Source organism: Mercenaria mercenaria, chromosome 3 (assembly GCF_021730395.1).
Source record: "Mercenaria mercenaria strain notata chromosome 3, MADL_Memer_1, whole genome shotgun sequence".
Classification (NCBI taxonomy): Eukaryota; Metazoa; Mollusca; class Bivalvia; order Venerida; family Veneridae; genus Mercenaria; species Mercenaria mercenaria.
In genome coordinates this window covers 75,870,869-75,989,264 of record NC_069363.1, presented here as the reverse complement: position 1 = coordinate 75,989,264, position 118,396 = coordinate 75,870,869, and the positions used below count along the sequence as shown (strand labels likewise).

The window sequence follows — 118,396 nt, the reverse complement described above, 5'->3', positions numbered from 1 at the left end:
GGATTGATTTTGGGGTTTCTGGAGTCAAAATAGAAAAAGGGTTTCCGGTCAATAACTTAACTTAGGAATGAGCTATCATGATGAAACTTGGTGTATAGAAAACTTATATAAAGTTGTAGCTTCGGATTGATTTTGGGGTTTCTGGGATCAAGGTCAAGGTCATTGTTACTAAAAATAGGGTTAGGGTTAGGTTAGGGTTAGGGTTAGCATATCTTCTACATGCATGGAGGGATTTTGATGAAAGTTGGCACAACTGTTCACCATCATGAGACGGAGTGTCATGCGCAAGAACCAGGTCCCTAGGTCTAAGGTCAAGGTCACACTTAGAGGTCAAAGGATACAAGAATGAAAACTTTGTCCGGAGCATATCTTCTTCATGCATAGAGGGATTTTGATGTAACTTGGCACAATTATACACCATCATGAGACGAAGTGTCTTGCGCAGTTCCCTTCTTTAGAATTACTTCCCTTTGTTGTAACTATAAATAGCTTATATTGTAACTTTTTCATTACCAGACGTAGGGAAAAATCGAGACCACTTTTCTGTAGTACAACATGCATGTTACATCTAATTTTGAGGTGTATTTTGACCAATCTCTACCTGGTAAGGATTTCTGTGTGGACTTACAATTTTTTTTTTTGTATTTTTTTTTTAAAGATTAACTTCCCTTAGTTGTAACTATAAATAACTTATATTGTAACTTTTTTATAATTGACCACTTTTCTGTGGTACAACATAGTTGTTACTTTCTAATTTTAGGTGTATTTTAAGGTATCTCTACCTGGTAAGGAGTTTTTTTTGTGGACTTAGAAAAACAAAAGAATTACAATGATTACTAAACAACCACAAAATTAAAATTACATCTGCAAATACAGGTGCTAGAGTAAAGAAATTTGCTGTGACGGGCGTATATTGTGACATTCTGGCACTCTTGTTTATTCTTATGAAAAGTGTTGAAAACCTGGTTTCGTGGCATTGCCGCGTTTCTTGTTTATAAATTAGCGGGAAGCACAAAATTAATGGTGAATATCTACTTATAAGAAAGGATGTTACATGAGTGTCTTTTCATAATGAATTTATTAAACGAGTTGAATAACAATTATCAATTTAATTCAAACGACTGTAATTTTTTTATTACATGTTCTAGCTATTCCTGCTTTCTTCTTTTCTTTCTTTACCTGTTACAGAAAAAAGTCAATTTGACCAACGTTTCCTAAATTAACAGGTGTAAATCACATTTTTGTCAAGTAACGGATTTTTTTTTTTTGCTATTCATTTGATCCGTTTACACTAACTTGCGTTCCTTCACTTAGCGCTTAATTAATACAAACTAGACTTTCAATGGTGATGTTTTTAAAAAATGAATTTCCTATCTTGGTTGCACGATCAACCAAGATAGAGTTATCTTAGCATACGTATAAATTTGATAAACATATACTTTCCCTAAGGAGTTATATAAAGGCAAGATCTTTTGTAAATATTTGTTAAAGATTTGCATTAACACGCATATATTTAGCAGAAATTCATTATAAATGCAAGTTCGAAAAAAAGAGAAAAAAACACATTATCATTATGACCTCCTTTTGCCTGTCTTGCGCACTGATGATCAAGGTAGAATGGAAATAAATTAATTCACAGCTAGCAGCTGAAAACTTGCCTTTTGGTTCAGATTGTTGAAATATTCTGAAGTAAATGTAAATGTAAAAATAAATGTTGTCATAGAAAGAAATACTCAGCTTTTTTAAATCATTTCATTTTAAAGAGTGGTAATAACAACATTCTATAAAATCAATAATAAAGGAAATAGTATAAGATTCATGCATGGGTTGCCTCTCCTAGTAACGACTACCTAAATATAGTAATCCATACTTTTATTATTAATAATTTAAATGTTTCATTCTTCACTTAAAGTTAATATTTAATCCATAGTATCTATGTATTTTCAATTAAAAACTGCTTCATTCTCCACTTAAAGTTAATAATGTTTTCTATCGAGTGGATAAAATTCATAGAAATGTATACACACACATTTCATTCAATTTATCTAGTCTTAACTTGACGATTCCATAATATTTACAAAATAATAATACCATATCTGTATATATTTTCTTACTTCATGTGTTTAGTTCACTGACTTATACGAACTTTATTTACAATTTTGTTTGTATATAACGATGTACCAATATGTGTACAAGTTATCATAATAAAATTTTGTCTTGTCTTGTCTATAAAATCAATAATACACATGTCAATAAAAGCCTCGACTTTTATATTTTCTTCGACTTACCTATAATATATTAGATTTGTTAAAGGCAAAGAAAATCTCCTATATAAGGGACCCCCCCCCCCCCCCAAATACCAGACTTTTTAATCCCCAATATACAAGATCCTGTCTGGTCCAGTCTGATAAGGGTCCATAAAACCCCTGTAGACTTGACATGTAGCGTAATTATTGTCAGAGAATCATAAATTTTATTGCCTACAGGTAAATTGGTTATTTCCTGTGTTTTGCATTTTATTATTGAAATGCTGTTGTTTTTTTAGTCTTTTTTCAGCATGTACACAAAATTATTTTAATTGATAAGATACTAATTTTGATTGCTCAGTCATGTTGAGTAATGTCCTGGCCAATTAAATTGTAACTCTTATAGCAAAGCATTTCTCACTATAAAATGATTATTCAAAACTTAATAAGAGAAATTACAAGTTTGTTTATTCAATGATTATGATCTTTTAATCAAAAGTAACAAAATAAAAACGAAAAAAAAAGATAATTGCTGGATTTTATTAGAAATTAAAGAAGCGTTCAGTTGCATTTTTAATAGATAAAGAAGGTATATAGACAGAAGGATGTTATATATTAAAAATGCTTAATTCCTCTTGTGTTGTCTAAATAATGTTAACTTTCTTTTATGTATAATAAAATCCAGCAATAAAGATATATCATTGTTCAAAATACACAATAATTTATTACTTCTAAAAGCTATGTGCCGGAACGCATTTTTATATTTTTGATAATAAAAAACAGCAATAATGAGATGTAATGTTAAAAAACTTACTTTATTAAAAATATGATAAAACACTGTTGTATCTTATCACTTTGTTTATTTAGTCCTAATTCAATCAAGCTTTCTAAACTCGTTATAAAGGTGAGAACTGATTTGCTATAAAGGTGAGAAATATCACCTGCAATTTATTTACTGCACAGTAGCTAAACAGTAGCTTATTATGATAAACAGAAGCAAGTCTACCAATGGTCCTGACTTGTGTATTGGCCCTTATCGCCAATACGCAGACCTTATCATCTCCATAGGCCACATACCAGGCATACCAGAATCAGTGTCTTTAAGACAGTAACCTTATATTCTCTATATTTTACTCGCACAATTTCAAGTTGCAACATTTGTTTATTCGTTCTGTGGCACTACCTAAAATATTTTATCACAGATAAGAAACTAATATAATTTAAGGGTATGCGGAAGAATATTAAGTGTGGTTACTTTCTGTTTTTGTCTGAAAAAAAGAGAAGTTTTTATATCACATATTATATCTTTTTAATAATTGTAAAGTGGAAACGTATTAAACAAAAAAAGAATTGTATAAAAATAGTTATCCTATTTACCTTCCCAGTCTTTAATGACATGGGTCGTGGGTGGGGAACAAAAACATTTAATATCTATAGCTCAGTGATTAACGCACTGGCTCTACAAGCGGAAGGTCATTTGGTCAAATCCTTTCGGAGGCTGGATTGTCCATATAAAATACTAATAGTCTTTCGGGTGTGACTGTTTAAATTGAAGTCCCGCGTAGGTGCACCTTGGGCTGGAAGTTTCTGAAATTGACGGCAATTTTTGTATCTTGCAATATCGTCCAAAAATCTAAATTGACTAAACATTATGTTGGGGGAGTCCCCATTTAGTCTATAAATAAACTTACAAAACAATTATTATGAATAGTTAAATTTTATGTTTTATCACCAGTATTACTTTTCAACAATAAGCCAACGCTATTTTTTATCGCCAGACGACACAAATCTCGGAGAGATACGGTGTTTCTTCTAGTAAGGACACACAGGGTCACCAATATTTATCAAGGCTGTTATTAACCATGGAAACAACTTGCCAACGTTAATTGACAGTCCATTATTGCTAATATAGTCTTTGGTCATCGTTTTAATTAGCTCTCTTCAATGTGTCAACTTTTTAGTGGTGAGTAACGAAATGAAAGAAGAAAAAGCTTTCATTGACGATGATAACAAATGATTTGAATCGTGAAATACTTAGACAGTGACTTAAAAGTATCTCCAATGTTGCCAATAAAGTACTTCTAGCTGACACATTTGATACTGTTAAAGACGAATCGGATTATAAGAGTGGCTGGATTAAAGTTCCGCGGAGATAACGTCGAGTCGGAATGATATGAAGAAGGAATGCAAAGTGGACTTAGTGTGACCGCAGACTATTCCGTGGACGGGTTACATGTTTTCAACGATAATCATTTAAAATATTTAACAATTGTGGAAGGCCGGTGTGCCATGCTAATTGCCAGATGTTGTCAATTAGCGATTGCAAATGCTAATAGCCAGGACCATAAATGCTTGCTGTTAAATGCCAAATATGTTGTATCAGCTTGAAATCTGAAATGCGACACAATTAATACCAGGCTTACTTCTTTGTACTTATCTAAGAAAATAGTTTATAATGTCACAGTGCTGCAGAAATGGAGAAACGGAACCTTTAAACTGACCTTGGGTATATACCTTTCTCCAGTTAGAACAGTTTATCTTTTACTTCGGTTCCATAATTGCGTTTCCGGTAAACAAGCCACTAACTTCTTTTATCGGATTGGTCTTCAAATATTGAAGGTTAAATTAGAGCTACTATAAAAGCTAGATATGTAGAGACACGAACCATTTGCCTATAAAGAATGTGACAATTAGAATATGGCATTTTAAGCATTTGGCATTTATAAGTTTGTATTTAGCATTAAATATCTAAATATTTTGCATTCTTCATGCAGGCATTTAGCATTAAGTATTTGGCATTTAGTTGCAAGCATTTGGCAAATTGCCAGATACAGCCTTGGAATATGGTCAGCACACCTTTCCAGAGACCCCTTTTAGTGGCACATTTTAATTGAATATCAGCCAAGTTTGTAATCGAACTTGACCGCTATAAGATTGGGGATATAGATATAAATTCACAAACATCGAAGATTTGAAAGAACAGAATTTATTCAAGTTAAGAGGGCGCTGAATTTATAAATCTAAGAACAAGGGTAATAACGGTTAATGAAACTACTATACCGATGAAATGCAAGTAATAATAAATGACGATTCAGATTACAATTTTCCGAACGGACAAATGTGTATGTCAACGTATAAGAAAACTATGAATAAAACAAAAATAAAAAGATTCATGGGATTAAAATCCCTGTATTGTGCATGAGCAGAGAGTGTGTAATTGTAACCGTTGTACATCGAAGTGTATGCCTTAAACAGAAAAAACAACTTCCATGAAACATATTTTAATACACGTTTTATTTGTTAGACTTGTTTACAAACTATTTTTTTTTCTTTTTTTTTCTTTTTTGTCGTTTTTGCAACCTTTTCTTTTCGTCTGAAGTAAAACTATGTCCACATATTGGCATTCTCATAACGATTTGCTGAGAAAACATATATTTTGATTAAATTCGATTGGCCTATTCCAACGTGATCACCCTCGAGCCAAATTTTCCGCTAAATGGCATGGAAAGTAAAATTGATAACATATTTGTCCTATTGTCGCTTCCTTCTGCAAACTGAAATCGACCTTTTTACATTGTGAAATTGAAATATCGCCAGAAGATCCGAAAAGTTCTTCATCGCTATAATAGTAATGACATCAAATAATTAGGTAACTTACTACGGAATTTTTATTATTTACAAAGAAATTTTCATCACATCGCTATAATGGCAATGACATCAAATAATTTACTACGAATTTTTAGTACATCGCTATAACGTCAATGGCATCACATAATTTACTAAGACATTTTTAGTACATCGTATTACATCACTATAACGTCAATGACATCAAATAATTTACTACGAAATTTTTATCACATCGCTATAATGACAATGACATCACATAATTTACTTAGACATTTTATTACATCGCTATAACGTCATTGACATTAAATAATGTACTACGAAATTTTTATTACATCGCTATAATGACATCAAATTAATTACTACGAAATTTTTATTACAGCGCTATAACGTCAATGACATCAAATAATTTACTACGAAATTTTTATTACATCGCTATAATGTCAATGGCATCAAATCAAGTAGTACGAAATTTTTATTACATCGCTATAACGTCAATGACATCAAATAATTTACTACGAAATTTTTATTACATCGCTATAACGTCAATGGCATCAAATAATTTACTACGAAATTTTTATTACATCGCTATAACGTCAATGACATCAAATAATGTACCACGAAGTTTTTATTACATCGCTATAACGTCAATGGCATCAAATCAAGTAGTACGAAATGTTTATTACATCGCTATAATGACAATGGCATCAAACAACTTACTTATACACTTTTATAACATCGCTATAATAACTTAAAATGAAATTTAATATTTTCATAGAGGCTTTTATGCGTTTCTGCCTGTTTCAAATCGATGTAAAAACAATTAATATAAATATTTTAATAAACTCTTCTCTTTTGATACTCTGTATAATTATCTGTAACTAAACTAAACTCATCAATATACTGCACAATTTATTGTTTAAAAACGGAAACATTCAAAGCAATTCTGTTTACAGAGTTTTAACATTTAAAAGGCTTTCCACCACATTTTAAAAGGTATCTAATTGGAAAATGTGCGAACCAACAGTTGGTGTGAATATAATCTTTAAATATGGACAACAACTAAATACAGTTACTTCACATAATGATACAATAATTGGCGCCGAAGTGTAAATACTTCACAGAACTGAAAAATTGAACAAGAAACTTAATCTAAACATGGTAATGTTTAAAACAAATACGCACCTTTCCCGACCACACGCAACCAGAAGGGGGATACGTGTCATTTTAGAGGGAGTTTCCTCAAGTGTGTGTGTAAATCATTGACGTAACAACCATGTTGCTATTTTTATCAATATAAATGATACCTAATTAGATTCATGATACTTTTCACACCTTCATTTATTTTAACTTTTTAGAAATAAATTGGACACTTCAATACCGGATGATGTTAAAAGTCTACAAACCAACAGTGCTTCTGTTTTTCACAAGAAGGTATAAAGTAACGTAATAACCTCCCACACAAGTAGAAATCGTCCTAAACTCTGAGAGATCATGCCCATGGGAGAACAAGTGTGAATAATACCAAAAGTGAAGAACGAAAAGTGAAGAACACGGTGACAGAAGAAAACGAAAAGTGAATACGGAGCCGTAAACGAACAATTAAGAATACGGCGAATAATTCTTACCAACAATCTACCTGACCGTTGTCTGTCCATGCGATGGATATTTACAATAATTCAGAAAAGTTGTCCCCCTTTGAAAATGAATGCCATTTCGTAAAAGTATGAAAATAAACAACTGCTGAAAACTACGTTCCGCCTATGTATTAGAAATTTCAGCGTTGAGGCATTACTGCAAATGCATCAAAACGAGGATATGTTACAGTTCTTTGAAAATGATGAGTTTTTAAAGGCGTTGAACTGTTCGAAAGTGTGGCCCTTCCAAAATTCAATGTATATTTCAGTATAATGGCAATTGTTTTGTAGAGTAATATACATGTTTTATATGCCGTTCAATTTTCGTGTGAAACAACCCTTTTTTCTACGTTTTGATATTGTTTGAATTTTTTGGCTAAGTGTTAAGCGTATGCCAAAAATCGTACAAGCGGTTAGCTACTCGGTTTCGAAATGCAAGAACTATGTGTCCGAGTATTTTATAAAAGTTCACGTCTAAATGTGGTTGACAACTCAAAGTTTTAACAACACTTATAAGCGCCTATTAAAATGTATCATTAAAACACATACCTCCGTGTTAAGGTAGTTCTGCACGTTTGGATCGAAATTTTTTCTACAATGTAGAATTTGATTAAATTCTGATTTTTAAAAACTTCAGAATATACCTCGAAAATTCAGCAAATAAAAAAGATAGAGTCGTGTGCTTGATATTTTGCTAGATTGATTTGAAAAATTTGGACCTCATGCAATATTTTATAATGGGAGTCCATGGGAAAATCATAACTTTCACTAAAGTAACATTTTCGCGAATAGAAATTTTTCTACGATGTAGATTTTGATGAAACTCCTCACTGTTGTAAATAAACACATGGCCTATAATTTGGTGAAATAAAATGTACAGGTCTATGTGTTTATTTTTTTTAGATATTTCACCATGATTAAAGTGAACCGGACATTTCACGCTAACTTAAGACATTATTTTGAAATTTTTAACGTGTCATATGTTTAAATATCATATTTTGACTTTGGAAATATAGCAACTGTGCTATTGTAGGCTTTTTTGGACTTTTTTTTTTGCTATTTTGGCCAAAACAACCGTACTAGTGACAATTTGGGAATATATTTCGGTGCATTCTAAATTTCTGCATAATTAGATTTAATCATTTATGGACTATCAACTTGTAAAAGTGTTTTGCTCCTTTTTGAAATTTCAGTTAATTTTGTTTATTTAATTAATGACAAAGTGGCACTATACTTCATGGAAGAAAATCTTTATTTGAAAAGTATTGAACAGATCAATGCCACGCGCCTGCAACAATATTTTTTTTCTTTATAAAATTCTGCTGTTGTACAAATGTACAAACCGCCTAGCCTAGTGGTAGAGCGCCCGCTTCGAGTGCGGGAAGTCATGGGTTCGATCCCGTCTTACCAAAGACATAAAAATGGTACTATATATAGCTTTCTCGCTTGGCGCTCAACATTTGGTGGAGTGTGCTAGGACTGGTCAGCCCGGTGTCAGCATAATGTGACTGGGTGGGGTATCATGTCACGTGTCTACGGCGTGATATTCCATTGAGGCAGCACTATAAAGTTGGATACTGCGCTCACTGCTACTAGTATACACCGTCGTTTATATGACTCAAAAATGTTTGAAAAGTCGTTCAACCCGAACACACAAATACAAATGTACACAGCAATGCCATGTGAGAGTATATGTTATTCCGGAAAGTGTTTTAGTGTTTCTCATCAGTGCAAAAAAAAGTAGGCATGCTCAAATTAAACTCATTTGAAACTGTGAAGACTCTACCATCCTTCGAGAAGAATACGATTATGAAACTATTAATAAAAACTCTATTACATTCTTAGAAAAATGGAAAAAAGTGTATAAGTTCTATTGTCCTCCGAGAAAATAAGCAAGTAAAACTAAGAAAACTCTTAGAAGAATATATAAATGAAAATATATGAAAATTCTATTACCATCCTAGCAGAGTTAGCGCTATTTCACCATTTAGAATTAATACGCATATGAAAGTGTGAAAACTCTGTATCCTCTTAGAATAATAGGCTTATTAAACTATGAAAACCTTATTGCCCTTTCAGAAGAATAATCGTTTGCAGTCCTTGTTACCTCCTTGGAAGAATAAGAATTCGAAACTATGAAAATTCCAAAATTCTCTCAACAGAGTATAAATTCAAAGGAATTAACATAATTATGCACCTATGAAAACGTTTTCCCCGTTGAGAAATAAAGATCACTTAATAATACTGTGAATATATTAAACCATGAAAAGTATAAAAAGTTACCATCTTTCTATAAGACGCACGCCTAAAAATCTAAAACGAATATATCCGTATCAGTTTTTCTCAAAATAACATTACAGTATTATTAATTAACTAAAATACAAAAAAAAATACAATGAAGAACTTTCTCATAAAGTATTATAATCTTTATTATGAATAAATACAACATTTACCATACAAATGAGTATAAACGGTATGTGTACACAAGAATCAAAGATTACGTTTTATCGAAAAAGGCAGGTTCCTATTCATGTCAACGTTTCTTAAGATCGTTGCTTTTTTAATACGTCTGCTTTATTTCAGACACAAATAATCGATGTCTTTTGATTTATTGCCTTTATTATCATGTTTATCACTGAATTATCAAGAATTCTTATTTCTTTTCAATGTCCGTGGTTGAATCTCTTTCTGCCATTTTTGTTAAGTCTCTCGCTTCACTGCTGCGGTAAGGAAAAAGTGAAAATGGTGTGCCGATTAGTCCATTCATAGCACCCGTATAGCCGGGAAGTCCTGAATATGTTCCGTGCGGAAACGGAAGTCCAAGATTGGCGCTTGAGTACTGTCCCGGAGTAAAGTGTGACGTCAATGGATTAGCAGACGACAATGTTGGGTATCCAGGTAAAAACGCTGAATGGAGTCCAGACAATCCGGGCAAATTAGGTAATGGCTTAAATGCTGATTTTAAGTCCAGTGCATGCGAATGCGCAGAGCCAAATTGTGAATTTGAACCTTGAATCCAATGAGATTGGTTCGAATAAGGGCTAAACCTAAAATTTGGTGCTTTAGTAACGTCTATTTTCCCATGGGCATCGATAGTATCCTGAGCTGATAGAAACTGTTCAATAGCTTTCACAAGATCACCATTACATCCTTGTAAAACAAGTTCAAGAACAGATTTTCTGTGTAGCGGGAAAACTCTTTCCAGGATCTCTAAGTTTGTCAGACGACCGGGTGTGAAAGCCGCCGGTTTTATGATATTTGATTTAATTATTGAGTCCCTTTCGTCACATTTCCCATCCTGCTTATCAGCCGCATTGGGTGTCGGGATACGTCTGTGGCAGTCTTCTGGTTTAGTGAAATGTTGGTCTTCGTCGGAGCAGACGCTCACGTCGTCTTCGTCTTCAGATCTGCTATCTGAAGTAAAAAAATATTTATTTATGTAAGTTATTATTACATTTGATGAAAAGACGAATTGCTTATAAGGAGCTTTTCTTATGTTTATGAATGAAGAAAACTTCGAGGCTGCTCATACAGTAGCCTTACACAGTTGGCTTATCGGGAGGACTTATTTTATGATTTGATATTTTATAGTTGTCATCCCTCATCCCTGACGGGACAGCAACAGTCAAAAGTTATCACGCTGTCACAACGTCCTATTATCTGGACTACTCATTTAGTACATTATAAAATTCACCTTCGTGAAATAAAATTCGTTAGAAATTAAGACGAAATATGAGGGAACGTGTTTATAATTTCAACACCCTAGAATTACATTTTCATTTTACATTACGATTATTTTCGACCAAATGTCTATTTTTTGTCGCAATTGTGTCAGTTCCTGAGAAACAACGATTTTCCTATTTATCTTATCTTCAAAAGTAATATCTGCATGGAATAGCCAGTAATCACATCAAATTAGATTATTTCAAAATTGGGCTTTCCATTGAAAAAAGAGAGACGAAAACCAATTTGAAAAAAAATAAAGACAGGTACCTACCAGGACTAGGCTGTGATCTCGACAGTCTTTCATTATTTTCCCTTTCTGCGTTTGATGACGGCGGTGCCACAGTTCCCGGGCCCCATAGTGGCCCCTGAGTCATTATTGGTAAAGCACTCTCGGTCCCTGCACATGCTCTGATACCCAGGGCGATAGCATCTTCCGTTGCTTGCTGCCTTTTAAGAGCAACTTGTGCTGCCATCACACGTTGACGTTCCGCGATTAAATTGCACTTGGCGCACGTGCAGTCTTTGAAATCACAGTGTCTTTTATGTCCTTTTAACCAGGATACCATTCCATGGTTCCTGCACCGTGCACATTTTGGCTTTCGAGTCCCTTTTTCTGTTACCGGATACAAATGTGATAAAGAATTCATTTTTGCTGATATCCCTTTTTGAATTCTTATTTTTTTTCTTTTCCACTTAAAATCGCTTAATTTTGTCTGAATTATTTTCCTGGTATCATAAATGTATTCTCTAAGAACTTTAATAATTCCTCAAACAGCTATGACAATAAACCCGTCGAGTGTTCCTCATAATATAACTTGTCAAATCAAATGCGATATTAATTTATAGAGTTGATAGATTTTCAAAATAGCCACATATTTGATAGACAAGATCGTGTAAACAGAGGAGGCTCCCTTCAATGTTTGAAGTATTTACTTAACCAGGGAACCGTTTAAAGATATTCCTCCCGTTATTGGCTTACGCAGTCTTTGATTGCGAACAAGGGCGGTGCTATCTTTAATTTGGGCTGTTATGCTATACGTCAAACAGATCTCTTGAATATTCATAACTTGTAGACCGGTGCTACTGCTTATAACGGATGTCGTATATTATGTAAAACGACTTAAGTATTTATTACTGAAAATTTGGAATAGCAAAATATTATTTTATTTTAGATATTTAAGCGAACTACTTATAAACGGATACACAGATGAAGGAAGTTCCGAAAAAACTCCAGAAGTAGAAAAGTTCAAACTTCAAACAACAATGAAATGCGCCTATTTTGTGACTTGTCCCACTCTATGTCAAATGTCTATGGAACGAACGGACACTGAGCAAGATTCATTCTCGGTCAGACATTCAACTTAAGACATCGCATCCTACAATTGCGACATTATAATTACAAAAAGGAAAAAAATATATAAATACATATTTAGCATATATGTCAGTAAAAATCCTCTTTCAGGTATAAAAATATATAAAAGTTCAATCGTCGGGAAATATCAACAGTAGACTTACGGGGTTTTACTGTAACTTTAATTTTCAACTGTAAGCAGCTTTCAGTGTGAAAACATTTTGTGGATTATAGTATGCAAATAGCGTTTTTCATTATGAACAAGGTTGACACCTTACAGATATGCACATTATACCGACTTTTATACATATTGCCCTGAATTTTCATTCTTCTTTTTTTGAAACACATTTTATTGCTTCTTGTTTTAATTAGTATTTTACCGGAAATTTTACCATCTATATTTCATTCTTTATTCTAGAATAAAGTATTTAAGCATTCAAATTAATGAACATGTTTACATTTACGCATAATTTTACTTATTCATAAATTTGATGGTAAATCTGTTCTTCTTACCAAAATTCTATTATCTGTTGAAAATAATAATGTTGGCATAGGTTAAAAACAGAAAAATGAGACGTGAATAAACATATTAATAATGGGTTTGTTTTTAAAATGAAAAATAAATTGAAATTTTGAAATCAGTATAAATACACAGTCATGTCGCCATTTCATTTAATTGTTAAATTTGCTTTAAATGCACCAGGTAAATAACACCTTTTTCATTTTCTATCTTCGGAAATACAAGTCACATATTTACATTAAGCTGATCTTAAAAATCTCTTCACTATCCGTTTTAAATTCTTATATGCAAAATCTGTTTTAAACAAAAAAATCCACTGGAAGCATGTTTCCCTTTTCTTTATTTTTAGATAAGCTTTGCAAGGGGGAACAGTGGACATTTTTAGGCTAACAATAACGTTTATGTCTGATGTTTACAGATTAGGGCTGAAATATTAAATTGGAAGCATACTTTTTGCCAATGACAAACATTCGTTTTGTTTTGCCTTTCAATATATATTGCCAATTCTTATTTGCGCTACAAAATGGCGACTCCAGATATAGGAGAGGAAAGCTGATGTGCAACAGAAAATGGTTGACGCGCAATAGAGGATGGTTGACGTGCAACAGAAAATGGTTGACGCGCAGTAGATAATGGTTGACGTGCACTAGACGTTGGCTTACGTGCATCATACGATGACTGACGTGCAACAAACGATGGTTGACATGCAATAGACGTTGGTTGACGTGCAACTGACGATGGTTGACATTCAGTAAATGTAAGGTGACGTGCATCAGACGATGGTGGAGTAGACGTCGGTTGACACGCAGTAGACGATGGCTGACGTTCAGCAGACTAGGGTGTCTATCGCCCACCTTCATTAACGAAGAGAAAAGAGTAGCAAAGTGTCATATTAAAATCTCTTGGATGCAACCTTTCTTCTGATGCCTTAACCTGTATATATGCACGTGCTACATTTCCTCTAAATTGCACGTGTTGGAACACAATCGTTATAAAAAATTTCCCATACATGTAACTTGGTTCTGAGTTGGATACAAAATCGTCGGAGACAAAGTCATACTGTGTGACGATGTTGCTGAGATCTATTTTCTAATAATATAATTTTAAAATACTAATTCATATTCAATCAAAATCGACGGAGAAATTAAAAAATATGTATAAGTATAAGAAGTGAAGTGGCGAGGATTTTTTTTTCATCATCTTTTATCACATATCACCAAATTGTCTAATGAAACTGGTATTTAACATTTTGTGTATTCTAGTTGCCTGAAAGGATGAACTGTTTGTTATCAACACGCATTTATAAAATGACAATGTTTATAAACAGAAGAGGAAATCCATTTGTAAATTAACAAGCGAGAAGGTATATAAATTTAAAACATATGTTTCCAACACGTTTAATATAAACAAATTCAATGGATGTGTCAAGCAAGTTGTTTCTACGCAGGATTTGGTGGATTATGGGCCTATTTATATTACTGGGGTGGTCCTGGCCAAAGAAACGAATGAATTAGCCATTAGATAAATTATTTTCGGTCAAAATGTGAAATCCATCGGGTTCCAATTACATGTACTTCTGTATCTTCAAACGTTTATAATGTTCTAAAGGGTATGTCAAACTTAAAAACTGCCTTACACTAAAAGAAGTAGGTCCGGAAGGGGTAAGGGGTGGCCTAAGTCTTCTTATATAAAATAAAAACTCACGCAGGAGGGCAAAAATATCACGAGCGAGGATATTTTTAAGACAAAACAAAAATTTACTCTTACCTTCAACCCTGCAAAAATAGCTACATTTTTTGTATTGTTTGATCTTCCGTAACAGAGTTTTTCGTGAATTTCGGATCTAAATACGAGTGATGTATCACTCTAGAGGTCTCTTTGTTTGGCAGCAGAATAATTCGGAAATGAAAATATGTCTTTAATAATGCGAATTTCATAGGCTATCATATATGGTCAAAAATGTTATTTTCCCTGTGTATTATGGATCATGAACAAACTTGAACTATGTCATTTTCGAAACATGTAATTTTTTTAAGTCACTGGAAAATATATAAAAAAGATACAAATACAAATCATAAATAAAACAATCATCGTTGAACAAATATGTTATTGTGTCGAAAATTGTCAATAAGAAAAACAGAATTGAAACTCGTTTTAAAAATTTAAAACTTACATGTTTTTTATTACTATTTTTTATTGAAAAAGTTCCTATTTCCTATCACTTCCCTCATTTTTTTAAAGGATTTTGTATAGATAAAACATTAAAATTCTTAAATGACATTGTATTATACTAAAAACCTTGTTAGTAGTACTTAAAGGCGGCTCAAATAAAGGCGGCTCAAAACAGTAAAGAAACAATGTTACTTAAATCGACGCATGCGTCAACAGTTTTTAACAAAAGTGTACTTTTCAGTATTCTAAATCAATTTTGAAGATATTTTTTCTCGTGTATATCCAGCTTCTGATTAAATATATTTAAACAAATGAATAAAAAAATACAAATCAAATAAAAAAAATACAAATCAAATAAAAAAAAAAACAACAGATACACCGTGAAACGAAACGAAATTATATTTTTGGTTGAAAGTTAATATATTTCCTTAATATGTATTAAATCAGTATTTATTTGTACAAGAAATATATATTTTTTGCCTCAATCTTAGAACAGAAAAGAGCAATTCAATAAAAACTACATACATATGAACATGTATACGCAATGCAATAAATTGGTTAAATAAAATTGCAAATAGGAAATGTATCAATTGTTTTGCATTTAGGGCAAAAATTCAGCATAGTTCTTTGTCACTAATATGTACTATTTATTTAGATCATTGGAACTTATGATTTATAATTTATGATTCAGATCAGTTTATTGAAATTTGACTAAATAGTTTTTTTTTTAAAAAAATCCTGATCATTTATGATTTTATAAAGTTATACGCTTCGAAGTGTTAAATCAGTCCAGTAGACTGTAAATTTAATAACGTGTAATTAAAAAATCAAAATAAAATTTATCTAACCAGAATTAGCAAACGTGTCCAGATGTACCTGCCAAAGGTTGATAATGTAACTTAATAAGGTAAAAAGAAGAAAAAAACAAACAGAATAAATAATTTTATCATTCATATATGCAATTTTGGACACAGTTTTAAATATATTGTGCATATCGTATGAAACAGAAATACTAAAATGAATTGGGCCAATATGAGAAAATCAAGGCCAATAAAAAAGGGGAAAATTGCCATTACGAGAAAATAGTACCAGTACGGGAGTCGGGAGTCAAGCATTTTGACTAGTTCAATTGAGGGACCAAATACGGAGTTGAATAATAAAACTATCATTTGTCTAGTGATTGAAGATTGGCCTTAATTAATATTTGACGTCTGGCAGTCGTATTGACCTTTGGCTTTGGGCCAATGAGATTCTCGGACAAATGTAGGTATTTATTGTTTATTAGATCTCGTGTATCGTGGATTTACAAACGTCAGTATAAAACATAAAATTATACACAAATAGCAAGACCCATATGAAACCATATAAAATAGAAATCTGCTAAAGCCGGCGCTAAGGAGCGCGAAGGATTACCTTTTCATGAACAGACTCAGTCAAACCAGTCTGGTTTTAGTTTTAGCTTGGTTACGGTCTATACTTCCAAATAGATTTTATTAATAACATTTTAAAGATTTTTCCTACTCATGTGGAATCAATATTGCCTGAGGTAAATATGTGAAGCGTACGTGTGGTCGAAACAATCAAAGAACATGAAAGATGTAGAAAAAATTCAAAAATTATGCTCAATGTTTATAGGAGGCCTATATCAAAACTTTCTAACGCGTAGCTTACGGCTACTCTAGTTGCCTGTTTCTAATAGAATAGAAACACATCTCCATTCGTTCCAACCTCCCAACGTAAACCAGTGAGAAATTTGTTTATTCTTGTATAATTTGATAGACCTATGCGTGTGTCGTTTAGAAAGAAATCAGTAATCAAATCGTCTCCAGATGATACTAAATGGAATGCAGTGGCGGAGTCAGACAGCGGGCCATGATAGCAATTATAAGTTTTTAATGTTGCGTTTTTATTACTCACTTACAAACTGTATTGGTTATAAAACATTACATGCTGATTGGTAACTACACTATAACATGCTGTATTTATTACTGCATAATTACATGCTGTATTGGTAACTACACTATAACATGCTGTATTTATAATTACACAATTACATGCTGTATTGGTAACTACACTATAACATGCTGTATTTATTATTACACAATTGCATGCTGTATTGGTAACTACACTAAACATGCGTATTATCACTACAATTACTGGTGTAACTGTGGTAACTACACTATAACATGCTGTATTTATTACTTACACAATTACATGCTGTATTGGTAACTACACTATAACATGCTGTATTTATCACTACCAATTACATGCTGTATTGGTAACTACACTATAGCACGCTGTATTTATTACTGTACAATTATAGATTGTATTGATTTGCACACAACTGCGTGATGTAATAACACTACAAAATTACTGGTGAACTGATGCTACATAATTACGTGCAAAATCGATACTTCACAATTACATGCCAAATCGGTGCACAATTACTTGCTGAATCGATGCTACACAATTACATGCTGAATCGACACTTCACAATTACATACAATTACTTGCTGAATCGATGCTACACAATTACATGCTGAATCGACACTTCACAATTACATGCTGAATCGATGCAACACAATTACATGCTGTATCGATACTTCACAAATACATACTGAATCGACACTTGCAAGACAATTACATACTGTATGGACACTACACAAATACATGTTGTATCGACGCTACACAAGTACATGCTGAATTGGTGCTACACAATTACATGCTGAACCGATGCTACACAATTACATGCCGAATCGATGCTACACAATTACATACTGTATCGATGCTACACAATTACACCCTGGAAGGCTGTTTTGATTTCTACATAATTAAATCATGTATCGATTACTACACAATGAATGGTGTTTAATTACTGAACAATTACTTCACGTATTGATTACTACACACTCAATCGCTGCAACTACACAATTACATGTCGTATTGATAACTACACAATTAAATGCATTACATTTTAACTGTCCACTATATTCCCACGTAAATATAAAAATTGGAAATTTATTGACTGAATGAAACAGAAGAAGATCTTTTATATATAGTTTTGATGACCAATTTCTTTCAACCCGCTGTCACGCCAAACTTTACATATTTATCCGCCGGTGAGACTTAATGTAAAGAGATCTATAAAAACAAACTATTTCAGATTTCCAGAGCCATATCTTCTGTGTGTGGCGTTCCTTCTCAGAATCTCTGACGGTGTTTAAGACTTTTACAACAATTTATCTATTTCATAAGATACCCCGCTATCTAATCTCAAAAATCAGATATTTTGTTAACTGAATATTTTCTTATTTCGAATAAATATACATATGTACTACATTCATACATACGCGATAGAAGCTCCCAAGAAGCAACAACAATTTCGAAGTTTTTCTTCATAGTTTGAGTAAATAATTCTTTTTTTTTCTTTTATTTTTTACCATAAATGACAGAAATATAGCGATTTTTCACAGTTGAAAATGAGTACAACATAAAAATTTCGTCTAAAAGTATTCCGGACGTATTTTTTCTTGCCACTGCGAAAAATGACATCTATAAATATGTACCTTCCATTGCTACCCGCACAAAAATGTCATAAATACCGTAATCATACGCTTAGAGATTTGATGCTGTAAAATCCTCTGTGAATATATAGGATATGCAAGGTCGAAATATGTTTCACGAAACATACACCAAATGCAATGTTTTCCAGAAGTGAAAATGTGAAATATTGTGTTCGCGACAGAGGCCACATTTTCCACTGGATATTCATAGAACTTGGTTACAATGTTGTTTTTTTTCTTTTAATGTGTTTCTGTGGCTTAAACCAAATTTTGTATTTTTTATTAATCCGAGCACGAAATGCTCGTGTTGAGCTATTGTGATACCACTGTTTCTTCTCTTCCTTGTCATCCCGAGAGTAAAAACTAGGTCATCAGGTTAAAATAAAAAAAAATAAAAAAACATTTCCAATTTATTCTTATTTGAACCTTTAGGATCTAATGGACACCATGGATATATTTCTTTGAAAATACATTTCTTGCACAATTACTAGAATTGTCAGTTTACTTGTTGATTCAGGTAACAGCATAGCTATATCTGTTGTTACTTTAAAGTAATGAAAAATCTACCGAACCCCAAGATATTTCAGTTAACATACCAATAAACATTTCAAAAAATTATTATGTATTTCAAGCAAAGTTCAAAAGAATGTTTCTTGACATTCATATATGAGTCATCCAAACAGAATTCGGGTTGCTAATGCGACCAAAAGAAAAAAAAACTTTAAAAATGTCCTCAGTAAGCGCTGGCCGGGTTTTGAAATAACTTCACAGAAATATCCGACAGGGGACGGAGCTAGTTTTCCCTATATGGCTATATCGAAAACTTTGAAAGTCTTATCCAAAAGCGCTCGCTCGACTTCACAACGATCCTTTGTTAACCCTCTGTCAAACTGCTTCTTTAAAAGCATGTCCTACACGCTGCTAGTAGCGTTGCTATGCTAGTTTTTCCTATATGGCTAACATTATGGAAAAGTTTTAACATCTTCTCACAAACCGATAATTTGATTTCAAAAAAAAAAATCACAGCTCTGTTGCTTAGGTGCTCAAATTCCTTCAAATATTCTGTTCCGTTCAAAACATAGCCACCAGGGACGCGACAAGTTTTCTCTGAATGCTTATGAGGAAATCTCCTCTGAAATCGTCTTTCCGACTTCAAAATTATTTTACAGTTACTTGGGCGACCCTCTTCCCAATTTCTTCAAGCCATGCTGATTTGTTCACAAGAGCGCTCGCCTATTTGAGATCCTTCCACATACCACTATTTTACATACAAAAGACCAACTCTTGAAATTAAAAAGACATAATCCTGTACACTGTACGTCAGAGATTTGGAAGCTGGTTCAGAATAGCCATTTCATGATGCTGGATACTTATAAAGAGATTAAAAGCATTCAATGTAATAGTTCCTTAAAATGTTTTATAATTCTAGGTCAAGTACATTTTAACATACATGTTTCACAAACTTATTTTTTGAGTAAGTCTGGACAAGAAGTCTGGTCTTGTGTAGTGAAATAATGATTGTTGGTAAAATATTTTCGGAGCTACGCGCGACAAAACATTAAAATGACAATTTTTCCCTAGGTCAGAGGCCATAACTCCTACAATACTGAATGAATCCGGACGCGAAACCCAAGGTGCACAACTACACAAGCTGACCAACATTCCTGTAAACTTTGGTGACTCTAGCTCAAATACTTTTTGAGCTACGCGCGACACAACATTAAAATGACCAATTTTAACTAAGGCAGGGGCCATTACTCCTACACGACTGAATAAATCCGGACGCGAAACCCCAGGTACACAACTGGACATGCTGACCAACATTCCTGTAAACTTTGGTGACTCTAGGTCAAATTCTTTTGGAGCTACGCGCGACACAAAATTAAAATGACCAATTTTTACAAAGTCAGGGGCCGTAACTCCTACACGACTAAATGAATACTTTTGGAGCTAGGCACGACACAACATTCTCGGAAGGACGGACGGACGGACAAGAGCAAATCTATATGCCCCCACCACTCAGTGGGTGGGGGGGGGGGGGGGCGGGGAGGCACAAAAACAAAACAAAATGCGCATGCAGTAAACATCTAAGGTTCCGACGGTATAAAGATAGTAAAGGTTTACAGTTGCATCAACTGCAAGAACAAATTAGGGGTTTTTATCAACATACGATACATTTTCAATACGCACCGACTTTGAATAAACATTGAACTGTATTATGCAACTTTTATAAAAAAAATATTAAAGGAAATATTTTTTATGTAGGCAGGTTACAAGAAAAATAAATAAGTAACTATGTTCAATTTAGTATTTATTTTTGTAATATGAAATCTATGTTTTTACATTTATTATATATTGTTATTATTATTATACCAGATTTATATAGTAAATTAAAAAAAAAAGTTCACTTTTTACACTTGTATCCAAGTTTTCTCAAGGAATCTGCAACTTCTCCTTTGCAATGCATGGACGCATTCATGTGTCGACTGTACGAAAATAACCGGCTTCTTTGTGATTTAGGCAAAATCAATGCTTTTCCCGTATAAATGTTTTCTTCTTTAATACCGAACAACATTTCTGCTCTAGAAACCTTTCTAGAAATGTCTACACAAATAACGTCTCTTGGGCGCGTCTTGTCCTGAAAAGGTTTTCCAAATACACGGACTGCATTTGTTGCTGTTTTTCGGGTTTCCTCAGGATGACACCAACTGAGGTCCAGCTTTGGGATAGGAACCCAGCCTTCCACCCGTATATACTCACTGTCGACAAGAAAAACAAACTTTACGTACATAAAGCCCAGTCCTGGGTTCGATATAAGATCTTCGGTAGCATATTTATACAATGCCATAAAGCTGCTGAGGTCCAGATTCCAGTCCTGTGGCTCGTGTGCAAAGTATGCTCCAAATTCACTCCTTGGAACTGCTATGTAAATAATATCACTCAGATATCCGGTAGTGTTGCTAGATTCGCCAGTCTGTTGTTCTGTAAAGCAACAGCCAAATAATTTCTTTAGAAAAGAAGTCATCTTGATGTGTTCTCTCTTGTGCAAGCGTGTGCGTTGTGATTATAAAACTGTCTCTAAGTAGCGCCGTTACGACGTCAGTGACGTAAAGACGTCATATATTACGTATATTATGTGACAGCACTTCTTCCAAATAAGGAAGTCATGAATAAGGAGAACATCTTGTTTTACCGCACAACAGCCTTGTAGCTCATGTTGTCTGTTGATCATATGCGACATTGAAATAAAACTTCTTTAAAAAAAAATCAAGAAATTTGTTTCAAAATAGCTCATTTTAATGATTCTTTCTTGTTGAAAAATATTGTTTGTAAAATATATCGTCGCCTCGGCGCGAACGTGTATGAGCGTCTTTACCTAACATGTTTGCCCTTAGGCGACAGCATGCTGACAATTCTTAAGGACGTCTTCGACACTGAGTTATTACGCAAATATCGTGCACTATTTCAGATTGCGCGTGCCAGGAAAATCAAGATTTTTCTTCAGTTTTCTTAAACAATCTTGATCACATGTTATTTTTTTTCAGTGTAGCAACGATTCAAAATTTCTTGCTATTCAGTTGCTTTTTTATGAAATGTAAGGAGTCTTTAATCGAGATATGACCTATGTATATTTATTCGAACGAACACATTTATATACAAAGTATTTAGTTAACAAAATAATTGATATTGCGATTAGATAGTTGGCGTATCCCCCTGAACAGATAACTTGTTGTATAAGTTACCGTATCTTATCCTTAGATTTCGAGATCGAAAAAGAAGGCATTCAGAAGACGTAAGATAAGAATGCGACGATGTGGAAATGGTTTCGTAAAGCGCATGTCACGTCTGGAGCCATAGGCAAGTTAGGGTACAACCGATACATTGATTTACTTATTTCCTTTCTTTATGCTTTAAATAACAAATATAGTTTATAAGCAATGAATGTTAAGTAAATCTTAAATGCTTAAAGAACTTATGAGGATGAAATTTTCTGAAAGATGCAGTTCAACATACATGCGTAATGAATAAGTTAATAAGTTAATAAATAAAACACACTATTCCCTTATCTTCTGTCGTATACATTACCTATTCCAGAATGGCTAATAATACTTTACCGATTTAATCACTCATTTCTATCAAATAAGACACTGTAACCGGTTACAGCACTGTCTAACTCAAAATCCCGCCCGGTTAGCTCAGTAGGTAGAGCGTTGGTCTACGGAGTTCGTTCCTCGGGCGGAGCGTATGTTCTCCGTGACTATTTGATAAACGACATTGTGTCTGAAATCATTAGTCCTCCAACTCTGATTCATGTGGGGAAGTTGGCAGTTACTTGCGGAGAACAGGTTTGTACTGGTATAGAATCCAGGAACACCGGTTAGGTTAACTGCACGCCGTTACATGACTGAAATACTGTTGAAAAACGGCGTTAAACCCAAAACAAACAAACAAACAAAATCCCGTTACTGAAAAAAAAAGTCACATAAGAAGCTTCACTGCCTATTCCGTACTCAATACAAAATGTTTGACGTTAGAAATCTTACTCGTCACCTTTCCAAGCACCACCCGTATTATACGGAAACCCTAGATGGATATTTATTATAAATTATAACATATTGTATATAATATAAGTTACAATAATTATGAGTTATAATCTATTAGTTATACATATGTAACTGGCTGTATGTTCCCATGACATTCTGGTAGGAAATATTGAGTGAGGTAGACGAAAAGGGGATGAATTAGCAGGGCGACAAGCTGTTATAGCAGGCTTGCATGATCATTTCCCTAAAACTTTACAGTTTATTCAACATCAACATTAGTTTTAAAAAGTCGTACATCTTATTTTGTTTGTGTAATCTCATTAAAGTCCTTGAATCAACGAAAAGTGTTACGTAGAATTAAGTCTGTAAAATTAGAAATGTATACGAAAATGATGCCCCCTCCCCCTCCCCTCCCCTCCCTATTTTAACTGTGTTAATCTCAGAACAATTAACATTAGTTCTACATGATCATTTTGCATCGCACTGCCGTAAAAATCAAACATATTAATAAGCAATTTGCAGTAGACATTACTCAGTGGGTAGTTATCTCAGCACTGTGAAGAAGAGTACTCATGTGACTTTTGTTTACTTAGCAATGCTAAGCAGCACTAGCACCTGAGCAATGTTCAGTAATCAGGGTGCCGGGAACACTAGCAGCATGCTGAATGCTACTTACTGAACATTGCTAATGTGCTAGTGTTCATGGCACTCCGAATGCTGTGTATTGAATATTACTCATGTACTAGTTAGCAGATGCTCACCGCTCTGCATACTGTTCGTTGAGCATTGTTCAGTTAGCAGCATTCAGACTGAGCACTAGCAAATGAACAATGTTGTGCACACTATTCAGTGATCAACGTTCCATCAGTAGTTCTCAGAGATGTGAAGACCTTACACTGACAAAAAGTAGTGATCAGTGAAAAGCGTCTGTCCAGTACACTAGAGACCTGCAAACGGAGCATTTCTCACCTTTGAAAGAAAACCAATGTGACCGTGCGACCACAAACACACATCACAGGGAAGTCCCCTTCTCTGACGAAAAGGGGCGATATTTTTCCACCCTACCACATCCCGTCTGGGATCACTTTTATTTTACATCCGTTGGTCTGATAGTAGTTTATAAATAAATTTTTTCTTGCTTAAGCAGGGAAACAGTGTTGATTTATTTTTACCTTTGATACCAAAACATAAAATTTTGGCAAATACGATGCTGATTATTCCTTTTTAAAAAAAAAAAAAAAATATTTTTAAATATTTTTTTGGAACACTTTTTACAGTTTCAGTATCATCGAAACGTGTAGAATACGTTTTAATATACGTCAAAGTGTATATCAAAACGTCAAGGTGTATATGTTGGACAACATAATGTGTGTTTGTTTTTTTTCAAATCTTTGCTTGAGGGTACGCAATATTAGAAAAAGGATTAAAAACGTTTCTAAGGATAATATTACATTGGTAAAAATTAAACGTCAGTCGCTCCATCAATAAATTCATATTAATAATTTTATCTTCGGCAATACCAGATTGGATCAATATCTAGCTACCCAGAGATGGTATAGGTATTTTGTTGTATGAGCGCATAAAAACCATTTATGACATTAATAAAAGAAAGAAACTAACTGTTCAGTCATTTAAGAGTTAACTAAGTATTAAGGTTGTTCGCGTGCTTCCTACAACATTTTCAAAGTATCATTAGTATGAGATATAAGAGACGGGATTAGGGAAACACAAATGGGTTGTTCGTATGAAAATCAACGCCGTTTCGTGTAATTCATATTGCATCTTTCTGCTCTAAGCACCGCATCCGCCCAGCAGTATATTATTTAGTAGCATTCTATACTTGATTTTCCCCGTAAACACGAAGGCTTAAGTAGTAAAGAAAGCGTGTTTTTGGACGAATGTTATTGAAAAGAACAATGATTTAACACTTTACTTTTTATACACAATTCATTTTAGGTCGATTGTGGAGGAAATTCTACAACTTATATTAATCACTCTCGACACCTCATTCCTGATGGAATCCATCGCCACGAGGGTATGAGAGAAGAGGCCAGTTTCCCTTTTAATGCTGAGCGCTGATTTAACACCAAATTATAATCAGTGACTTGCATTTGTTTTACTTTTGTATATCTAAGGATGTTTGAGATATTTCGTTGGAAAGGGAGAACTTTCGGTTTTATTGGAGGACATCAATACTCTGCGAAGCTAAATATTTGGGTAAACTACAATGATCCGAGACGGCGTGCGTCTAAAACAAATATTTCTTTACCCTCAGAAAGTGTATCTTTCTGTTATTTAGAAATAATTGTCAATGACTACATACAGCGCAAGATATGCTTCGAATATTTTTCAATACTCGTTGCTATTCGTTTTCCAACAAGTCTAAGCACTTTTCTCAATTACGAATAACATATTGTCCTGTATACATCCCTATGGTTAGCAACTGTGTGCAGTGTACACTAGTTATACTAGTAGTTTGATCCAGATATGCACAGGAAAACTGAACATATTCTGGTCTCCTGACACATACATTCTGAAATGGTGCACGGTTGCTGCGTAATAAAAACAAGTGTCAAAGATGTCCTTAAGAATTGTTCGCATATCTTCGCATAAGGGCGAAACTTGTTGTAACTGCACAAAGATCTACATAAGGAAGCTGATACACGAGTTTCACGACGATACACTATTTCAGACAAAGGGAAGTCGTTACAATTAAGTGGTTTTAAAACGAGTTTTAAATAATGGCAAGTTTTGTCTGTGACGGGCAAAATGAAGATCCGTTCCTTATTTGGACGTAGTGATGTCAAATATGTTACGTTACTGACGTCGTTACGTCAATGACGTCGCAACGACGCTGCACAGAGACGGTGTTTATTATCACAACGCATACGCTAGCACACAAAGGAACAGCAAATCAAAATGACTTCATTTTTTAAGAAATTTTTCGGCTGTTGCTTTACAGAACAACAGACTGGCGAATCTAGCAACACTGCAGGCTATCTGAGTGATATTATTTACATAGCAGTACCAAGGAGTGAATTTGAAGCATACTTTGCACACGAGCCACAGGACTGGAATCTGGACCTCAGCAGCTTTATGGCATTGTATAAATATGCTACCGAAGATCTTGTATCGAATCCAGGACTAGGTTATATGTACGAAAAGTTCGTTTTTCTTGTCGACAGTGAGTATATACGTGTTGAAGGCTGGGTTCCTATCCAAAAGCTGGACCTCAGTTGGTGTCACCCTGAAGAAATCCGAAAACCAGCAACAAATGCTGTCCATGTATTTGGAAAACCTTTTCAGAACAGGCCTCGCCCAAGAGACGTTATTTGTGTAGACATTTCCAGAAAGGTATCTAGAACAGAAATGTTGCTCGGTATTAAAGAAGAAAACATTTATACGGGAAAAGCATTGCTTTTGCCTAAATCACAAAGAAGCCGGTTATTTTCGTACAGTCGACACATGAATGCGTCCATGCATTGCAAAGGAGAAGTTACAGATTCTTTGAGAAAACTTGGATACAAGTGTAAAAAGTGAACAGTTTGAATTTTCTGCAAAATATATGTTTCTTTGATAAAAAGATATATTTCATAATGCTGAAATAAATCTTTAATTATCCGTTATTCTTCGTTTTACATTGCATATCATTGAATGTCTACAAACTGAATTTTTAACACATTCAGCTAAGTTCGATAATGATATATTATTTGCCCCTCTTGCCGAAGTTTGAATGTCTAATCCGTCCAATCAGTCTACTCGTCCAGTTGACATCAAATAGGCTTCTCTATGGCAAACAGAAAAAGCGCAAAAACACAAGTTCCGAATGTCTGACCGCACGGAGTACACTGACAAGTAAATAAAGTTAAGGAAACACAAACCACTAACAATTAAAAATGTAGAATATATAACAGTATAAGTCTTTTACGCTCACAATGGTGATACATCATGTTACATACTAAAAAAAAGCAAAGTTATACTGGTTTGTATAAATATTGATACAGGTACCTTTGCACTGGCTTTGAAAGCTGTACTGCCTGTCCACAAGTGCATCACTTGACCAACACAGTGCTGTAGTTTTTGGTAGGATAGATGATGCCTTTAGGTATACTACAATAAATGTTCTGTCTTAACATGCAAATAGAGAATTAACATATGCATAAACTATTTAAGCACATAGACACTAATGTGAATCAAAAGAGAACACTCACGCAGCGGGTTCAAAAGTAGCATAAACGTAAAACGCGTAGTAGTAATATAATTTAAACCAAAGCCATGAAATGACCGATATTTCAACCGATACTCCTGAAGAATAAACATTTCATTGTGCATATGAACAATGTTGGTAGAGTTCTACTAGACAATGCTACATGTCAAATATCTAAGCTCTGAGCATTGTGGTTCAAGACAAGAAGATTTTTAAAGTTTTTTCCTAAACAACTTTACGTAAAACTAAGTTTGCCCCAGTTTGGGGCCAATTTCAACCCTAACCCTATCCCTAACCCTAGAGCGGAGTGATTAGAATATTTCGAATGTGAATATAAAGTTCATAATTATTCTAGAATCACGCACTCAAACAATACCAAGATTATAAAAAATAAATATGGGACTATCTTTACACGTCCAGAATATTTGTGTGATGCGGTCACACAGAGGTTGAAACTTGGTAGTTGATTTAGAGCTATAGCCAGTTGCTAAAGCACTGGCTAAAACTACTGAAAAGACACAAGTAACAAGAGACGACAAAGCACAAGCAGGACAACAAGAGGCAAGCAAACTAACTAGCTGCACATAGCACACTTGCGCTTGGGGCCTGTCCAGGTGCGGCCAAGCCCGACAAAGTCTTTATACTTATCCAGTAAGCATGTCATTTGACAGGTTGTTCCACACCCTGACAGCCTCAAAACGAAGAGTTTTTGCCATAGCTAGTTGTCCTTACGTGTAGTGCTCCCGGTATGTGTGTGTCATGATCTGAGAGTTTTGAAAGAAGATTTTCTGAAGATTAATTCTTCATACATTAAAGTTTCAATTGCTATTGCACGTAAACTGTCAAGTGTTGACATAAAATGTATTTACTTTTCTAACGATTTATAGTCATTAATTAAAACAATTGTAAATGTCCTGTATTGATTTGTTTCTAATTCGTCTGTATTAAGACTTGGCGCAGAAGTGCCAAATTGAAATTAGACCTAATAACAGACAAAAGATGATCAGTCTTGTGGGTTCATTTAAAAATTACTTAGTCACTGTAACAAAAAGTTTGGACGTTATCCTCCGGTCAAAGGCCGAAAAGTTAATGGGCTATTGTTGACCTACATTTCCACTTTTTTTTACTCAGCATATTGATCTTGGTCGGACTGGACTACACGTTCATATACGTTATGTCCGTATGTCTTTGTCATAGGAGCTCAAACTGGGTCGAGAACATTCCACAGTTAGACATGATTAAAATAGTGGTTATTCAGTAAGCGCAATCGCTGCACCATCATCTTATGTGACCCTCCAGGGCTATTCGAGGGCTAAAAAAAGGAACACGTATTGAACAGACCCTATTCATTTACGTACCCTATGGTAATTTGAAATTCGAAATACGTATCTTACCTTTTTCTGTAATGGATATTTCCAAGCTCGAGCTGTGACTTTTGACATACTGAAAGAAATAAGACAGGCAAGCGAGGGTGATATGGGATATTGTCAGGCTGAGTTTCTATTTTTCGATTGTTGATAATATCCCATATCACCCGATCACCACCATTGATCTGCAATGTTGCATTCGAATAGAGTGGATTTTGCCCGGCCTGGATCCCACGAGCAGGTACTGTTTTAATGACCCTTTTGTTATATACATATACCTGTTCCCCAAACTGACTATAATTTAAGGCAAATACAAAGACTGAAAACTCGTTTTACACGGTGAACTTTTTGACGCGTGGATCGTCGAGACGCCATCATGGCGTCATTTCTGGTCATATTTGGCTTCAAAATTGAAGCAAGTAGTACGACCACTGAATTTTTTTCCCGTATCCGATGGTAGTTGAATACATGATTTTGTATTCATTTTTGAAATACATGTTGTATTTCAGACAGAAAATTCGTACCTATATAATAAAATAGGGGTATTATAATAATAGCTCGATCTGGGATGCTGTATTCGACTAGAGTGGATTTTGCTAGATCGGATCTCAAGAGGCTCGCAAGCGCCGAGTGTGCTTGCAAAATCCACGAGAGCCGAATACAATGTCCTAGATCGAGCTACTGTTGTAATTACCCTTTTATTATATATCTCCGTCTTTTTGGTCGTCGTTTTTGTAATCTAGCGAAATCTTTATTTTTTGTCGAAGTTAAAATAGAAATGATTGTAGTTTTGATTTTTTGTGCGCTTTTTATAGACCGGTGTCAGGTCATGAATATTACATGAAAATAGACCGGCAACATACAATACAAAAGGTACAATACGCATTTTTTCCGGTTGTTCATATTGACTCGTGAAATACAAGCAAGTGTTTTCGACAGAATTTATATAGGTGTATAGTAAAATCCAAGTATGTCCAGACCAGCACTTCTGTAGACTGAGAAATGTTCACGTCTTTTATATTTCAGGACGTGAAGACAAGTCACGTTTGCAGTGTTAAGAATTCACACTTCTTAGTGTATTATTATTCTCAATACTATAAATTGCATAATAGTCGTGACGAGCCGTTCTACCGCGAAAATAAACCAGTCGCGAGTACTATCTAATCTACAGTACAAACCACTTTAATACTGTAGCTATACGAAAAAATTGGAGTATTGATTTCTCTTTTCGTTGTATCTGCATCAGTGGTACTTAGTGTATTATTATTCTCAATATTATAAATTGCATAATACTCGTGACGAGCCGTTCTACCGCGAAAATAAACCAGTCGCGAGTACTATCTAATCTACAGTACAAACCACTTTAATACTGTAGCTATACGAAAAATTGGAAAGTGTTGATTTCTCTTTTCGTTGTATCTGCATCAGTGGTATAGTGCTCCTCAACTCATAGTGTCTGGGTTCGAGATCCACCAGGGTCACGGCCACACCCTTTTTACGACACTTGTCCTGTTTTTGTTTTTTTTCATCTTCAGAAAATGGCTTTTAGCTTTCAACAAAGTCGAGTCAAAGCAAATTAGTATCATCTAAAATTTCTCTACAGCGTTTTTTTTTATTGGTTTTCTACTGTTTTCTCATTGGTGCCCTCCCCGGGGGCACTTAGTTATGCCCCTGTTCACCTGTCCGTCCGAATTTGTATCTCAAAAGGTTTTGACCTAGAGACATCAATCTTCGCAGGAGGAGTATGCAGCATGTAAAGTTGTGCACCTGGGGTTTGTTAAAGATTTCACCCAGCAAGACCAGAGTTATAAAATTGTGTTCCATGTATCCCAAAATGTACTTCACCTAGAGTTTTCAGATTGTTATATATCATGTGAAGCTGTGCACTTAGTGTTCTGTTTGGGATTTCACCCAGCCAGACCAGAGTTATGGTCACTGACTTAGTGAAATATACTAGTACACAGATGTGCTTAAAAGTTTATGTTGCATATATACTGTATCTGAAAAAAAAAAACACTTAGAGTCATGAAACCATGTACAGTGACAGGAAATGGGGACTTCAGTGTCCTATGGGCACACGTCTAATGATTATTTTTTTTGTTTAAGTATAATGTAATAATCTGTCCGACCTTACTCAGAAGGGAAAGCTCATATCGGCGGATCAGAGGGCCTTGAGTGCGATCCCCAGCCGATGTGTATGTTTTTCGTGACGACTGATAAGACATTTTGGCTCAAATCGTTCGTTATCCGCCCCTGATTCTGATTCGTGTGGGGAAGTTGGCAATTACTTGCGGAAAACAGGTTAATATTGGTACAGAGTCCAGGACTACTGGTTAGGTTAACTGTCTGCCGTTACATGACTTGTTAAAAATGTCGAACTAAACCCAGTAAAAGCAAATCAAAAGAATATGAACTATGCAGAGTCCGCTCTCTCCGGTCCCAAACTGTTCAAGACTACAATGGTCAAGCAAAGCGATATGTACAAAGGAGTATACAAAACTATATCCCTTTGACGCTGTGGGTTTATTTGCATTATCATTAAGTAAGATTTCACCCATTTTACATAAACCGTTTTACTAACAATTATACACAAATATTACATTGTTCACTTTTCAGTGAAAATAGATGCACCTTTTTAAAAAGTGACATCTCTCCTTTTAATCTTGTCTGGCGCCTATGACACTTGAGCACATCTCTATTTGGGATTCTAATTGAAAAACAACGCGAGGTTGTATTAATTTAATAAAGTTTGTGTGCTTCTTTTAGAAAGAAACCATTAATATAAATATTTGCTCAATTCATTTTGATATAGAGCCAGTAACTTCACCTTCAGAATTCAATATGAATCAAACAGAGTATCAGTAACTACTTTGTAAATCTAATTTCCATTTTGTTTATAATTCGGATTACTCTCTTTTTCTGCGGGGAGTATATATTTATACTCTACAACTATCAATTCTATGTTCGGTTACGTTTTGTGTGGAGAACAAATATACACTGACATGATTATGCTTTTAGTAATAAGAGCTTCTTTTCGGTGGTTTTGAAATAATGTATTCATTCTAATTTTCAACTGGGTGGTCATACGAAGTTTTTTTTTTTCAGACGTGGCGAAATTCTATCCTTGTGTTTTATAATTTTGATTTCCCTATCAATAATATATTTTCATAAGAAAATCGCAGCTATGTATAAAATCCGGGCACAGATATCTTGTTTTTGTTTTAAGATATCCGTTTTACATAATCTATCAACATAATTATGGAGTTAACATTTATTTCTTTTTATAAAGTTAATATTATATCAAACTCACTGAAATTTACAATGTAACATCAAAATTAAATCGGAGTTTTTGAAACAAATAATATATTTCGCCAAAAAAAGACTAAATTTTTTCATTATTACCAATTGAGCTCTTTTGAACGGTTAATTTTTTAAATTATTTTTCAAATATCAAAATAAGTGAATGAAAAACTTTGTTATGGAATAAGTGAATTAATTTTTTTGAAAGAACGAAAACGAGTATTTAAAGCTACTCGCCCACAGATTGGGTGAATTTTTTCAACATGTTCATGTCGACCAAATTTGGCATAAAAATATATGTGACACTGAAAAGTGATAAAATGGGTGAAAAACTAGATATTCGGGTAAAAATGGAAGAATGTAAATTGCCTGCATTGTTTCAATTCACAATAGTATTGGTTATTTATAAGAATATCTTTCAAAAATAGTATGTCAATAAGTTTTTATCACTAGTCACTTTCAGAGAACTCACCTTTGATGAATTTTTGTGAGGTTATTTTTCGCCTAAAATCTTTAAGGAATAGATGTGGGCTCGGTGCAGATGACGCGAAAATGAATTTAAAAGTGTATGTATATTGCTGATCCGGAAAGAGACTTTTTATACAAATTAACTAACAACATAAATAAAAGAAAATTATTATATTTCCTCTCTGTTCTGAAAGTATTGCCAAACTCTGCATCCGCGCAGTCTGGTCAGGCTCCATGCTGTTCACTTTTAAAGCCTATTGGAATTAGAGAAACTGTTAGCGAACAGCATGGATCCTGACCAGACTGCGCGGATGCGCAGGCTGGTCTGGATCCATGCTGGTCGCACACCCACTATGTTGGTTTTCCCATGGCACGGCTCATATGTTACCACAAGCATGTATGATAGATCATGGCTATAATGTAAACTGCGGATGTTTGGACACCGCCGCCGATTTCGATTGCATATATATGGGTGATCCCAGAAACTGTTCAACTCGAGAACCTTTTCCCATGTCGGGGTCAAATATCTACACACAGGATTGTAGTTTACAGTCTGCTTCGAATGTCGAATATATCGAACTTGCGTTCCCTCGTTTCCCAGTACAGTGACTTGTATATGTCTTATGTGTCCGACCGCTCGTACTTGACTATAAACGTTGAAAGTAATGACTTTATAAGGGATATCAACCAAAGTGACGTTTTAGTATGGGGCACGAGAAAAAAGATCGTGCAGAGGAAAAATATACAGAGTAGCCCACCAACGGAGGTTGATTAACAATAAGGTAAACTAGAGCTGCTTTTGAGAAAAGCGCATGTCTCCCACAACTGCCTTATTATCTGACATGATTAAATTTTGGGGACATAAAGGACCCATATACTATTATTCACATTAGTAGTTTATAGGTCCTTTATGTGCCAAAGACATTTGCGATTTTCGGTTATACAAGGGCCATAATTCCGAAGTGCCAGTGCCGATTCTGGCTAGTTATCGAACTTGGCCGAGGACTTATTGGTAAACACATTTTATTCAAGTTTGCTGAAAATCGGATGAGAAATGTTCGACTTAAAGAGTTCGGACAAGATTTGTGACAGACGGATAGACAGACAGTACTGTGGGAGACGTATTTAAGGTCTGTGATTCTTTGATTAAATATAAGGGCGTTTTGGTAAAGGACCGATGTGGCAGTCAACATACATTCGATTGCCTAACCTTGATTCTGGACAAGGTCTAAAATTTTTGCTAATACCTGGACTATTTGTTGTACCTTTAAAACTATCTTCCGTTCAATATAACACAATCCCCACCATTAAGTGGACATCATTAACCACACTTGGAAGTTAAAACTCTCACATTAAAGTCAACAGTATCTGTCACTTTCAAGTAGTTGTTCAAAAACCACAGGATGGGTGTTCGTTTACCGGCCATAGTAGTGTTCATTTCAAGTTGACATTTGGTCAATAGATTGACGGCGCCAGGCCGCGGATTAAGTCGTCTAGGGTCGCATTAGCCACGGTATCAAATTTGAATTGCTCGGCAAACATCGATCAGCGGGGAGTGTTGATAAAATGAATAAAATTGTTTTCTTTAAAAATGTTTACTTTTTCACTTTTTATGAAAAGGAAAGTAATGAAATGTATGCAAGACTACTTAATAAGTAATTTATTGCGCGTAGGACGAATGACACCCGGAAATATTTTATGGTGTAATGTGTGAAATAAAAGTAATTAAATAAGAAGTTTATTTAGTACTTAAATTATTTCGAAATCAAACCGATATTTTATCCAGTGTTATGCAGATACTAATTTACAGGTAGTTGTTTTTGGTTTGGCTTTTTCCTTAAATTCCCAATGTTCATGTTTCTTTTTTTTTTTTCTTTTTTAAGACTTCGATTAAGAAATAATATATCCAGAACTGTTGGAGTTCTGGTGCGACGGAAATACATGACGAGGGCCAAGCCCGCGAGCTATATTACTATGCATCTGAACGGCAAAGAGTGATTTCCTTCGAGGGCAAAATGTTTCGATTCCAACGTGCTATCAAGGATTATTGTCAACATCTTTGAAGATATTCACTAAATATTTGCCTGTTTTATGTGGTTTTCTTTTCCAGCGCGCCCGGCTAAAACGTATTACACTATAAAGTAGAAAATGTTACAGTGCGTGTGTGCATAAAAACACAAAGCTTCAGCCTGCTTTTTTGATAGGGAAATAAATTTGATTTTACAGTGGACATTTGGTGTCCGGATTCTACCAACTTCGTTCTTCTGCATAACGAAGCAGACATATAATATACCACAGAAGTTAAGTTTAATATAACTATCGTGCAATATTTTAAGTGCAGTTCATAACATATGAAAAGAAGATGGAAGGCTTTTGGTCCCCTTTGTATAAGTATACATAATTTATGGAAAAATTAACTGTTGATTTTGGTTGTCCATAGCAGCGGAAAAACAACATAATTAGTATTCTACATAGCTCAGCAGCCAACCAAGACTAAAAGTACCTTATTTAAGTTTAAAAAAAATATATATATAGTTATTGTAATTTCTGCGATATAGCAGCTCTACATGGACCAAAATACAAATAAAAAATTTCCTTCACGACTTAATTATGTATCGGTAAAAACTTGCAAAAATCCTTTATTGGTAGGAATAAATCCCTATTTTAGTTCTGTAAATTTGAAACAAAAGTAAACACTAGCTGACAAAGAAGACGGTTTTCATTTAAAAACTTTTCAAACACTATTAAAACCACATTAATAATTCATGTAGTGTCTTAGCAAATTAGCCATTAGGCAGCTTAAACGATAGTGTTTGGTTATTTACTTTGTTATTCGCGATGTTTTTATCTAAGTTGACAAGTATCTTGAAGACAGTGTCACTCCGATATTTCAGAGGTTTCTTCAACAAACACGGTTTATTAAAATAAAGATTTGACAGAGAATACATTATCTCATTGAGAAATTTCAAAACTACAAGAGGTATCAATTTTTACACGGTCATCAAATAGGACAATTGTTAAAAAGATCATCAAATAGGACGCATGGAAAGATGGGTGCCATATCAGTCTTTACAGTGAGCGGCGATGTTCAAAACATCACGTTGTCAGTCATACATTCAACGCCAGTTAATCAGTATAAAAATATATATAGCCTGACCGTGGATATGAAGTTTATCACGTATGTTTAAATGTTTAATTTAGACCGTATGTCTAAATTGTACGGTGTTCCGTTCGCCCAGTCACCTTTAACGATCAGCTAGTACGACAGTACGATAATACGATGCTAGGACACCAAGAGACTATATGTAAGGGCGTGATAATACGATGCTAGAACACCAAGGTACTATATGCAAGGGCGTGATAATAGGATGCTAGGACACGAAGATACGATGCAAGGGCGTGATAATACGATGCTAGGACACGACGATACGATGCAAGGGCGTGATAATACGATGCTAGGACACGAAAATACGATGCAAGGGCGTGATAAAACGATGCTAGGACACTAAGATACGATGCAATGGCGTGATAATACGATGCTAGGACACTAAGATACGATGCAATGGCGTGATAATACGATGCGAAAACATGATGCGAAGACGCCATGGCAAAATAACGTGATTACTCTGACCAAGAAGTTTGTTTCCCAGTATTACATTTTAAGTTCTGTGTGTCCCCATCTCCCTAGAAGCATTTATTAAGGGTATCGGCATCGATTCTCCAAAATTAAATTAACCAGTTAACTGAAGATTGACAATAATGGCTTGAAATAATTGTACAGACCTCGACAACACTGCTAGTAAAACAACAGGATCCGGGGATATAAAACTAAGAGTTGGAGACAAGTTTCCAAATGCTGCCTTGCCATTGGTCAATTTCAAAACTTCCTCAGAAATAGCCAATCAGATGCTGGAGTGCTCAGACTGGTCTCAATACCCGGTTTCATAACTTTTGATCCAGACCTCTAGGACATGAATGCTGATTTCCTACCATTGAGTTTGGAGTCATATGTCTAAACTGAATGAACTATTTGATCCAAATTTTTTCCTTTGTTTTCTCTTCATACAGAAGGCACTACTAGTATCATTCAGAGTATACAAAATACTTAAGAACTCCAGAGGTGGTAAGAAGATGTTTTTATTTTAACAATATTTTTATAAAATTCCAGTTTAATTAACAGCACCATGCTATGGAAATTAGTTATGTATTCCAAAAAATATAATTCAAAAAAGTAATTCCACTGTAATTCTTTACTTCACCACATCAACAAATAGCAAAATCACAAAAGATGCTATAGACATCATAACAGTGAGCATTCCTTCGTAGAGGAGTTTTGGTGAGAATACAGTCCACACAAATAGATGGTATCTCTGTGAGGTGACTACAATACAGTACAACACCAGTGTTGACAGTCTCTCTAAAACCAGGGCTTGTACACATTCTAGCAAGTCAGTCTTTATACTTGTGCCTGTGCCTGTGCCTGTTTTGGAACTTTCTTTCACTATATGCCTTTCTTGTTCACTAAAATTATACAATATGACTTCTTTATGACATAAAGTATTATATATCCTGAAATACACTCAATGAATTTACTCAGATATCTGCATTTTTCTTGACCTGAAAAAAAAATGTGAAAAATTATTTTGTTTTGTTTAAAACTTGATATTTTTAAAATATATTTCACTTAACAATGCATCAGCGCAGTCTGGTCAGGATCCATGCTGTTTGCTAACGATTTCCCTAATTCCAATAGACAACGAAAGTGAACAGCATGGATCCTGACCAGACTGCGCGGATGCGCAGGCTGGTCTGGATCCATGCTGGTCACAAAGCCACTATGTTGGTTTTCCCATGGCATGGCTCAATAATATGACTGTTAAAAATTCCTATTTCCTTGAATATGTTATTATGATGACCTGTCTGAAAGTAACACTGACCTTCACCAGGGAGGTCAAAAAGGCAGCTTATTAACCTCAGAATAAGTCTTCAACAGTGTAGTAGCTGTATATGTATCATTATAAGACAAAATTTTATAAACGTACATAGGCAAACTTTCATCAATTCAGTCTTTTTGCAAGGCATCACAGATGAAATTGTATCAATTCACTGTTTTCTTTTCAAAGCATCACAGGCAAAGGGTACTGTTTTTTGCACTACACCACAGCCTATTCTATATTTATTCAGTTTTTCTGTCAAGGCATCATAGGCAAAATTGTATCAATTCACTGTTTTACTTAAATATATCACAGGCAAAATTTACTGGTTTTTTTTGCACTGCAACACAGCCTATTCTATATTTAATCAGGCATCACAGTCAAAAACTGTAACAATTTCTTGTTCTTTTCTGCAATGCACCTCGGCAAAATTGTATCATTTCATTAGGTTTTTTTTTTCCTTTTTGGAAAGCATCACAGGCAAAACTTAACTATGCAGTCTTAAATACAATATCAAGTAATCATAAAATGATCAGCACAAGATAAAATTGAATTTGTTTAGAATTTTGTATATTTATGGAAAAATAAAGTAAATTATATCAGTGATTACTGTTTAGTCTACAGGTAATTTTTTAAACATTCTGAAATGACAGAGGGATTGTAGCTACATGCAAATACACTGTATCTGCAGGTGTTTTGAAATGAAACTGTAAATTTTTTGTTTGCCATAAAGCATAAGATTTTCCTAGAGAGGCATTAAACTGTATTCAGCAAAATGTTCCTTCAAACAGGCCTTTGTATTTGAGCCGTGCCATGAGAAAACCAACATAGTGGGCTTGCGACCAGCATGGATCCAGACCAGCCTGGGCATCCGCCCAGTCTGGTCAGGATCCATGCTGTTTGCTAACAGCTTCTTTAATTGCAATAGGCTTTGAAAGTGAACAGCATGGGTCCTGACCAGACTTTGGGGATGCACAGGCTGGTCTGGATCCATCCTGGTCGCAAACCCACTATGTTGGTTTTCTCATGGCATGGCTCATTTAGTCTTTGTATGGCCAACACAGTTTCTAAGCTATATTTTCTCCAATCAAAATACTGTTTATTTTATTTGCAATAATCCCTATTCAAGTGTTTTTCATGAATATTTAAGGTGATGAATCACATTTAAACAATATTTTAACACATTTCATGACATTTAATCACTGTTCATACTTTCTGTTATTAAAGGTTTATACAAAAAGATCAATTACATACAGCAGTCACAATCCAAGATAGACTAAGGGAGGTAATCCATCCTAACTCCATGAAAGTATATTTCTACTGAACAGATGCTCAAAGAATACTTTTACAAATGAAATAAACATTTTCTAATATTCTTATTTCCGAGGCAAATTGTTCACTGAATTCAGTGTTATGTTGAAAAAAAAACATGGTGTTGCAACTCTGCTAAAAAAATTTTTATTTTGGAGTTTATAATAATTGTGAATATGAAGTCTAAATTTTCAGCCATTAATACTAGTTGGGTGCAAGATTTCGCATCTACTTGTGTTATACAAATAGTAAAATACCTTACACTGAAACAAATAAATACCCTCTCCATTTTACAAACTTCTATGTATTTAAATGTATTGTGTTGTGCTGAACTGCACTGACTAACATTACTTTACACTGCATAAAATTGCACTACATTGTATTTACTAGCTTACACTTGCTAAAACTTATTTAGATTTATCTTTTTCCAAATTCAGACACAAACTTATAAAACAAAATGTTAAAACTTTACAAGAAATAACTAGGCTTGCTTTTAAAGATTTAACATTCTTGATGTACAAGTTAATAACTAAATTCAAAATTACTTCATTCTTACTTACTTTCCCATGTTATCCTGCTCTACCCTGAGAAGCAGGATATATTTAACAAGAGATATAAGCCAGTATATAGGACCCGCATAGGTTGAACAGAACAGAAGAAGTCCAACCAACACAGGCTGGTAGTCCTGTAGCCCCACATAGCCTGCCGACACATCTACTGTTGAAATACTGTTAGAATTACCCTAGAAATATACAAAACAGTGTAATGTAAACCAATATACAAGCAAATCACTGAATAAAATTTTATTATTATAACAGTACCTTGTCCTGTAATGCTGTATTCAGCTCAAGTGGATTTTGCTATACCTGGATCCTATGAGAAGCTTATGCCGAGTCTGACCTTGCCTGGCATATTCCACAAGAGCTGAATGCATCATTGCAGATCAAGGGACAGCTTTAATGACACTTTTATTACATACATATATCTATTTCTTGTGTTATATCAGCCAAAATCTAATATAATTTTAGAAAAGTAAGACCAAAAACTCATTTAAAACTTTGTGACGCAAGGAATGTCAAGACATCATCATCACTTTTAACGTTAGAAGTGATGTCAAAACTAAAGCAAGTAGCCCTACCATTGAATCTTTTCACATATCTACAGAGGACTGGATAGAAGGTTTTGTATTTAACAGTGATGTACAAACTGTATTTCAGGTAGAAAATTCAAAGGTATATAATAGAAACTGCTATGCACAACTTACTTTATGTAATAGCAGATAAACGTTCCCAAAGAGAGTTCAGATAAACATTAACTGTTTGTTGAGTTTAATGTTGGTTTTCAATGGAATTTCAGTCAAATACAGTGTCACTGGATTTCTTATCAAAATTATATACTTTTCTACAAATAGTAACCAAACTGCATGGGGCCATCGTGCAAATCTAGGTTTAGTCATGCTAATAAAACCACTGTAGGCATCTCACTGCAGTTTAATAAGTGTAAAGTAAGTCACTGACAACTTTCTCACATGAACCAGAGGTGGACTATAAATGACCTTAAAGGTACTGTCTCAATGCAGTCATTGTCTTCCCTTGGAATGGAACCTGCTGCCTCTAGACTAGAGGGATTGTACTCTACGTACTATATATGCCAACCCAGGATGGTTTTGCATAATAAGATAAAACTTCGTAAGACTCAACAGCAGAAAATTGTTTGATTTGTCTTACTTTGCATTTTCTGCAAGTTTTTTTTTTCTCTTGACAAAAGAAATTGAAACTTTCACTAATGTTACCATAAATCAATTTACTGTATAGGAAAGTTGAATAGTACAACTGTTAAACAGACTTGTGTCATCATAAATCAATGCAGATATACTGTATTACAAAAGGTGAGATACACTTCTGTTACACACATTTCTTATTTGCTCAGGGTCTATAAAATTTCTCAGCTACACTAGTTTAATCTTCAATCTTTTAAAAAAAAAATATAGATAAATACCTGTTGAAAGAAGACAGCTTGTCCCATCCACCAACAGAATACTGCCAGGTAGTTAGCTGACAATCTGATCTTCCCTACCACAAATCTCCATAGCAACACTTCTTGTACAATCACCATGGCAACCAAAGATGTATTGTGGGTTCTTAGCAACAAGGTCATTAATAAAATCCATGACCTTTGTAAAGTTTGCACTGATTTTAGCGCAAGGAGTCCCCTTTTTCTTTTCTTTTCTGAGAGTAGAAGGAACTTGTTCTGCAGCAGACGGCACCATTTGATCAGGGTTAGGAGATTCATGAATAAAACTACACAGAATACAACTCTTGCTTCAATAATGCCTTTTGACCTGAAAAATAATTCATTATCATCTTGAACAGTAAATCTACAACATGCCTTGAAGTAGAATTGAAATAAAGTTTCAAATCTTTCTCTACTTTAAGAGACATGAACCTTTAGACTGAGCCCATCCATTTGGAATCAAAGATTCACTTCTAAAAGAACAAATAAAGGACCAAAATAGACTTTGGAACTATTAAAGCATGTGTTAGGTTTCTTATTAATATTGCACCTGACCATATCTTAGAAAAAGTTTTTATTCTTTTCGAAAGCATTTCGACATTTGGTAGATTTTGCTTGTAAGGTCTGTCAAACAAAATGAAGAACAAGAAAGTCACAACATGACCTAACACTGTGTCAGTGTAATCAAACACAACAAAACATAAAGTTTTGGAAAATAATGTTTTGTTACAGAACTAAATTGAACCAAATGTTAAGGCGATACTTACACAAAATTGCTAGATGTGTTTATATCCCAAAATGTATTCACTGCGCCAGTAGTAACTCTGTATTTATAGCATGTATATTGTCCAACAATAAAACATGCATACTCGATATCACACTGTACTCCACTAGCAAACAAAATAACTAAATGAGATCCAAACACCAGAATGGACAAGGCTCCTTTGTTCTGTGGCCTAAAAGAAGATCCAAATTGCTCTTTTTATTTAAAATATTCAAAGAAACTGCCTGTCCACTTACTGTTTTTTTCTCATTTATATAAAAATGGTTATTGTTTAAGAAATAATGTATAGAAAAATTGTGTTCTAACGTTATTAATACATGAAAAAGAGGTTATATGTCTGCGAAATTATTCTGGTGACGTATAACCGATTTTGAGTGTATCAACTTAAAACACGTTTTTGCTAGACATTATTTCCATTCTAATATGCCCTTTTTCTAAAACAAAAGATAAATTTTCGTAGAACTTTCTTTTTCCCCAACAAAAACCCTTGACATCAATGCTCGTTAACGCAACTTCATTTCAACGTACCAGGTAAGGGTGTTTAAACAAAAACAAGCATATCAGAATTACTGTTATTGTACCCTAAATCTCTTTCGAATAACTAACTTTTTCTAAACAAGCAGATGATATAATAAGGCAGTGGAAGAGAATGAATTATTTCTGTATTGTGCTCATCCAAATAGAGACTGAGCTACAAGTTATAAAACAATTTGGAGGACGGTCTCGAAACATAATCTTATCATTGGTCCTGTTCAATGTTAAATTCCAGAACAAACAATCAGATGCTGAAATTCCAAGACTGGTCTCCAAACTCAGATTTGACCCTGCTTTGGATCAAATTCTGATACTATCTCTTATGGACTGATATAGTCAATGTGTTTCTTTAAAGCAGTTAAAATCCACTGATCTTCCATGTGAGTCAACATTATATTTGAACTAAACTGCCAGGGGAATTATTTTTAGATCAGAATCACTTTTTATGAAAGCATATTTAACACTTAGTTATATATTAGAGTTACATTTCTTTTTTATCTTGACAAATCTGTCTGACACACAGGGTAAAATGAATGCGAAAGCTTGCACTATAAATAAGCATACTCAGTAAAAACTTACAGCATTAACCAGTCTGCAAGGTCTGGGGTATCCAACCATTTGTTCCCCGTCTGATTAATTGCACGCATACATCTCCCTAGCAACATCGCTGTAAAAATTCCAGCTATCTGTTTCCATGGCAACAGATACCTCCAAGGTAGAGAAAATATGGAATGCTTAGATATAATATTATCAGAAAGATGTAAAGTTTGATCAAAATCACCTGAAGGCACTTGAGATTTTTTCTGTTTACAGTTTGTAAAATTTCTGCACCGAGATTCTTTTCCACCATTTTTGTTCAAAGTTCCTATTTGTTCATACATGTCACCATTTGTCAATTCTTCTGTCAATTTATCACAAGAAGCTTTACCCGAGCCAGAAATCTTTTCTTTTTGGAAAATATTCAACCAGACTGAAGTCACATGACCCCTGACCTGCACTGCCATGGCAACAAGGTTAAAGGTCATTACAAAGAAATACCATGTCTGATGTTCTTCTTCAACAAAACTGCTTGAACCAAAACTTAAAGTATGAAATATTGTGCCTATCCACAGAAGCCTGGTCAGAGTGGACTTTGGAAACCACTGAAAAAACAACAGTTTTACTACATACAATAATGCATGTTCAAAACAAATATTGTTCTAAAATGTCGAATTTTATGAAACTGTATTTTTTCAATCCATCATTGTATCTGAAGAAAATTCAACCAATAAAAATATGGATATCATACTAAGTTTGCTGTTAAACTAATTTGAAAATATTGGTCCGCTGGTCAATTTTCACAATGGACTTCAATCAGAAAATCACACTTTTAATGACAATTTTTGTGTATAGCAGTTCAAACATGTAGACTTTTTTAATGAAACTCTCCATAGTTGTAGATAAACCTATTTTCAATAATATGACTGAATAAGATGTATAGGTCAATGCAATTAAAGTTTACAATGTGCCAAATACCAACTGGAGTCCTTACATTTCTGCTTATTTCATGTCATTTTCTTTTTTACCTATTTTACATCAAAACCTATCTGCTGTTAAAATATTAGCATTACGCAAGACAGCAGAACAGACTTTTTAACATTTAACACTAAAGATATTATAGATTCCAGACAACATTTATGTCTTACAGCTGTCAGGCTGTATTCTAGGTTTTCCGGATAAATGATGTTATGCCTCAACTTCTGCTTACTCAGATGTGCAGCTATACCTTAAAATGCAACTCCTAAAGTTTTTTGTTGTTTTCATTAGTTTCAAGCCACACAGCAATTTTAGATCATAGGGCAACTTAAGCTTTGACAGTGGCGGAAGACACCAGTTCTGGACAGTATTTTAGGGATAGGTTGACACCTAGGTAATACTACTGACCTCATGCAAGCCAGCTGAGAAGTTTACTCTGATGATACCATTTAATACTGAGATCAAGACTCGAACCAACTTCAAAGAGCGACAAGTGAATCTGTCAGAGACTAGATGTCATGTGGATAAATTTTCAACAACAACACACCTTGGAACTATAACAGGGACAATTATGAAAATTGATCTTTTTCAATATTATAATGTATTATCACAGTATTATCAAAGAATCATGAGATTAATCGTGTCAAAATCAAAAGTGATATATTCCCTTTTTTTACATTTCTGTAAAGTTTTTGGACTGAAATGTCTTTTAAAGAAAGATGTTCTAAAGAATTTACATGTAATACATTCTTTTACCTTGGACTTTGTGTGCAGCAGACGAACAGATAATACCATCATTGTTAAAAACAGAATGCTTCCAAAAGCAATCAGCTGCATTACAATATTTGTGAAGCTCCTCCCACAAAGAGTAGTGCTGTGAAATGATTGGCTGGTGCAGCATGTCATGTGACCAAAGATGACCAATACCGATATTACTATTATAGCAGGTGGTGACAGCAAGATGGACACTGACTGACTGTTAGATACTGTAGACAGTATGCAAGCCACCAGTGTCTGCAATAAAACAATACATTGAAGGGTTTACAACAATTGCTTATCTAAGACATGTTCTTGACGAAAACCTGAGGACATTTTAACTGACTTAATTTCAGTTGATAATACCTTTCAACCTAGCCTGGGAATCTAGACTGACTTTTTTTCTGTTGTAAATTGACAGGCTCAAGAAACCTGTTTTCTGGCCACAGCTCCATCTATATTACACCCAAAATATACAGGTATATGATAAGGAACAATAACTTCTGAAATCAATAATCCATCCTCAAAAATAGAAATGAAATTATTACAGAAAAGACTAATTGCGGCCATGTACTTATATGGCTTCGAAACATTCCCGTTCCACAGACAAAAATACCTTTTTGTACCTCCCATCACTTTTCCAGCAAGTGGTAACAGATTTTAAACATGTCGGAATTAAAAATAACATACTTTATAGTTTTCAAACTGGAAGATATAATTCAAACCTAGTAATCTTTGAAAATTGGTAAATTTCCGGCAGCCTTGCCTCATTCTCATCTCGAACACATGCAAAATATTTACTATTTTATTAAAGTTTCTACCTAACAAAATCAATTTTAAAATTTCTAAAAATTTGACATAAAATCTACAGGTGCGCATCTTTAATGAAACGCTCAATTAATATTTAATACATCTTCTAATTAAGAAATAATAAGTTCCCAAACGTGGTTTATCGTAGAATAACCTGAGATTTGAGTTCTTATGCGTAAGAATATATTGTTTCGCATAAGAACAAAAAATTCGGGTTATTCTACGATAAATCACACTTGGGAACTTATTATTTCGATTCTAACACGACATTCTAGTATCAACAGTGTTAGAAAAAATGGTAACTACTTTTTACGACCGTGCTACACACCTGTTTATTGCAGAATAACCCGAGATAGATTTTGCTTTACATGTATGTAGGTTATTTGCTTGTCATGTTAGAATTAACATTAATGGCAACATTACATTTTGGAAAAGTAGTTTTTATTTACATTGTAAAGTAATTATAACACTGCCATAGTGCTGGCTCTCACTTATGCCCAAACTTTCTTCTGTAAACATGGTGATGGGGAGGGTGTTCATTGATGAGGTCATTAATTAGAAAATATATCGTACTGAAACCTACCAGAGACAACAACAAGGTAGCCAGTAACATGCCATATAAGTTGTAGGTTGTCAGGGAACCAGATATCTTCCTAGACATGGCTTCCATCGAAGACTCGTACCTGTGTAAAATCTGTGAAACATCTGTCTTAGAACGCATGGTTACGTCATCAAGATATGACTTGTGAAGATTTACAGCATGAAGGTAAAGGTCATAGCTGCTGTCTGAAAAAAAAATTATGAGATGCTGTAACAAGGAACAAACATGCTTTAATGCTATTCTTGCATAAAACATGTAGAAAAGCTAAAATAAAGTGAGAAGCATTCATTTCTTTTAAAACTTGTTATTACTGAAAAAGCATGAAAATCCCGACTATGAAGAGAGACGACTGTCAAAAAAGGGTCTATTTTATATAAAATTCTATATAAAATACCTGTGGTTTTGCGTGCTAAAGTGTGGCGCGTGGCCATCAACTGTTACCTATTATAACCATGGGTTGCATACACACAATAGAATTTGAATAGCCGCGGAACAGGGCTTTAAACGTTATGTTTCGGTATAGAATAGCCATATACTGAAATATACTACATATGAAAGGTGTGTTTACGCAGGGTTTCAGAAATCCCATGTCCGGAGCCCGGGGGCTACCATAAAATTCTGTCAGGCTACTAAATTTTTTCAGAGCGTGTCCGCCGGGCTACCTTGAAACTCCGTATCGCATAGCCCGGAAATCAATAATTTAGTCTTTAAACATTAATTTCAAATTGATAGTTGTCTTTAATCCCCTTGTTTATCGAGAGATACACGCCCGAGGCTTTAATTATCTTACCACTTAGTGTCACACTCGGCAAACAATTAACCGTTTAATCATACCCCCAGGCAAATGTTTACAAAAACATCATGTGCTCGCGAGATTTTAGACTGATCCAATCACGTCAAAGTCGCTGATCGATAATGTTCACAACAATATGCAAACCATTCTTAAAATTAAAAAAGTCATTTTACCGCCACCTGCCAAAGTGTACTTTCGATTTCGCTGACCTCAATATTTATCGAGTGATCAGAAAGAACAGACATTTGATTTTGAGGTAGTTTAGTGCTTACACCCAGTTTATGCTTTTCAGTTTAAATACTTGCCTAAATGCAAAAAAAAAATACCCTTGATTTAGCAAAAATCGGCGAGTTTAGAGAATTTTGGAAAAACATAAATTCGGATAAGTGAGTACACAGTGCCAAGAAACTGAGAGACGTTATGTATGCAGTACTAGTCCTTTTATTAAAGTAGACATTATAAGATGTTTAGAATCAGACAGAATTATGTCAATTTTAAATAATTTTGAGATAAATTACAATTCATACTGCACTAAGGAACTTGAAAGTTTATAAAAATTGATTGGCGTTCCTTTTATATTGACATGTTGCAATAATTATCAGGAGAAGATTTCTCAGTTTAAATACATGTAGTTTTATCTTTTAAAATCAAAAAGGAGAAAAATGAGTAATGATAATTGCTATTTAAGAGAACAAAATTTACAACAATGTTTGTATAGCTAAAATTATGAAACCCTATCAATGTAATCATTCCATCCAACTGTAGTATAGAAGCACATAGTAAATAGACAGAAATGGTCATTGCCAAATTAACTTAAATGTTCGGGCTACCAATAAATTTGCAGATTTCTGAAACCCTGGTTTACGGCTCAACAGCATGTTGCTATCAAAGTTAATACACATTTACCCTCCAGTTAATACACCCCTTGAAAACAACCATGACATTACTTTATGCCATAGTAAAATGACTGTTCATACCTTTATCAAAATCTGGAACACTTTTCTCCATCAGTTTCACTATTTGCTGGCTATTGATATACATGGCACTAAGTTTCTCTTCACCGCTAAGACCTTCAAGGGCACCTACCAGCACCTGACCCAGATTGTTGTTTGGTATAGGCAATCCCATCAAAACTGACAATGTAGGAGCGAGATCTATTTGCAGGATGTCTCTCTGACTCTTCCATGTTTTGTCTAGATAAAATGTTAAAATATGTTTAGTTTACTTTATATACAGTATTTACTCATCTGTAAGACATAGTTTTTGTCCTTAAAATTGGACCTAACGTTTTGCCTCATTGCAACTGACCTGAAATATTTATAAAAGAGTCTACAACTAGAAATGTATCTATATGTAGTGAAAATTTGCTAAGTTAAACAAAGGACTGCGACCTTGACCTTTGAGCTAGTGAAATGGTTGTTGTGCCTGACACATCTTCTATCCATGCTAATGGTATCATTTGTGTGAAATTATTCTGAAATCGGACCATGCATGTCAAAGTTATGGCTTGGACACACACACACACTGACAGGGGTAACACTATATGCGCCCCCCACCCCCCACTTTTATACAGGAGGCATAAAAAACTGTCAATTCTGTGGTAATTGAAGGAACTGCCTTATAGAAGGATTGTCTTATGAGCAGAAAAAACAGTAACCATTCAAATATGATGATTCTTTTTAAAGTGAATTTTAGTAAAATAATTATATTTGATAAAATTGATATAATGGATGTAAATGAAAAAGGCCTGTGCATAATTTATACTTGCCAATCATTTAATTTGGGTAGTACCATTTATTATTTGAAGGGTTGTTCAATGAAATTTTACTGACTGAACAGCGAACAGTCTGATACAAATTCCTGCACTGTGATCACTTAGCGATATGTGGAGCTGTGACAAGTAAGTTTAGGTTTCAAATAAAATCATAATTTATTACCTCGATTTTTGTAAGACGGGCTTAAAAATACTGCTGGTACAAGCACTTCCCTGTCTGATGCCCCACCATGGCTACCCTGGTCTGACATCCCATGGTCACCACACACTAGGATAAGAAAATTCTCTCCCTGTAATAAATTACCGCCTTGAAATATATTATTACATTATAAATTATCTCCCTGAAATACATTATTACATTGATAAGTTCCCTCCCTGAAAAAGATTATTACATTATTGCATTATAAATCGTGGCCTCAACGCGAAACTAGTCTATGTGTATATAGAAATAGAAGCAGATAGACTAGTTTCGCGTTGAGGTCACGAAATTATCTCCCTGAAATATATTATTTGAATTTTATTTCATTATGAAATAAGAACAGAAATAGCTGATGGCATCAAAGGAAAATATCAACACAAATTGGCACAGATATTCAATATTGGATAACAAAAGCTCAAAGACTTCATAATAATTGAGCCGTGCCATGGGAAAACCAACATAGTGGGTTTGCGACCAGCATGGATCCAGACCAGCCTGCGCATCTGCCCAGTCTGGTCAGGATCCATGCTGTTCGCTTTCAAAGCTTATAGCAATTAGAGAAACTGTTAGCGAACAGCATGGATCCTGACCAGACTGCGCGAATGCGCAGGCTGGTCTGGATCCATGCTAGTCGCAAAGCCACTATGTTGGTTTTCTCATGGCACGGCTCATATGCAGTTTTATCAATTTCAGGCAAAAATGATAATTTCGCGAAAACAAATATTGATCATTTCAGAATTACATTTATCACTAATATTTTTGTTTCTGTACGTTATAAGACCGTCCTTAGAAACTTTAAAAAGTGACAAAGTGAAATGAGAATGAGCTCTTTCAACCATATCTGAACCAGTGGATGAGTAGTTAAGGATGCTGACCTTCAATCACCAGCCAATAACAGCTGTGCATTCCAAACCTCATTTTCAGTGTACAATTCTTTCATATGAAGAAGCCATTTGGTTGGTTTTACTGAAGGTTGACTGATCTACCTAGGTGCCCACTCATGCCAGAAAAAATGCCCGTATGGGCACCTAGGGTCTTCGTCTACCACTGAATGCTGAAATGTCACCATATGACATGTACCTGTCTCACTCTGACTTAAAACTCAACAAAACAAACAAACATATCTAAACCTACAGAACAATATTATGTCTGTCAAGAATTGTTGCACTGCAAAACAATTGTTCTAAAAATGCAACTTTTTAAGCTTTCAAATTTTATATTTTGAAGGCAAACCTTACCAGCAACAGTCAACTAATAAAGAAAACATGCCTGTTTTTCTAGTGTTTTGTAGATCTTCTGTATAATATTGTCCATTTCTTGTAATTTTGGTTGAACTAAAGGGCTGGTTGGGCCTACAGTATGGCCAATATGATCTAATCCAAGGTAGTGCAGAATCATCAGGTCCCAGTCAAGGGCAGACAACTCAGTATCAATGTGTCGAGTTACATTATCATCAACCTGGAAAAAATGTTATAGATTTTTTGGGACTTAAAATTGTTTAGGCACTGGCAAAAAATTTTCATATTCTATATATACAGACTCATTATCACCTAAAGATGTCAGATATCCCTATCAGTACCTACAATGAGTGAAAGAATCTGATATTATTACATGTTCTTACAAGATACTGAAGGGGGCCGCCCTGGCTGAGCGGTTACGGTTACTGACTTCAAATCACTGGTCCCTCATCAATGTGGGTTTGTGCCTCACTCAGGGTGCTTTTACCTCTGTGTAGTCTGCAGCAAAGAATGGTGTTCTTACCTCTGTGTAGTCTGTAACAAAGAATGGTCCTCTTACCTCTGTGTAGTCTGCAACAAAGAATGGTGTTCTTACCTCTGTGTAGTCTGTAACAAAGAATGGTCCTCTTACCTCTGTGTAGTCTGCAACAAAGAATGGTGCTCTTACCTCTGTGTAGTCTCCAACAAAGAATGATGTTCTTACCTCTGTGTAGTCTGCAACAAAGAATAGTGTTCTCACCTCTGTGTAGTCTGTAATAAAGAATGGTTCTCTTACCTCTGTGTAGTCTGCAACAAAGAATGGTGCTCTTACCTCTGTGTAGTCTGTAACATAGAGTGGTGCTCTTACCTCTGTGTAGTCTGTAACAAAGAATGGTTCTCTTACCTCTGTGTAGTCTGCAGCAAAGAATGGTGTTATTTTCTGAGCTGCACCACGAGAAAACCAACATAGTGCATTTGCGACCAGTATGGATACAAACCAGCCTGCGCATCCGCACAATCTGGTCAGGATCCATACTGTTCGCTAACAGTTTCTCTAATTCCAAAAGGCTTTGAAAGCGAACAGCGTGGATGCACTATGTTAGGTTTCCTCATGGCGTGGCTCAATTCTCAATACAGCCTGTACAAGAGAATGGTGCTCTTACCTCTGTATAGTCTGTAACAAAGAATGATGTTGTCCCATCGCTTCTAACAAAACGACCAGGAAATAACTTTATCCATGTATCATCTCCATAGAACACAACTCTCCTACCAGAACTGTAGGCTTGCGTGATCAGATTGTCTTCTGTTAGTGACTTTGAGTCAAAGTTCAACACAACATCTACAAAGCCAGGTATTGTCCCAGACGTCAGCGCCTGCAATGATAAAACATGAAAATACTGATAATGAATAAATGTGTACAAACAAGTATTAAAACCAACCAATAAATAGAACAAAATGCTTCAGTTTGGCATCAGATGAAAAAGATCATTTTAAAAAGTATGCCATTGAATTACAACAAAACTACCTAATATACTATTACTCAGAAATATGATTTAGTGCATTCCCTACTTAAATGGCAAGAAAGTTTGCCGACAACCAATGCTTGATCACCAAAGCATGCGGGAGAATCTATTATCCTTAAGTAATGTCAAAAAGGTCAACTGAACATAGATAATGACAGAAAATTTGTAACCTCCTCTTTACGGTAAGTGTAAAACAGGGCATTTGTGGTAGTAAATATATCACGATTATTGGTATACAAAGTATTATATCATGATCATTGGTATACAATGTACACTTGCCTTAATTCTTGGTAGTGTGACTGTTGGCGGGTGTGCTTTCACAATGTACCAATCAGCATTTCCCCCTCCAATTTGTTCATTCACAAATGACATTTGTTCATGTTCATATATAAAGTCTGATCGAAGAGCATCAATTAAAACTATAACAGTTCGGTTATACAGCTTCTTTGGATAAGAAATCACATGTGTGTTCAGTGTCAAATTTCGGTTTTCGCCTGTACCGGGCAGGGACTGTTTTAAAGGAAAGAATCCCAGAAGAAAGAGACCAAAAGAGTAAAGTTGAATGAGTAAAATTAACAGAAGGAATAATCTTTTCGAAAATATTATCATTTTTGAAAATTATGGCCTAATATCAACAAACTTTAATATATTATATCATTCATTTTTGTCTGTTCAGATTTCAGATTTGTTTACAAAATGTTGATCGCTTACAACATATAAAATACTTTTTAAATTACCGACAATTTTTTTAACTACGAAAAATACCGATTTTCATCTACAGAGCAATTTGATATTTGATACAGGTATGTGAAATATCTGTATATAAACTCAATAAAATAATATATGAAAGACTTAAAGAAATAATTAGAAATAATAAGACAAGTACGGGTAGGCCTAAAGTGCGAAAATAAGGTTATTTTCGCGAAAATAAGATTTTTTACGAAAATAAGCCATATATTTTTTTATTATATATCTAATTAAAATTTATTTTATATCATTATATAGAGACGATCATTTGACACTTATAAAACAAAACTAAACGATTTTAGTCCCACAATTAGGAAATTATTGAGTTGATGGGACTCCGGATAAGACGTGCAAGAATTCATATGTACCATTAATTTTGCTCTTTTAGTACTCTAAGTGCTGGAGCAGTTTGATTGTTACTGATATATTTTAACACGGGACTTATGGAGTAAATCAGATCAAATCATTATGTGTAATCTTCCCGAATGACGTTACAATTTGTTTTTTGCTTGCTTATGAATCAAAGATACAAGATACAAGATACAAATTTTATTTAAAGTCGGTGTTAATATACAGACAACATTAGCTATGTATAGCTATTGAACGACATAAATAACAATAGTATATTTAATAACATAATAAAAATGTACCTATTAAAAGAGTTACAACAATTAGCAAATCAAATTTATAAATAGTACATGAGTTATACATACAAATTGGTTAAACCTGAAAAGGCAGACAAACAATTTAAAATGATATAAAAAATCTCATTTTTTTTGAAGAAAAAAATGGAGATAGAGCAGTATAAGAATCAGACGGAGGTCTGTAAAGAATTGGCTAGGAGTACGAATGGTATCCCAACACTCCTGATGGGGTTGGGTCAGGGCGGTCACCCCCTGGACATTTTAAAAATATATGTATGGATATTAATGGCCTCTGTTGAATTTTTTGTGTCTAAATTGTGAGTGCAACTTTGATGAGTATATGTCACTTCCCAGCGGACTGGGGCCCGCGAACCGGGACCAGCCCTGGAACTGGGCCTGAAACTTCTTTCACCAGAAGTTGAGCTCCTTCGCTTTTGTTTGGGATTTCCCTATGCAAGAGTTATGGCCCTTGACTTTGGCTCTAATTGTGCTTGACCTGCAGTTATGAAAATATTTAAGAATGTTGTTTGGCATGTAAAATTGTGCATCTGTGGTTTTACTTGGGATTTAAGCTCTCCTATCTATACCCCCCCCACACACACACACACACACAGACACCAAAATAATTGCTCTTTCCGGTAAGCCCATGCCATCCCATTGATGATTCATATCCCCACCCATCCACTTTAATACAAGAGTTTATTCAGTCTTGAATTGTGAACAAGTAACATAGTATCAGAACGTGTAAGTGAGTGTGTTTGGAAGGGGGTGCCATTGTCATATGGACACCCATCCAGTTTCTGGTAAACTAGATGTATTATTTTAAGTTTTATAACTTAATTGTTTTCAGTGTTTATCTACAGACAAAAATTCTGGCAAGAAACGTTCATAATGTATTTATAGAAGCTGTTACATGTATATATTTTATTATTGATATAATAGTGTCAGTGTGTTGAATGATGTATTATTTCTTTATTTAATGTAACTACTTGTATTTATTATTTTATGCTCTTTTTCATCGATCTATTCATCAGTAAATATTTTTGAATAATTGGGGTTACTTATTCTTCCTAGTACGTCCCCGGCTACACTTATATTTACAAAATTTTGTTTTCCCCGCCTATTTACGTTGTGTTATATTTATTGGAAATGGCCATTTACTGATGTTGTAAGAACTTTTTGCTCGACCCTCTTATTAATCAATAATTTAAATAATGTCAAATGAAACCTTTTTAAACAACTTAGTATAATGTAAAACGAAACCTTTTTTAAACAACTAAGAGAATTTCCTTTAGAAGCTGTTTGTGAAAGAGGTATCAACGTCTGCTCGTCAATTTTTTCATTGTCATTCAAAATTTTAACGACTTAAACATGTCTGCTTTATCAGTACTATACTCTGAAATCGTAAAAAGCTTTGATCTTTCATGAAATGGGGAACTGACATAGATTTCTTTTCATTCTTTCTGCTTTTCGCTTAGTTTTTTTTTTGTTGCAACTAAATGCTCATATTCCAAATGGCTGTCTTAATTACTACAGGTTATATATAAATGAAGAAACATTATTCTGTTCATGAATTTGAATGTTTTACATATTCATGTAATTAATTTCAAGTTCAAACAAATAAAAAAATAATTCAGGTAGGCTGAGGTCGCTTTCTTTATTTTTACCATGCCATTGAAACAAAATGCTTGCCATTTGGGTAAAATATTAAAATGCCCATAACTTCCTCATTTTAAACCAATTGTTCAAAATATCCACTTTTGTTTAATGATTTAGGAAAAAACAAGGAAGAATATCCAACAGCGAAAGCCACGTTCAAAAAACGCAGTCTCCCCAAAAACACACACGAACAACTCTCGCACACCACACACAAAAATGGACACAAAAGGACAAAACAAACAAATACAGGAACACAGTGGGGCACCGCCTTGGAACGGTCAGTGGCAAAACCACCACTGGGGAGTTTTAACTGGTTTATTGTGCACCTAACCTCACTTTTACCCCCAGTGAACACTTGGCATTACATGTTGTTTTCCCTTTATTTATTTGGATATATTTACGTAATCACTTCAGCTGATGTTGGACCCATCAGTCTTTTAAATTTCTTTTTTTTTTTTCACTTTAACAAATAACAGCAACTTCCGTGCAGGAATATTGACAAACAACCTGAGAAAAGTTCCTTTTCGTTAAAAGATACAGGTTGGATTGATTTTTTATGATATAAGCTGCCCTACTCGAAGTCAACACGTGAAAATTGATATTTTGATACAAATTCGCTATGTCAGACGGATTTAAGATAAATAAGGCTTATGCTGAAAAGTACAATACATGGAGACAAAAGGAAGAACTACAAAAACGTAATTTCGCTTTGGTTTTATAACAATACGTGTACTGTACATAAGTTCGACCTGTACATTTTTCGGATGAAATTACCATGTAACCTGATTACAGTGAACTCGCCTATTCCGAGCCAGTCTGTAAATTAACTCAATTCCAAGCTTTTAAGCAGTCATCGCACATATGACAAGAAAAACCTTAAGCTATGTTTTAGTTTTATATCTTATTCATTAAACTAATAACTCATTGCTGATAAATGTTCAAGTTATTCTTACATAATCCATATTTGCAACATTGTCGAAATGCTATACTTTTTCTTATGTGGAAATCTGACAAATGTAAACAAAAAGTCAGATTCAAGAACATCTGCATTCTAGATTTTTAACGAAATGAAATGAAAGCGAGTTTTAAAAGAAGGAAATTTAAGCTCTTTCATGGCAGTCATAATGTGCCACATTAAAAACAACTTGACCATTGAGATGCCTCAAGGGCAAATATAAATGGCATACATTGTACCTATTCAGAATCACACATTTTCAGTTCTGTTCTGCTGCATGTTGTTAAAGATTGCAGAAAAAATGTCGATTCAGTGTGTCCAAAATATTAATTTATGTTATTATTTTTACCCATGACCAGATGTTAAAGAAAAAGGCCTGAGTATTATTATACCCAGGGGTTCCATTTGACCCGGGATCCCGGGTCCAGACCCGGTAGATTTTCAAAAGACGTTCAAAGGACCTGGCACGATACTTGCCTGTGCGTCCTTCGGGACCCGGGGGCATTTTCCTTTGATAATCCTTCTCTTATCATTCATTTCCTTCAGTAAAACTATTTCCACGATAAACACGTGTATTCAAAATAAGCACTCGCGGTCATGCCCTCCTGCCTTTGATCTTCTGCTAAATCCCGCCCTTTCTCCTGTAGACATGCCTCGCTGATTTTTTTATCAGCAAGTTACGTCACGGCTGGTGCACATAGGTAACAAGAATCAATGAAGTGTTGAAATTAATTGATAAAGCGTATTGATCCTGTGTACTGTCAAAAAAGGCGCCAATTATTAAATTTATCGTTAGCAGCTGATTACTGAGCATGTGAAAAGTGTCCTGCAGGATTTTTTCATGCCAACTTTAAATTAGAACATTGTTTAGTGATCATATCGTAATTTCAACAAGAAACTTCACAAATTTTGGTCAACTTCGAAAGCAAAAATAAGTTTAGAATGTCCGTTCACGAGTCTTAATTACACCCGATGGCATATGCATATTTCCAAAATTCCTTAAAAAAACTGACTTTCAATGCAGTTTTTAATGACAAGTAGCATCATTATTTGAGGAACTATCTCTGATTTAGGCCAGAGTTTTTTAATAACTTGGGTTACGGGAGATTTTCCAAAAATGAGCATTAGGAGGAGGGAATAAAAATAAAAATAAAGTAGGAAAATGTTAGCATCAGAAAAAAAAAAAATAAATAAAATGAAAAAAAAAACACAAAAAATTTTATTTTGTAAAAAGTGCCACTGGGTTAAAAAAAATTGTTGTTTCAGGCAAATGTAGATTCACAACACAGTCTAGATAAATCAGACAAGTTATTTTCCCAATTTGAAGCATTTTATTCCCACTTTCTTTATTAAAGCCTCCATGTTGTATGTTATAATATTATGTTGTAGAAACTATTAAATACTTGAAATTTTTTGCATGTTGCTTGTCTGCTTGTCACATCCTATGCATATTGTGTTTCTGACCTTTTAACCCTTAGCACACTAAGTTTCTAAAATGGACAGGTCCATCATTCAGTTTGGGCAATACCATTTATCATTCGAAGGGGTGTTCACTCAAAATGTACTGACTGAATAGCGAACGGTGCAGACCATGATCAGTCTGCACGGATGTGCAGGCTGATCTAGGTCTGCACTGGTCGCAAAGGCAAAACTAATCGGTTGTACCATTGTAAGGGTTAAGGAAGACGGAAATAACTTTTCACTTTTTTCTTTTATGATTTCTCCATTTTTTATTTATGCTCCGACATGGGACATTTTTCAATATACATGCCAGACAGTCCCAAGCCTGTTAAGTGTGAGGGGTCTCTTAAAAGTTACTGAACTCCATATCTGGCTACAACTTTGAAAGTAATTTGAGGTAGACTTTAAGATTTAAATTGCGAATTTTAAAAACAATCAGCAAAGGTACTACATTCAAACTTACATATTGTCACTTTGTACAGTTACCTTCAATACCATCATCATCATCATCATCATAATCATTACTATCATCACCATACTAATTGGTTCAGAACAGTGCATAAAGTAATAGAATTTAGAGAAAAGGACCACTAGATTGATTAGAAAACATCTTATTTAACAAAAAATATTTTATTGTTTTTTTTTCAATTAATAGCAACAGTCAGCATTTTATTAAAATCACCAAACTTACTGTTGTTCAGCTACAAAAATCCACTTAAAAAAATCTGAAGTACATTTTACTTGGAGTAGAATTATGTCAAATTATGTCATTCACCTTGCAATACCCAACCAGTTAACTTTTATCCCACATCAAAGAAAATCAATAAAGGAAAATTTTGCCGACACTCCTTTTGATGTCAGCTGCCATGTGCTGGTCGAAATGTGTCAAAGATATCAGTTTTTAATAGGTCAGGAGACAAATTGAATGTGTTTTTTTTTCTTCTAAAAATACTGTAAAAGGATTTATCATTGATGAAAATCCAAAGTAAGTAGCAAATTTATTACCAGTAGGAAAAAATGTATTATTTTAAACTGGATGTGAAATGTCATTTGCTAAAATATAGTTATTTGCTGAGGCTTTTGTGCTGAAATTATCGATATATTTTCCACAATTATGTTTGTCTTCCGACTTAGGAGCTTGTTTCACCAATTTAATCCAAGCCTTTTGTTGTCTGCAATTAACGCCTTCTAAACATGTCAGCTGATCTGGATAACGGTTTATATTTACGGACGTTCTCTATCGGACACGATACTTCACACTGTCACACACTTCAGACACTGCCGGCAGGGCGGAGCTAGTCACGTCATTCTAGTAAAGTTACGTCACGGTGTATTGATTTTGTCGTCCTTTGAGAATATCGGAAGTCCTTTGCACGCACTGTGATATTTATTGTAGGTTAATAGACACTGATTTATTTTCCACAACGGAAAGTAGATGCAAGCGTCGGGGAAAATAAAAATAAAATCGCAATTTTGAATTTTATTTTTATTTGGATTTTGGAGAATTAGGACCCGGCGCTCCCGTAACCCAAGTTATTAGAAAACTCTGGCCTTAGCTTAGTTGACCAAGTAAACTGAGTAAAAACTACTTTCCGATGACATTCCGAAAGTGAACCAGTATCCGGATAGTACATTTTGGATACATTTTCATAGAGTGTTATAGCACTGTTGTTAAAAAATAAATGAAATATTGAAGAAAAACCTAATCAAAATAACATGAATTTTGATAAATATTAGTTTACAATATGAGACTATGTGACCTGAAACTGACATTTTTATTATGCTGTAACATGATCATGGGTTTATTGTTTTCTTAGGTAAAGTTCTACGTATTACTAAATAAAAAAATATAGTCAATTATATGGACGTGTTGGGACAGGACTCCTGTATTTTGGAAAAGGACCCTTCAAAATTTGGGCTCAAGGGTCCTGGGACTCTTGGGTTTTCAGGTCTAGTGGAACCCATGTATACCATGTGACTGATTTATTCACACTAAGGACAAGACCGCCCACATGACTGTTATAAAACAGCATATTTTAATAACGCCAGAGAAGGATGTCATGCCTATCGTTTTAGTCATTTAATTGGCCTTAAACGCGATAATTTCTGTTCCTTAGTCATAAAATAATTTCAGTTTTCGATTCAAGATGGTAGTTTTATGTTGTTGTGGATAGTAATAAGAAAACCATTTCACTTTTCAGCTTATTTGTGGTGATTTGTAATAGGCGAGTATGACCCGGATTACGCACAGTATCAGTCTGATCAATTACAGAAATCTGTTACAAACAATGTTTTTTTTTCGAATTTCTTTTCATGCTATTTCTATAAATCAGAAATAAGTTCAGAGATAAGTCTGTAACTATGACCTTAGTTTTCCACTTCTTGTCTATGCTGCAAATATGGACCACAACAACAGTTTGAACTGATGAATGATTCTTTGCAAATTATGTAATATTATTATGTGGTCCTAAGTCTGATAATTTTGAAACACTTTTGTATCTTTGAGCCTTCAGATGTGAAACTTTCCCAACATACCTCTGATTCCTTAATTAATCAGGCAGGCCATTTATCCTGATTGGTCTAATTTTGTGCAACCAGATTATTCAATTTGAAAGGTAGTTTTAACAGGAACAGAAGAATAAAAAGTTTTAAAGTTGTAACTTTTCTAAAAGGAAAAAGTTGATATTTTAATGATAATACATGTACTTTTTAAATAGGACATCTATGAATGTAGATCAGTATTAAATTCATTTTCACTTGTCATAATTTCAAAGTGTTCGGCAAAATGATTAAAAAAGATTGTTATAAATAACATTTGTAATATCGACATACTACGAAACTGATAATCAGCTCAATTGTGATCTATGTGCCAAGCCAATCTTTAAATAAGAGAACTTATATTGATCAAATGAATTGTTTTAAAGATTAGATCATTCACTGTCATTGAGACCAATTTGATTTCCAGGCACCATCAAATAGTCCTTCACACATATATTTAATGTCTGCTATACACGAAAAGATGTTGACAGCCTTATTTGACTATCAATGTTGGGCGGTTAAACCGCCCCCGGTTTTAACCAGCGGTTTTACCCAGTTAAAACCACCCCAGTCAATACTCCCTGAAGTGGTCAATACTGGTCGATTGGTCAATACTGGTCAATTAGTCAATACTGACTGTTCAAACATTTTGCAAAGTTTCTGAACAATTAAATAATGACTGTCTAAGAGCATTTGGGGCTTGAATGCAGGCACTATTATTTAGTTAAAGCAACCTAATCAGTACTCCTAAATTGGTCAGAAGTGGTCGGCTGGTCAATACTGGTTGAATTTTTTGGTCATTGAATATTTTCTGAAAGATTAAATTACAAAGATATATTATTTTTCAACAAAATTGTAACAATAAGTGGAAAAGCTGCTAATTTAACTGAAAGTATGTTATAAACTGTAGCAGTAAGTGTTTGATTCACAAGTGATGAATCTAATTGTTTTTACTGGAATAAATAATTTAATGAAAAATTGCTGTGAACACCAGTCCTGGACCCTTTCATGGAAGTGGTTTGTGTTTCGAGAGCAGTTGTCACATTGCCTAATTGACACACGTCTTACAATATGCAATAGGTATGTTGCTGGCCTGTTTATCTAGTCACTAATTAGCTGTCATGATCAATAACCCACTGTATTATTCTCAATGCTTGGACATGGTCATGGTAACTTTATTTTAAAAATAAGTAATGCCATCATAATATTCAATTGACCAGTATTGACCAGTACATGTACTGATCAGGAAAACTGCATAGGACCAAAATTTGAATTGACCAGTACTGTCCATTTCACTGAGTGTAATTTATAGTAATAAAATCTTTAATTAATTTAAAATCAAGCTAACTGTAAGAAGATAAAAGCATTAAATAAACTAGTATTGACCAGTCTAAGTATATTGTCCAAAATGGAGCCTGACCAGGACACATTGCCAAGGACCAAAATTGAATCGACCAGTATTGACCACTATACTTTTTAATGAACAAAACTTTATATTATTCAAATTGCTTTATTATTTTTATATTACTATTACAGCCTGTGCTAATCTGTGAATGTACAATGTATGAAAGTGTTGAATAAACCAATATTGACCGGCCAACAATAACCCTAGTATTGAATCGACCAGTATTGACCGGTTTTAACCAGTATTGACCGCCAGCCTGGTCAATACTCATATTGACTGGCTTTTTGCCAACATTGTTGACTATGGTATGGTGTACACTTTATGTCTTTCCATATGATATATCTCTGTGCTGCCTGAAAGTGCAGGCTTGTAGACCCAGTAATAGACATTAATTTGATGATGGCATGCAGATAGGGCACTCAGTGATAAAACATGTTCTAAATTTCCAGTTAAAGACAAATATGGTGATGAAGAAGAAAGTGAAGATTCCAGCTCATCTGAGTCTGAAGATGAAGATGCTGAGGTATGTGACATACAGTTAGTAAGGATATTATAAATGAGCCGTGCCATGGGAAAACCAACATAGTGGGTTTGCGACCAGCATGGATCCAGACCAGCCTGCGCATCCGCGCAGTCTGGTCAGGATCCATGCTGTTCGCTTTTAAAGCCTATTGCAATTAGAGAAACCGTTAGCGAATGGCGCGGATGCAGTCTGGTCAGGATCCATGCTGTTCGCTTTTAAAGCCTATTGCAATTAGAGAAACCGTTAGCAAACGGCATGGATCCTGACCAGACTGCGCGGATGCGCATGCTGGTCGCAAAGCCACTATGTTGGTTTTCTCATGGCACGGCTCAAATGGTTTCAAGACAAACAGCTACATCAGTTTGTGGTTAGCTATTAGTGTACGTGTTAAATGATTTCAGATTAGACAGAAGTGTGGGTTTTGACAATGGACATTGTGTTCTTAAATGCCAAAACTACTATACTGGAATCAGTTTTATTATTGCCTGAAATAAAAACGCTGAGCTTTTAGTGACAGGAAAATGCGTTTGATTGGGATTGGGATCCCAAGTTTTACATAGACTTCTATCAGTCAGGGGTGTAACTGTTTCAAGTTATCTAAGTTTATAATCCATTTGGGTTATTGCTTAAACTTTCATAACTTGTTTCAGTTATCATAAAATATTACAAAGCCCTCATGTGCCAATTCCTCATTATGAATGAGACTAATGCAATTATTTCTTAAATCCTTGACCTTTTATCTTTCCAGCTATGCAGTAAATTTTTTTACACAATGCTGATAAAGTTTTACGCAAGCATTTTAAAGCTATAAAACTCTTAATATCTTATTATGCTTATCAGGTCATGCTCAGACTAAAAGAGAATTTGATTAACCACAGTTTACTACTAATATTACTTTAAAGGTCACTTTGTGAGAACAGCAGAAAAACTTTTTTTGAATAACTTACCTGAGTTAACTATATTTCATAACTGATACTGGTTATAAAATGCTTGAAAAAGTAACTGAAATAGGTTACATAACTTAAAACAGTTACATGTACACCCCTGACTGTCTATAGGAAAAAAAACTGAAAATCTTCTTGTCGGAATCTGCAAGACCTAGGCCTTTGATATTTGGTATGAAGCATTGCCTTGTGGTCCTCTACCAAGATTATTCAAATAATGCACCTTGGGTGAAAAGAGGACCTGCCCCAGGGGTCTCAAGTTTACATAGACTTATATAGGAAAAAACTTTAAAAATCTTCTTGCCTGAAACTGCAAGGCCTAGGCTTATGATATTTGGTATGTTTCATTACCTTGTGGTCCTCTGCCAAAATTGTTCAAAATATTGCCCTTGGGTGAAAAGAGGCCCTTCCCTGGGGGTCCCAAATTTAACATAGACTTATATAGGGGAAAAGATCTTCTTTTCTGAAAGGGCCTAGGCCCTTGATATTTGGTATTTCGCATTGCCTAGTGGATCTCTTACATGATTGTTCATTTGACAACAAGGTAAAGTTTCAAAGGAGGTTGTGCATGTTTGCTGTTAGATTTATTTTGGAAATTTAAATTTCAGGCTCTAACAGAACAACTGGAGAGAGATTGGCTGAGAACTCTGTCTGCATTGAAAAGTAAAGATCCAAGAATCTATCAGAAAGATGTCAAATTCTATCATGATGGTAAGATTTCAAGTTGGCAAAGTATTCAGCTGGGTGGGTATGTTACAAGGTCAAGCCTAAAGTTTAGGTTTCTATCAGTCATAACACATCACATCTTCTACAGTAAATTGAAACCGTGATACAAATTTATCACAGCATCACATCTTCTGCTAACATTAAATTGGAATTATGGTACAAAATTATCGAACTGGTACCTGCATACTTTGGTTGAATAAATAACCACTGAAAAAATGCTTTGTGTTAACTGGCAATGAGCTAATAGCTTAAGATTGTTTGTTAAGATTGTTAAACTTTTTCGACAGTGTGCTACTATGAGTTTATTGTATAACCAAAATTTAATGAAAATGCTTCTTTTAGATAAAGATGAAAGTGGAGACAATAAAAAGAGTAAAAAGACAAAGGACAAACCCATGTTCCTGAAAGATTATGAAAGAAAAGTTCTGCTAGAAAAAGGAGGGTATGAAATCAAAATACACTGTTTACTTATATTATTATGAACTAAAAAATTGAAAAAATAATATGTAAAATTCATCTTTTTTTTTCTGAAAAATAATGAAAAATAAATTTTGACATACCAATGTATGTTTTTCTTATACTTGTCTAGAACTCACCATTCAGTATAAAGCTCTTTAAGACATGACAGTATATGATAATTTGAAAATTGAACAAGTCAGAAACTTTGAGTGTGATTGTTTGTAATATAAGCTATTGAATTAGTGATGTTCATTTCAGTCTGATTGGTGACGATGATAACTCTGATGGAGAAGAACCGTCCACGTCTTACACTTCCAGGCTTGGTTATCACCAGGAGCAGGAACAACTCCGGAAAAGGTAAGTAAATGACTTTGTTATATTCTTAGAAGATATTTGTTTGTTTTTATGCCCCCGGAATCTACTGATGCGGGAGGCATAGTGATCGTCCTGTCCGTCCGTTCTTTCGTCCATTCGTCCGTCCGTACGAGGTTAACCAAATGGGACCGTTTCGTCTAGCATCAATACCCCTTACTAGAATGACTTGATACTAATGCAGATGTAACCTGTGACCATTCCTCATCTTCAGACATCACCTGACCTCAGTTTGACCTTGACCTTGACCTCATTTTGGACTTCGTTTGCTTTATATGGGCCATCTCTTGGTTATCCAAATGGGGCCGTTTCGTCTAGCATCAATACCACTTACTAGAATGACTTGATACTAATGCAGATGTAACCTCTGACCATTCCTCATCTTCAGACATCACCTGACCTCAGTTTGACCTTGAACTTGACCTCGTATTGGAGTTAGGTTGCTTTGTATTGACAAGGATACCACCGGGGGCATCAAGCGTTTATTGAACGCAGCTTTTTGTTCATGAATATGTAATTATTTTGAAATGCATGTGGATGCGGAATTTTGTGCTCATGGATGTTGAACTATATTAACATACTTGTGAAATTTACCAAAATATAGAAATTGTTTTATTTCTAGGTGGTATAGCTTTATTCCGTATTAAGGTTTCGATGGAGGCCTTGTGAAACAAAAATCAAACAACACCAAATCATAGAAAGAAAGAGTTGTTTGACATGAAAATTGAACAGCATGTAAAACATGTATATTACTTTACGAAACAAGTGTCAGTATACTGATATAAACATTGAATTCCGGAAAAGGGCTGCCTAAAGGGGCTCCTCTTCCGGACAGTTAAACGCCTTTAAAAACTCACCATTTTCAAAGAACTGTTACACATGTTTGTTTTGATGCATTTGCAATAGCGTGCGAGTGGTGAAATTTCACGTAACAAGGTGGAACATAGTTTTCAGCAATTGTTTATCTTTTTTTCTTTACAAATGGCATTCATTTTCAAAGAGAGACAACTTTTTCTCAAAGATTACTTTAAATAATCGGAAAAAATTGTTTCCCTTGAAAATGAATGCCATTTGTACTTAAAATAATCGGGACAGTTGTCTCCCTTTGAAATGAATGCCATATGTAAAGAAATAATGATAAACAATTGCTGAAAACTGTGTTCCACCTTGTTATGCGAAATTTCAACCACTCGCACGCTATTGCAAATGCATCAAAACGAACATGTGTAACAGTTCTTTGAAAATGGTGAGTTTTTAAAGGCTTTAAACTGTCCGGAAGTGGAGCCCCTTTAGGCAGCCCTTTTCCGGAATTCAATATTTATATCAGTATACTGACACTTGTTTCGTAAAGTAATATACATGTTTTACATGCTGTTCAATTTTCAAGTCAAACAACTCTTTCTTTCTATGATTTGGTGTTGTTTGATTTTTGTTTCTCAAGGCCTCCATCGAAACCTTAACAAAAAGACAAACTCATTTTAAGTTTGACTGTCTGAAGAATAGTGAGAGTTATTCTGTTCTCTCTAGTGTTTGCAGCATTGTTGTTGCCTCTAAAATGGCCCCAAAGCATTAGTATTAATTCTTTTAATGTGTTGCTATGTTTGGTTTCAGTGTTGTTGCAGCAGCTGGAAGTGACAGTGGTGACAGTGATGATGACGGATTGTTGAAAAGACGTGAAAAATCAAAGGAAGAAAAACAACGTGAGGAGACAGATTATTTGGAATGGTTGAAGGGACAGAAGGATACACTTGAAACAGAGAATGAAGTTGGGGTAGAACTTGTAGGTATTTTGGCTCATTCTATCTTACTGGTAGTTTTATACTTTCATGTATGATTCATCTGTTAAGGAAAAGAATAAAATTTTCTTTAATTTAATTAATGTTAAACAGAATAAAGAACTTAAATACTGCTTTTAGCCACATCATTTCAATTAATGGATGTATCTACAAATTTTTTTATATAAGAATTATTATTAACCAAGTTACATTCAAAATTCAAAAAGTTGGGTCTAAGGTCAAAACAGTATTCTTGAAACTGTAAGTTGTACACTAAGTTACATCAGACAAGTCACAATGAGGTGCATATGAGCCGCGCCTTGAGAAAACCAACATCGTGCATTTGCAACCAGCATGGATCCAGCCCAGCCTGTACATCTGCACTGTCATATGTGTTTTACAAACAGTTCATATTTTATGTTGCCTAGGAACCTCTGAAAGACTATTGGCAGAACAAGAACCTGGATGCAGGAGAGAAATTCCTGAAGAATTACATCCTGAACAGACAGTATATAGACAAGGATGAGGAAAGGTATGGTGTATACTTAATATTATAAAAGCCCGCCCTTCCTTTGCTATTGTTTATAAACCCAGTTGTGGACTTTTTTATGCCCCAGGGCATAAAACACTCAACAGATTTACAGAGTTAACAAGTAAACTTTTAAAAAAAGTTCACTAGTATGTTTCATTTAAAAAATTTCAAGTCAGATTAACTAAATGATTTTCCAATCAACCCAAATTCATTTTACATTCTGTTTTAATGTGTGTGTGTTCCGGTTTAACGTCTTTTTCAACAATTTTTCAGTCATATAAACGACGGTGTCTACTTGTAGCAGTGAGCACAATGCCCAACTTTATAGTGCTGCCTCACTGGAATATCACGCCGTAGACACGTGGCATGATACCCCACCAAGTCACATTATACTGACATCGGGCTGACCAGTCCTAGCACTATCCCCTTAATGCTGCTAGTACCATTTTTTACGTCTTTGGTATGACGCGGCAGGGGATTGAACCCACGACCTCCCGCACTCGAAGCGGACGCTCTACCACTAGGCTACCGAGGCGGTCTGTTTTAATGAAATATTTCTTTTATTCCTTTGAATAAATATTACGTAATGAAAGTCACTTTTCCAGAAGTCTTGGGCTTTTTCAACAGTTTGTTCATATTTTATCTTCTTTACCAGCATGCCAACGTACGATGAGATAGTTAATGAGGAAGATGAGGATTTCTCTGAAGATGAAGAACTACTGACGAAACAGGATACATTTGAGAGGAAATATAACTTTCGCTTTGAGGAACCAGATGCTGCAGAGGTTGTATAACTATGTGGATTCGTAAAAAATGCAAAATGTAATAAAAAATATGAATTGGCTACTATTTATTTACTGCTGTCAGGTCTTAAATGTATCATCTTTTGTCAGTTTTTATCATACATGAGATCACAGTCATGTTTGTATAAATTATGTCAGCCTCCCAGTATTTGATAATTGTCATATTACATTATTCTTGAAATTAAGACCAGTATTTAGTATCCTTGTCCAAGTTGAATTTTGAATTTTCTTGCTGAGTAACTAGAGGCTGGTGTTATGTAATATTGTATAATAAGCAGGTGGTCTAGTGGATAAGTTGTCAGCTGCTCAATCCAGGGTCGTGGGTTCGAGCCCCACTGGGGTCACAACCATGACTTCTCATATGACACCAGTACTGGTTTTTCCAGAGAATGGTTCCATTAAGCTTGAAGCTTTTATCACAATTGAGCTAGAACAAATTAGTATAAACTAATAAGCAGATGTACACAACACATAATTTATGTGAAGGAGATATTAATTCATTATGTCTCCCACCACACAGTGTTGTGGGAGACATGTTGATTTACTCCAGTCTGTATGTGTGTGTGTGTGTGTGTGTGTGTCTGTCACAAATATTGTCCACACTCTAAGTCGAACATTTCTAATGCGATCTTCACCAAACTTGAACAAAATTTGTATGACCATAAGTCCTTGGCCAAGTTCGATAACTAGCCAAAGCGGCCTAGGCACTTCGAAATTATGGTCCTTGAATTACCCAAAATCAGCCTTTTTATTCTTCAAAGGTATATTTGTAGTGAGTAAACAGTATATATTTAAAAGACTGACTTACTATTTAGATGATTAGGCAGTTGTGGGAGACATGCGCTTTTCTCAAAAGCAGCTCTAGTTTATATTTGTTTTCCGAGTCGTGATACTTCTTGTGTCAGGTTTTAGCTCCATTCTGTCATTATCTCGTAGTTCAATCATTGTCAAATATGTAAATTCTTCAGGGAAGGGAAGTGATTCATTACAGATAACATGCTGACTTACATGAAACTTCAAGATTCATTCTGAAAGTGAAAAATCTGTGTCTTTTGCACATTTATTTCATGTTTTCTTAAAACTTTAGTTTTTAATTCTTTGATATTGAAGACTGATGTGTCAATGATTATGTCAATTTCATCTTCAGATTAAAACATTTCCCAGAAGCTTTGAAGATACTGTAAGACGTAAGGACACTAAAAGATCTGATAAGAGAAAGGAAGTGGAGGAGAGAAAGAAAAAGGTAAATATACATTTGTAACGTTGTTAATGAAAGTCATATTGTTACCTTTCAGCTTTTCAGGTAGACGGGTACTCTGTTTTGAAATTGTTTAATTTAAACCTGTTTATTTTACATCAGTTGTTGAGAAATCTTAAGTCTGTCGACTTACTTCAATAGAGGGAGCGCAGATATACAGATCATAGGGTCGCAAGTTCGATCCCAGGGTGAGGTGTTTGTTGTCCATGAGTGATGAAAGACATTTTGAAATAATTTAATTTTACCCTTTACCTCTAATTCGTGTAATAAAGTTTGCAGGTACTTGCTGAGAATAGGTTAGTAGTGGTAATGGGTACTGGATCACTGGTAGGTTAAATATGTGCACTGTTACATAACTGAAATACTGTTGAAAAAAAGGTGCTTAACCGAAAACAAAAACAAAGAGAAACCTCCTGGATTTCTGAACAGAACTTGTGCTTTAGTGATACGGTATGATCAGTTATGAGTGAACATTACATGCAATAATTATGTAGGATATTGTGTACTTGAGTGAAAGATATTTTGACCTTACATGTAAAAAGCAAATTTTGTTTTATTTCAGGATTTAACAAAATTTCAACTGTTTTATAGTTCCATACCAGAGAAAATATATTTGATCTTTTCACGAGGAAAATATTGTTTGTACTTCGCTCTGATATTCAAATAATTCACTTCAGAACATGTAATAAAATGTTTTGATTTATTCAAAATTGACAAGATAAAAGCAAATAAGGGGGCCTCCATGGCCAAGTGGTTAAGGTCGCTGACTTCAAATCACTTGCTCCTCATCGATGTGGGTTTGAGCCTCATTCTTCATGTGAGGAAGCCATCCAGCTGGCTTACGGAAGGTCAGTGGTTCTACCCAGGTGCCCGCTCGTGATGAAATAATGCATGGAGGGGCACCTGGGGTCTTCCTCCACCATTAAAGCTGGAAAGTTGCCATATGACCTATCATGTGTCGGTGCAACGTTAAATCCAAAAAAAAAAAATGCAAATAAACATAAGCTCACATGAGCTATTGAACCAATTAAGGAAGATTGTCTGAAATTGAAGATGTCTGTTTGATATTGCTTAGTAGAACAAGGAAATCCTGCTCTCACTGGCATTCAAACCAACTACCTCAAGATCAGAAACAGATCCTCTACACATGGAACTTATTTTGAAATCTACATAGATAAGCTGTTATATTTCCTCAGAATTGAGTTAAAAAGTAGCAGAATTAATATGGTAAAAGCAATTTCTGACATCAAGACTCAGATCTTAAAGAAAAAGATGTCTTTGTCTAGAAGTCACAAAGGTATAAATGACATCTTGAATCACGTCTTGAAGCATGGAAGGATATTGACTAGAGATTGCAGCGGTATTAGTGACATCTTGAGACAGGTCTTGAAAGATAGGATGATATTTGCTGACAGTAACAATATTTCAAATGTTTATTTGCTTTATTACAGGACAAAGAAAAGAAGAAAGAAGAACTAAAGCAGTTGAAGAAGTTGAAGAGACAGGAGATAATGGACAAGATTGAGAAGCTGAAACAGATCACAGGGAATAAAACACTCGGAATTGATGAAAAAGACCTAGAAGAGGACTTTGATCCTAGTAAATATGACCAGATGATGCAGGTATGTTTAACCTCTGTTAAACGAGATCCCTGAAGAGTGAATATGCTTTTACAGCAGTAAATATTTTTCTTTTCTATGAGACAAAATTCCAGCAATTTAACTTTTGATTCATGTGTGGAAGTTATATGTTATTACGTTAAGAACATGTTGGTACTTATGAACTTTGAATTCAGGATGATTGGTTTAAACTGACTGCTGTATGTAACTAATGTGCTGCTGAAAAATTATTTTAAGTCAACAAGAAAAAAAAATGCATAATTCAGCTGGTCCCACATAGGTAGTTGGTCAATTTAAGGGTGACAAGTCCTTTTCTGCGGCTTATTAGGTCTTTTATAGTGACCAGAGTCCTTGTATATAAATGTAACTCGTCAGCATTTATGCTGAAAAAATTGCACTGTTGTTAGTTCCAAAGAAAATTGATCAGCATTTGTGTAAAGATGGTAAATGGTTAATCTGCTTTTTGCACGGTTTGTTTCAGCAATGTTTTGATGATGACTACTATGAAGAAGGGGATGGAGAAGATATAAAGCCAGTGTTTGAGATGTCGGATGAAGAGATAGGTAAATACATTCACAAATATTCAAGATTTTCATAGTAGAGGTCCTGAGGGAAGTTTATTGATGTGACGGAAGAAAGGGAGCCTCCAAGAATGATAACTAACCAGTACAGACCAGTAATTTGTCAGAATTGCAAAAATTGACAGTGTCCACAAGATAACTAGTGTATTTCTTTTTTAGATGTCAACCATACTTATATATTGAAGATGTATTGCTGTAAAATCTGGGGCAAGTTTAATAACCAGCCAGTGTGGCCAATATCCTCAGATTTATGGCCCTTGGATTGGTCAAAATTGCAAAAATAGAGTGTCTGCTGGATAAATAGAGTAATATTTCTCAGAACTAAACAAAACTTACAAAAAAAAAGAGTGTGTCTGTTATAAAATCCTTGTCAAGTTTTATAACCAGCCAGATATAACAAAATGCATATCAGAGTTATGGTTCTTGGCCTACACAGTCATCTTATGATGATAAACAAGTGTGCAAAGTTCAAAGCTATAGCTCTTACAGTTTTTGAGAAAAGGTGGACCTAAACAAAAATTTTGACCAATATTTTTGCTGACGATCAAATGACGACAATACTGCTTAGATTTTAAAAAAAAAAATCGGACAAGCTAATGAGGTTAGTACAAAATCCCGTATCAAAATTCATTTTCAAAATTTTTGATACTTTACAGAAAACTGGGATAACTGGACCGGAGAGGGAGATAACTGGACGGGAGAGGAGGATAACTGGACAGAAGGAGATAATTATGATGGTAATGAAGACGAGGACTACTGGAATGAGGCTAGTGCTGAGGATCCGGACTTTATTGTAAGGCATTTTGTTATTTATATAGACACTTAATGAAACCTGATGGTTAATTTCCTTGACATTGACTTCTTGCTCTCACAGTTGTGGGTTCAAAACCTTATGTTGGTTTTCTCATGGCACGGCTCATTATCTTATTTCTGATGCAGAACCTAAAAGCTATTCAAGGGACTGACTTGAAACTTTGAATATAGCTAGGGTGGTGATGAGATAACATGTCATAATCTTATTATCATTTATAATACCTCGCTTCCGACAACATTTTTTTTTCACAGATCATATTAAGAACCACAACCTCCCATTTTCCGAAACCTCCCAGTATTTCTCTCCAGTTCTTGTATATATTGCCCTGCTTTATAGAATTTGTGTTGATAAATATAGGGCACATAACATAGACTTTGTTACATAAGGGTTTGTATACAAATTTTCTTAAATTCTGGTATCTCTTATAAAACTCAGGCTTATTCCTTATATTTCAGAATGTTTTATGTCATTAAAAATAGTTTGTGCAAATTGTCATTATTCGATAGTGCTATCATTCCCATAGTGATGAAATCTGCTTCCAGCATGTTTATCTTAGGGTTTTTTGGTTGAGAAAAACTAGCTTTTGATCTAGAAATTATTTTAAGTCTTTGTGTGTGTTTAACAGATAGATGTTTGTTTGAGGCCTTTCTGGCTGAGTGGTTAGGTTCCCTGACTTAAATCACTTGCCCCTCACTGATGTAGGTTCAAGCCTCACTGAGAGTGTTGAATTATTCATGTGAGGAAGCCATCCAAATGGAATACGTAAGGTTGGTGGTTCTACCCAGGTACTCACTGGTGATGAAATAATGCATGAAGGGGCACCTGGGGTCTTCCTCCACTCTCAAAGCAGGAAGGTTACCATATGTCCTATAATTGTGACTGTATGACGTTAAACCCTACAAGAAAAAAAAAAGGAAAAAGATGCAGATATTTGAATAGTATCTATTTAGCATATAGTTTTTTTTTGCCAGTGAAAAGTACATTTTTACAGAGGGATGCAACTTTCTTAACTTTGTCAGTTGATTTTGTCACAGATGCATGTACAGCATTGATGTATGAATGTTTAATAGATGGATGCAGATTATGATCCAGTGGCTGACATGGAGAGGAAAAAGAATAAGAAAGAAAAGAAAAGGAAAAATAAACTTGCTCAGGCACTAAATACAAAGAAACCTGTTTTTGACCCAAGTAAGTGCAAACAGTAATTGTTGATGATCTTTCTTGGTCATGCTGTAATACTGTTTAGTAAATTTATGACCATGATTTTTGTTGAGCTGAAGACATAGTTTTCCAAATGGCTGTTTGGTGTAGTTGCGTCCATGTGTCAGTGCTTGCGTCCATCTGGATTTGTTTGTCCGGACCTTAACTTTGACATGCATGGAGCAATCTTGTTTATATTTAGCATGAATGTTAACCTCAGTGAGACTTAATGTCATGTGCAAACACCAGGTTCCTATCTCAAAGGTGAAGGTCACAGTTGGAGGTCAAAGGTCATGTCAGATCTTGTCCGGCCCATAACTTTGACATGCATTGAGGACTCTTGTTTATATTTGGCATAAATGTTAACCTCAGTGAGACCGAGTGTCGTGCACAAACCAAAGGTTCTATCTCAAAAGTCAAGGTCACAGTTGGAGGTCAAACGTCATGTCAGATCTTATCCGGCCCATAACTCAATGAGTGACTGTCTCAAAGGTCACAGTTATGGGTGAAAGGGTGGGCTCGACATGTTGCCTGCGGGCTTCTTAGTTTGAATAATTTATGGCAGTGCTGCTTGGATATTTTAAGACAGTGCTGTGGGTATTAAATCTTTCATGTGAGGAAGCCATCCAGCTGGCTGACGGAAGGTCGGGGGTTCTCCAAAGCTGGAAAGTTACCATATGACCTATAATCATGTTTGTGCGAGGACACTAGTCGCAAAGGCAGAATAACTGGCCGCCAGCAGGCTAAGAGTTAAAGAAGAAGTGTATTCAACACAGACTGAATTAATACATTGTATTTGAAAGGGCAAACCAAATTGTATATGTAACAAACAAAACAGTTTCTTTCAAGGTATGAAAAAAATTACTTTAACAGGCCTCCACATTATATAATCATGTCCATTGTACTTTTATGCCCAAATAAAAACTACAAAAGGAAGGTTGAATCCTTAAATAAGTCCACATTTTGATGAGGATTTGTAGTGTAACATAAAATTTAAGTTATTTTAAGATTTGATACATTTTTTTAGCTCACCTGTCACATAGTGACAAGGTGAGCTTTTGTGATCACCCTTCGTCCGTCGTCAGTCCGTGCATGCGTCAACAATTCCTTGTCTGCACGATAGTGGTTTCATTTATAATTTTATTTTAACCAAACTTGCACACAACTTGTATCACCATAAGATCACGGTTCCTTTCTTGAACTGTCCAGATCCCAATATGGGTTCCAGAGTTATGGCCCCTGAAAGGGCCAAAATTAGCTATTTTGACCTTGTCTGCACAATAGCAGCTTTATTATTATGTCTCCCCCAGGAGACATATTGTTTTTGCCCTGTCCGTCCGTCCGTCCGTCCTTCCGTCCGTCCATATGTCACACTTCATTTCCGAGCAATAACTGGAGAACCATTTGACCTAGAACCTTCAAACTTCAAAAGGTTGTAGGGCTGCTGGAGTAGACGACCCCTATTGTTTTTGGGGTCACTCCATCAAAGGTCAAGGTCACAGGGGCCAGAACATTGAAAACCATTTCCGATCAATAACTAGAGAACCACTTGACCCAGAATGTTGAAACTTCATAGGATGATTGGTCATGAAGAGTAGATGACCCCTATTGATTTTGGGGTCACTCCGTCAAAGGTCAAGGTCACAGGGGCCTGAACATTGAAAACCATTTCCGATCAATAACTAGAGAACCACTTGACCCAGAATGTTGAAACTTCATAGGATGATTGGTCATGAAGAGTAGATGACCCCTATTGATTTTGGGGTCACTCCGTCAAAGGTCAAGGTCACAGGAACCTGAACATTGAAAACCATTTTCGATCAATAACTAGAGAACCACCTGACCCAGAATGTTGAAACTTGATAGGATGATTGTTCATAAAGAGTAGATGACCCTTATTGATTATGGGATCACTCCGTCAAAGGTCAAGGTCACAGGGGCCTGAACATTGAAAACCATTTCTGATCAATAACTAGAGAACCACTTGACCCAGAATGTTGAAACTTCATAGAATGATTGTACATGCAAAGTAGATGACCCCTATCGATTTTGGGGTCACTCCATTAAAGGTCAAGGTCACAGGGGCCTGAACATTGAGAACTATTTCCGGTCAGTAACTTGAGAACCACTTGACCCAGAATGTTGAAACTTAATAGGATGATTGATCATAAAGAGTAGATGACCCCTAACGATTTTGGGGTCACTCTGTGAAAGGTCAAGGTCACAGGGGCCCGAACATTGAAAACCATTTCCGGTCAGTAACTTGAGAACCACTTGACCCAGAATGATGAAACTTCGTAGGATGATTGGTCATGCAGAGTAGATGAACCCTAACGATTTTAGGGTCACTCTGTTAAAGGTCAAGGCCACAGGGGCCTGAACATGGAAAACCATTTCCAATCAATAACTTGAGAACCTCTCGACCCAGAATGTTGAAACTTCATAGGATGATTGTTCATGCAGAGTAAATGACCCTTATTGTTTTTGGGGTCACTCTGTTAAAGGTCAAGGTCACAGGGGCCTGAACATTGATAACCAGTTCCGATCAATAACTTGAGAACCACTTGACCCAGAATGTTGAAACTTCATAGGATGATTGAACATGCAGAGTAGATGACCCCTATTGATTTTGGGGTCAGTCTATTAAAGTTCAAGGTCACAGTGGCCTGTTCATGTAAAATCTTTTTTTGGAAAAATACCTTGAGAACCACTTGACCTACAATATTGAAACTTAATAGGATGATTGGACATGCAGAGTAGATGACCCCTATTTATTTTGAGGTCACTTGATCAAAGGTCAAGGTCACAGGAGCCTGAACAGTGACTTGAGAACCACTAGGCCACGAGTGTTGAAATTTAGCGAGATGACTGGACATGCCAAGTAGATGATCCCTATTGCAGCCAACCATCAGTGTCTCTTTGACTTTCGCTCCTGACCCCTATTGACTTCTTGCCTATAGGACTTTGCATTGGGGGAGACATGCGCTTTTTTACAAAAGCATTTTCTAGTTTATGATTTGATTTTTACCAAACTTGCACACAACTTGTATCACCATAAGATCTTGGTTCCTTTCTTGAACTGGCCAGATTCCATTATGGGTTCCAGAGTTATGGCCCCTGAAAGGGCCAGAATTAGCTATTTTGACCTTGTCTGCACAATAGCAGCTTCATTTATGATTTTATTTTAACCAAACTTGCACACAACTTGTATCAACATAAGATCTCGGTTCCTTTCTTGAACTGGCCAGATCCCATTATGGGTTCCAGAGCTATGGCCCCTGAAAGGGCCAGAATTAGCTATTTTGACCTTGTCTGCACAATAGCAGCTTCATTTATGATTTGAATTTAATCAAACTTGCACAAAACTTGTGTCACCGTAAGATCTCGGTTCCTTTATTGAACCGGCCAGATCCCATAATGGGTTCCAGAGTTATGGCCCCTGAAAGGGCCAAAATTAGCTATTTTGACCTTGTCTGCACAATAGCAGCTTCATTTATGATTTGATTTTAACCAAACTTGCACACAACTTGTATCACCACAAGATCTTGCTTCCTTTCTTCAACTGGTCAGATTCCATCATGGGTTCCAGAGTTATGGCCCCTTAAAGGTCCAAAATTGGCTATTTTGGCTTTTGCAGCCATATAGAGACTTCATTTATGGTTTTATTTGATACAAACTTCCAAAATATCTTCAACAACAATAAATCTTGGATTCCATGACAAATCAGATCCAATCATAGGTTCCAGAGTTATTTTATATCTGATTACCTCCCCTGATTGTAATCAAAATGGATTTATATCAGTAAGTACTTACAGGACTTATTTGAAATTTCATTATTGTTATTAGTTGGACTGAGACAATCAGGGTAGATAACTATGGACTGATTTTATGTCAAATTACCTCCCTTTATTTCAATTAAAATTGTTATATCTCCATAACTAATGAAGATACTGATCTGAAATTTCATTTATGTCAACAGATTTATTTGGTAGATCCTTCTTTTGTCCACTAACAATATTATTTTTTTTAATTACTTCCCTTTTACGTTACTATAAATAGCTTATTTTAGTAACTTTTTTATTATTGGCCGTAGGGAAAACACGAGACCAGTTTTCTGTGGTACAACATGGATGGTAGGATGGTACCTCCAATTTTTAGGTGTATTTTAACATATCTATACCTTGTAAGATTTTTTTTTCTTTTTGGTTAAATTTCTTCCCTTTGTTGTTCCTTTCCTTTGGACTTAGATATTTTTTCGGAGGACCTTCTTGTCCTCAAGTGCAATGATAACAGGTGAGCGATATAGGGCCATCATGGCCCTCTTGTTTTCTTCACCTTCTGTATATTCTGTCTTCGTGTCAATAAATGTTAAGCTCATTTTAAGCTTGCCACATTCAAGACTTTAAGTTTAGTAAGTAGAGCACACAAATATTAAAGAGGTTGTGTTTATTTGTTTTGTTTGGTTTTAATGCCGCACTGACACAATGATAGGTCATATGGCAACTTTCCAGCTTTTCATGGTGAAGGTAGATTCCCAGTGTCCCTTTGATCATTATTTAAGTCATGAACAGACCCCTGGGTAGAACTGCTGACATTCCACAAGCATGCTGGGTAAAAAAAAATGTAAAGTTTCTTGTTCAACATGGGTAGTCGACAAAAGTCCCCACCTGAAATGAAATTTCCAGGATGGAACAACTTATTTCCAGCTGAGCCCACGGCAAGTGTCATAATTACCTCCCCAGCATCCTGTCTTGGACGATACTGCTGGAAACAGTACCAATGTAAGAAAATCGCCCAGCACTGAACACTATGCGGGATATCAGCTGCAAACTGGGATCGAACCCGGACCGCTGGCGTTGTAGTCCAACCTGCTAACCACTGTGCCACTGATTCCTCACATGAAATATTTCTATACCTCAAGTAAAGTTTCAAACCCTCAGTGGTGAGGGACAAGCGATTTGAAGTCAGCAGCTTAACCCTTAGCTTGCTGGCGGCAAATGAGCAAATGATTCTGCCTTTGCGACCAGTGCAGACCAAGATCAGCCTACACATCCATGCAGTCTGATCATGGTCTGCACTGTTCGCTATTCAGTCAGTAAATTTTTAGTTAACACCCCTTCAAATTATAAATGGTACTGCCCAAATTGGAAGATGGACCAGTTCATTATAGAAATTCAGCATGGCAAGGGTTAACCACTTGGAGGCCTCTTGGAGAGTTAGGAGTTTCAACTTTGATCTCGAGGTATATTTTCTCTATGATGATTTGTACGAAGTTTATGTCCAACCCTGCTTTGTATGGGGAATTTGTCATTTACCTACAGAGAAGTAAATACTAATAAGACAAAAGAGATGCCAATATGAATTAAAGTATTTTTGAAAATTGGTACTATTTCTGTATCGGACAGATAAATCATTTTTTCCCTCAAATTTCAGATGAGAAGACTTTCGAAGAATATTTTGACGAGTATTACAAATTGGATTATGAGGATATCATAGATGACATGCCGTGTAGATTTAAGTACAGAAAGGTGACGCCCAATTCCTACGGACTAACAGTGGATGAGGTATAGACAAGATTTGTAACTTCAACGTTGACATACAGTTAGATTTTTTCTAATCTTATATCAGAATCACTTATGTAACACTGTGTGAAATTCTTTAACCTTTGCAAGTGATTATGCCTTGCGACCAGTGCAGACCAAGATCAGCCTGCACATCCCTGCAGGCTGATCGTGGTCTGCACTGTTCGCCATTCAGTCTGTAAATTTTCATTGAACATCCCTTTGATAAGCAAGTGGTACTGCTAAAATTGAATGATGGACCAGTCCGTTTTAGAAATTTAGCAGCTTGGGATTTGACTTTCATGCATCTGAAAAATTACACACAAAAGTTATTAACCTTACCCCTGCTAAATTTCTAAAATAGTCTGGTCTGTCATTCAATTTGGGCAGTAACATTTATTTTTTCAAAAGGGTGTTCAATGAATATTTACTGACTGAGTAGCGAACAATGCAGACCATCTGTGCAGGCTGATCTTGGTCTGCAGTGGTCACAAAGGCAGAATCACTTGCCAGCAGCAGGCTAAAGGTTAAGGTTTTCACAGTATGGTAAATTTCATGAAATATAGAAACTTAAATTATGTGTGGTTTGATCATTGCTAAAGCCCTATATATTTCTTGTAAAAATTGGGAGTTTTCATGGAGAGTAATTCGAGGGTTCAACGCAAATAGGGCGTATCTACATATAATAATCATATGTAGATACGCCCTTATTGCGTTGAACCCTCGAATTTACAAAATACTAGACTGGTTAAATGTAAGAAATAATATTGACTTGTGACACTTTGGAATTACTAGTGCGTTGGACATCACCGCCTCAGATGTTCCAGTACATGGCCAGCCTTTTAGACATATAGGCTATTAATAATGATAACACTTTTGCTTCTTCCTTCTTTGCAAATAATTAAAAATTAAATCCCTCGTGATATGGTTATCTTATGTTTGTCAATACTTCAGATATTGAAATGCAGAGATAAAGAACTAAATGCTTGGGCATCAGTCAAGAAGATGAGCCAGTATAGGTAAGAATTTAATTTGGTACAATCAAATACACAAATGACAAATACTGTTAACTTTACTCAAAAGTAAACATATAACTATTGTACAGATATCTAACATAGAGTAGAATTAAACAGGTAAGAAGTCTAGGTCCAAAGGAAACAATGTTTTAAAGATACAATAATCATAAGTATGCATATAAGATAAAAATGTATTGTTACTTATGAAGTGAAAGTTGATCTTTGTCCCTCAACTGCTTGTTTTGTAAATCAGTGCACATTTATCTATACGGTATAACCTCTGTTACAGTGTAACTTCTATTAAGCACACCTCTAAAAAGCAAAAACACCTCGCAACAGAGGCAGATATTATTTTGCCTACCTGGTGAGGAAAGACAAGGATGTCATGGTAGATCACCTTTTTCCATTGGGGAAAATAAAAACTACACAGTGTGCATTGTGGCATCATAAATGATGTCATAAACTACATGCACATTTATATAATTATGCCCCCTTTCAAAGAAGTTGGACATTGCTCATTGTTGGTCAGGAGACCATTTGGTTTCCAGTCAGAAACTAGAGAATTCTTGACATTACAATGGTCAAACTTCATAAGGTGATTGCCTGTTCTCAGTAGATGGCCCCTGTAGTTTTGGGAGTCAGTAGTTCAAGGACAAGGTCACATGAACCTCAAGACTGTAAATGAGCCGCGCCGTGGGAAAACCAACATAGTGCATTGCAACAAGCATTGATCCAGACCAGCCTGCATATCCGAGCAGTCTGGTCAGGCTCCATGCTGTTCGCTAACGGTTTCTCCTATTACAACAGGGCTTTAAAGCAAACAGCATGGATTCTGACCAGACTGTGCGGATGCGCAGGCTGGTCTTGATCCATGCTGGTTGCAAATGCACTGTTGGTTTTCTCATGGCGTGGCTCAAATGGTGTCCGGTCATAACTTAAAAACCCTTGTGCTTACTGCCTTCAGACTTCATTACATAATTGCCTGATTGGTTAGTAGAGGACTCTAGTTTCTTGTTTTCAGGGTCAGTAGGTCAAAGTTTAAGGTCAAAGTGATCTCTGGATGGGCCGTCATGATGGGCATACGTGTTTAACAAATAGCTTTATATCTGTAAATATTTTGCAATGGTCCTTCTGCCTGTATCTGTGGGGACATTTGACACAGTCTAGTAATATATAAGTAGACTTACGTAGATGCAGTTTAGATATTGTAGATCTGCACTGATTAGTGTTCTTTTCATTATGGATTTAAGATTTTTCACAAGCAATATAAATAAAGTTAAACCAGTATTTGATAAGTTTTGTGTAAAGTAATAGGTTATAAAAAAAATTTGGCCAAACATTTACTCAGATATTACCTATTAGTTACAGCTTCCAACTGAAGCAGTATGTGGGGCATGCTCTTTTTCAAATGTAGTCTCCAATTAACTAAGAATATTAGTATTTATTGGTTAAATTTGTGTTTAGGTACAAAGGCTATAGCTTAACTCATAAAGTGAATATGAATGCCAAAAGCCATAACTCACACTTTAATTTTGTATAAATTATGGCCCTTTTTCTTGGTTAGATCTTCTTAACTATGAGCTATAGCATTGAAACTTTGTTTCACTCTCTTGCATTTTGTTAAAGTAATGGCCCTTTTTAATTAGAAAATTGGTATTTCTTGGTTAATGTATTTGTTTGTGCCCATTTTTTGGAATGCTGAAGCTTTGAAACATGTCTTTATCATCTGTAGGCGGGTAGGAAGGCGTAAACCAGAATTGTTTCTTGCATTTTGCCTTATATCAAGTTCTTACAGTCAAACATTTTCATATGCAGGCAGTACCCTTGATGAAAAAAATGCAGGTTATTAAAGCCTTTTTATGCCCCCTTCGAAGAAGGAGGGGTATATTGTTTTGCAGATGTTGGTCGGTCTGTCGGTTTGTATGTAGACCAATCCGTTTGCGGATGATAACTCAAGAATGTTTGGGCCTAGAATCATGAAAGTTGATAGGGAGGTTGGTCATCACCAACAGATGACCCCTATTGATTTTGAGATCTGTATGTCAAAGGTCAAGGTCAAGGTCACAGTGACCCTGATTAGTAAAACAGTTTCCGGATAATAACTCAAGAATGTTTAGGCCTAGGATCATAAAAGTTGATAGGGAGGTTGGTCATGACCAGCAGATGACCCCTATTGATTTTGAGGTCAGTATGTCAAAGGTCAAGGTCACAGTGACCCTGAACAGTAAAACGGTTTCAGGATGATAACTCAAGAACGCTTGGGCCTAGGATGATGAATATTGATCAATATTATTATCCCCCGACGAAAGTCGGAGGGGTATAGTTTTGGCGTTGTCCGTCCGTCTTTCCGTCCGTCCGTCCGTCCGTCCAGAGCCATATCTAGGAAATGGTTGGGAATATTTATTTAAAACTTCATATACATGTTCACCACTATGAGTTCTTGCGGCCCGTCAAGTTTCAGTCAGATTGCCCAAGTAACACCAGAGTTATGGCCCTTAGAAGTTTCTAGTGTTAACTATATAGGGTACTATAAATATGGCAATTTCTGCATCATAACTTTTGATATATTTGACCTAGAGCTATGAAACTTAAACAGAACTTAGATCACCATAATGTGGTTGTGTACACACAATTTCGGGTTCGGAATTTATCTGTAAATAAAGAGTTTATTGCCCTCAATTGTATAAAAATCACAATATTGTACATAACATACGTACCATTTGGTAGAATTTCATTAAATTTTCTTTCATTCTTTTCCATGAACATTTTATTGTACACATGGAATTTGTACCCACACCTGGTCACCCCCCCTGTACCGTGATCAACAACACCCCTCCCCCTCCCTCGACACCCCCACCACCCTCAAAAAAAAAAATCCTTATTATTTTAGATTCTTTTCAAACAAACCTTCATATACATGTTCACACACTATGAGGTTATGGGGCCTGTCAAGTTTCAGACAGATTGCCCAAGTAAGAACAAGTTATGGCCCTTAGAAGTTTCTAGTGTTAACGATATAGGTACTAATAGATATGGCAATTTTCCTGCAGCATATCTGTTTGATAAATTTGACCTTGAACATGAAATTTTAACAAATTTACAGCTCTATAATGTGTTGTGCACACACACAATTTCGTTCGATTTATGTTGTAAATTAAGAAGTGATGCCCTTTAATTGTCTAAAAATCCACATCTTTGTACAAACAAACATACCATTATTGCAGAATTTCATTAAATTTCCTTTCATTCTTTTTTCTGTGAACTGTATTATAAACATGTGAAGTTGTGCACCCACACCTGGTCACCCACTTGCCTTGGTCACACCCCCTCCACCCCCTCCCCCCTCCCAAAAAAAAAAAATTTTTTTTTGTTGTAGGCGCCTTATTTTAGAGTTTTTTCAAACCTTCAATGAATTATTTATTAACATCAAGTTGTAACCATTCCCCACCTCACTCCATACCACTCCTGTACATCCCACCACTGTATCATGCATCTTCTGCTCCCCCACCCCCCCCCCCCACTTCACCCTTTTACCCTTTTGTTTTTGTCAGGTGGTAAGGGTCCATCAAGTATTTATAAGCAACAATGTGAAAGTTTGATTTCCGCTCCCTTCCCCCGCACCCTCCACCCCCTAAACAATAACTATATATACATAATCTATTTCCTTTCCTTTTTTTATTTTTTTTTACAATGTTCAAAACTCACATGTTAAGTTGTGACTGCACAAACCTTGCCCTCACCATGTTCAAGATATCTTACCTGAGTTCTCTTAAGGACATCTATTCTTTTAGTTCAACGAACTTGTTTAAACAGCAACACCTGGTGCCAAACCACTCAAAGACAGTATTTCGTGTCCCCCCCCCCCAAGTTTTTAACTTCAAGCTCACATTTCATTAACAGCATTTAATTCTAACACTAAGCTTATTACAGAAGCATATCCCATTCAAAATTAAGTCTTTAGTCAGGGATCAAAGTATCATACTTTTAATTATGTACTCGTTAAATAAACGGTTGTGTGGTCGGGTTAAATTGATTTGTTGTCTAATGGAATTATTTGCTATCTGTATTAACATCCTTAAACTTTTTGCCGATATATTTTTTGCCATTCCTCACCACCAAACCCTCATGCGGGGGATACCAATTCATCGATTTGCTTATGTATTATTGGCATGAAAACTCAAGAAAATGCGTAGGCCGATTGTCAAATAATTGGGGGTACTATGTTGATCAGACTCCAGTAAGATACCCCTATTGATTTTGAGGGATTAGGTCAAAGTCAAGATTGGGGGGGGAGGGGGGGGGGAGGGGTGGAAAATGAGCGTTACAGGGTAAACTTGTCGGATCTTGTCCAAAACAACAGGCCTAGGGCTTTGATATTTGGTATGTAGCAAAATCTAGTGGTTCTCTACCAAGATTGTGTCAGAGTATTTTCCTGGAAGCAAATAGGGCCTCAACCCCGGGGTCAAATTGTGTATAAGACTTATTAGGAAAAAACTTTGAAAAACCTCTTGTCAAAGCCACAAATCCGAGGGGCTTTTGATTATTTTGTATATGACATCAGGTGGTGGTTCCGCTACTAAGTTTTCCAAATTAATGCCCCATGGGTTTAAGTATGGCCCCGCCCTTGATCACTTGGTTTACAAGAATTATATAGGGTAAAAAAACTTTGAAAGGCGGCTTCCAAAACCACAAATACGAGGGCTTTGATATTTGTAATGTAGCATTATCAAGCTATGGTTCTCTACCAAGTTTGGTTCAAATTAGTCCCTCTAGGTCAATTGTGGCCCTACCTCGGGTTATGATCATATAGGAAAAACTGAGAATCGTCATGTCTATCTACAAGGTATTGCATTCAAATTTTGGATCACATGTAGTGTTTTAATGTGCAAGAGGAACCGGGGGAATGTGAGGGGACCCTGATCTTGACCTATGACCTACGTTTCACATTCAGTCTGTAGCTACAGCCTATTCCAAAAAAATTTGAACCAATGCAATTTTTTTATGTTCCGAAAATAAAATTTTGACCTTGATTTTGACCTAGTGACCTACTTTCACATTCCAACTGCAGCCTTCTAATTTGACCACATGCATAATTGTGTATCGAAACAAACTTTGACCTAGTGACCTAATTTCGACACGTTTTGAAGGTACAGGCGTCAAATTTGACCACATGCATAGAATGGTGTGCAAATAAAAGTTGATCTGTGGTACCTAGTGACCCTACTTTAACATTCCATATACGACAGCCTTTCACATTTGGACCACATGCATATTTTTATGTCCGAAATAAAATGTGACCTTGATTTTTACTTAGTGACCTACTTTCACATTTCTCAAGCTACAGCCTTCAAATTTGGACCACATGCATAGATTTATGTATCGAAACAAACTTTAACCTTGTTATTGACCTAGTGACCTAATTTCACGTTTTTGAAGATACAGGCTTCAAATTTGGACCACATGCATAGTTTTGTGTTTCGAAATAAAAATTTGATCTTGATTTTGACCTAGTGACCTACTTTCACATAGCTTTTTGTATCGAAATAAACTTTTACCTTGTTATTGACCTAGTGACCTACTTTCACATTTCTCAAGCTACAGCCTTCAAATTTAGACCACATGCATAGCTTTGTGTACCAAAATGAACTTTGATCTTGAGATTGACCTATTGGCCTACTTTGACATTTCTGAAGCTACAGGCATGCATATTTTTGTGCTCTGAACTGAAATTTGACATTGATTTTTACCTATATCTACTTTCACATTTTCTCCAACGACAGCCTCCAAATTTGAAGCACATGCAAAGTTCTGTCTACCGAAATGAACTTTGACCTTGAAAATGATCTAGTGACCGACTTTCACACTTCTCAAGCCACAGGTTTCAAATTGGAGCACATACATGCACAGGTTTTGTACTGAAATGATAAATTAAAACCTTGATTTTGCTCTTGAGCTGTTCTTAAATTAGAAACAGTAAAAAATGGCTCAGTGTCAGAAACAAGGTCACCTGCGATCTCTTTTAGTTAATAGGTTTAAAGGTCAAGGTCAGATTGGACCAGAACATAGAAACTTTTGTTTACAGTTAGCTTAATAATTTACTGTTCCTTGTGCAATACGGAATGCATCAAGGGGGCATTTATGTGCGCACAGCTCAATGGTTGATGCTGAAGGATGACATCTCACCATTGTTTTATCAGTTTAATTTAATAAAAATCATGAATCAACAAGGAGATATATTGCCCTACATTTCTTCCATGTGCAGATCAGAATACTCAATAGTTTTTGGTTTAAAACATTAATTTTACTGCTGAATTTCTTTGAATCTTACATTATACATATATACGTGAGAAGAGTCTAAAATCAAATTAAAATGACTTCAGACAAATCATGTTTTTTTTTTTCACAAAATTTTAAACTTTTTGATCACATTCTGTCTTATCATTCCTGTGTAAAGTGCGTTTTCATTTTCACAGTACAGTAGGCATTGTACAGCATGAATTCCATGGCTACGGTCTAGCACTAGCCTTCTTTGACCGAGATCCTCAGAGAATTCATGAACTGTACCCTTACCACTTACATACACAAGGCCACTGCAAGCTACTGTTAGTCCACATGGCTTCTCAAAATTTGCGTCTCGATAAATGGCCTTGACCTTTCCCTCCGTTGTCATGCAAGTTATCGTATCTCTGTCCTCGTCAGCAATATAGATCATTCTGTGATCGGGACTTAGACCTATGCCGGCAAAGGATGATGGACTATCCAGGTTACCAGCAGAATGTCGGATAAAAATCTCAGTGTTGCCCAGATCTTAGCAAGATTGAATATGGCTGGTTGGATATCTAAGGAATGAAAAGTTTTCCGTGGGGGGAACAATGCCTAGGCAGTCCCCATGTACAGGTATGTTCCATGGGTTTTTGAGAGCGTTCGGTGGTTTCAAGGGCAAAGACGTTTGGATCATTTGTAAACTTTGGAAAGGGACACAAGTTGATGTCCTTGACCTGTGGGTCACATCTCAGTCATGCTGCATGGAAAAAGTAGACACAAGTGTATTTTGCGCTGTCATGTCTAGTACTTTGATCGATTTGTTTTGACTGTCGCTGACAACAAGTAAAGTGTTGATAAATAGCACATACCTGTTATGTGGGCAGAAATTTCAGGTGTCTTGTAGCTGAATTCACATTGGGTCACAAATAAGTTGACAACGCAGTTGCTGGTTTGGGGGTCAAGTGTGTGTATGGTCCCAAGTTTGGCGACTGTCCTATTTGTAGTGTGTTTTGGTGCCTTGTAGGTTCAAATCTGTATTTTGTAACTCCATTATGAGCTACAACTTGTTTGACTTTAAGCTTTATTGTTGCTAACTCTTTCTGGCATGTTGTCATTGAATCGAAGAACGTGTTCTGCGTCTGCTGCAGAGAATCGTATTTGGGGGGTTAATAGTGAACGTCCGTCGTCAGTGAGGCTATTTCTGTATTACATACTTAAACTTTTTCATTATCTGCTTGATACTTGTTTACTATTTTGGTTTTGATTTCAGCTTCAAGGTCATCCAGTTCACTGTTAACTTTTACCTTCTGTTCATCAAACAGTTTGTTGATATTCTCTCGCCTTGTGGTTTCCGTAAAGGCCTCGTCCCCGTACATTTCTGCCAAGATCCAGTTGAGGTTTTTCAGCATCGTAGTGCATTTGTGTAATTCCAAGTAGGTCGCTGGATGCTGTATTTTAAGTTTGACAATAATCCGGCAACACCGTCTTGAAATCATCCGTTATAACACAATATCAGCATATACTGCTGGGGTGCTGTTTTGGCACTTTGACACAGAAAGTCGAAACAGATTGGGCAGAATGCATTTGCCACGCTATTTGGCCCGTTGGTCTTACATCGGTTACAGTCTATTGTTTCCTCCTGTATAGCGTCAGAACCATTTTCTTCTTCCTTTATAGAAGAGTGTTCATTTTCACGGGCACCCGTATGATCCGTTCCAGTAATGAAAAAAATGCCATTTTAGTTACTGATCTCTTACTAATCAAAATACCACTTAAAATAAACATGAGCAAAAAACAAAAAAAAAACCCTGTAATAGGCACCTGAACTGAAATGAAATCATTTATCAAAGATATATATATAGATGAATGGTTATTTAATACCATATCACTCTAATAGATAATGATGTAGAAAAAATGATAAAAAACACACACATCTATTCCTAAACAGAAAGACAGAATCCTAACTTGGGGGTTTAAATGTGTGGGTAGGTCGTGGGAAAAGAATACTAGGTAGAGGGGTTGGACTCCCCCATGCGTCAGCGTCGGGAGGGTTGGGGGGAGGTATGCAGATCGCCAGGAGGCCACTGTGGAAAATGGTGAAAACTCTCTCACGTATTCCTGTGAGAAACTGAACGGTGCACGCACTGGTTCCATAACCCTATTTTGCAATTTTACAAAGTAGGGCCCTGTCACTTAGGAAAAGGTTGTGGTGAGAGTTTATATGTAAGTCTGGTCATCTCAGGTATCTGCTGATGGGAATGGATTGAAAACTTCACAACACTTTCACTGTGATGATCTGACATGCAACTGAGCACTATTCCAAGCTTCTACTTGCCATTTTACAAAATTAATGCCCCTTTTTGCGACTTAACAGTTTTTGTGTAAGTTTGTGTAGTAAGCTGTTTCTCAGTTCCCACTGCTATTGGGAAAGATTGAAACTACACACACTTTTTCACGGTATATCTTACTGCATTGCACAGTGTGTCACTCTATTTTTGTCTTTTTTTTTTTAACTAAAGTAGCCCCGTGGGGACTTAAAATTTTTGTTAAGGTTTGAATGTAACCGCCCAGACTCCAGACAGTGACAGGGGGAATGGATTGAAAACTTCACACAGTTGTTCGCTGGATATTGCATGCCCTGCTAGGTTCCATAACTTACTTGCAGTTGGACTTATAGGAGCCCCGGGGGCGGAATTAGCATGTTGGTAATTTTAGTTTTGGTAGGTAAGCGGCGGATCTCAGTCCCACATGGGAATGGATGTGAAACTTTCACCACAGTGTTGTCACACTGTCATTGATTTGACCTGCACTGCAACACCAGGTTTCCATAACTCTACTTTGCAGTTTTAAAAATTTATGCTCCTTTTTCGACGTAGAATTTATGGTTAACTTTAGTTTTGTTATGTAAGCTGTATCTCAGTACCCCACAAGTGGGAATGGATGGGAAACTTCCTAGGTTCACTGTGATGAATTTTGCCTGCACTGCATCAGTTTCCATATACTCTACATTGCAGGTTACAAAATGATGCCGCTTTGTCGACGTAGGAATTTTAGTTAATTTTAGTTTTGTATGTATCCGGTTCTCTCAGACCCACTAATAGGAATGGATTAAACTTCACCAACAATGGTCCATTGTCATGAGCTAATTTAGACTGGATACAGGTTCCTTAACCCTCGGTTGCAAAGGTTACAAAATTATGCCCCTTTTTGACTTCAATAGTCCATTCACCTGACAAGGCTGTTGAATAGTCGAGCGTTGCAGTCCTCAGACAGCTGTTGTTTCATGTAAGGAAGCCATTAAGCTGGGTTATAGAAGGTCAGTTGTTATACCATGGTGCCCACCTGTAGCTGAGCTAGAAATTGACCATATGTACCAAAATTGTGTCAGTGTGAATTAAAGCTACTTGCCTCACAGGATTGACTTATTTCAACCATGTGCATTCCACCAAGTTTTGCACAGAATGGTATGTATGAGACGAAAATGGACAGTAGTGGGTAAATTAAAAGTTAGATCTTGTAAGGAGAATGTAAATTTTTAGGGCATTATTTCAAAAAGCATTGCAACGGTTTACCTACTTCTCACAAGATTTTTTTTGGTTGTTTTAAGAAGAATATCTTTCAATAAGTTGTATCACTAGTCCACTTTCAGAGTACTCACTCTTTGTGGTTATCAGCAGGTTATTTGTAGGTATATAATATTATAAAATAATCACTGGTTAGTATGAAACTTCACAGTAAGTGATAAATCGTTCAACAAATTTTATCAGTGCTATTATCAATATATCTGAAATGGGTTCATGTTAAGGTTCAGTTATACTAATACAGGAAGTTAACACTAATTCGTAACTCCAAAATATCATTGGTTTGAACTCTGTCCAAGTCCATTGCAGATGATAACAGTAATAGCACACAGTCAGAATACATATACACTTAAACCTGTGTTAATGATCACCTCTGAACAAAAGACCACCTGACGCTTAAAGACCCCTTTTTTGTTGACCATTTTAAACATTTATTGTGTATTTTAAACCTGTGAATAAAGACCACCTCCCCAATAAAGACCACATGTGGGCGCCTCCCCAAGGGGGGTCTTTTATAACAGGGTTTGACTAGTTCAAAAATTATTGTGATTTAGGGATAGTTAGGCATATTGTTAAGAAATAGATCTTGTGATATAATTTATATATTTTTTAGCCTGCCTGCTCAGCTCAGTAGGGAGAGGGCAGGTCTGTCACAGGGTGGTCAGTTCAGTCTCTGGGCATAATGTTCTCAGTGACACTTTGATAAAAGACATTCTGTCTGAAATCATTTGTCCTGCACCTCTTGTTCATGTGGGGAAGTTGACAGTGACTTGTAGAGAACAGGTTAAAAACTGCACTGGTACAGATCCGGAACACTGGTTAGGTTAACATTACATAACTGAAATACTGTGAAAAATGTGGTAAAACCAAAATTCAATCTATACAAACAGATAATTGGAAACTATTTTAATCCAGTGAAAATCGCATAAGTGAACCGTGCTTCAGTAATACCTGGTTTTTGTGTAAAAATAAATAGAGTTAAAGTAAAAAAGAAAATTGAAGATGACATTAGGTGTATTTCGACTACCTCCTACCTGCTAAAATTTTAACCAATCAAATTGAAGTCTATGGATTATGTTTGTCAGCTTTTCTCATCGAACCCAACAAACTTGATTTTACTTGAATAGTTACTTAACAATCATTATTCGACTGTGAAATCAAGACGGGGTACAAGTACAGAAAAGCTATTTCTCACTTCATCTTTTATTTTATCAAGAATATTTAGTTGGCATGTGTTATAATAGTGTTGATATCATTCTTGTTAACATAATCAGGGTAAGTGATGAAACCTCTTCTTTGTAAAAATTATTATTTGATATTAAAGATCTATGTTATAAAACAAAAGATATTCTTTACTCTGGATAACAATTTTTTTTCACAAAATTTTGAACTTTTTTACCACATTTTGTCCAATCATTCCTGTGTAAAGTGCATTTTCATTTTCACAGTACAAGAGGCATTGTACAGCATGAATTCCATGGCTATGATCTAGCACTAGCCTTCTTTGACCGAGACCCGCAGATAATTCATGAACTTTACCCTTACCAGTTACATACACAAGGCCACTGTGAGCTACTGTTAGTCCACGTGGCTTTTCAAAATGTGTGTTCCGATAAATGGCCTTGACCTTTCCCTCCGTTGTCATGCAGGTTATCGTATCTCTGTCCTCATCAGCAATATAGATCATTCTGTGATCGGGACTTAGACCTATGCCAGTAAAGGATGATCGACCATCCAGGTAACCAGCAGAATGTCCGGGATCAAAATTCTTCAGTGTTGCTCCATTCATATCTAAGATTTGAATATGGCTGGTTGGGAAATGAAAGGAAACGAAAAGTTTTCCATGGTTGTGAACAATTCCTCGGCAGTCTCCATTTACAGGTATATCGTGGGTTTTTGTGAGTGTGTTGTTGCTGGTCAAGTTCAATACTTGGATCATACGTAAACTTGGAAGAGTGACAGCAATTTGAGTGTCCTTGACCTGTGTCACATCTCTAGGTCCTGCTGGCATGGAAAAAGTAGACACAAGTGTATTTTGCGCTGTCATGTCTAGTACTTTGAGCGATTTGTTTTGACTGTCGCCAACAACAAGAAAATGTTTTGATAAAAAGCACATACCTTTTATGTTGCAGAAATTCAGTGTCTGTAGCTGAATTCACATTGATGTCACAACTGAAGTCGACTGCGGCAGTTTGCTTGTAGGGGTCAAATGTGTTTGTATGTCCAAGGGGTGTGACTTCATTTTGTGTAGTGTTTTGTGCCAGTTAGGTTCAAATCTGGATTTTGTAACTCCTTTAGGAGCTACAACTTGTTGACGTGTGGGGGGCTGTTATTGTTGCTAGCTCTTGCCGGCACGTTGTCCATGGAATCAAGAACTGTTCTGCGTCTTCTGCAGAGAATCATAGTTTTGTGTTAAAATTTGAACATCTGTCTTCAATGATTCAGTTTCCTTTATTACAGACTCAAACTTTTCATTATCACTCGTGATATCGTGTGGGGGACTTTTTTGTTTTGAGTGTCAACGTCAAGCGCATCTATTCACTGTTAACTTTGCCCTTCTGTTCATCAAACAATTTGTTGATATTTCTCTCTCTTTCTGGAGTTCCCTCAAATGCCTTGTCCCGGTAACTTCTCTGTCAAGGTAGATATTTTTTTCATCATCATTGAGTCGGTTGTGTAAGTGCTCAAGGTGGTGGCATGGGCTGATTGGGAGTTTGAGTTTGACGAATCGCGACACCGTCATAATCCTCCGTTATAACACGATGATCACATAGACGCTTGTGTTTCTGTTCGATTTTGACACAGAAATAAAACAGGTTGGGCAGAATGCATTTGCAGCTCTATTTTGTCTCTTGGTGTGACATTTGTTGCAGTCTCGACCTTCTTCGTGCACTGCATCTGGAACCTTTATCGCATTATTTCCAGTGTTTCCAAATAGGAAAAAAGCATCGCTGGAGAGGTCTGGATCTTTTCATGTAATAGACTTCTTTACACTAGAAATGTTTTGTTAATTAATCAGCGTAACACAGATTTTTATACAGAAAATGATATTACGTAATAACAAGTCAGTGATTAGAATAGAATGATTAAAATAGAACATCATCATGGATGTCTTTTTTAGGAACTGTGGGAAAAATGAATATTATATGTACTAAGGCTGCACAAAATTATTAAATTAATTCAGATATATACATTAGATTTGATATTTTCAATTAGACAAGATGTCAGACAAAGGAGAAATTAAATTTTTAATTTAGAAATGGGATGTATTTCAATTGGGTGTGTAAGGTGCATACAGACACTTAAAGGAAAATGGGCACGGAAAAAAAAAAGTAGAGGCGAGGGTTCCTATTTTCTTTGCATTCATTTGCGGAATTCTATACAGATAACATGCTTGACATTAGGTAGATTTTCAGTAATGAAATAACAAATACTGAACTTGCCAGGGGAAATTTAGATCATACTACCACCACAACAATTTGGGGCCTCAATGTTTTAGCTGATTTTGAAGTTTTGTCGTTTGACTGAAAATACTGGTGCAGCAGCACACATGACTCCCCACTTTTCTTTTGATTTTTATCAGCACTGACACTATGCTTCAAGAAAAGGGTACAGTTACAGACCTTAAAATAGGTCCTAATTGTGCTGCGGCATAGAAATGGTCAGTTTTTTGTATAGAATAAAGAAAATGACGTAAGGGGTAGGGGGTGGGAAAGTTGAATCAATTGTTAGATCAACAGTAGAATAGAAAGTAATATTTATCTTAGTTCTGAAAGGTGAAGCTCAAGACAGAAAATATTGTTTCCCAAAGTAATTTAAAAACCTTTGGAACACGCTGCCTTTAAAAACCCTTATACCAGGCCCTGGACACGATTGATGCGGCCTTTGTGACCAGTTTAGGTCATATTCAGCCACACATCCGGAAGTTTGATCAGGAGTCGCTTTCTGTTTGCTAGTCAGCCAGTATCTTTTTGTAAGCACCCATTCCAACAGTTAATGGTACACTCAACATTGGAAGTTGGACAAGTTCATAGAAATTCAGCAGGGTAAGGGTTAAACTTCATAGAATGATTAAACCATTAAGGTCTAAGGTCAAGGTCACGGTGGCCTTGAGACTGGAAAATACAGGGATTTGGCTTACAAGCCCATAAACTTCTTAGGATGATTGCCTGTGGTTAGTAGATTGCCCCTTTTGTGTTAGGGGTCAGTAGGTCAAAGGGTAAGGTCAGTGTGATCTCAGGACTGAAATTGGACAGGCCATCATTGGGAGCATGAGTGTGTGTTATACACAGTTCTTGTTTGAAAGATGATATTCGTATTTCTTGAGTATTTTTGCTGTTTTATTACCCATTAAACCTTACAGTATATTTATGTATTTTAACTTGAGCTTTTCTTTCGTTTTGTATAGGGATAACGCATGATTTTTCGTGTTATTACGTCCGTCGGCAGAATCCCGAGGATTTTGGTTGGGTGGCCGAGCCGGTAGGCGAGGGTACCACGTATCACCGAGGATGTTATAACATGCGCTAACGCTATTCTACAGAAAACGCGAAAAAAGCGAATAAATTTAATACAGTAGCCCTCAAAGTCATTTATGTCCTTCCAGAAAAAATGCGGGAATATCCGAGTTGTTAATGCACGTTGACGTCAGTTCCATGTTGAATTATCCTTTTGGGCCGAATAACTTTTACGCGCCGCCACGGAACCGCGCATAGCTAAAAAGGTTTATTAACAGCATGTGAAGGGCGAGAATCTCTCTGTTAACACATCAACAACGTTTTCCTCGCCGTTAAAACACCTCCTAAAAAGTGAACAAGAACAGCATTTATCATAGAATGCATTTTCATAGAGAACAAAATGTTCTATCAGTTATGAGAAATAAAAATATGAAAGTAAATCCTCACACCACTCCCAAGTTTTAAGAAAAACAGAATGATAATCTACAAATTATTTTATATTTGCCTTAAGCTGGAAAAAAGAAAACCTGAATTTAAAAAGCATGTGTATGACGCTTGCTTTAAAAATAGAAACCAGTGATATATAATGTAGACAAAATAAGTTTTGAATAAGTATTAGAAGTATTTTCAGTATCTGTACTTTAGATGTGTATAAATCCCACACGATAACACAAACATGTTTGATAATTATGATTTTTCTTCATAAAAACATTTCAATACAGGAAATATTTTTGTATAATATTACAGTATGCACTTAACTTCTATCATTGACAACCTTTTTTGAGTTCAATCATGCATGAGAACCATAACAGTCAAACAATAATATAAACATGTTGCCGTTTAAATTATCATGAGGGAGTAGTAACTTTTGTAGTTTTGTTATAATTAATGTACAAGGTTCAAGTATTGACATTCTGTTGCAACTTCCTGATGAAAGATATTTTGTTATTGCCCAGAAAAAAACAACAACAGATATTTAGTTGCTAGATTATCAGTGACATCCAAGTTTTTCTTAAAATGGGGGATGGAGTGGGGGAGGATTTTTATTATTTCTGGTAATTAATATGAAAACACAAAAAAAAATGACTAGCTAAAAAAAAAAAAAACAAAAAAAAAAAAAAAAAAACAATAACAGACTACTGTGAAATCATTAATTTTGTGTTCAAAAGTTGAAAATCCACGAATTCATTCCCACGTAATTACCGAGGTTTGACCAAACCACAAATTGCATGCCCATAAATTAAATAATTTCACAGTTTATAGAAGAATTTTATCAAATAAATGGATGAGAAATACTCCACTGGCCTTAAAGGATGCCGGCGGTTTACCCATTATGCCTGGCCCGTGATAATAATGCACAGAGGGGCACCGTCGTCCCTCCACCAGCTAAGCTGGAAAGTCTGTTATGATCTATAATTATGTCAGTGCGACATTAAACCAAACAAAAGAAACAAAACATTATAACTACAGTAATACTGACTGAAGTACAATTATTATCATAAACTTTCCTAAAAATATATTTATGTTTTTGTTTGTTGTTTTAGCGATCACCTGTCACATAAGGGACAAGGGTGAGCGTTGTGATCACCCTCTGCCGTCCGTCAGTCATCCATGGTCTCGTGCGTGTGTCCAACAATTTCATTCCGCAGAATAGTGTTTCGTCAGGTATGGAGGGGAGGTGAACCAAACTTGCACACAACTTGTATCTACCATAGGATCTGTTTCCTTTCTTGAACTGGCCATAGCCCACTTAAACAGGTTCGAGAGTTATGGCCCTGAAAGGGCAACATTACTATTTGACCTTATCTGCACAAGGCAGCGGGAGTGAGAAGGTGGTAGGGTTACCCAACTGGCACACAACTTGTAGCGCCATAAATCTTGGGATTCCTTTCTTGAACTGTCAGATTCCAAGATGGGGCCAAGTTAGGATTGGCCCCTGAAAAGGCCAGAATTAGCTATTTTGACCGGTCTGCAACAAGAGCAGCTCAGCTGATTTAGGATGGGGAAGTTTAATTCAAACTTGCACAAAACTTGTGTCACCATAAGGTCCTCGGTGCCTTGATTGAACCGGCCAGATCCCATAAATGGATTTCAGAGGTATAGCCCTGACTGGCCCAAAATTAGTTATTGTGACCTGTCTCACAGTACCAGCTTCATTTATGATTGGATTTGAACCAAACTTGCATAAACTGTATCACCACAAGATCTTGGTTGTCTTTCGTGAACTGCCGGATCCTTCATGGGTCCAGGTTATGCCCCGTAAGGTCCAAAAATTGCTATTTTGGAGGTGTAGTCAGTATGTTCATATCCGTCTTATTTTCGTATTTTAGCAAAATAAGACTAGAAATAACGAAATAAGAAAGCACTTTTCCCGGTATTCTTGAACACCCCTCTATAAGCTCAGTAAGTGGACCTAGACTTTCATCAGGGGAAAAAAAGGTCATAGATTTTTTCACTCAGACGTAGGTTCGAATCCTCAGGGAAGACGTAGTGCAATCCCTGGCAGACAGAGGTTTGAAATCTCAAATAAATGTAAGTGGATAATTTGTACCCCACAAAATCAGTTGGGGCGGGAATATAGGAGTGACTGTCGTTGGTCTTCTGTTGATCCTTGGTTTCAGGTTTCTGAACAATAACTCATAAAAGGCTTACAGATGGTAATAATTTGGTACACAGATGTAACATTATAAAATACAGGTCCAGTTCGACTTTGAGGTCAGTAGGTCAAAGGTCAAGGTCACAATAACCTGGAACAGTTAAACCGTTTCCCGATGAGAACGTTGAGAATGCTTGGCATAGGATCATAAAGTACAGTCAAGTTTAGCTTTGAAAATCTCGGTGAGACGTAGTAAATTTGAAATCCCCTTGCGAGTTGTTTGTTTCAAATCCCGTGCTATTTAAGCTTTAATCTAGTGTGGGTGGTTTGAAAGCGCAGGTGAGACATAGGTTTTTATCCCCAGGTGAAAAAAGGTTCAGATTCTCATTAGTTCTAATTTCACATAAATAAAGGTTCCGAATTTCCAATTTAAGTGTAGATCACCCTGGATGAATTGAACTGAACACAAAACTGCCAAGTTCATTCATACTCATTTCTAGTCTTATGGGAAGTTGTCAGTTTACTTATAAAAACCGGATTTATATTGTAAGGCACATGAACATTTTGTAGTTAGCAGACCACATAGGTATTTGACGACTTACCGCCTGTAAAATGGTGTTGAACCAACAAAACAAACAAAACAAAGAAACTGAGGATATTGTGAAAGAATATTAGTTGTATCAAAAACAAAAGGGCAATAACCTAATTTGAAGTGGTTTAAATATAATGCAACAGAGACGTCTGCTGTAATAGGACACACTGATGATTCAGGAACATAGTGTATCCTAGTCATATAACTGGTTTTTTCCCTGGTGTTTTCTTCAGCGTAGTAAAAAATATGCAAAGGAATCCCAGATATTTTCACTGTGTGTCAATGATTTTTCATATATAATAAGGGTGGAGTGATAATGATTCTTAGAATAAAAGTTTTCTGTTATATAATGGTTTGACTGCCAAGTTTAAGGGACATGCCTCCAGATGAACATCACAATACATGATTTTTATTCCCCCCCCCCCCCCCCCCCTCACTCACCCTTTGAAGAGGGGGTGTATTGTTTTGCACATTGTCTGTATATCTCTGTTGTTAAATTTTGGTCGGTAGACAATTTGGTTTCTGGTCAGTAATTTGAGAATGCATGGACCGACATTTGTAAAACTTCATAGGCTGATTGCCTGTTGCCAGTAGATGAGCACAAATTTTAATAGACTTGCTGATGGAAATACAAGGTGCCTTAGATCATACCATGGTTCCTTGTTTTGAAATAGGAGAATGCCAGTTTCTTAAAAATTTGAGCCGCATCATGGTGTGGCTCAAATTATTTTGTGTCTAATGTCTTTATAAAATTAGCAAATGTCTTCTTCACTGGTGTCTATGGGAGAGGTTTTGATCTGACTGACATTAAAGGGAATTCCTATAGTTTTTTATGCGCATCTTTCTGCGCAGCCGACACTTTCTATGGAAAACTGAACTAAAGTCAACATTTGTTGAAACATGTTACAGATCATCTTAAATATGAGGAATCTTGAATGAAATAACATTTTTGATAAGTTATATCAGTAATCAAATGTTGATATTGGTTTATGTTGTATTGACAAGTATCATGCCCGACAGGTATCTTGCTATTTTTGTGGTTGTGTTTTCACATCGCATTTTAGTACAAAGACAGTGTTGTTCATATAATATAAGATAATTGGCTTAGTACTGATAAGACATTGTCACCTTTCAGATTATTTAGTATTCTATTATAGAAAGAATTAAGAATTCTTAAAAATTTTTTTTAACTTTTAGCAGACATACATGTAATCAATTTGGCCAGGTTCGCGCCATTTCCGTCCGAACAGGTGTTGTATTAACATAAAATTTAGCCTGGTGACCCATATATTTTTAGCCATTTTTATGCTTACAATACAATTATCTATACACAAGAAAAACAGGAAAAAATTCTATGAAAGAGTTTTTTTTTAAATTTAAAAAATATTCTTCACTATGGGTATTTTTCATTGAAAAAAGTTCACAAAAGTAAAATTGAAACAATATTTATTTTTCGTTTGTACCCATTATTGTAAGGATAGAGTATTACAAATATGACTATGATATCAAATAAGTGTATAATAAAATCTGTAAAAAGAAAAAAACGTATTGTGCAGTCTTGATGTATATTTTGGTTGGTATTTATAAAAAAGCAGAAAATTATGAAAATGTTGAAAAATCGCTGGCAGTTTCAACAACAGTGGGTGTGTTCAAAACAGTTTTTCACAAAAACAAGCCTGGTGACCTATTGTTTTTATTAGCTCACCTGTCACAAAGTGACAAGGTGAGCTTTTGTGATCGCGTGGCGTCCGTCGTCCGTCGTCCGTGCGTGCGTGCGTGCGTGCGTGCGTGCGTCAGTCCGTAAACTTTTGCTTGTGACCACTCTAGAGGTCACATTTTTCATGGGATCTTTATGAAAGTTGGTCAGAATGTTCAACTTGATGATATCTAGGTCAAGTTCGAAACTGGGTCACATGCCGTCAAAAACTAGGTCAGTAGGTCTAAAAATAGAAAAACCTTGTGACCTCTCTAGAGGCCATATATTTCACAAGATCTTCATGAAAATTGGTCAGAACGTTCACCTTGATGATATCTAGGTCAAGTTCGAAACTGGGTCACGTGCCATCAAAAACTAGGTCAGTAGGTCAAATAATAGAAAAACCTTGTGACCTCTCTAAAGGCCACATTTTTCATGGGATCTGTATGAAAGTTGGTCTGAATGTTCATCTTGATGATATCTAGGTCAAGTTCGAAACTGGGTCACGTGCGGTCAAAAACTAGGTCAGTAGGTCTAAAAATAGAAAAACCTTGTGACCTCTCTAGAGGCCATATATTTCATGAGATCTTCATGAAAATTGGTCAGAATGTTCACCTTGATGATATCTAGGTCAAGTTCGAAAGTGGGTCACGTGCCATCAAAAACTAGGTCAGTAGGTCAAATAATAGAAAAACCTTGTGACCTCTCTAGAGGCCATATTTTTCATGGGATCTGTATGAAAGTTGGCCTGAATGTTCATCTTGATGATATCTAGGTCAAGTTCGAAAGTGGGTCACGTGCCGTCAAAAACTAGGTCAGTAGGTCAAATAATAGAAAAACCTTGTGACCTCTCTAAAGGCCATATTTTTCATGGGATCTATATGAAAGTTGGTCTGAATGTTCATCTTGATGATATCTAGGTCAAGTTCGAAACTGGGTCACGTCCGGTCAAAAACTAGGTCAGTAGGTCTAAAAATAGAAAAACCTTGTGATCTCTCTAGAGGCCATATATATCATGAGATCTTCATGAAAATTGGTCAAAATGTTCACCTTGATGATATCTAGGTCAAGTTTGAAAGTGGGTCACGTGCCATCAAAAACTAGGTCAGTAGGTCAAATAATAGAAAAACCTTGTGACCTCTCTAAAGGCCATATTTTTCATGGGATCTGTATGAAAGTTGGTCTGAATGTTCATCTTGATGACATCTAGGTCAAGTTCGAAAGTGGGTCACGTGCCTTCAAAAACTAGGTCAGTAGGTCAAATAATAGAAAAACCTTGTGACCTCTCTAAAGGCCATATTTTTCATGGGATCTAAATGAAGTTGGTCTGAATGTTCATCTTGATGATATCTAGGTTAAGTTCGAAACAGGGTCATGTGCGGTCAAAAACTAGGTCAGTAGGTCTAAAATAGAAAAACCTTGTGACCTCTCTAGAGGCCATACTTGTGAATGGATCTCCATAAAAATTGGTCAGAATGTTCATCTTGATGATATCTAGGTCAAGTTTGAAAGTGGGTCACGTGCCATCAAAAAGTAGGTCAGTAGGTCAAATAATGAAAAAACGTTGTGACCTCTCTAGAGGCCATATTTTTCATGGGATCTGTATGAAAGTTGGTCTGAATGTTTATCTTGATGATATATAGGTCAAGTTTGAAACTGGGTCAACTGCGATCAAAAACTAGGTCAGTAGGTCTTGAAATAGAAAAACCTTGTGACCTCTCTAGAGGCCATACCCTTGAATGGATCTTCATGAAAATTGGTCAGAATGTTCACCTTGATGATATCTAGGTCAAGTTTGAAACTGGGTCACCTGCCATAAAAAACTAGGTCAGTAGGTCAAATAATAAAAAAACCTTGTGACCTCTCTAGAGGCCGTACCTTTCATGGGATCTGTATGAAAGTTGGTCTGAATGTTCATCTTGATGATATCTAGGTCAGGTTTGAAACTGGGTCAACTGCGGTCAAAAGTAGGTCAGTAGGTCTAAAATTAGAAAAATCTTTTGACCTCTCTAGAGGCCATATTTTTCAATGGATCTTCATGAAAATTGATCTGAATGTTCACCTTGATGATATCTAGGTCAGTTTTCGAAACTGGGTCACGTGCGGTCAAAAACTAGGCCAGTAGGTATAAAAATAGAAAAACCTTGTGACCTCTCTAGAGGCCATATTTTTCATGAGATCTTCATGAAAATTAGTGATAATGTTCACCTTGATATCTAGGTAAAGTTCAAAACAGGGTCACGTACCTTTGAAAACTAGGTCATAGGTCAAATAAAAGAAAAACCTTGTGACCTCTCTAGAGACCATATTTTCAATGGATCTTCATGAAAATTGGTCAGAAATTTTATCTTGATAATATCTAGGTCAGGTTCAAAACAGGGTCACATGAGCTCAAAAACTAGGTCACTATGTCAAATAATAGAAAAAACGACGTCATACTCAAAACTGGGTCATGGTTGAAGAGGTGAGCGATTCAGGACCATCATGGTCCTCTTGTTTGTTCATTGTTTTCAGCACAAATTTTCCTATCATATATGTGAATTTAAAAAAATTCTATGAAAGGAAGAAAACTATAGGAATTCTCTTTAAATGCACAAGAAATAAAACAAAGAGAGAAAGATATTTCAAGAAGGTTTTTCAAAATAAGATTGGCAAATGTTGTTGGGAGGTAGGCAGATTTGCAGCTTAAATCTTATGTTGTCTGCTCTACAAAATGTAGCCTTGATTAAATTGGTTTGTTAGGTAGCATATGGTAAAATCGAGGTTTAGATTTTATTTTGTAGCATCAAGGTCAAAGCCACTGTTTTTAGCTCGACTATTCGAAGAATAGTCTAGCTATTCTACTCACCCTGGCGTCGGTGTCGGCGTCGGCGTCAGCGTCACACCTTGGTTAAGTTTTTGCATGCAAGTACATACAGCTATCATTTAAAGGCATATAGCTTTGAAACTTATTTATTCTTTTTCTAGGTCAATTACCAACCTCACTGGGTCAAGTTCCATAACTCTAACATGTATTTTGAGCAAATTATGCCCCCTTTTTCTGGTTAAAGTTTTACATGCAAGTTACTATCTCCAAAACTAATGCAGATATTGGATTGAAACTTCACATGTGTCTTTGGGGTTATTAATCCCCCGCCGTGGCGGAGGGATTATAGGAATGGTCTGCGTCCGTCCTTCCATCCGTCCGTCCTTCCGTCCGTCCTTCCATCCGTCTTTCCGTCTTTCCGTCCTTCCGTCCGTAACAAAATCGTGTCCGGTCCATATCTCCTAAACCCCTTCAAAGATTTTCATGAAACTTGGGTCAAATGATCACCTCGTCAAGACGATGTGCAGAACCCATGAGTCAGCCTTGTCGGTTCAAGGTCAGGGTCACAACTCAAGGTCAAAGGTTTGAGCCTTCCATTTTGTGTCCGCTCTATATCTCCTAAACCCCTTGAAGGAATTTTATAAAACTTTGGTCAAATGATCACCTCATCAAGACGATGTGCAGAACCCATGAGTCAGCCATGCCGGCTCAAGGTCAAGGTCACAACTCAAGGTCAAAGGTTTGAGCCTTCCATTTTGTGTCCGCTCTATATCTCTTAAACCCCTTGAAGGAATTTTATAAAACTTTGGTCAAATGATCACCTCATCAAGACGATGTGCAGAACCCATGAGTCAGCCATGCCGGCTCAAGGTCAAGGTCACAACTTAGGGTCAAAGGTTTGAGCCTTCCATTTTGTGTCCGCTCTATATCTCCTAAACCCCTTGAAGGATTTTCATCAAACTTGGGTCAAATGATCACCTCATCAAGGCGATGTGCAGAACTTATGAGTCAGCCATGTCGGCTCAAGGTCAAGGTCACAACTGAAGGTCAAAGGTTTGAGCCTTCCATTTCGTGTCCGCTCTATATCTCCTAAACCCCTTGAAGGAATTTTATAAAACTTGGGTCAAATGATTACCTCATCAGAACGATGTGCAGAAATTATGAGTCAACCATGCCAGCTCAAGGTCAAGGTCACAACTAAGGGTCGAAGGTTTGAGCCTTCCATTTGGTGTCCACTCTGTATCTCCTTAACCCCTTGAAGGATTTTCATCAAACTTGGGTCAAATGATCACCTCATCAAGAACTCATGAGTCAGCCATGTCAACTCAAGGTCAAGGTCACAACTGAAGGTCAAAGGTTTCAGCTCTGTATCTCCTAAACCCCTTGAAGGATTTTCATGAAACTTTGGTCAAATGATCACCTCATCAAGACGTTGTGCAGAATTCATGAGTCAGCCATGTCAGTTCAAGGTCAAGGTCACAGCTAAAATCAAAAGTTTTACCCTTTCACTATCCATAGCAGTGGCGGGGGATTTAGCTGTCATTCAGACTGCCTTGTAAAACTAGTCCCATAACTCTGACCTTCATTTTGGCCAAATTATGCCCTCTTTTGGACTTAGAAAATTCTGGTTAAAGTTTTGCGTGCAAGTACATAGAGTGGTGGAACCTATGCTCGCGGTATTTTGTACATATATTATCTTTTTAAGAATCAAGAAAAAATTATTATTTCGATTTGCCTATGCAAAAACATAATGTTATATCCTCCTATTATCGAAACATATTGTTGATGTGCGTCATCACATGACATAGTCGTCTCGTCAGCTATCGATACGGCATAAGTGAAAAGGTGAAAATTCGCCCTGAAGGGAACCTATGCTGGCGGTATGTTATATATATTAAACTAAGGGCGAAAAACAAATTTCATCAGGCTAAAAATGAACAAACAAGCATATGGGAATATAATATTTAGAACATTACTCATTCATTACGTGAAAAACAAAAGAAATGAGGATAAAATTTAGTATGTGCCTCTATGTGTATATTTCCCTTTCAGAAATGGAGTCACTATTAGAACAAAGCTTAAAAACGTATAATAATGCTATATAAAAACAGAATGTTAATGATTCAAACAACGACCGTGAATAACTCACTAATGTTTCCGACACTTCTTTTGTGTGTAGGAAAATTACTCCTCTCTACATCTCAGAAAAAGCCATTTGGACTTTGTCAAAATACTAAAATCAACATCAATCTTTTCATGGTTCGACAGGCACTCGTAGTGTAGCCAGGCGTCACACTCATCACATTTTGCTCTTAAAAGAATCTTACATCTGACTGTAATGCATGATTTCTAAAAAAACTAACTTTAGTTGGGTTATTTTGACGTATTTGTCTGAGATTTGTGCGACGGATACAGATTGCGTAAAATGTATCGGCTGCTGTATACGTCACGTGAGCGGCACGCGCGGCTATCGCTACATTTGTTGTAAAGGCATTTCACCACTGGTCGGTGTTGAACATAGCATGATGAAATATTTTTATCTGTGCTTCTGCAGAGAGCGTATTCATCGAAATACCGCAAGCATAGGAATACCGCGAGCATAGGTTCCACCACTCTACAGCTATTACTAAAAGGCATATAGATTTGAAACTTATATTTTCTTTTTCTAGATCAATTACCTACCTCACTGGGTCAAGTTCAATAACTCTGACATGTATTTTGGCCAAATTAGGCCCCCTTTTGGACTTAGATAATTCTGGTTAAAGTTTTGCGTGCAAGTACATACAGCTATTACTGAAAGGCATATAGATTTGAAACTTATTTTTTCTTTTTCTAGATCAATTACCTACCTCACTGGGTCAAGTCGCATAACTCTGACATGTATTTTGGGCAAATTATGCCCCCTTTTGGACTTCGAAAATCCTGGTTAAAATTTTACATGCAAGTAACTATCTCCAAAACTACTACAGATATTAAATTGAAACTTCACCTGTGTCTTCGGGGTTATAAAACTAGTTGATAGCACCAAGTCCAATAGCTCTGACATGTATTTTGGGCAAATTGTGCCCCCTTTTGGACTTTGAAAATCCTGGTTTAAGTTTTACATGCAAGTAACTATCTCCAAAACTACTACAGATATTAAATTGAAACTTCACCTGTGTCTTCGGGGTTATAAAACTAGTTGATAGCACCAAGTCCCATAACTCTGACATGTATTTTGGACAAATTATGCCCCCTTTTGGACTTTGAAAATCCTGGTTAAAGTTTTGCGTGCAAGTACATACAGCTATTACCAAAAGGCATATAGCTTTGAAACTTATTTATTCTTTTTCTAGGTCAATTACCAACCTCACTGGGTCAATTTTCATAACTCTTAACATGTATTTTGAGCAAATTATGCCCCCTTTTGGACTTAGAAAATTCTGGTTAAAGTTTTACATGCAAAACTAATGCAGATATTGAATTGAAACTTAACATGTTTCTTCGGGGTTATAAAACTAGTTGATAACATCAAGTCCCATAACTCTGATATGTATTTTGGTCCAATTATGTCCCCTTTCGAACTTAAAACTCTTTTGATATTTAACATTTTGGGTAATAATTTCCTGCTTCTGTGACAATATTTCGAATAGTCGAGCTTGGCTGTCTTATGGACAGCTCTTGTTAAAAAAGAATCCAGTCTGCTCATTAACTGGAATTTGGATTGATTTATTAAAGTTTAAAGAATCTAGCAAGTGCATATTAAACCAGTGGGATCTAGGCCACTCTTACTAAAAATAGGAAAAAAAATGGCTTCTGCTTGATAACTGTAGGTTAGGATTTAAGAGAGACAAGAATGTTGTGCATGATGTGTAAATTGCAGTAAAGTACTAAACACTTTGGTTGTACTGTATACTCTGCAGTGTATTGTGCTTATTCATTTTATATTTTTTGCATACTCTGCTTATTCATTTAGAATATAGCATAATAGGTAGTGCATGCTTAGTGTTATAATGTGCTTATTCATTTTGAATATAGTGTTATAGGTACTGCATACCCTTATGGTGTCATGTAGATATTTGTTTGCATTATAAGTACTGCGTAGTTCTGTGGTATAGTGCCTTTATTCATTTAGAATATAGTGTTATAGGTACTGCATGCTTTTGTGGTGTAATGTGCTTATTTGTTTGGAATATAGAGTAATACATGCTGTATACTACTGTGGTATAATGTGCTTATTTATTGGAATATAGCATAATAGGTACTGCATAGTTTTGTGGTGTATTTTGGTCAGTTATTTCACCCTTCTGTATTTGGTGTTGGAAACATGTGCAGTTGTCAAAAGCAATCTCAAGTTTTTATAAACTCCTGTTATTAGCTCACCTGAGCATGAAGTGCTCAATTTGAGCTATTGTGATTGGTCATTGTCCGGCGGCGTCCGTCAACATTTGCCTTGTTAACACTCTAGAGGCCACAGTTGTGACCCAATCTTTATGAAACTTGGTCAGAATATTTGTCTTGATGATCTCTAGATCAAGTTTGAAACTGGGTCATGTGGGGTCAGAAACTAGGTCAGTAAGCCAGATCAAAGGAAAGTCTTGTTAACACTCTAGAGCCCACAGTTTAAGTTTGAAACTCATGAGAATTGGTCAGAATGTTTGTCTTGATGACCTCTAGGTCAAGTTCGAATCTTTGTCATGTGGGGTCAAAAACTAAGCCACCTGGTCAGGTCAAAGGAAAAGCTTGTTAACACTCTAGAGGTCACATTTATGACCCTATCTTCATGAACCTTGGTCAGAATGTTTGTCTTGATGATCTCTAGGCCAAGTTCGAAACTTGATCATTTGGGGTCAAAAACTAGGTCACTAGGTCAGATCAAAGAAAAACCTTGTGTATGCAATAGGGTTTGCATTTTACACTGGAGCTTCATGAAATTTGATCAGAATGTGTTTGTCTTGATGAAATCTAGGTCAAGTTCGAATATGGGTCATCTGGGGTCAAAATCTAGGTCACCCGGTCAAATCAAAGAAAAACCTTGTGTATGCAATAGGGGCTGCATTTTTCACTGGATCTTCATGAAATTTGATCAGAATGTTTGTCTTGATGAAATCTATGTCTGGTTCGAATATGGGTCATCTTGGGTCAAAAACTAGTCACTAGGTCAAATCAAAGAAAATGCTTGTTTACACTCCAGAGGCCACATTTTTGGTCCAGTTTTAATGAAAATTACATTAAAACACTGCTCGCTGGAGGCCGCAAGGGGATGAGCAAAACACTCGAGTTATCCATGGTTTCGAGGGACCCAAACATTGACCAACATACGAAGAAAATTGAAGTTCGTTTTACCAATTGTCATCGGGAAATGGTGATGCATAATAATAACATACTTGTGACATTTTCAAAAAAAACGTATTACAAATGTTATCTATGATAGATGTTTCAATATGTAATTTGTAAATGGCACATGTGAAGAAACAACTAAGACTTTTTAGCTCACCTGAGCCAAAGGCTCATGGTGAGCTATTGTGACCGCTTAATGTCCGGCGTCCGTCCATCAACATTTCCTAAAAAAATCTTCTTCTTGAAAACCACTGGGCAGAATTACACCAAACTTCACAGGAATGATCCTTGGATGGCCCCTTTTCAGAATTGTTCAAAGAATTGAATTCCATGCAGAACTCTGGTTGCCATGGCCTAGAGCTTTGATATCTGGTGTGTAGCATCATCTAGTGGTCCTCTACCAAAATTTTTCAAATTATCCCCCTAGGGTCAAATATGGCCCCACCCTGGGGGTCACATGTTTTATATAGACTTATAAAAGGAAAACTTTGAAAATCTTCTTGTACAAAACCACATGGCCTAGGGCTTTGATATTTGGTATGTTGCATCATCTAGTGGTCCTCTACCAAGATTGTTCAAATCATCCCCCTAGGGTTAAATATGGCCCCGCCCCGGGGGTCACATGGTTTATATAGAGTTATATAGGGAAAATTTTGAAAATCTTCTTGTACAAAACCACATGGCCTAGGGCTTTGATATTTGGTATGTAGCATCATCTAGTGATCCTCTACCAAGATTGTTCAAATTATCCCCCTAGGGTCAAATATGGCCCTGCCCCGGGGGTCGCAAGTTTTACATAGACATATAGGAATTTTTTTTTAAAAATCTTCTTGTCTAAAACCACAACTCTTAGACCTTTGATATTTGGTTTGTAGCATTGTCTTATGGTCCTTAACCAAAATTGTACCCCTGGGGTGAAAAGAGGCCCTGCCCTGGGGGTCCCAAGTTTTATATAGACTTATATAGGAAAAAACTTTAAAAATCTTCTTGTCAGAAATCATACGACCTAGGCTTTTGATATTTGGTATGATGCATTGTCTAGTAGTCCTCTACCAAAATTATTCAAATTATGCCCTTGGGGTTAAAAGAGGGCCCCTGCCCTGGGGTCACTAAGTTATTATGTGAGTTATATAGGAAAAATACTTAAAAAATCATCTGATCCTATTTCCAAGACTATTTGATTATAATTACCTGATGACCCCAAGTAATATGATGTCACTTGATTGTGACCTTGACCTACTGACCTACTTTCTTGTTTTTTTAAGATACAACCTTGAAATTTTGATGACTTACACAGTTTTGCACACAAATCGTAAAACTGAATTTCATTGACCATGAATGTTACCTACTGACTTTCTTAATATTTTATCATCAGTTTGACATTTGAAACATGTAGCTCATATTACTCAGGTGAGCGATTCAGGGTCATCATGACCCTCTTGTTTATTTTTAGCTCACCTGTCACAAAGTGACAAGGTGAGCTTTTGTGATCGCGCGGTGTCCGTCGTCCGTGCGTGCGTGCGTCCGTCCGTAAACTTTTTGCTTGTGACCACTCTAGAGGTCACATTTTTCATGGGATCTTTATGAAAGTTGGTCAGAATGTTCATCTTGATGATATCTAGGTCAAGTTCGAAACTGGGTCACGTGCCTTCAAAAACTAGGTCAGTAGGTCTAAAAATAGAAAAACCTTGTGACCTCTCTAGAGGCCATATATTTGACAAGATCTTCATGAAAATTGGTCAGAATGTTCACCTTGATGATATCTAGGTCAAGTTCGAAACTGGGTCACGTGCCGTCAAAAACTAGGTCAGTAGGTCTAAAAATAGAAAAACCTTGTGACCTCTCTAGAGGCCATATATTTCACAAGATCTTCATGAAAATTGGTCAGAACATTCATCTTGATGATATCTAGGTCAAGTTCGAAACTGGGTCACGTGCCTTCAAAAACTAGGTCAGTAGGTCAAATAATAGAAAAAACCTTCTGACCTCTCTAAAGGCCACATTTTTCATGGGATCTGTATGAAAGTTGATCTGAATGTTCATGTTGATGATATCTAGGTCTAGTTCGAAACTGGGTCACGTGCCCTCAAAAACTAGGTCAGTAGGTCTAAAAATAGAAAAACCTTGTGACCTCTCTAGAGGCCATATATTTCATGAGATCTTCATGAAAATTGGTCAGAATGTTTACCATGATGATATCTAGGTCAAGTTTGAAATTGGGTCACGTGCCCTCAAAAACTAGGTCAGTAGGTCAAATAATAGAAAAACCTTGTGACCTCTCTAGAGGCCATATTTTTCATGGGATCTGTATGAAAGTTGGTCTGAATGTTCATCTTGATGATATCTAGGTCTTTTTTGAAAGTGGGTCACGTGCCATCAAAAACTAGGTCAGTAGGTCAAATAATAGAAAAACCTTGTGACCTCTCTAAAGGCCATATTTTTCATGGGATCTGTATGAAAGTTGGTCTGAATATTCATCTTGATGATATCTAGGTCAAGTTCGAAACAGGGTCATGTGCAATCAAAAAACTAGGTCAGTAGGTCTAAAAATAGAAAACCTTGTGACCTCTCTAGAGGCCATACTTGTGAATGGATCTCCATAAAAATTGGTCAGAATGTTCACCTTGATGATATCTAGGTCAAGTTTGAAACTGGGTCACGTGCCTTAAAAAACTAGGTCAGTAGGTCAAATAATAAAAAAACCTTGTGACCTCTCTAGAGGCCATACTTTTCATGGGATCTGTATGAAAGTTGGTCTGAATGTTCATCTTGATGATATCTAGGTCAAGTTTGAAACTGGGTTAACTGCGGTCAAAAACTAGGTCAGTAGGTCTAAAATTAGAAAAATCTTTTGACCTCTCTAGAGGCCATATTTTTCAATGAATCTTCATGAAAATTGATCTGAATGTTCACCTTGATGATATCTAGGTCAATTTCGAAACTGGGTCACGTGCGGTCAAAAACTAGGCCAGTAGGTATAAAAATAGAAAAACCTTGTGACCTCTCTAGAGGCCATATTTGTCATGAGATCTTCATGAAAATTAGTGAGAATGTTCACCTTGATGATATCTAGGTAAAATTCAAAACACGGTCACGTACCTTCGAAAACTAGGTCAATAGGTCAAATAATAGAAAAACCTTGTGACCTCTCTAGAGACCATGTTTTTCAATGGATCTTCTTGAAAATTGGTCAGAATTTTTATCTAGATAATATCTAGGTCAGGTTCAAAACTGGGTCACATGAGCTCAAAAACTAGGTCACTATGTCAAATAATAGAAAAAACGACTTCATACTCAAAACTGGGTCATGTGGGAAGAGGTGAGCGATTCAGGACCATCATGGTCCTCTTGTTATTTATCAACAAGTGCTTATCAAAATTATTGTCTTAATTTTATGAAAAGACTATATCATTTCCTTCGTTTGTTGTTGTTGTTGTATTGATTAAAATACTAAGATCTCATAACTATCTTCTCGATCCCGCAGAAAAGATGTTTTAAGTAACCAGTATTTGATCGATATTTGATCAATAAAACTTTTTTTCAACCTTTTATCAATAATTGATCTCATTATCAGATCAAATATACCGACAAACAAACATTTAAGATAGTCGGGGAATAGACCACGCAATTCTCACAGCGTGTGAAAATTTTTATTTAACCGATACATTCTGACTGCCGAAGGTGTGAAAATTTTGACACCTCTGCTCGAGTTTGCCAGAAGCAACAAACAGTAAATTAATACACAGGGACCAGGTGTCATGCTCGAGCGTTCGAGTTATCTATGCTTGACCCGGCCATGGTAATTTCACATAGAAAATAGAAGGAAATCGGCCGGGACCACATGAATTGCTCGAGCAAGCCCGGGTGCTCGAGTCATTGATGCTCGAGTGAGCAGTGTTCACTGTAGTCAGAATATTTGTCTCCATGAAATCTTGGACGGGTTAAAAATTTGGTCAGGTTGGGTCAACTAGGTTACTAGGCCAAATCTAGAGGCCACATTTTTGCTCCAATCTTCATGAAACTTGGTCAGAATGTTTGTCTCCATGAAAACTTGAACAAGTTTGAAACTGGGTCATGTGGTGTGAAAAACTGGGTCACTAGGTCAAACATGTTTACACTGTTATGGTGTGTTACTCAGGTGATAACCTATGGCCATCTTGGCCCTCTTGTTTATTGTGGTAATTATTTTCATTAAACTTTAAATTCTATTTTCACAGAACGGAGGAGGAGGAAGATCATGATATTCGAGCTTATTCTGCCAAGGGGAAAAATTTGAAGAAAAAGCAAAATGTCCTAACAAGTTTGTTTGAAAGGTAGGTATTTCTTTCATTGTTTGGACTAATGGACAAGTATGCCAGACGCTTACTGAATATACTTTGTCCTGAGGTTAGGGCCTCCATGGCTGAGTGTTTAAGGATCCAACATTGAATCACGTGCCCCATGCTGCTCGAGTTCAAAATCTTACCGGCAGCGTAGAATTCTTCCATCTGAAGAAAACATCCAGCTGACTTATGGAAGGTTGTTGGTTCTACCAAGGTGTCTACCCATGCTCAGAAGGGTCATTCTCCATCATTAAAAACTGTGAAGCCACTACGTGACCTAAATTGTGTTGATGAGGGTTAAAAACCACGAAAACAATGAAAAACGTTTTCCTGAGTACAATTAACTGTAAAAACCGTCATCGTATCAAACAAGGCTTACATGAGAAATTATATATATAGTTATAGACAAAGGTTTATTTGTTTGTTTGTTTATAAGTTTAGATATAATGGTCACCAGTAAACCATATGGGCGACTCCTCTATAATACTGTTAGTTATGTTAGATGGAGAATAGTGCCAGGTACAGAAGACACTCCAGTACCAGAGGCTTCCCTTGTTCTTTACATGCCAGGTGTAAAGCAGCTGTACATGGGACTCTTATCCCAGTGTTAGTAATTTTTAGTTGGAGGAGTGGTGGTTTTTTAAACAAGAGTGGCCAGTTGGGAATACACTATGTTTTATCAGTAGATGATTTATATAAACAGATTAAGTAATTTCCTAAATTTCAAAAATAAATGGAGCTATGCTACTCTGAAGAAGAAACATCAAGTAGAAATTTAGAGCTAATATTTTCTATGAGTATTTAGATGTCATGAATACAGAACTCATTTTGATGTTCTCAAATTCTTACTTTTTTAGTGAAGAAAAGGATGATAAAGAGGAGAACATTGGAGAGAAACCCCAAACACAGAAAGAAAGTAAAAGTAAAAAGAGACGGAATAAAAGGAAAGCATTAAAGAAACGGCTAGCAGAAAATGTAGACAGTCAGGATAGTGGTATAGCATCACAGAACGAGGTAGGGGAAGAAAAGAATAAAGGACAGAATAGTCAGAAAAATGATGGTAAGGAAACTAATAAAAGAAACAGTGAAACTGATGTTGAAGATCTAACAAATAAAGTAAAGCAAAATCAGAAAAAGAATAAAAAGGAAACTGATGTCAAAGAAGGTGAAACTGATAGTAGTGAAGTTAGAAATGAGGTAAAGGTAATTGGAAAGACAGAAGCAAATGATCATGATGTTTCTAAACATCATAAAAAAAGAAAGATTGAGGAAACTTTTGGAGGTGATCAAGAGGTAGATGCTGCTACGGAAGGGAGTTCAAAGAAGAAAAAGAAGAAAAATAAAATGGAGGTAAATGTAAGAACTGGTAATTCAAACAGTGATTCAGATAAAGGGAATACTGAAGAAAAGACAGACATTAGCGAAACAAAGGGTGAAAGGTTAAATCAGAGTAAAAGTGTAGACAGTGCAGATAAAAGTGAGAAAAGAAAGAAAAAGAAGAAGAATAAAAAGAAGAACAAAGATGGACAGAAATTGAAATTGTCTGAGGAGAGACTTAAAGCGTATGGAATAAATCCAAAAAAGTATAAATACATGAAAAAGGAAGAACTATTTCAAATCAAGCCCAGGAAAAACACAAAACAGTTTTCATAGAAGAGAATATTTTTATCCACACTGTTATGTATGAAAAAGTGCCAGCAAATTGTGTACATTTATAATGACTTTTAAGAAAATAAAGAAGAGAATGTTAGGCCTTTTTACATGTTTGCAGTACTCTTACTTGTGTTATTCAAGGCACATTTTTAGCTCACCAGAGCACAAAGTGCCGAAGATGAGCTATTGTGACCGGTCATTGTCAAGCATCCGTTGTCGTGCGGTGTGAGTCGTCCGTCAACATTTGCCTTGTGAACACTCTAGAAGCCACATTTGTGACCCAATCTTTATGAAACATGGTCAGAATGTTAGTCTTGATGATCTCTAGGTCAAGTTCAAACTGGGCCATGTTGGGTCAAAAAGTAGGTCAGTAGGCCAGATCAAAGGAAAAGCTTGTGAACACTCTAGAGGCCACAATTGTGACCCAATCTTTATGAAACTTGGTCAGAATGTTTGTCTTGATGATCTCTAGGACAAGTTCGAAACTGGGTCATTTGGGGTCAAAAACTAGGTCAGTAAGCCAGATCAAAGGGAAAGCTTATGAACACTCTAGAGGCCACATTTGTGACCCAATCTTTATGAAACTTGGTCAGAATGTTTGACTTGATGATCTCTAGGTCAAGTTCGATATTGGGTCATGTAGGATAAAAAACTAGGGCAGGAGGCCAGATCAAAGGAAAAGCTTGTGAACACTCTAGAGGCCACATTTGTGACCCAAACTTTATGAAACATGGTCAGAATGTTAGTCTTGATGATCTCTAGGTCAGATTCGAAACTGGGTCATGTTGGATCAAAAACTAGGTCAGTAGGCCAGATCAAAGGAAAAGCTTGTGAACACACAAGAGGCCACAGTTGTGACCCAATCTTTATGAAACTTGGTCAGAATGTTTGTCTTGATGATCTCTAGGTCAAGTTCAAATCTCTAGGACAAGTTCGAAACTGGGTCATTTTGGGTCAGAAACTAGGTCAGTATGCCAGATCAAAGGGAAAGCTTATGGACACACTAGAGGCCACATTTAGACCCAATCTTTATGGAACTTGGTCAGAATGTTAGTCTTGATGATCTCTAGGTCAGATTCGAAACTGGGTCATGTTGGATTAAAATCTAGGTCAGTAGGCTAGATCAAAGGAAAGGCTTGTGAACACACCAGAGGTCACATTTGTGACCCGATCTTTATGAAACTAGGTCAGAATGTTAGTCTTGATGATTTCTAGGTCAAGTTCAAATCTGGATCATGTGGTGTCAAAAACTAGGTCACCCAGTCAAATCAAAGGAAAATCTTGTGACTACTTTAGAAGCCACATTTATGACCCATTTTTGAAACTGGGTCAGAATGTTTGTCTTAATGATTTCGAGGTCAAGTTTGAAACTGGGTCATGTGGGGTCAAAAATTAGGTCACTAGGCCAGATCAAATCTTGTCAACACTCTAGAAACCTCAATTCAAGTTTGAAACTCATTAGAATTAGTCAGAATGTTTGTCTTAATTATCTATAGGTCAAGTTCGAATCTGGTTCATGTGGGGTCAGAAACTGGGTCACCCGGTCAAATCAAAGGAAAAGCTTGTGAACACTATAGAGGCCACAGTTGTGACCCAATCTTTATGAGATTTGGTCAGAATGTTTGTCTTGATGATCTGTAGGCCAACTTGAATCTGGGTCATATTGGGTCAAAAACTAGGCCAGTAGGCCAGATCAAAGGAAAAGCTTGTGAACACTAGTTTGACTCAATCTTTATGAATTTGGTCAGAATGTTTGTCTTGATGATCTTTAGGTCAAGTTTGAATTTGGGTCATGTGGGTTCAAAAACTAGGTCAGTAGGCCAGATCAAAGGAAAAGCTTGTGAACACTCCAGAGGTCACAGTTGTGACCAAATATTTATGAAACTTTGTCAGAATGTTTGCCTTGATGATCTCTAGGTCATTTTTGAAACTGGGTCATACGGGGTCAAAAAGTAGGTCAGTAGGCTAAATCAAAGGAAAAGCTTATGAACACTCTAGGCCACAGTTGTGACTCAATCTTTATGAAACTTGGTCAGAATGTTTGTCTTGATGATCTCTAGGTCCAGTTTTAATCTAGTTCATGTAGGTTAATAAATTAGGTCACATGATCAAATCAAAGGAAAATTTTGTGAAGACTCTAAAGGCTACAGTTGTGACTCAATCTCTTTGAAACTTGGTCAGAAGGTTTGTCTTGATGATCTCTAGGTTAAATTTGAAACTGGCTCATTTAGGGTAAAAAACTAGGTTACTGGCCAGATCAACTCTGGTGAGCAATATGTAGGGCCATCATGGCCCTCGTGTTGTAGTTTTACAGTAGAATGTAATGTAATACGGGACAATTATATTATTATGTAATCCATTTCAAAATTCTTAATCACAGTTCAAAATCTGTCTGTTATCTTAGTTCAGGGGAGGGAGGCACTGAAAATTTGCCTTTTCTGAAAATCTGTCTGTCCTGTCCAACTTTGTATCATGCATATCTTGAAAAGAATTTCACCTAGTGTCATCAAACCTCACAGGATTGTTATTCAGCCTGTGAAGTTGTGCACCTTATATTTATATCCCCCTTCGAAGAAGGAGGGGTATATTGTTTTACAGATGTCTGTCGGTAGGTCGGTCCTTCCGTCTGTCAGTCGGTATGTAGACCAATCCGTTTCTAGGTGATAACTCAAGAACGCTTGGGCCTAGGATCATGAAAGTTCAGAGGGAGGTTGATAATAACCAGCAGATGACCCCTATTGATTTTGAGATCAGTAGGTCAAAGGTCAAGGTCACAGTGACCAGGAACAGTTAAATGGTTTCCGGATGATAACTCAAGAATGCTTGGGCCAAGAATCATGAAAGTTCACAGGGAGGTTGGTCATATCCAGCAGATGACCCCTATTGATTTTGAGATTAGTAGGTCAAAGGTCAAGGTCACAGGGACCCAGAACAGTTAAACCGTTTCCGGATGATAACTCAAGAATGCTTGGGCCTAGGATCATGAAAGTTGATAGGGATGTTAGTCATGTGCAGCAAATAAACCGTATCGATTTTGAGGCAAGTAGGTCAAAGGTCATGGTCACAGTGACCCTGAACAGTTAAATGATTTGCGGATGACAACTTAGAACGCTTGAGCCTAGAATCATGATAGTTGGTAGGGAGGTTTATCATGACCAGCAGATGACCCCTAATGATTTTAAGGTCAAGGTCACAGTGACCCGGAACAGTTAAACCTTTTCTTGAGAATAACTTGAAAATGCTTGGGCCTAGGATCACAAAACTTGATAGGGAAGTTGATCATGATCAGCAGATGACCCCTATTTATTTTGAGATCAGTAGGTCAAAGGTCAAGATCACAATGACCCAGAACAGTTCAACCATTTCCGTATGATAACTCAAGAATGCTTGGGCCTAGGATCATAAAAGTTGATAGGGAGGTTAGTCATGTGCAGTGGATGACCTCTATTGATTTTGAGGTCAGTAGGGCAAAGGTCAGAGGATAACCCGGGAACGCTTTGGCCTAGGATCATGAAAGTTTAGTTGATAAGGAGGTTGGTCATGACCAGCAGATGATCCCTATTGATTTCAAGGCCAGAGGTCAATGTCACATTGGCTCAGAACAGTTAAACCATTTCTGGAAGTTAACTTGAGAATGCCTGAGCCTAGGATCATGAAAGTTGATAGGGAGGTTAATCATGACCAGCAGATGACCCCTATTGATTTTGAGGTCAATAGGTCGAGGTCACATTGACCCAGAACAGTAGAACTTTTGTGTACAGTGACTAAATAATTTCTGTTCCTTGTGCAATTACTGAATGCATCAAGGGGGGCATTTCGTGTTGGGATTTCATACTGCCAATATTACAGATTTTGACTTGGTTAAAAATACGCATTCAGTGACAGGTTTGGAGACACCTGTGTCCATTTGACATACATCTAGTTGAACAGTTTTATCACTTGTCATTTTATTGGAAGCAAGTTTATTGTTTTGGTTTAATAGTACACAGTCAGTCCTCTCCCAACTTCATGAACTTCTTGATAATTATCAAACTTACTCTATAGCTTCATTTGAAGTTTTTTCAAATAGATGAGCTTTTGCTGTTGTTCTTTCATCAGCTTCAGCATCACCAAAGTTTTGCATTCATGTAGGTTTCTGAAAACTACCAGACCTATGCTTTAAGACTTCTCATATGTATTTGGCATCATGAGATGACCTCACCTGTCAGGTGATTAACTCAAGCTGTTATTAGCTATTGTCAAAAACACACCTTCTCAACTTGAAAGTTTAGGTTAAAGTCAACTTAAAAGTTTAGGTTAAAGTTTTGCATGTAAGGTACCTCAAAAACTACAAGGCCAAATGCTTTTGAACTTCACACAGGACTTTGTCATTGTTAGATGATCTGCCTCTTTAATGTTTTTAGTCAAATTATGCCCCTTTTTAACATAGAAATTTTATGACAGTTCTGCTTAGAAGCAGGTTTCTCAAGAATTACTTAACTGGATGTTTTAGATTCTTCACACTTTTTTGGCATTTGATGACTTCGCATGGCAAGTTCCGCAACTATGGATTACATTTTGAAAAATTATGCCCCTTTTCCATTGTAGAAAATTTGGTTAAACTTTTATATGTAAGCTGTTAGGTGGTAGGGCTTCAAATAGTTGAGCATGCTGTGATCAGACAGCTCTCATCTGCCCAGAGGTCACTGTGTGACCGAATTCCCAAAACTGTAAGAAGTTTTCCAAACTGTTCCATGCAGCACTAATACGTGTCTAACAGGGTGCATAACTCCAGTGGCTACTACAAATATCCCTAAAATAATGTTGAGCACATCTCACTTCATCAAGAATGTGCACTTGTATTGGAATCCCTGCTGAAGTGAAGTTTGTGTCACAAAGATTTTAATTGTTTACCCCAACTATTTTTGCAACAGACCAACCATAAATGACTCTTAAATACCGTCGTTCAAACTTCATCATTTCACATTTTTATCCTACAATATTTAGCATATATCTCCATCCAGTCACTGTGAGTAGTATGGAGAAACTTTGTGATAAATTAGAATTGTGTCCATAGGAAATGGATATCTCCCACATACTGTGCCATCCTCTAAATACATGTAGCAAAGTTTTAAGTGCAGACCATCTTCATATGAAGGATATTTGACTAAAAATTTGAAGCAAGTTGTATTCAGATGAAGTTGTGCATCTTAGCTACTTTGAATCCATTCCTTTAAAGTGTATGAGGAGTTGAACACACCAGATTTCTCCACTATGGCCTATTATGTGAAAGTAAGAAAGAGCTATAGATCTAATTCTAGAAAAAAGTCCACTTTTTATAGTCATCTTCATATAAGGTCCTTAATCTGTGAAACTTTCTAGCATATCCCTTCAATAGTGTTTGTCAATGAGGAGTTTGACACACGATACTTCCCTATGTTCTATGTAGCAAAACTATCAAAGGGCCTTAACTGCAGTTAAACTTGTCACAGTAAAAGTTCCTATCTTTACGATCAACTGCACATCAAGCTTGTTCCTCTGTGAAAGTTTGAAGCAAATCAGGCTAATAGTGCGAGAGGAGTTGGACACACAAGATTTCGGGACAGACAGCAGCAACACTATATGCTCCTCACATAAATTTTGGGGCATAACAGACCCTTGGAGTCAAATCAATTTCTGTAAGTTCAGAAGGGGATGGAGCAGAGAAAACAACTGAAATGAGCATTAACAATTTATTTTTCAAATAAATTGCAATCGAACTGACATGTTAATTAACTAAAACAATCATTTTAAATAATTATAAAAATACATTTGATTTTTAAAACCTGAAAGCCAATTTATTTTATCATAATTCATGATATCAGAAATATCAACTTCCACATCCATTCATTCATTCAGAGCATTAGTGTAAGAACTTTTGTCAATTTTACTCATTCAGGGCCCAGTTGTTCGAAACTTTAACCGGCTGTTAAACTATCTGCTGATTAAATTTTTATTCAAAATATTGGTCTTGGCGGTAAACACTAACTTCTTTGATGATTTGATTTAAC

The 118,396-nt window shown here is 36.0% G+C and overlaps 3 protein-coding genes across 3 annotated transcripts; 1 reads left to right on the top strand and 2 right to left on the bottom strand.

Annotated features, from left to right (window-relative positions):
- Positions 1–9,920: 9,920 nt before the first annotated feature.
- On the bottom strand, positions 9,921–12,116 carry LOC123523423 (doublesex- and mab-3-related transcription factor 3a-like). Its single transcript, XM_045301103.2, has 2 exons — positions 11,505–12,116; positions 9,921–10,921 (listed from the first exon to the last, which is right to left on the bottom strand). Exons 1-2 carry the CDS (start codon positions 11,878–11,880, stop codon positions 10,161–10,163), a joined length of 1,137 nt encoding a protein of 378 aa, XP_045157038.1. The 5' UTR covers positions 11,881–12,116; the 3' UTR covers positions 9,921–10,160.
- Positions 12,117–36,846: 24,730 nt separating this feature from the next.
- LOC123525674 (GPI ethanolamine phosphate transferase 2-like) lies at positions 36,847–52,181 on the bottom strand. The gene is made up of 12 exons (XM_053538960.1): positions 51,769–52,181; positions 51,130–51,339; positions 50,015–50,207; positions 48,714–48,857; positions 47,754–47,969; positions 45,966–46,168; positions 44,573–44,830; positions 42,881–43,443; positions 41,751–41,939; positions 40,969–41,311; positions 39,531–39,712; positions 36,847–37,246 (listed from the first exon to the last, which is right to left on the bottom strand). Exons 1-12 carry the CDS (start codon positions 52,096–52,098, stop codon positions 36,976–36,978), a joined length of 3,102 nt encoding a protein of 1,033 aa, XP_053394935.1. The 5' UTR covers positions 52,099–52,181; the 3' UTR covers positions 36,847–36,975.
- Positions 52,182–55,078: 2,897 nt separating this feature from the next.
- LOC123524343 (protein KRI1 homolog) lies at positions 55,079–112,464 on the top strand. Its single transcript, XM_045302465.2, has 17 exons — positions 55,079–55,237; positions 61,348–61,421; positions 62,974–63,076; positions 63,434–63,533; positions 63,809–63,907; positions 65,534–65,702; positions 66,126–66,229; positions 66,885–67,014; positions 68,180–68,275; positions 69,742–69,912; positions 70,391–70,472; positions 71,147–71,283; positions 72,375–72,492; positions 77,938–78,068; positions 79,020–79,084; positions 110,610–110,705; positions 111,572–112,464. Exons 1-17 carry the CDS (start codon positions 55,159–55,161, stop codon positions 112,365–112,367), a joined length of 2,550 nt encoding a protein of 849 aa, XP_045158400.2. The 5' UTR covers positions 55,079–55,158; the 3' UTR covers positions 112,368–112,464.
- The last annotated feature ends 5,932 nt before the right edge of the window (positions 112,465–118,396 follow it).

What these genes read in the sequence shown, in the direction of transcription:
- LOC123523423 (XM_045301103.2), bottom strand. Translation starts at nt 11,880, where the DNA reads ATGAATTCTTTATCACATTTGTATCCGGTAACAGAAAAAGGGACTCGA. An exon ending in GAGATCACAGCCTAGTCCTG is followed by an intron (nt 10,922 to 11,504) that starts GTAGGTACCTGT and finishes TTTTTACTTCAG; the next exon opens with ATAGCAGATCTGAAGACGAA.
- LOC123524343 (XM_045302465.2), top strand. Translation starts at nt 55,159, where the DNA reads ATGTCAGACGGATTTAAGATAAATAAGGCTTATGCTGAAAAGTACAAT. An exon ending in TGTCAAATTCTATCATGATG is followed by an intron (nt 63,077 to 63,433) that starts GTAAGATTTCAA and finishes TGCTTCTTTTAG; the next exon opens with ATAAAGATGAAAGTGGAGAC. An exon ending in AGGAACCAGATGCTGCAGAG is followed by an intron (nt 67,015 to 68,179) that starts GTTGTATAACTA and finishes TTTCATCTTCAG; the next exon opens with ATTAAAACATTTCCCAGAAG.
- LOC123525674 (XM_053538960.1), bottom strand. Translation starts at nt 52,098, where the DNA reads ATGATAATATTTTCGAAAAGATTATTCCTTCTGTTAATTTTACTCATT. An exon ending in CTACCTTGTTGTTGTCTCTG is followed by an intron (nt 44,831 to 45,965) that starts GTAGGTTTCAGT and finishes GTTTTATTGCAG; the next exon opens with ACACTGGTGGCTTGCATACT. An exon ending in CTTGCAGACTGGTTAATGCT is followed by an intron (nt 41,940 to 42,880) that starts GTAAGTTTTTAC and finishes ATCTTCTTTTAG; the next exon opens with GCCACAGAACAAAGGAGCCT.